Below are 144,179 nucleotides of genomic sequence, written 5' to 3'. Positions count from 1 at the left end.
AAGATGGTAAGCGATTGGAAACTCTTGATCTTAGCTTCGCTCTGATACCACTAGTGCACAGATCGGATGCCATAAGCGTGTGTAGTGAGCGTCAGAAGGTCCTCAAGAACAAAAGAACTCTACTTTTTGCACACAAAACAATGTAGAAGACATGCACGACACGAGCAAGAGACCAATTGGGTGCAATCTCCCCCCATGCCTTGTGTGAGCGCTCCACAAAGTATGTATTTTATGTATTAATTATCTTCAAGCTCAAATAATAGCCCAAATTACAAAATAGCATACTTTTGGCTTTTGAGTTTGCTTTAGTGCCAAATAGAAATAGAGCTAATGGGAGCCCAAGAAGTCAGGCATACCCAATACAATGTCCAAATACAAATATCTAAATCGTGCGCCCATGCGCATACAACAATAATAAATAAATATCAAACGCCTTGATAAATAGGCGCGATAAAATATAGGTGCCATGCCTAAGATATGCGCCCATCAAAATATTGACGATAACTGGAATACACGCTATCCTCCAATGCTTTCCACCGCCGCCACTGCTACTATCTCTATACATCAACTAAAGCATTCACAATCGTTAGTAAAATAATACAATTAAACTGACAAAAGTGAATACCTAGCAGTCTTCAGCTAAATAAATCAATTGGTTAGAATTCAATCCTAACCTTAATTTATCACGAGTGCACACTCTGAACTCATAAACGTTATGGAATCACCCATGTACACACTCTGAACTCATAACCTTAATATGTATTTTGTGGAATCACTCGCTATGGAATCACCCATGTATACACTAAATTAACAAAACGCCCGAAAAGGATAGCGTCCCCATCGACTTCTCGCACAAAGAATCCACTTTGTGTATGAGCCCTGGTAATAAAAGTTTACGGAATCCACCGTAAAACCTCACGGAATCCACAGTGGCACGGAATCCACTGTGAAATATGCCTCCTGGCATCAAAGAATAATACCATTGATGCATTGGTTGAAGTGGCACAAAGAATGGAAAGAAGGCTTGGCATGAGCAGATCCAAGAATAAGAGTAACCGAGATTCTTCAGGTTTTGATACTACTGAGGATTCTGATTCGGATGATAGGGTGGATGATGAGGATACCTCATCATACTCTGAGACAGATTCTGAGTCAAGTGATTCAGATGATGAAAATAGCAAAAGGAGACAAAGATGACACAAAAAGAAATCTAAGAATGATAAAAGGTCTTTTAAAGATAAACAGAAGGGGAAGGACAAAGGAGATAAAACAGCTTTGGAGAAGAAGCTAGAAAAGAAGATAAATAAATAACTCTTGGATATGGGAGTAGTTACTTCTTAAGTTATGCTCAATCTGCCAAAAAGTTGGCCATGAAGCTAGGGAATGCTGCTATAATCCAGTAGTGAGGAATGCAAGGCAACAAATAGCACCCCCAGTGGCACCGGTAAATCAAATTGTGCCAGACATGGTACAACAGAGAGGATTTAGAGGTTTTGGAAGAAAAGGTCAACCACCTAAGCAATGGGGTAATGACCAGTCATGGCAGTGGAATAATGTTCAGCAGAGGCAGAGAGGACCTTGCTATTATTGTGGCAGGGTAGGACACATGTAGGACATAGCTGTGAATTATGGGTACGCCATAGGGATGAAAGGGGAATGCAGACTGGGGAGCAACAAGAAATGCAATCGGCAGGACTACCTCGTGGACAGCAATCACCGGCACCCGCAACAATAGTTCTTGTTGAGTTACCTACAGAAGTCATGGAGAGCCAAGCAGTAAGCCATCAGCTGGACCAGCAAGTTCAAGAAGTTTTACAGAAAGAGGTGCTGGGTAAGGGTGTCTCTATTATATCTAAGCATGGTTTAGATCGACTGGTGGGTTGTGATTGCTTAAATTGCATAGTTGTGGAAGATTGGCCAGATGAGACAGCAGTTTAGGGAAAAATCTCAACAAAAGATTAATTGGGAAGATCAGGAAAAGGCTAGGGAAGTAGCTCCAAAGAAGTTTTGAAGTTACAGAAGAAGTAGCATACGAAGCAGCCTAAAGATGCTAAATTGCCTCATGAAGTGCAAGACAATCAATTGCTTCATGAGGAAAATCAGCAAGATATGTTCATGATAGGAATGCAGTCCAATATCCAGCCTCAAAGTTTGGATTCATATGAGGCATCGTATGGTTCTCATGAGTTGTTTGTTGCACTAACTAAGTCAGCATTATAGTTAACTTTGGAGCAAATCCTTGATTTAATTCCAGGATTCAAGGAAAAGCTTCTAGCTAAGATTAAGTCATATCATGATAAAGTGTTGAAACATTATGATATGGACAGGGAACAGACTTTAGAATGTCAAGCGGTGATTCCCACACAAATGGAGGTGGTAGACTACAAGGTTCAGACTATTCAAGTTGATTACTTGGGTAGCAAATTTGATGATGTTCTTCTGGATATGGAAGGTTTAGGAGATTCCTATAATATGCTATATTGGGAAGACCTTGGTTTAGACTTGCTAAATTGAAGCAGGATTGGGGTTCAGATACAACAATTATTCCTCACGGAAGTAAAGAAGTCAAGTTGTCTACAATTAATCAAGTGGTTTGAAACCTAAGTACCGTCCGTTAGTTGCTTAGACAATTAATATTGCAACGTAGATTGAAGATGATGAGGAGGAACTTTTTCTACAAGCTAATCCTACAATTGTACCAGTCTTTGAAGTGGATATTGAAAAGATTTTGTCTCAATATAAGCTATCTCCAGCAATATTATCATCAGAAGTGGATCTACCTCTAGAACAACAAACTTACTTCATGAAGTAGCAGAGTAATCCTATAAAGCAAAACTGCTGCTTTATGAAGCAAAACACTGACTTCATGGAGCAGAATAGTAATTTCCTACAACAAGACAGTAATTTGGTTGTGGAAAGTAGTGGTACCTCTAAGGGAAGTCAAGACATTGGTTTGGAAACTATTAAAGATCAAAAGAAGCCCCCTTTAGAGGCAGAGGACGATCTGGACAAAGCAAGTCAGCAAGCTATTATAGATGCAGAGTTAAAATATGAGCATACCATAATAAGTCAGCTAGAGTTTTTGAGGATGATGTTCAGGAAGTATATTTGGAAGCTGAAACTGGCTCTAAACCAATTAAGGCGAGTATTTTTGTTGAGGAAGAGTTCAAGCAGCAATTGACTAATTTGTGTAAAGACTTTTAGGACGTCTTTGCTTGGGAATATAAGGATATAAAGGGATTTGATCCAAGGGTGTGTCAATATAGAATTAACTTAAAGTCAGATGAAAAGCCTATTATGCAAAAACGGTACCGCATGAATCCTAATTATGCTAAGCAGGTGAAGGAAGAGATTGATAAACTCCTTGGAGTTGGTTTTATCAAACCTGTAAATGAAGTGACTTGGTTGTCACCAATTGTTGTGGTGCCTAAAAAGAATGGCAAGATACGGGTTTGTGTGGATTATAGAAAGTTGACTGCAGCAACAATCATTGATTCATTCCCTCTTCCATTCACAGATTCTTTATTGGATGATGTGGCAGGTGATGAGATTTACAGTTTTTTGGATGGTTTCTTGGGATATAATCAGATCCGCATGCATCCAGATGATATGGATAAGACATCATTCATAACGGAATGGGGAGCTTATGTAAGTACTCTCATGAATTTTGGATAGAGAATGGACCTCCAGAGTTTCAAGGAGCGGTTCATAAATATTTGATCCTTATCTTACATCTTTTATGAGGGTTTTCATAGATGATTTTTGTGTATTTGGCAAGAAAGTGGATCATTTGCAGCATCTTAGACTTTGTTTTGAAAGATGCTGTCAATTTGGAATGTCCCTTAATCCTTTCAAATCTATTTTTGTTGCCAAAAGAGGAGTTCTTTTGGGTCATATCATTTCAGAAGAGGGTATGGCTATCGATTTAAGGAAAATTCAAGTTGTTCAGAAGGCTGATGTACTTAAAATAGTCCCCGAAGTGATGCGCTTTGTGGGGCAGGTTAAATGGCACAATAGATATTTGAGGTATCTAGCTCATATTTGTGCTCCACGTACATTGCTTACTAAGAAGGGAGTTCGGTTTGTTTCGAGGCATGATCAGGATAAAGCTTTTACCATCTTGAAGAAGATGTTGGTAGTAGCACCAATTTTGCAACCACCACAATGGGATCTTCCATTCCATGTATTTGTTGATGCATCTGATATTGCAGTGGGGGCAGTTTTGATGCAGGAGAGGATTGTAGGTTGGTTTAGATCAGTCTACTATGCAAGTAGGAGGCTTACAATAGCGAAAAAGAACAAAATACTATCATTGAAAGGGAAGCTCTCGGAATGATATTTGCACTGCAAAAGTTCAAACATTATTTGTTAGGGAATCAAGTTATTTTTCATGTAAATCATTAGGCTTTATTGTATCTCATTAATAAGCCACAGCTTACAGGTAGATTGGCAAGGTGGATGCTACTTTTGCAAGAGTTTGATCACAAAGTAGTTCATACATCGGGAAAAGAGCATGCAATAGCTGATTTTCTTAGTAGAATTGAGACAGTGGACCATATATTGGGGGTAAATGATCAATTGCCTGATGGAGAGCTTTTCAGTGTTTGAGCAAGCCAATTCAATTCCTTCTACGATCAAATGTTACATTTTTTGCTTCATGGAGTGATGCCTACTAATTTGTCTAGAGATCATTGTAGGAGGTTGGCTTTGCAGAGTAGGAATTAAGTGATTTTGGGGGTTCTTTATAGGAGAGGTATTGATAATGTGTTAAGAAGATGTGTCACTGTTCAAGAGCAGCTTGCTGTTCTGTATGAAGCACACACTGGACTCAGTAAGGGGCATTTCTCAGGTGAGATTACAACTAGGAAGGTTCTTCAAGTAAGATTATGGTGGCCAACCATTCTTAAAGATGCTCATCAGTATGCCAAGGAATGCATTACTTGCATGAGGGAGGGTCAACCTCAATCTACAGATAGAATGCAAGATCATCCTGTTTTACCTTTGGAACCATTTCAAAAGTGGGGGATTGATTTTGTTGGCCCCATCAAGCTAGTTGCTTATCAGAGTAAGAATCAATATATTTTGGTTTGCACGGACTATTGTACTAAGTGGGTTGAAGCCAAAGCTTTGCGGGATAATAAAGCAGCAAGTGTGGCTCAGTTTTTGTACTCTAACATAATGACCCATTTTGGTTGCCCTGTAGAGTTGGTAAGTGATCGGGGTAAACATTTTCTGAATGAAGTGATTAAGGAGTTAACTTCTAAGCATATGATTCTACATAAGAAGTCTACGCCTTATCACCCTCAAGCGAATGGGCAAGTTGAAAGTTCTAATAAAATTCTACTTCGAATCCTTAAGAAAATTGTTGCTGATAATTGTAAGGATTGGGACACAACATTGGATTCTGTATTATGGTCCTTTCATACAGCATATAAAGTTTCAACACGTTTAACTCCTTTTAAGTTGGTTTATGGTCTTGAGGCAGTTGTTCCTATGGATTTCTTGGTGCCTAGTTTGAGAATAACAGTTACTTATAAGTTGTGTCCTGAGGAATCGGTTCATAATAGGTTGCAGCAGTTGATGCAGTTGGAGGAAGATTGGATCAATGCACATTACATTCATGGAGTGGTTCATTCAAGAAGATAGGCATGGATTAATAGGCACATTAAAAAGAAGATAATAAAGAAGGAGATTTGGTTATGGTGTATAATTCACGGCTTGGAAAGCATCCAGGGAAACTCAAGTTAAGGTACACTGGACCTTATCAAGTTGTAAAGGATGTTGGACAAGGTACTTTTGTATTGGCTACTTTGCAAGGCAAAGTAATTAAGCCGGCAGTAAATGGGTTTCAGTTAAGAAGATTAATGCAACCAATTTATGATGAGTCATCCCGTGAAGATCAGAGTATATCCACAGTTGCAGTGAATTTGATCCAAGTTCCAGCAGTGGTACTTTATGGAGCAAGTCATGGGATTTTGCCCCATAAAGCAGTTTTTGCTTCTTTGAATCTTATGATTGTTTTTGCTTCTTTGAATCATGGTCATGGGAGAATGTGTCCTAAAGCGACTTCTATTTTTCTATTTCAGATTTGTGTGTCATGATTTAGAGGGTCAACTGACTTTAACTCCAGTTCCTTTGGTACTTCAAGTGTGTGAAGTTACAAAATTTCAGTTGCATGATGCCTTTTTGAGGAGACAAGAGACTTATGTCACATTCACTGTGAGTACAACTAGTTATCAGTGTAGTATCAGTAAGGCAAGTGGAGAAAGGGCAAAGTATGGGAAGGAAGGTTCGGGTGTTGTCGCCTGCACCCATACAACAGCGCCTTCCCCCAACTTTACGCCATCAACATTTGTCGATTTCTTCTTCTCTCTTCAACCCAAATTAGCAAAGGTTGTGGCTATTGCTGTCATGGTTAAGACAAGGCAAAGGAAGAGTGCAAAGCTTCCTGTGAAGTGTGGGCAATAGCAGTCGAAGGCTGTCCAAGAACATGAAGAAAGCTGGAGTGATAGTCCATCGCTTGAGTCGACTCCATCGAAGGTCTAGGACTCTACAACAAAGGCATCCTCTACTATGTCAAGCGAGGAGGAAGGTGAAATGCTTACGCCTATGCTAGATTGTGCTATTGTTTTGGATACCCATGAGTCTAATGCCAGGGGTTGGTTAAAGCAAATTGATCTTCTTGGTTTTGCTAAGTTTCAGTGGGATGTTTGGATAAATAATATTCATGCTCAACAACAATTTTTAATGATACAGGAAAGTGGAAAGATTGGTGGCAAGTTAGAGCTTACTCCTTCTCTTATAGCTCAAGTCTTCTCTCTTGACTTGAATGATCGACCTAAACATTGGCGGTGTACCGATGAGGCTATGCAGCAAGAATTTGGGCCTCTTATAAGTGTTCGGAATCACTATGTTCTTCGTCATGCAGACCCAAAGAGAAGTTCCTTATCAAGTGGTTCATGTAGCGGTTTTTAGTGTTTATCAAGGCGGATGTAATCACCAAAGACACTTTTGGTATTCTGTGGTATGCAGAAAATGTTGGAATGCCAAATTGGCCTGGGACTCTTTATGACAAATTGATACAGGATGTTTGTGTTTCGACTATTCAAAAGCATAAAGCAGGGTTGGTCCTATGCTTGCTAGGTTATATGCACATTTGCAAGTTGTATGTTTGACATTGCATCCGTCTCTTTGGGAGTCTCCAAAGATGGATAAGGTAGTGCCTTTAAGAAGCAAAAATTGGTGGATGGGATACTTGTTGACATTTATGACAAAGATTTGTCTCATGTTGATGCTTCGGTTCATGTGGATAATGACAAAGGAAAGGATTTTGTGGATCCTTTATTTATGCAACTTTCTTCGCATGACATGTCTCATGTTAGTCCTTTGGGAGCTTCTATGCCGTTAGATATTTCTGAATGGCTAAATGATGATGTTAAGAATGTTGATGCTCATGAGGACGACGTAGTGGTTACAGGGGTCAAGAAGAAGGTTCGTTTCTCCAAAATCAAAATGGAGACTATGCCTATGCCCAAGATTAGTGGTTCTATACAGCATAGTGGTGATATGTCTTCTAACAGGAAAGTGGTTTATGATGGATGTGTTCCTCAAAGCTTTGATCAGGCTTGTTCTTATGTTGTAGTTTTGCATCAGTTTATCACTGGGTTACATGCAGGTGGTGCAGTCAAGTTAGAAGTGGTGCAATCCTTGTAGGAGCAGCTGGAATGTATAAAGATTGAAAAGAACACCATGCATATTGAAATGGAGAAAATGAGGGAATTGCATGAGAATGAAGTTGGTGCCTTGAGGAGGCAAATTGATGATTATGCAGACATGTTGGCTAAATGCAAATTTTCCTCAATTGCTTTTAAGGAATGTATTGTTACTATGCAGGATAAGTTCAGTGGTGAGCTTGATTTGTTAGCCAAAGAAAATGCTAAGTTGAAAGCTGATAGAGTATTGTTGTGCTCGTTTGCAACCTCTTCTTAAAGTGGAAAAGAAACTCTTGAGTGATATGGAGGTTGATCTTGATGGATCAATTTTTATTCAGTAGGACTTAGCATCTATGAGGACTACATTGACCGGTTTAATGCATGACCAGTGGAGGGTAGGTATTGCTTCTCGGATGTCTCAGGTTATATCTTGGCCCTATGCAGTTCTGCAGTAGACATTTGTGTTCGAGAATATGGAGGCATTAATTCATGAAAAAGACATGTTGAAGGAGAAATTGCATAGTTTGCAGGCTGAGTATCATCGAATTATGGACATACTTGATGGTTTGTAGTAGGTTAAACATGTTTATGGAGTTCAGAATCGGGCTGATATTAATGATGTGTTGCAGGATCTTAACCAAAAGGTTAAGATTACAGATTTCACAGCTGATAGAGTTCATGATATGGCTATCTTACCTTTTGGTTCACACGAGCAGCATGATCAAGAGCAGACAATTACTGATTGCCATGATGCTCATGAGCCTCCTAGCTCATGAGTGATTTTGATGTTCCGACTGCCAGACTTTGTTTCTGTCTTTTTTCATCATACTTACTTCATATTTAATATGTATGCCTCTAGGATTATGCCTTTATGTTTTGTTTTGACTATCTTTTGAGGGGCTTATGCATTGCAATAGAAGGCTATAAGTACCCTATTAGCGAGGCTCTACTTATGGTTTTTCTTTGTGGCTTACTTCATGGTGCAAGGCTATGAGTAAGGCATAATTTTTCTCACTAGATATGTCAAGTTTTGGATAAGGCATTTTGACTTCATGGATCATTCAAGGGTTCGAGTCATGGCTGTGCCAGCCATCCATCGGGTTGTGCCAGGTGTTAGTTGTTGGCTTGACACTACATTTACCCTTATAATGGTGTATTACCTTAGTCATTGTTATGTCTTATGTGAAGCAACCTTTATATGTCTCATGAAGTTCACTGCTTCAAGAAGTGCAATTTTGGGTAGTTGTAAAAACGCGACCAGAGAGGCATTTTTGTATATTCTTCTTGTCTATCTGATAATCTCTGATATCTACTTCTGATGTATGATGGATTCACTTCGAAATATGAAGGTTTTGGCGCCATCATTTCTAGTGTATCTATTCTATTTACAGCATGCTTTATGCATTATGGTTCTCATTTTCTAATTTGTAGTGTTGAGTAGAGTAGATCTATGTCGTCATATGATTATTTCTGAGTTTCTATGATTTTTGGGCAAGATATGGAGTATTTTCTCATGAAGTATTCTTTGTTCTTTTATGTATTCTGCATAGAAAGGGCAGCAAACAGGCGCCATGCTTGAATCTTTCACAATTGACACAAGGCCTTGCTTTGGGATCGGGGCATTCAGATGATAGGTGATTTCCTCCATAGTCTACACACTGCACATGGGGTCACATAGGTCTTTGCATTGACTCCTGTAGTCTACCCAGCTTTGCTTTTAGATTGGTTTTGGTCAATATTCTTCCCTTTCTCCTGTTCACCGATGACTACTCATTTACTAATTGTTGCATCTCTATTAGTGTTTCTAATTGCATTGCTACCTTGTTGTGCCATCTGAGAGCTTCTCTCCCTAAGCAAATTGTTTACATGTATAGCTTCCTTAAAGACTCTCGCAAGCATGTCCCTCTACATGTTTGAGTTGCTTGCCATGGCGTTATATAGCTCTTCAGTGTGGATCCCGTTAATGAACATAATTGAGACCGCTCTCTCATTGGGTCGCTCGGTTGCAGGTATTCTCTTATAGAGGCTCCTCAAATGGGTAATGTAGTCTCATATGTCCTCCTTGTTCTTCTGGTTGACATTCATTAGCTTAACAATGAGGTTATCATAGTATCATGCCTCTGAGAATCCCTCGATGAAGAGATCTTTTAGCTGGGTGAAGCCATTATGTTTAGCATTGTCTAGGCTGGTGAACCAAGTCCATCCCTTGTCTCTTAGCATAGACTAAATGCTTGGGCTTGCTAAGCGGGGTCCATGAGACTATTCACTTGACACACTTGCTCAAACTGCTTGACAAAGCTATAGGGGTCATTCCCTACCTGGTATTTATCAAGCTGCTTTGCAAGTGTGGGTATTTTTGTTTGGCTTCTAGCATTTGGAGTAACTCCAAATCCATCTAGCAATGATGTTGCCAAGGCTGCCTCACTTTGCTCAGTGCTAGTAGTGTCTAGCAATCTCTAAGTGAATAGCTCACTCAATTGGCTTTCAGAATTCTCTCCCTATCACCACATTGCCTCCAATTCTATTCCTACTCGATATGGCCAGGATCCTATGAATCTCGTTGAGTTCCCTCTCATGACACAGCCTTTGAGCCTTTTGCTCCTGACTATAATTGGCCATGTGTTGCAATGCCATTCTTGCCAATATCGTCTCTTCCTTAAGGTCATCTACAACGTCTGCCATTGATCTTCCATGGTGTGCTATCCTCATTTGCTGGTTGTATTGTGTGACAAGTCATTAGATATCGTCGAGGTGTAGTCATATTGTGGTCAAGGTCAAGGTCTAGGCTGTTCTCAGTTGAGCCGGTACATGCCATGGTAGTTACCTATTGACCCACTAGAGCATCTATGAGGTCAACTGAGTTGGCTAAGGACATATTCCTAATCTTGGCGAGCCTCTTCGCTTGGCAATGTGATGGCTCTATCCTCTCCGTGTCTTTGTCCTTTGTTTTCTAGTTTTCTTCTGATTCGTAGGTTGTACTCCTATTAACAGGTTTGTTTTTAGGTTAATTTCCCTTAACGTGTTCCTTGTTCATCCATCCATTCATAATTGTGTTGGGGGTAAAGGCGCCTCCGCCGTGCCGCCCCGTGTATTACTACACTGACAGTACCCGCCACTGCACACTGCAGGTGGCGGGCGCCCGTCACGTCACTTTATTCTTTATTCTTTTAGTGACAGTTTGAATAAAGGAAGGCCCGGTCACACATTGTGACTGTTGGAGTTCCCATTTCTTGTCTCTCTCTTTCTTGCTCTTGCTCTCCCGCCATAGCTCGCGTGCAAGCTTCGATCCTTCTCACCTTTCAACTGGTATCAGAGCTTGGCATTCTCTTGCTCGAGCTCGACTCGGTGCTTCCCGACCTTCGCATCGACTCGCTTCACGCATTGGGTCTCCATCCCGGCAGCCATAGCCGACCTCTTGAGCTCCCGACTCTCCCCGGCTTCCCGAGCTCCATCCTGGCCTTCTTGAGCTTCATCAGGGCCTTGCCCTTGAGGTATTGCTTCAGCATTTGCAGGCATTTGAGTGTATTCTCAGATTGAAACAGGGCAGGAACAAAGGGCAGCCACTCTTCTTGAGCTCCATAGCTCATATCTTCCCTCCCCTTTGCATTGGGCCTTCATGGCTTGGTATGTGCCTACCTTGGGCCATCATTGAGCCCCCCATTACCCCCTTTTCAGCCCATGTGGAGCAACAGCAAGTTCAGCACCAACAGGGCAGATTGCATCATTTTTTCCAGGCTGTGAGCACTCATCTACTTCACCTCCACACTTGGCCATTGATTCTTGCTCTCTACCTTGATCAAGAGGGCTATAGACTTCATGTTTGATGTCATTCAAGCTTTGGGCATTGGTCTTGATCTTTCGGGGATGATTTCTTCAGATTTGGGACTGTCATAAACTGTCATAACAGGCTGAAAACAGGGCAACACCATTGGCATTAGCATTTGTTGCTTATACTCCATTCCGGTTGTGCTATTTGATGCCCGTATGCGGTCTACATGATGCCTAGTGCCTTGGGAATGTATGCACATGATTATGCCATGATTTTGGCTTGAAATATTGGCTGATTTGGGACTGTTATTTACTGTTATACAGTGCTGGAAACAGGGTAGCCACACTTGGCATTGGCATTTAATGCTTATACTCTACTCCGGTTACCTTGTTTGATGCCCGTATGCGGTCTACTTCCTACCCGGATGTATTGGGGATGTATGCATTTGGTTTGACCATGATTTTGGCTTGAATTTGGGGCTGAAATCTACTGTTTAGAACAGTAAATACATGCTGGAATAACAGTGGGCTGAAGGTACTTTACATGCTTTGGCACTTACCTACCGATACCGGATGTATGCTTTGAGCTTTGGCATGATATCTCTGACATTTGGGGACGACTTGGAGCATATGTATGAGATTATGGGATGCTTTTGAGCTTCGCATTAGCTCCGTCTTCACTGGCATTTGGACCGACTCGGCATGCTCGTGGACCGCCTATGCCTCATGTCTCTGCTTGACAGTTAGGCTTTTGCATTACATGCTTTGGTTCGTGACATATGCTATTTGGTTCGTGTATGCCATACCGACATTTGGAGCTTGGATTTGGATGTATTTGAGCATTCCCGGCTTACTTGATCACTGATCTTGGTTGTTATTTGGATGTCATTGAGTTGACCGAGAGCTTATTTGGGCTTATGTATTGCTTCATGGTTAATACGACCGGTGCTTCATGTATGTCATGCTCTCTCGGATGCGCTTGATGCATTGACAGGGTCACTTATCACTGGTGCTTTCTCTTGGGTTGTTTGAGCTTCTGAGCTCGCTTTGTACGCCTTTTGTGCCAGTGGGAGCATTTTACATGCTTTCTTGACCTTTGACAGTTGCATGCTATTGGAGCACTTACATGTATTTGGAGCAGTTTATGTCTTGAGCAACTACATACACATTGAGACTTTGGGATCATACTCCGATCTTTATGGATATGCATTGATGTACTCTTGGTTCACAGGATGCTTATGAGCTGAGTCTCATATTTGGATCTTTCTCTTTGAGCAGATACCTATTTGTGTCAGGTTTTGGCAGTTACAGGAACACTTTGCCTAGAGTGTCTGGGGGTGTGCCTTTCACTGGCAGATGTTATTTTGACATGCTTGGTGTTGAGCTCATGTTCTTTTCACTGTCATTGGCCTTGCTTATGTCCGTTTCATGCCGGCTTTGGACCTAGCATTGTTTGCTTGACATTGGATCCTATTTTGGGACAGTTTGCTCTCTAGACTGCATACCTGCAATTTATTACAGCAAGCAGTTATTGATGGACTGAGGTGTACTTTTCATGCTGAAATATCCTGATTTGGTGTACCGCACCTAGTACTAAGTGGGCAGCAACTTTTGGCACACTTTGCTCACCCTTTGGACCCCGTTTTGGTCATTTTTGGGCAGTTTCTGCAGTAAAACAGCAAGCAATTTTGGACTGTTTGGGCATTTCCAGCCTGCATAATGGCGTCATTTTCGCATGATAGTGCCATCTTTAACATTACAAAGTTGGATGGTACCAACTACTCTTACTGGAAGAGTCAAATATGGCAGGTTTTGGTGCAGAAATCTCAGATTAAGCCACTTCGGTTGAGTGGGGAGCAGCCTGAAACTATGGACATTGACGACTGGCTTGAACTTGATGAGCTATGCAAGTCCACGATTGTATTGTCTCTCACTGAACATGTACATTATAATGTATTTGAGGAAGCACAGAGTGCATGGGATCTATGGAATAAGATCAAGAATCTTTATGATAAGAAAAGTCCGGCGAGTCAGATGTACTGGTTGAAGCAGCTTATGGATCTGCGCATGAAGGATAATGCGACTATGTCTGCTCACTTGAGCCAGTTCCATGCTATACTGAAGAACCTGACTTCGTAGGATATCACCTTTGGAGAGGAAGTAACTCCTCTTTTCTTGCTTGGAACTCTGAATGAGTCATGGGATGTATTCCGCACTGCTCTTTGTGCCTCTAGTGCTACTCTAAAATTGGCAGATGTTGAGAGTGCTCTTCTTCAGGAAGAGGTGAATCGCAAAAACTTGGATGCCTCTCGTGGTAGTCATGCTTTGACAGTTAGAGGCAGGAATGACAGGTATGACCGTGGTAATGGCCGAGGCCGTGACTCGCAGAAGGGTCGGTCTAAATCTCGTGGTGGCAAGTCGCGTAGTAAGTCGCGTGGACGCAATGCAAATGTCACTTGTCATCATTGTGGGAAAAAGGGCCATATTAGACCACAGTGTCATGAGTTGCACAATGAGAAGTGCAAGGATAAGGGGAAAGATAAAGTGCAGGAGAAGTCCTCTGATCGCAGCATAGTACCTGCGAAGTCCAACGTCAAGATTGAGGAAATTAATGTCACGCAGACTGAAGAGTCCGATGGTGGTGATGAGTTTATACTTGCAGCTAGTTCTTCTGATGCTTCACACTTGACTGAGACACCTAGTATGTATGCACAGTGCTGGTTATTGGATTCAGGTGCGTCCTTCCATGTGACGCCTTACCGTGAGTGGTTTCACTCTTACCGTACTGTGTCTGGATCAGTCAGACTTGGAGATGACAGGTCTCTTGATATTGTGGGCTGTGGAGATATTCAGTTGCAGTTTTCCACTGGCAGTTCCTTTTTGCTCAGGGATGTACGTCATGTACCTGCGCTTACGCGTAGTCTTATGTCTGCAGGACAGTTGGATAATGCAGGATTTCATGTCTGTTTTGGGGATTCTACCTGGAAGATTACCAAAGGCAGACTTGTGCTTGCTAGAGGCGCCAAGGCTGGCAGCCTCTATCCTCTTGTTGTATTTGGGTCTTCTGTAGACCATGTTTTGGCAGTGGGCTCTATCCCACATGTATCACTTTGGCATGCCCGTTTGGGGCATATGTCTTTGAAAGGAATGAAAATGTTATCTGGTTTGCAGTATCTTCCGCCTTTGGATTATGCATGTTTTGACTCGTGTGATCATTGTCTTTATGGTAAGCAGAATAGGTCTACGCATAAGAAATCGGGTAGGCCACGCATGAGTGAGCCCTTGGCATTGGTGCATTCTGATGTTTGTGGGCCTATGCCTTGCATGTCTATGGGTGGCGCGAAGTACTTCGTTACCTTCATTGATGATTTTTCTAGGAAAGTGTGGGCTTATCCCATAAAGCAGAAGTCCGATGTCCTGGCAATTTTTCAGAGATGGCTTGCTCTTGTTGAGAACCAGACTGGGTATAGGCTGAAATGCCTTAGGACAGATAATGGGGGAGAATATGTCTCGCATGCTTTTGAGCAGTTTTGTGATGACAGGGGTATTAAGCGTCAGTTGACCGCCCCTTACACCCCACCCCAGAATGGTTTGGCTGAGCGCATGAATAGGACTATTCAGGAGCGTGTGCGCTCTATGCTTAGCCATGCAGGCCTACCCCGGATTGAAGCTTGCACGCGAGCTATGGCGGGAGAGCAAGAGCAAGAAAGAGAGATGGGCTATCGCCTATGGGATCCGCAGGCGCGGAAAATAGTACGCAGCCATGATGTCGTCTTCCATGAAGACAAGATGCACAGGCAACCTGAGAAGGTGGTTGAGATCCGCAGAGTGATCTTTCAGGAGGAGCCTAAAGCTCCAGCACAGCCAGTAGTACAGCCTGCAGCAGTTCCTCCACAGGGCCAGGATGTTGGACAGGTAGTTAGACAGGCAGCAGAGCCTGCGGTGAGACGGTCTGCGAGAGATAGACGTCCACCTGACAGATTTCAGCCCTCTATGCATTATGTTTTGGTTACAGATGCAGGAGAGCCTTTCACTTATGATGAGGCTATGCGCAGGGGTGACAGTCACTCCTGGGAGAGGGCTATGCAGTCTGAGATAGACTCCCTGCATAAGAATGAGACTTGGGATTTGGTTGCCTTGCCTAAGGGCAAGAAGGCTTTGCCATGCAAGTGGGTGTACAAGCTGAAAAGTACCCCTGGACACCCCAAGCCGGCATACAAGGCTAGATTGGTAGCAAAGGGTTTTAAGCAGGAACATGGTGTGGACTTTGATGAGGTCTTCTCTCCTGTGGTTAAGATGACCACCCTGCGCTTAGTCTTGGCTTTGGTTGCACAGCTTGACTTAGATCTATATCAGATGGATGTCAAGACGGCTTTTCTACATGGGGACTTGCATGATGAGATCTATATGGATCAGCCTAAGGGCTTTGCAGAACCTGGCAGGGAGCACCTAGTGTGCAAGTTGAAGAAGAGCTTGTATGGCTTGAAGCAGGCACCTAGGGAATGGTATCATAAGTTTGATGCCTTTATGCAGTCACAGGGCTACAGCAGGAGTGCTATGGATTCGTGTCTTTACACGAGGAAAGCCCGTGATGGCAGTTTGCTTATCTTGGTACTCTATGTTGATGATATGCTGATAGTAGGGAAAGCTCATGATGAGCTAGATGCTCTTAAATCTCAGCTAAAGAAGAGCTTTGAGATGAAGGATTTGGGACAGGCCTCACATATACTTGGGATGCGCATTAAGCGCGATAGGCATCAGGGACTTTTGTATCTCTCACAGCGGGAGTACATTCATAAAGTCCTTGAGCGCTTCCGCATGCAGGACGTAAAGCCTATTGGCTGTCCATTATCTTCTTATGTGAAGGTATCACAGGCCGATTGTCCGCAGACAGATGAGCAGAGGGCCGAGATGGCCAAGATCCCTTATGCATCAGCCGTGGGCAGTTTGATGTATGCCATGATAGCCACTCGTCCAGATATTGCACATGCAGTTGGTGTTGTGGCACGCTATATGGCTACACCTGGCAGCAGACATTGGGATGCCGTGAAGGGTATCATGAGGTACCTGAAGGGCACAGCAGATATGTGTATTTGCTATGGCAGCCAGGATACAGGGGTCGTGGGGTACACTGACTCCGATTATGCAGGACATGCAGATAGTAGGAATTCCACTTCTGGCTATGTATTCACCTATGCTGGAGGGGCTATCTCTTGGATGTCCAGGGTTCAGAAGTGTACGGCTTTGTCTATCACTGAGGCCGAGTATGTTGCAGCCACTGAGGCTTGCAAGGAGGCCATATGGTTAGGCCGTCTAGTTGCTGACCTTGGGATTGATGCTACACCTACACTGCATTCGGATTCTATGAGTGCCATTCAGTTGGCTAAGAATCCGGTCTTCCATGCGAAGACGAAACACATTGAGGTGAGGTATCACTTCATACGTGGTGTCGTGGAGGACAGGTCTGTTGACCTTGTCAAGATCTCCACTGACGAGAATCCTGCAGATTTGCTCACGAAGAGCCTCACTACTGAGCGCTTTGCCTTCCTCAGGAGGTTGATGGTCGTTGGATGAGATGTCACCTTTCCTCACCTATGTACATTTGTACTGTCTTTTTTTTTCTTTTCTCTCTCACTAGGGCAGATTCGCCTTTAAGTGGGAGGTTGTTGGGGGTAAAGGCGCCTCCGCCGTGCCGCCCCGTGTATTACTACACTGACAGTACCCGCCACTGCACACTGCAGGTGGCGGGCGCCCGTCACGTCACTTTATTCTTTATTCTTTTAGTGACAGTTTGAATAAAGGAAGGCCCGGTCACACATTGTGACTGTTGGAGTTCCCATTTCTTGTCTCTCTCTTTCTTGCTCTTGCTCTCCCGCCATAGCTCGCGTGCAAGCTTCGATCCTTCTCACCTTTCAAATTGTGCAATACTTATGCTCTAGCAATGCATCATGCTGTGCATTGTGCAAAATTAGGCTTTCCAATTCCCATACATGCTTATGTGCCTACTATGTGTCAAATGTGACTTTTGATGGAGTCAACTACTTAAAATTTTCCTGCTCTTAATATACTTTGAAGAAGGGGTTTTAATTACTCCTCTTGACTGGTTGAGCTTGAGTTCTTTAAGGGCTGCTACAGGTGGTTTATTGGGTATCCATCCCTAAGAGTCAACTTGGGCTCTAAATCAGCTTAGCTGTGGCCCCATGGTCGAGTCTTTTGGTTTTCTATGAAATGCTAGGCTGAGGTTCCTTCTTTTTCCTAGGTGCAAACACTTCTATGGGCTCATTTATGGGTTTGGATTCTAGTTGGATCATTGGTCAGTTGGAGCAACCCCTGAAAAGTTGAAAGTCTCAATCAAGGGTTTTGGTCATTTGGTCCGAGTCCCAGACTTGAACATCCGAGTAGTCAAGCGACTCAGGCAAGGGTACTTGTTCGAGTGTTCGAGGGATGGCCATGAGTTTTGGTAGTTGGCCATTTGAGGCCTAGACTTGGCATTTAGAGGGCAAATTGTCTTGTCCAAGTGCGGTTGTCTGAGGCTCGAGTTGTCCAAGTGGACACCTAGTGGCTTGGACATACGAGCCGTCCGAGACCTGTAGTCACCGTCACATGCTAGATAATGTTACGACAATTCTAGAACAACATAGTAGATTGTAACATGGATCTTGAATGTACCTAGTAGGACTAAATGCATCAAACCATGGATTGTAGGCAATGCAACCTGCAACCTGCAACCTATAACTCTATGCCTCTCTCTAACACACACACACACACACACACACACACACACACACACACACACACACACACAGTCTCTCTCTCTCTCTCTCTCTCTCTCTCTCTCGTGCCCCCTTTTGTGTTCTCACCTTCCCCCCCTACCTCTATTTTTCTCCATGGATATGCAAAAATCTAATTTCTTTCTTCCCATGTTTCCTTGTTCCCTGGTTATCCAGAGAGTTATCTTTTCCCTCTTTTTCCTTATTTCCCAAACATTAGTGCCTCAAATTTGATACAAAACACACAACTCCTATTCTAATCAATGCACATAAAGCTTCTTATACCTAAACTAATCAGCAAAAGAGATCAAGCAGCCTTTGACTCCCTTGCTTCAAGCGTTGTTTCAGAGTTGAACTCCTACTTCATCCCTCGATTTGAAGCCGCAAGCACTCGAGCTTGAATCCGTTGGTCTTAGCAATGGAACCAAAATGTGGGAGCTTTCACTCAACCGCCAAGACCCACAGACCACTTATTGCTCAAGTGTTTCAAGCCGATAGCTATGGCTATATCTCACCTAGCCACACGTGCTCTCAATCTCCATTGGTCTCAATAATGGAACCAAAATGTGGGAGCTTTTGCTCAACCACCAAGACCCACGGACCACTTATTACTCAATGGTTTCAAGCCAAATGCCATGGCTATCTGTCACCTAGCCGTATGTGCTCTCAATCCTATGAGTGTAATGAGCTTACCTTGATGCTTGATTGAGTAGCCTCCTCCCTCAAGCAGTTCGATAGCTCCATGATCCAAGATGTGAGCTCAAGCAAGCTCAATCCTCGACCTTCAAGCTTCATCCTCCATAGCCGCACGCACGAGACAAGAGAAGAGAAGAGAAGAGAAGAAGAGATGAGAAAATGGAGAGCTTCTCCACCACAATCCCTCACCCTCACACACTCACTTCCTTACACTCTCATACTTTCTCTCTCAAACATAAGCACAAGCACAAGCAAGGGGAAGAGAAGAAGAGAGCCACTTTAGCCACACACCAAGAATGGGCTTCTCTGATCACTTTTTGGCTTTTATACATGCCCTCATCCATTTGGGCACCCATATCCTTTTTTTACATGACCGGCCATTTTAGCTAAGGTCTTCTTTTTTTATTTCTTTCCTTTTTTCATGGTTCTTTCGCCTGTGCCCTTCTATGTTTACAATTTACTTAGGAGGGATCCTGCTACAAAATGAATTACATTGCACCCCACGCTTCCTTTGCTAGAATATTCAGTGCACTCCTTATTGTGCACTTCCTTTTGTATCAAGGCTTTTCCTACATTTTTTCTGAGCTTGCCTTCTTTCCTGGGGCCACCCTTTATTTCTAACTTGGGCTTCTCTGGTGGTCTTCCTTTTTGGGTTGTATGGGATGTAACACTAAAGAGGAGCTTCACATTGCCAATTGTTTTAATGGACCCTCATTGCTCAATGAAATTGCATGCAATTTGTGCATCCTTATGGTTCAATCGATAGGATTAGATACCATCACTGAGTTCACATACAATTTGCATTTCTATAAATGATGGATCCCTAAAAATCTTACTGTATATAAATAAATAGAATATTAATATTCATATCAATAACATTGTGACCTTTAACTTAGAAAACTCAAAGATTCCACACATACTACACCCAAGTCCACAAGCTTAGAAGCATGTATTCTTTTTTTACTTTTTTTATAGGGGGAGAGCTTCAAGCTATTCTCTTGTGTCCAACTCCTCATTACAAGGGAACTGACCATCAAGGAGACCTTGACCTACCCACAATCACTTTTTGTGGTTAAAAGGTTAATCAAGTAAAAAGCAGGAAGTGGATTGTAATTTATTCTTTCTTCAACTGATAATTCTGTTTATCATTATTTCTTTTTTCAAATGGTAGTCAAGCAAGTCCTTGTCCCTGCAATGTTACCCATTCCTCACCCAACACTCCTCAGAGAATCCCCCAATGAGGACAAACTGATACTCACCACATAGCCAAGGCTCAATTTTGATCAACAAGTAAGTATGTGAGGAGTAAGACTACTACAATTCCAACTCCTAACCAACTTGGAAGGCTAGGGCAACACATAGTAGACCACAAAAGAGTTGATAGCCAAATGTGGCTTGGCTCACTACATCCAAGCCACAAAAAATCAATGTCCACTTTACGACATGTTCAACTCTCATAAAAAACTACCATCTAAATACTAGATCTAGCAAATTCTCCTATGTCATAAAACAAGATAATCGATTTGTGGAGAGGATAGTGAGTTTCGAACTTATCCTAAAGTTGATAGAAGAAACACTTGGAATAATTGCTGGAATTAATAAATATAGTTGAACATATAAAGATGGGACAACATAGTGATAAATAGTGAAGGGGTACTATTGAAGGCCATTAATAAAGAGCTTTGAGTCACAGCATAGGTGTTCCACCACTTCTTCACTTACAACAAGGCCACCACCATCTCAACTAAAGTCACAAAATGGCTACTAGAAGACATCAAAACAAGAAACATTGCTAGTTAAGACTTGAATTTCCTCTGTCTAGAATGTGTGACACAATCTTTAACAAAGACACATAATATTCTCCTCTAAAGGTCCCAAAACTAAAGTTAAAATTCACACAAGCACACATTAGCATTGCTACTTATGGCAGTGTATTGACTTGTGTCATGTCAATCTCAATATGGGCATTCCTTTACAAGACATCTTGCCATCAATGTATGTCTCCCAATAACAATTGCAACTGATCAAATAGGAGAACATAGCATAAAGGAGACTCATTCAAGGGGAGGGAAAAAGAAATAGAGAAGTCACAATCGTCTGAATCAACAACCCTTTGTGAGCTAATGACTAGGTTCAATAGTATGATGATAAAATCAGTGAGTTCACAAAGGGCAAATAAACCACAACAGTGAATCAGGAAAACAAGCTGCATCATGAGGAATCCTCCAAGAGTATTCATGGAGGCTACAATACAAGTAGAATAGGAGCTCTAGAGTGGCTACATGAGGAGCTTAAGAGAGACAAAGCTGAAGCCATAACAAAAGGGCAAGATCTTCAAAATAGATTGGATAAAACTCAAGAACCATATAGTAAATTCCTAGTTGAGTTTGAAGATGAAGTACCAAAGCTCCAAACTCAAATTAAGGAAAAGGATTTAGAGCTACAAGAGAAAGATCTTAAGTTCCAATAGAGAAAAATGCAGCACTCAATATCAATTGGGTAAACGTGAAAAAGTTGCAAGTAATTGCTTGATGTGAACTAGCAATTGGTAGAGATCTTCCTTCAATTAACTGAAGGAACAACTAAAACAAACTTACATGAAAAAAACAAAAGAATGTCTTTTGGTACAATGCCAATGGAAAGATACATACATAGTGCTACAACAAACAATAAATGCTAGAGTTGATAAGGATTGTTGGCCAAGTGGAAAGTAAAACACAAAGATTACATGAAACAACCCCAGTGAAGATGTCCAACAACCTAGGTGAGAGCCAACATAAGTTATAGTTGAAAGCTTATAAAATTTTCATGGCCAAGAAACATAAGCTATTTAGAGAAGCAACATTGTTGGCTCACATCCTACATACAAATGATCTTCAAGAACTTAAGGCTTAACTTGGATTGATCTCAAATACATTGGAGAGCATGGAGCGAATCAAAGAGATCAACCTAATGAATGAGGAACTGACCAAGGAAGGCTTCAACACGTGAGGAAGAAGGGATATGAGGAGCATGAATTAAAGGTAGTAGGTCTCCTACAATGTGACATACACTTGTTAACCTCTCTCATCACCCTAAAGTCAGCCACAATCCCCTATTGATATGCCAAAACTATGAGAATTCGATGCAAGGGGATCAGAAGGACCCTCAATGGAAGAAGATGATGACCTAGAACAAAAGGAACCATATAAAGTTATGATACAAACATTTAGAGCTTAGTCACACAAGGTAATAGAGCATGCTATCCCCCATAAGCTTCTATTGTAGGAAGAGGAAGAGAATCTAGAGCAAACTATGTAGAGGTACCACGAAAAGAAAGATTCCAACACTACAATACTATTTGATTTTAAAGTGAATGAAGAAAGTAGGTTTAGAAGACCACTTCCCTTATAGTATGATTGCTCATATGGAAAGACATCGTGAAGATGGCATGGCTAGACACCTTGGATATTAAAATTTGTAGAGAAAAAGGAAGCAAGGGTAAATACCTAAAATTGAAGCCAAGAGAAGCATGACAAGGTGTAATTGAGTGGTGATATCCTATCCTAGAGAGCAGCAAGGGGTCTTGGGAAGCCTTTTGTTACTTGCAAGAAGAAGAATGAGGAGATCCACTCTATTGCCCTTAGCCATGATGGCATGGCAAGGAGTACCAAGAGAATGAACATGGTAGATACAACTTCTCAAAGATTCCTAATATAAGAGCCATCGATGCTGACAAAGCCTACCTATTTGAGTTTGCAGACCTAATGCCCTCTTTCGACCATCTTTAGAAAATAAATCACTAACTAACTTGACCCCTCCTTCATCACCACCTATAATTATCTTAAGGTCCTTGTCAAGCTTCTGCAATAATAAATGGCACCCTATGAAGACAAGCTCCTCCCACCACTATTCTTTGATGTAAATGCAAACATCAATTGAGTGGCAATGGTCCGCTTTACCTTCAAGCTATACTAGTGCCCATATTCTACACATGGTTGCTAGAAGATGTCGATAGTAGGTTTACCATGTGCACACACCTCTTCTATATCTGAAGTTATCATTGTTGTCGCACGAATCAATTGAGTACCTTCTCAACAAGGGATGTTTTTAGCGTAGAATCAAGCCACTCTCTGAGTCATGTCTCTCTCTCTAATTCCTTTATTGTATTTTTTAAAAAAGGAAATAAAAGAGAGCTACTCCAATAGTTTTTTATGGTTGTAATGGCTTTCACAAGCTACGTATATCAAACTTGACGAAATGCTTATTGTTTCAAGTGCTTCAAGCAATACAGCCCCATAGCTACCTCTCATATAACCATTGCATGCTCTCAAAACAAACATGGTGAACTCACCGATTTACCTTCTCATTGTATTCTATCCACAAAGATTCGTTGATGGCTCTATGATTCAAGGAATATGCCTTTAGAAAATTCCACCTCTATGGCCTCAATTGGTACATGAGCTTCATATAGGAGGAGGAGGAGGAGGAGGAGGAGGAGGAGGAGGAGGAGGAGGAGGAGGAGGAGGAGGAGGAGGAGGAGGAGGAGGAGGAGGAGGAGGAGGAGGAGGAGGAGGAGGAGGAGGAGGAGGAGGAGGAGGAGGAGGAGGAGGAGGAGAAGAAGAAGCAAGAGCTTCATGCACACCAGTTCCTCAATCTAGCTCATACGCTCCCTCTCTCACACAAGCAAGATATAAGCAACAAGTAAGAAGAGAATTCCACAAGATTGCACACCACAAAATGAGCTTATCCTTTCATTTCTTAGTATTTATATATGATCTTGATTTTTGGGATATCCTCCCATCTAGCCAATCCTTTCTCACTTGTGCGTTCTCCATAGGTTACAAATCCTTTCTAACTTGTTGAGATTGAAGAGTGTTATGCTCATGTCTCACGAAGAATATTATTACAATTTGCATGAGAGTGAGCCCAACTCTCCTGAATAATCCATGAAATAATTTTCTTGTTAGAATTACACATACTTGGTGAATCTTCTTTTTTCACATCTCTTTACCAAACCTCTTGCGATTCTCCTTACACGTCTCACATTTATCTCTGCTTTCTTAGAGAGATTACCATTACCCTCCTCCTAGACATGTGCTAGTCCCATGACACTTTAGAATCTGGTGGATAGCATTGTGTGATTGGTATTGGTGGATCATAATGAGAGTGACTAATAATGACACAAAAATATTGGGTTGTTTGTGGGCTAGATAGAATTAGCTCTCTTGACCGTTGTCTAGAGCTAATCTATAGTCAATGGTAAAAAGAAGAGAAATAGTATGGCAAGGGTCATCGATGTCGATGGGTTGGTCAAGTTGACCTTCAAGCCATAAGTCCACCATAGAAAAGGATTTGCACTTTCTAAGGGTATGTGCCTACCTTTTTGTGCTATAGTTGTCATGAAAATGAGAGTGAAATTGGGAGATGGGTCAAATCCTTAGCAAGCTTAGAGTGTTGTTCCGTAGTTGGGATGACACAGTTGGTACAAGGAGAGATGTGGTGCAAGGCTTAGGATGATAGGTCTGCTGATGTCCTCTACCAATGTCCTTAGGACATCTTGCCCTTGATGTGTCCCAAGTTTGTGAAGTGGAAAAGGCCTAGGGGATTAGGGATGGAGCTCACTAGTTGTTGCCATGAGACATGCCCAACTCGAGGGCCCCTAGGTGATGCAATTGTGAGTGTTCCTAGTGAGGCTTTTTTAAACTTTTGTTCTTTCCTTTTCTTTTCTTTTCTTCTCTCTCTCTCTCTCTCTCTTTCTCTCTCTCTCTTTCTCTCTCTCTCTCTCTCTCTAAATGGGAACTCATTGTGGCTCCTTTTTGTTCCTTGGTGTTGGCCAAGAAAGTGGTTCTGTATGTTGGGGGTAAAGATGCACATGCCTAGCCGCCTATGTATTACTACACTAACAATACCCACATACCTATACATTGCAGATGTGTGATGCGAATCACCGTCACTTCATTTTTTATTCTTTCAGTGACATTTGAATAAAGGGAAGCATGGTCACACATTGTGATTGTTGGAGTTCCCACATGTTCTCTCTCTCTCTCTCTCTCTCTCTCTCTCTCTCTCTCTCTCTCTCTCTCTCCACCATAGCTCTTGCTTTTGCTCATGTGCTTCCACTATGGGCTCACTCCCTTCAACTTGTATCAGAGCTAACCATTCAAGGAGTTTCTTTATCATTTGCTTTAACTAGATTCAAAGCTTCAACTCAAGGTTTCATGGTAGCCATTGTTTCTTTCTCTCAAGGTATACATTGAGTCTTTCCTTTTTTTGGCTTGTTTCAACTTGCTTCATGCTTGTTTGAGGAGCTCCCCAAGCTTACTGAGCCTTATTGGATGCCTAATGCTGAGAAGCAGCCATTTTATCCATTTTGAGTATATACATAGCATGTTATAGAAGTCGTGGACAGCTATGGTAGCTTAACAACACTATCATATTTTGGCCATAACTTTTGCATATGTATCAGATTTAGGCATTCCATAGCTAGAAACAAACAAAGAGAGCAACTAGATCTGAAAAGTTGGGCACTTAGAGAGTTGATTTTGTGTAGTTTTCTATTCTCTATTTCACACATATAATAACTATTCTAGTTTGGATAACAAACAGTAAATCCTGTAGCGCATATTTGATACTTGGGGATGCTATTTTAGTGCTCGAATGGTATGGTTACCATTTTGGGACTAATTTGAGCTTGAAATAGCTCAAATTTTGATGTCAATTCAATGCTATAATAATAGGGCAACAAGCATTTATCAATGAACATCTTATGGCTAATACTCATTGATGCTTTATGGGTAGATGTACCACTACTTTGATTGTTATGTATACTTCTCGATATGCTCTGGCATGCTTTTGAGCTAAGATTTGAGCTATGTTACATTAATATTGGCTATGTTTACATGCCTTGGTTACTTCAATGGCTTATACAGTTATGGGCTTGAAGAATCTATTGGGTTTTATGCTTTTGGCTTATGCTTCATGTATCTTGGATGCCTGGTGGTCATTCACATGATGTTTTGGGCTTTGCTTGCTCATTTGGCATTCGACTTTTGCTTCAGTGGAAGCTACTTTTCTTTCTGTAATGAGCCACATTGGCACTTGGATGTACTACAGAGCACTTGATTTATGCAATTGAGCTTGAACTTATTATAGTGAGATAGTGGGACTCATTGTGACATGTATATGCTCTTTTGATATTTATTGGATGCAATTACCCTATCGTGGGTTGATTTGATCTTTTGGCTTGGACGTGGTACTTATGTCTATCACGGTGTTGTCAATAGTATTTATATGCTTTTGGGTTATGTATTGAGCTTTTGCTTAGTAGGTTATGCAGATGGCAGTTCTCTTATTTACCCTTGAGACCTACCTTGTGCATGATATCTATGCCTATTCCATGTCTAGTTTCTAACACACTGCACTTGTAACAGTCTTCATTGTCGATTGTTCATGGCTTCTTCCCTCTTGGTTGCTCATAGTTGGTTATTGGTGTATTGTTGTAATTTATTATGGCAACCTATCATTCCAATTTTATGCATTCTATTTTAGGGTAGTCACTTGTACTTGACAATTTCTTAACTATAGTTTGTGGATAGCTCATTCTTTTATCAATACCTCTTTATTTTGCTCTTTTGTGCACTTGCTTGGTCTCATTATGATTAGTGGTTCTCGTGACAGTGCTATCTTCAATATTATGAAACTAGATGGGACCAATTATAGCTATTGGAAGACCAAAATATGGCAAGTTTTAGTGTAGAAATTGTAAGTTAGACCACTCAAAAATGGGGGTGCCAAACCCAAAAATATTGTAGCCAAGAATTGGGATGAGTTGGATGAGCTATATGCAAGTCCCCAATCATTTTATCACTCTCTAAGCAAGTTCACTACAATGTTGAAATTGAAAATTAGATTGTAATTTAACTTTGGGTATAGATTAAGAATCCTTATGACAAAGCAAAGTCCTACATCTCAAATGTATTGGTTGAAACTATTGATGGACCTTCACATGAAGGAAGGGACTTCTATGTTTGCACGCTTGAATGAGTTTCAATCCATCATTAGCCATTTAGCTTCATAGGAGATTGAGTTCAAGGATACTTTGCATCTTTTATTTTTTCTTGGTACTCTACTTAAGTTGTGGGACACTTTTCGTGGGACTCTTTGTGCTAGTGATGGGTGCTAAGGATGGGCTGAAATTGTTCATATGACAAGTAGACAGGCAGTACACATAAGAATTCTGACATGAAGTGCATGGGTGAGCCTTTAGATCTTGTTCATTTAGATATATGTGGTCCCATGCCATATCAATTGCTAGGTGGTGTAAAGTAATTTGTCACATTCATTGATGATTATTCACATAAGATATGGACTTGCCCTATTAACCAGAATTTAAATGTCTCGTCTACCTTTTAGTGTTGGCTTGCTCTTGTTGAGAACTAGTTTGGGTATAGATTGAAATGTCTAAGATCTAATAATATAGGTGAGTATGTCTTGAAAGCCTTTGAGTCGTTTTGCAATGAGTGAGGTATTAAGCATCAATTCACTAGCCCCTACACCCCTCCCAAGAATGGTATTTTTGAATGCATGAACATGATGATTTAGGAGAGAGTTCGTAGTATGCTTAGATAAGCAAACTTAGCCCAACACTTTTGGGCCGAGGCCATTACTTTGCCGTACAATTGATGAATTGGTTCCCTTGCACTCTTTTTGATTACCAAGTTTCAAAGGAGGTCTAGACTAGAAAACCTCCATCATATGCTCATTTGCCGTCTTTGGTTGTAAGGTATTCTGCCATGTTCCCAAAGACAAGCACAATAAGTTGGATCCTAAGTCCATAAAATGCATCATTCTTGGTTTTATGGGAATACATGTGAGATGGGCTATTGCATATGGGATTCACAGGCTCACAAGGTTATCTACAATGATGATGTTACATCCTTGGTTGAAGTCAACCGAATGTGGAGGTAAGTGGGTGGAATTATAATGTCATTCTTTCATCCTAGGTTACTGACAATGGCTGCTCAAATGTTGAAGTTGTTAGGAAGATTGATTGAGGGTTGATTGTTGTATTGTGTGCGTTGCTCCATTTGTTCGTACCAAGTCCACTTTATCACCATGACGGATCACATGGGAATGTTGGATTCCTTCATGGGTGACTTGTGTAAGTAGTGCGACTGCCATTAGAATGACCAATACTTTGCTTATCCAAGGTTTCCAACTTTATGTTTCCTATCTTGTTGATGATACATGCACGGTAGGGTCCAAGACCTCAAAACTTAAGTTTTCCTATCTTGTAAATTCACAGTATGTTGGGTCATTACTTAACAAAACTAACTACACGACGTTGTTTAGCCAAGGTGAGAAGGCATCTTCCTTTAATTGCTATTTTGAGGTGCTATTTGTACCAGTTTTGTGTGAAGCGACTAGAGGAGGTACACTATCATTTTAATTCTTCGACCTTGGAGGGGTCTTTAAACCTTGTAGCAGTTGTTTGGATAGGAAGACTATGGCATTTTTGTAGTTGGTGTTTGGGTAGTTCATAGGAGAGTTGCTCTTGGAAAGCCATGCTCTAACGGTATAGGTGCTCGTACTCTTCCCAAGTAGGGTGTCATTGGGATGTAAGCATCATTATATCATCATGGCTATACCTAGATCAATCATGGTGAAAAGCTTTGCAAAACTGCCAAAGGTGGAGTCTATCTATAAGAAGTATTCCCTAGGCGTGGGCTTGATTTATTGGGCCAATTCTCCCACAAATTCATAAATCGAGTGACAAATCAACTCTTCTTTAAATGGCGAGGGGATGGCTTGTAGTCCATTGATCTTGAAGGAGGTACACTAACCTTGTGCATGGTGGGTAGAGTAATTGGGATTGATAGTTTAGTGTGAGGTTTTTGTGACGTGTTTGATTGTTGTCTAAGCTCACGGGCTCCAAATCATGATGGGTCTAGTGTCCTTTTCATCAATAGTGGTGGATGGTCTATGCAACGTTTGGCATGACCGGCTCTGCGACTTGGATGGCAAGATGAGTTTGGTGTGATTGGCCTCTTATGCTTCATGAGATGGAGCAATACCATTGCTATTGCTGTGATTCCTAGTTTCGAGTGTTTGTGTGGGTCAGTGTAGGGCAAGGCAATGCTTCCTAATGATACAAGTGTATTGGCATGGTTTAATTAGGGAGCCAAAGATATGTACAACCTTGATAATACACTTGGGTGCATAGGAAACCCTTGGACCTACATCAAGGATTCATTCACGGCTTGTGACAATTAAGGCGACACTTTCTAATATTAGAAATTGGGTTTTCTTTTTGTGCTAATGACACTAGAAGAGGATTGTCTTAACATGTCTATACCTTCTAAGCATGAACCTTAATACCACTTTCTTTCTTTTCATCTTCCTCATCTAGCCTCAAAATTTCACAAACTTTTTCAAAGTTTAAGAGTCTTTTGGAGTTTCTTTATATCAAATAAATGAGATTCCACAAAATAGAAGATTTGCAACAATATTGAGCACTTGCCATGAATTATTCCTCACAACTCTCAACTAGACTGATTAAGCCAACATAAGGCTTCGACTTGCTTGCTAAGGGCTGTGTCGCATGGGTTTATCAATTGATGAGCAAAGTATAGGGTTCTCCGCTAGTGTAATAACACCTTGTGGATCGATGCTTTTAACAAATGATAGAATTTATGTTTCGTCCCCCAATCTAGATCACCCTTGAGGTACTACTACATATTACAAAAGAGGCGACAAAGAGGAGACATGAGCATCTCAATCTTCACTTTTCTTGATTGGATTGTATGTTTCACACCAACCATCATATCACATCCAACCCCCTTCCCCAATGCATAATTCCGACGCGCTGGTCACTCTGTCAACAATGCAGAGAGGGATTGCAAGCTGTAAGGGGAGGACCACATTCCCCACAGCACGCGCACTTGAGCATTGAACGTTTGCAGAACATACTGTAGTCCCCATAGCAATGAAGGTTACCATAGCGCCCAATCTCCTGTCACCGTAAGATAGTCTTCACTTAGTGTATGTTCATTACTTCATCCTCTCATACAACAAAGCACAATTTAAAGAATGGATTCCACATAGAAGTAGCTTCTCTTTCATCCCACTCCTGACATCTCCATCGTTGCTGCTCTTCGCCTAAACTACATTACAGCATAGTCTCTCCCTAAAAAATGGTCGGACCTTTGTTAATCCTCCTTGTCAAATGGTACTTAACTTTCACATCTTAGATAGTCACTAAACTTTATCAAAAAGCAAAGGGCTTGTACAAATTTAGACTTAGCCCAATGCTTCAAATTCTGATGTGTTGCAGTCTATTTCAACATTCTATGATTAAATCACATGTTACAAGGTGCCACTGACAGAGAGTGACTGCACAGCACGATATGATTGTGCTTAGTTCTATTGACAAAAAGAACATGTAGAGTATACATAATCCGACCTCAACTGGCCAAAAGCTATAGAATTAAAACAATACAGCCCATTGTGAGGGCAGATTCCAGAAGGCGTAGTCACAAGCAGTTGTCTTCTATTTTCAACTCATTACAGACCCACCAGAATACCTGAGTACCCCTTAATACAGTCCGGTATTAAGCTTGAATGCATGTCAGTTGCCCATTTCAAGCATTACAGTTGGACACACAATTGATGAGAGTAGCAGCTGAAATGCCCATCTGACTTTGATCCCTAGTGAAGGAACGGCTTCCAACAAGCCATACATTGTGAAATATATCATACCAGCGGTCCCCTGGACAAAAGCATTCACTGGTAGTCACTCAAGAGCACTCACAGTAGATCAGGTAGTGTCACTGGTAACACAGAGCGAGCATGGCATATGTACTCTTGATTTCAAGGAAACATCATGTATACCAGCTCTTCAAAATGCTTTTAGTACTTCATGTTAATCTTTTAGTTTCTTACTCCATTAGCGCCTCTCGAATATTGCCTCGTATTTGGAATCATCCGTCATCCGCTCTGCACTTGTGAACGTCCTCTGAAAGAACTGCTCTTTTTCTGCTGTAACGTATTCTTCCTTTTGTCTTTAACCTTTTTTCCCCGCTTGAAAACAGCAAGCACTTCGATGCTGTTTTCTCAAGTGATCCGCAGAACAAGAGGTGATATCAGCACAGATCAAAACCAAGGTAATAAATGAGACAGGAGAGGAAATATGGCTACCTATCTGTCCCAGGGAAAAGATTGAAAGCCTGTGCCGCCATAAGATGCCAAGAGTTATCTTTCACCAAATCTGTACAATCCTGTTGCAGAATAAAGGATCCGCTGAATTAAGTTTAGCTTCTAAGAAAAAACAAATACTCATGATTTTTGCTTAAAAACTCACCGCTTTGAAGGCCTCCCAACCACAACTGATGTATATCAAAGTATCTGGCCAAGTCGATTCCTCACCTACCAAAGTGCTCCCACCAATTTGGATCCCAGATTGCTTTGCTCTGAGAATCCAAGGTCTCTTTTCAATCCTGTTCTCAAAAGAACAAGTTCTACAGTTGGACCAAAGGCAACAAGCAATCAAGGACTGAAAATCATTCACCAACAGACATGACATCTTATCTTTTCTGATTTTGTCCCCGAGAGTTTTTAACTGTTTCTGGACAAAGGTAAAACAAGATTAGGATTCAAGGGCAGATGCATTGAGGAACCTATTACCTTTCTAATTTTTCTTTTGATGGAGGCTTGCTCTTTCCTTGTCCCCTTAAAGATACTGTTCGCAGGGCATCCACTATAGATGGATCTAACCCCTTGCGCGGTGGATCCACGACGACGATATCAAAGCCTTTTAACCAGTTGATTGGGCTCTGTCAAAAGCTTCCAATGTCAACCTGCACTATGCCTCTACAAACAGCAGAAATAGTACATTGAAGCAATCAGGCTCAACATTTACCACTGTAACATCCGCACAATGCCAACTGACACGTGACCTGATTGGACTTGGTAACCTTGACAAAGTAAGTTGAAATGGAACAGCCGCCTCCTTGTTAATCTCCACACACCTCACAATCCTGGCCGAAGTAAAACCATACCTTTGTCAATAGAAATACAACAGCCTCCAAATTCCAACCCTCCTTCCATCATGTTTAAATAATCTCCATGTGGAATGAGCAGACCTGAGGCCTTCATTCGAGATCAATAGAGCACATAGACCTCAATCATACTTGTTCTAATATGTAAATATATAAAAAGCATCACGGGGGCGGGGGGAGAGAGAGAGAGAGAGAGAGAGAGGTGTGGGTTGGGTAAGCATAGAAGTCACGCTGACCAAAATAGTTCATAAGCCCATCAAAGGATATGCCAACATAGAAATCCACCACAACCTTGTAAAAGGAGCTTTGTTTATACTAAGGATACACCAAAACTAGAAATTCACCACACAACTTATTTACTTATTTGTTTGTTTACACTTGTAAAAGGAGCTTTGTGAAAGAATTTATTTACACCAAGAGTAGAAATCCATGACACAACTAATGAAAGGAGCTTTATGCTGAATCCCAATGTAAGACCTCAGACAGGAAAAGCTGAGAAATCTTCTTGGAGTTCATTGATCTTATATTGATGACTAAGTGTATGTGCATGTATCTGAATGTGGAGCTTTACACAATTACTAAATGAAAGAATATTATATTTTATGCTCTGATTCTTGCACTGCTTCAATCAAACAGGAATATAAAGTTGTATTTAGAAAGCAACCACAATTAACATATGTGCATGTCCATGTATCTGAATGTGGAGCTTTACAAAATCACTAACTGAAAGAAAATTCTATTCTACACTCTGATTCTTGCAATTCTTCAATCAAACAGGAATATAAAGTTGTATTAAGAAAGAAACCACAATTAACATCGGTACAAGTAATAGGGTATGCTAACCTTGACCTACAATTAACTGCAAGACTTAAACCAATAATACCACTCCCAGCATACAGCTCAACAACTGCCTTCCCTGGCTTCACAAACTTTTGGAGCTTGCGCAACAAGGACTCAAAACCCTGCCACATACAACAGTTAGTCAATCTGTATACCTCCAAATTGACTAAAAGAAATGTTAAACTACTACATAAAAAATTGCATGAATGTCCACCTGGAGATTAGCTTGTGAGAAGCTAGCAGGAGTAAGATGCGCGTCAAGGCCACCTATGCGCTCCCAACATTGCTGCTCTCCTAACAAGTGCCTCCATCGTCCACCAAAAATCACCTGCTCAATGTGTTCACAATGTTGTAAGAGGAGTCATCTCTTCTCTTTTGAGTGCTAATTTTATTACTCAACATAAACAAGGACAACAATAATGCTCCATAGAAGCACACAAGTCTGGGTGTTCTTTTCTTCTCCTTTCTTTTTTTTTTTTCCCTTTGTTTGGGAGGCCTGGGTGTGTGGTGGGTGGGGGTGGGGAGTGCTACAACAAGATTGTAGAATTGCTTCTTATGGATGTTGTCGAAAGGAAAAAGAGCAACAAGTACAAAGAGACTTGAGCCAGACCAAACTGCCAAGGGAATGTCACCGAAGCTCCTATGACGTGAACCTCCCTAAGCTAATCTTGTTGACCCCTAGACACTAGTTCCTATTGAGCTAAAAGTGCATTACATACTAATTAGCTCTTTAAAACAGCCCCGAAACATGTAAATTATCAAAAGTTTTGTTAAACTGAGAGCAGCTCTAAAGAGTATCTATGTCCCACATGCAAAACCCTAATTTGGGAGGATCATTCCGTGCCTATAAATAGATAGGCTGCCCATCATTCAACCCCAATTATTGTGTACAAGTTTCTCACTCCTACGTGCAGGTTTCAGCCATCAGCCAACTTCCATCTGCTGTCCAGCCCCTACCAACTGCAGCATCATCATCTCTAGCACCTAGCATCTTCTTCCTGTTAGCAATCGTGATTGCCATGCTTTGTCATCTCCTGCCTATGAGCCTTGGTTTGAGTTACACCAGGACTTTAGGAGCTCTAAAATGTCTATCATTTGTTCCGAGAGGTAGCTCACTCTAGAGCAGCCATTTCATCGCCTTTCCTCCTTTAGTTGGGTTTCTAAGGGTATTTCCTAGGTAGTTCTTGCATTTTCTAGTCAGCCTTCACTTGTTGGACATTGTCCATCCCTACTAGGATTCTTTTGTGCCTTGTAGTGCCACGTCAACATATTGCGACTGCATTTAACGGAGTTGGCCCATATTTTGGGCCGTGAGGTCCAAGTCTGCCAGCATTTAGGGAATTAGGCTATTTATAGCCCCCACTTGAGTGGTCATTGTCATCTTCTTGTCTTCCACTTGGCAAGTGTGCACTCCAACTTCGGCATTCTCCTCCATCTCTAGTCTTGCCTTCATCATCAGCCTCAATCTGGTGCCCTCACTGCGCTGTGGGTTGCGTGCAAGGACTGATCAGTCCTCTCCTTGTATTCAGCATTCTTTCCTTGTTTAGTGCAGATTTTTTTTCTTCTTTTCTTGCAGAGTTGCTCTCTTTCTCTGTCTTTGTGTTCATGTTCCTTCTTCCATTGTGCACTCTCACATGGTATCATCGCCAAACCAGAAGACAAAGAGCTGTGTGGAGTTGAGGCGACCCTTATGAAGCTGACGCAACCATCCCAAAGTTGAAGGGACCATCCCAATCTACTCTAAACTCTACACGCACAATGTTTTGCTGAAACAAAACAAGTTCTCCTGAAGGTAACCTATTTTCTTCCAGTGTTCCTTGTGTTTTGCTTTTAGCTACTATCTACATCAATAAATGCAAACTTTTGTGGAGCAAGCAACTGTCCAAACCATCAAGTGACAGGATTCTTCATCATCATTTTCAGCAAATGCAGCCTTTTGTGTGAAGGCAACAGTTGTTTTCCTCCAGGTGGAACATCTACATTATATCCTTTCTTATCCTAGAGCTGCTTTCCACTGTTCGAGGAACTGTCTAGTCAAAACACAATTTTTGTTAATGATTCTTTTGCAAATTATTGAAGAATGTCTTATCACCAATTTTGAGGCTTCGATAATTTAGAGAAGGAGCATTTTCATCACTCCTCTGAACGGTAGTGAGATTATTGCGAAGAGCGTATGGAGATACCACTTGACAATGATTGTGAAGAAAGATGGAGGTCACCTAGCCCGTTTGTATGGGATCCCTCTCCTCCCCATTCTCTCCATGTTTCACAAAAGGCCAATTCTATTGGCCTCAAAATGCCACCTATGGCACCCTCTATACAAGTCTTCATACTCCCTTCTTTGACCAAAGAAGACCGGCTACATGGTTCTAACTATTCATTTTGGTTGTGTAAGGTGGAGTGTATCCTTGATATCTTTGATCTTTGGGAGTTGGAAACCCACCCTATTCCCTGCCCAATGAAGGATCCCAAAGTGGGATCATCAATGGATCATGCAACCCTATGGGATTGACTCAACTCTAGAGCTCAATATTTTCTCTTTATGAGATTACAATATTTTATCCTAGAGCATGTCTACAAGTTGCAGAATGCAGCAAAGGTGTGGACAAAGCTTGCTTCTTTGTGCTATCAGAAGACATTTGCCCACCAGATTACTCTCGAGAAGAAATTATGAATGGTCATTGTTGATGACTCTCCCACAATCATGGGCCATATCAACAAGTTGGAGGATATGAGGGATGAGCTGGCCTCCCTTGGCCCAATGATATCTTCACAAGATAGTACCAATATCTCTTTGACTCAATTGCCATCTTTCCAGTTTGATGTATTCTACACCAACCTTCTTACACGGAGATCCTACAAAAAGCTTTTTCTAGGAGGAGCTTGTCCCACTTGTTTTGGAGTATGGTAAGCAAGCCAAAGAGGTAGCCAATGGATCCAACTTCACCAAAGCTTTTGTTGCAGGTTCGAGAGGGGGGGATGAAGAAGAAAGGGAAGTCCATATCTAAACAACAAGACAATTCTTCAAGCTCTGACTTAGATTTGGAGATGCCTAAATGCCCACATTGTAGGAAGGGAACACATCTAGAGGAGAAATGTTGGCAGAAATACCCTTACCTTTGTCTTGGAGCAAAGAATAAAGCTAAATCCTCTGAGCCTTCCTCTACCTCTCAAACCTCATCTAAGAGACTCTAACAAGCCTTCATTCCAAGTTACTAAGCTCGTAGCAAGAAATTATGGGCCATTTCAAGTCACTGAAAAGATTAATGCTATTTGTTATAGCTTGCAACTTCCAGAGTATTGGAGAATTCACAATGCTCTTCATATTCATCTTTTGAAGTCTTATGAAAGACCTCCACCATTAAAATATATAATAGAATAACCGTCTGAAGTAGATGAATAGGAGAATATACTTCATATGCCAATTGAAACCAATCTTCCTTCCATGGATGGGTGGTAAATACCTATTACAACTTAATTACAGTAGCAAACAATAAATGCAGATCTGAAAATACAAATTTACCTATTCATCTTGGACAATGCACACCCAATTGACGCCCCTTTCGGTATTTCTTTAGCTTTATTGAAGAAGAAATTGATTTACAATGGGATTCTCCCAATCTCCTTCACAATCCAAACTCCCCTTGCTATCCAAAGTGACCAACAAGTCTTCAATCTGATTTGCCCCTTGATTCGGGCACTTAATTAGCCTTCACCCACTTCATAGACGATGGATATGCCCCAAATTCAATGGCTGGCTAGTCCTCAATCTAAATGTAATTGAAATTCACCTTCAATCCTAAAAAATCAAGTCTTGGAGCTTCCAATTTTCGGTATGCTTCCCGAAGCTACTAAATCCTAATTTCTGTTGTAAATTAGGGTTTACAACAGAGAAATTTGCAATTTCTTAACTTCCAAGGGTCCAAATGCTGAGATCTTCAGAGCAAGGCTATGAAATGGCTAGGAGATGAGAGAGAAAGATGTAGAGAGAGAAAACTCAGAGTTTTGTCACGAAGAATGACTAAAAATAAGCCAAATGCAACTGTTGCCCTACGACAACGGTATTAAATGTTGTCGCCTACAGTTGAGACATCCAAATCGTTATCATCTTGTACCTGGATATAATCGCCCAGCTGTGGAGGGTCCATATCTACAATCGCCTCCTCAAAACTCACTCGTGGCTGGTTGCAATGGCTGAAAATAGACTGGCCATGGCTGCTCACAGCTCTCCCACATTTGCTATAGCAAGAATGATCTTCTTTCTCCTCTTCTTAAGCCTTTTGCCAACCTGTATGGGCAAGTTTGCCAAGTGGTAGCCTTGCCAAATGGTTTTTCCAACATTATCCATCATTATATATTAATTTTCAGAATTTAATTACTGAAAACTAATCTAATAATTATTTCGGTGCCTAGAAAAATAATCTGATTGGCCAATGATTAAATTGGCTAGGCATCTTCCACTCTCGAGTTTCTCTGTGCCATCTTTGACCATTAGATCTGCATTAGGTACCATTGAACGTCACATCTCTAGTATCACCAACTAACACTTATGGCCAAATGAATAACCTAGGCCAACAATTGACACCAGATACGACCAAGTATCTGTGCAACATAACGTATAGTAACTTTTACAGTTTGACGTCCCGTGATTTTCTCGGGTCCCGAGCTCGTAAATTTACTCTAACCCTAGTTGCACCTCACATGTACAACATTTACTTAATCATGTGATTAATTGGTAACCTCCATGGCGCACTCGTCACACTCCAAAACAAACGGAGCAAGCTCCTCCCATAGAAACTTCTCACAGGTCCTCGATGTAAAAAAGTTGGTATAGAAGAGATCAAATCACGGAGATTGCAACTAACTCAAAAGACTCATAGCCATATCCTCTCAAGAGATCATCTTGCCAAGGGACGCAAGCTTATCCCTCATATCCTCCAACCTATTAATATGTTTCTTCATGAAAGAAAAATCATCAATAGTAAGTATCCATAATTTCTTCTCAAAAGTAATCTCGTGGGCAAATGTCTTCTGACGGTACTAAGAATCAAGCTTTGTCTACACTTCCACTGCTTTCCACAACCTGCACGCATGCACTAGGACAAAATTCTATAAGCTCATAAAGAGGAAAGATCCGGCTCTAGAGTTGAGCTGCTCCCATAAGGTTGCACGATCCATCAATGATTCACAATGGAATCCTCCACTAGACGGGAAATAGAATAGGTAACAAACTCCCAAAGATTGAAGGTATGGTATCAAGGATACACTCTACCTTACACAACCAAAGGAAGTAGTTTTAACCATCAAGCCAGTCCTCTTTGGGTAAAGAAGGAAGCATTGGCACTTTAATAGAGGGTGCCATGGATGGCATATGGAGGCCAACAAAATGGGCCTTCTGTGAGACATAGAGAGAATAGGGAGGAGAGGGTTCTCAAACAAATGCGATAGGTGACCTCCAATCTTCATGATCCGCGTGACAATCTCGCCGCCGTTCAAAGGAGTGCTAAAAAGGTCCTGATCTATATCATCAAAGCCACAAAACTAATTGTAAAATATCCTCAAAATCCTACAGAATATCCACAAGAAATTTGGATTTTGATGGTAGACAACCCCAAAACAGGAGAAAATGGCTACAGGTTCACAAGGAAGTCGATGTAGAGGGTCTACCTGGGGGAGTGATACTATCAACTACACAAAGAAGCTGTCGCCCTTAAGAAGAAAGCTGCATTTTCAACAAAACACTAATGTGGCAAGGCCACCTGGCAATCTAGGGTAGTCTCCTCCCCAAGAAATCAGCTCTTAGACTCTCTTGGGCTCTAATACCATGTGAGAGTGAGCAAGGGAAGAAGGAACATAGAGACAAAGACAAAGGAACAAAGAACGATTACAAGAAAAGAAGAAAGAAATCTCACAGAACAAGGAAAAAATATTGAATATAGGAGGATTGATCAATCATTGCATGTAGCCCACAGTGTCAATGAGGGTACTAGATTAAGCTGATGATGATGGGAGCACTGAAGAAGGGGGACAATGACAGAGTCAGAGTGTGCACCTGCCAAGGAAGTAGGAAGATGAATGAATGAACTACCAACTGAGTAGGAGAGACTATCAATAGCCAAGATACCCCCAAATCTAGCTAACCTAAAATCTAGGCCCAATATATGGCCGAGCAACATTTAAAAAATACCAAAAAATCTCAAATTTTTTCCAAAAACAATGGACAACGTCAGACAAATGAGGCAGACTGCTATATGCATAAGTTGCCCAGGAAATGCACACAAAATCCCAAGTGGAGGAGAAAATGCACTAAAGGACAATAAACCGAGTGCTCTAGAATGAGCTACTTGCTCCATCAAAACAAGTGATAGATAGGTCAGAGTTTATAAAGTCCTCATTTGACTCAAACTAAGGCTCACAGGCGAGAGATGACAAGGCATTACAAATATGGTTGCTAACATAACTTCAATGAGATCTGCCACAACAAAAGACCATTCCAAGAATTCAAAGGCCTTTTCCAAGTGGAGTTGTGCCAAAACAACCTCCTACTGCGTGTATTGTGCATAGTCTATAGTCATCTATACATTGAGGATATTATGAAGAATCTCTCTCTCTCTCTCTCTCTCTCTCTCTCTCTCTCTCCTTTGCAACATGCTGAAGAGAATAATGTTGAGAGCAAGCCAAAAGCCTTGATTCTTAAGGCTTATATAACCTTACATATGCACTCTCTTTCTCTCGTTATTATCATCATCTTTTGATCTCACAATAATCTCGATGTTATGGAGTAGACGATGAGTACAAGGAGCGCATGTTTATCTCAATGATGCCAATGCTCTGGATACTATCTACGGTGATAGCATCGAGCTTATTGATGACATGTAGTTCTATCAGTGTGTGTGCACTTTTATTATTTATCCCTCTCTCTTTTACTTGCTTGAGTAGGAGTGGAGCATATCGATCTATTTTATCATGTAATCAAAGTTGAAGTTGGCAACAATTTTGGTAACAGTTCGGTTAGTCTCCTGTAATATTCCGATTTGCTAAAAGAAATACACGCGTGAATTGCCTCAAATGAAAATGAAAATTGGATAAATGATTTCCCCCCCCCCTTATTCCCCCCAACCGACTGACGAGCTGGAGGGGGAGGGAAATAGAAGGAGCAATTAAGCTCCTTGGTGGAGCTTGGAATGAGGGGGGGAGCATGCGTGATGACACGCAGGGGAAGGAAGATCCCCCTCCCCTCCCCTATTTAAATCGAGGGGGACAAAGGCCTTAAGGAGGAGAGTCAACACGCTGTGAAGGGCCCGTCAGTCTGCTGTGAGGGAAAGAAGAGAGGAGACGCTTTGAATTTCGTGAGGGAGGGAGAGATTAAAGGTGGCCACTGCCATAGAGCTGGAGAGGGAGCGATGAGCTAGGAACCGCCTGTGGAGGACACGATCGTGGACTGCCGTGCAGCTGAAGGGGACGCCGCCAATCGCCAATAGCAGCTCCCGCCGCCGTTTGATTTCCCTGCCCACTTTGCCGCCAACTGTCGCGGTCTCCACGCTTTCTCCCCCCCCCACGTGGCCGTCGTGAGGCCTCTGGAAGCCCTTGGAAGCTTCCAAGGGTGGCTTCTTAAGCCCCCTTCCTGTGGCCTTTGAAATTACCCCCCCTAAAATTCCCCCCTTAGGCTTTATAAGCCCCCTTTTTCCCCCCAGTTTTAATCCCTCTAAGCCCCTTTTTTTCCCCCCAATTCTCCCTACTATTCCCCCCCCTTTCCCCCTTAAGCCCCTTCCTTGGCTTTGGGAACCAAAACCCCCCCCACCCCCCCCCCCCCCCGCGTGTGTTTTTTTTCCCTAAGCCCCTTTTCACCCCTTATAACCCTTTTAACCCTTTTCACCCCCTCATAACTCTTTTATTTCCACAAACCCCTAAGCTTTTTCTTAATCCCCCATATTCCCATTATTATCAAAACCCAAATCATCATCATGGCCTCGGATGATATCCCGTAAGGTAAAAGGTAGCCCGTGAGATAAAAGATAGGGAGGGAAAGTAAAGGGAGTGAAAAGGAGTGAAGGAGAAAGAGTGGGAAAAAGATAAAAGATAGGGAAGGAAAGTAGAGGATAAGGAAGTGAAGTAAAGAAGGGAAGTAGGGAGGAGTGAGGAAAAAAAGGGAGTAGTGTGAAAGAAGTAGAGGGTGAGGAAAAGATAAAGAAAAGTAAGAAAGGAGTAAAAGAGTTAGAAAAGAGAAGGAATAGAGGAAGGGCAAGGAAGGAGAATAAGTGCCTTCTATTCCTTTACCCCAAGTCAAAGTCCTCCAAGGGTTCCTGTGGTTGCAAAACCACACTCACCCATAAACTTTTTTTCCAAAGAAACGGTGGAATTCCAGAAGAAAGAGAAAAAGGCTGTGTCACATTCGAATTACGATGCCGCCCAAGAAAGTCCAAGGTGTAGCTGCGGGAGGGTCGTCTCCCGGTATCCATGTGGATATCTCACCCTAAAACCAGGTTTTTCTTCTTTGGCTTTTAATTCGGTTTTAAGTCGATCATGCAAAGAGAAATTGTTAGGGATAGGATATATTTGTCCGAGTTATTTGTAATAAAGAAGTTTAGCTTATTTGAATGAATGATAATGAATAGAACTTAGTTTCCTTCGAGTTGCGTCAAGCATTATAAATTACGAGCGAGATTATGCATTTATTATAGTAGTATATTTTAGTTAAATCCTAAAGGTGTAGAAATTATATCTTGCACCATTTGTCTTATTCCTTTCGCAACGAATCATTGTAAATGGTTAAATTCATGAAAGGTTTCTTTCGATGCTCAAATTACTAGGAAGTTATCTTTGCTAATTGCACATCTTAGCAAGGCAAATGTTGTTATTTGGCATGAGTTCATCTTTAAGGAAAACGGAAGTTAAATTAAATTGTATTGACTGGAAAGTAAATTGTCACAAGGATAGCAAAACCGTGACAAGACGATTAATATTACCTTCCAAAAGATAACTGAACCAATCTAAACATAGAAACATTCATACCCTAAGCACTTGACTACTTTCCTTACTGTAGGGACAATAAATTCGTAAAGCTAAGGAACTAGGGTTTGTCCCTAAGGTTCTTAAAAAAAAGAAGAAACCCTAGGCCTGACATACGTCAGCTTAAAGGATCTAAAACAGATTATTCCATCGCAGGACTTGCACAGCAAGTACGAAATCATTTAGTCTTGTGATTGATTCACAAGGAGGAAGGGTAAAAACCCTCATCAAGGATGGCAGATCCCTACGCAAGTTATCTTGCAAAAGGACGTATTTTTGGATATCCTTCTAAATAAGGAAAGTTGTAAACCGGAAACTAAGGGTTAACCAAGTTGGGTTAATAAGGTACGCCCTACACCGGAATGTAAAGGATCTTGCCAATTTACAAGACACCTTGGGAACGAGTGCTAATACACTCAAAAAGGGAAAGAACACTTCCTTAGCAGTTTGCCAAACAACACGGTTGATTAATGGAGATGTTTGTGCTTGCTAGAGATTTTAGGGCTCTGTTTAAATTATGAATTACAAATTAAATGAGTACCTATACTTCAGGTTAAAGGCCTGAAGGAAGAGGCAGTTTCAGTTACCCCCGACTACTTGCCTAACCCTAACCAAGGGGGTTGTTCACCGCACCGAGAACGTGGACCGAACCCGCCGCGAGAGGTCTCTCCGTTGAGCTCTACTTGGAGTAGGAGGATGCTTGGGTGCCAGGGGGGGCTCTGGTCGTAAATCCCTCGCCTTCCGGGTCCTGCACAAGAGGCTAACGTGACTCGGGATTGGATCTCGAGGCCCGCATACTAGTTGACAGGCGGAAGCTTGGAATAGTGATCCTTGGGGATTACTGGATAGCCTTCGGGCGGATTATGGACAAGCCTACGGGCAGAGCTCCTTGTATTTCAATGATAAAATGATGAAATGTAAAAAAAAAAAAAACTTGCTTGATATTGTTTTTCTATGTCACGTGATAAGATTACGTGAAGGAGCCAGTGCTTAACAGGGTTAATTAAAGAAGCTGATTGTTATATGTCAAATTAATGTGTTAGATAATTACATAACTAAAACAAACCGAGGAAAGTGCGGAGGATGGGCCATGGGTCCGTCCTACGGATGGGTGGTCTCGGTTAGCTGGGAACTTTTCTCAAAAATCTCGAAGAACAACGGGATGATCATCATCATCAAAACGAATAACGAGAACGATGACCTAGAGTTACGTCTTACCCGATTTACGTTGTTTTAGGGGAACGGAATGGGACTATGCCTTATGGCAGAGAGGTTGAGCTTTGCATCCCTCTCGTTTCCCATTCTCCTTGAACCAAGTGCAGCGTGAATCCGCTTCGGACCTGGCGTTTCTGCGTAAAGTAGTTCGCTCGGGTCTGACGCTAGTTGCTGTTAGATAATGACCAATCAGGAAAACCCTAATTCCGGTCGATCCTAAGTGGGAACGGCCAGGATACTTCCGCTACGTGGCAGACGCGGAAAGACCTAGATCGCAAAACTCGTAACATTCCATGGGAGTGTCGGGCGGAGTTTTCCAGACATCCTTTCCGATGGACTGCTAAGACGTGTCCTGGATGATACTAGGGGACACGTTACATCTCCCAATGAAGATTGAGCGTCTCAAGGCAAAACAGTAGCTCCAATTCAAAAAGCGAGATGGTTTTCAAGTTTTTAGAAAGATTAAGCCTTTGCCATTTAATCCCCCATCTTAGGTCTCTATTTATGTGGGAAAGGGCCGAGACATTACACTACACCAAGTTGATAGTAATTTTGGGACCCACAAGGGCAGGCAACAACATGTGGGGCTCCTATAACTGTAGTCAATTAGCCATTCACAACATGGTAGCCAATTTTGGTAATGAAAGTTTGAAATTTCTCTCTCCATGCTTCCTGTCTATTCTCTTAGCCATTTCATAGCTTCCCTTCAGAGATCTCAACCATACTTAGTCCTAGGAGGGCAATTGAAGAATTTCTGCTGCTTATTAACCCTAATTTACAAAGCAAAATTTAGGATTTACCAGCCACTTTGGGAAGAGTGCTCAAAATTTAGGGCCTAGTACTTAAAGTTCAACAACTAAAATTTGGGAATTTCAGAGAATTTCAAGAGGCAAGCCAAGTAACATTAAGTTTGAAGCGAAATTTGTCATCCAATGAGTAAAATTGAAGGCCGATCCCCAAGTAAACTAAGGGGCAATTTGGCTTGAAGGCTTGCTTGTTGCAATGGGCAGCAAGATCTATTAAAAATTAAAGAAGATCAAGCCGGATCTCAATATACTTCAACATTTGGCAATAGAAGTTTAAGGAATACCACAAGGGATGCCAATTTTGGGGAGTAACATTTGCATTTTCAGTTTATATGCATTTTATTGCTTGTAACTAGTGCTTAATCCGATTATTTACTACCCTATCTAAGAAGGAAGGTTGGTTTCATGGTTCTATTGCCAAGATACCATTAACTCCTTGAAGTGGCCGACCTAAAGCACTTGTGTGCAAGCCAATGTGACTACATTTTGCTAAATTTGTGATCAGCTAAGTACTATAGCACAATATATCTTTAGATAGTGAGATGGAATCAAGCAATGATGATGCCTCTTAGTGTGAAAATTCACAAAGAGTTGGGAAAATGCGACCTCTGGTCTTCAACAAGGCACGCAACATGGGCAACAAGCAATTAATGTTGGTTTAGACCAAAATGTTGGTCCATCAAGTCAACTTCAAGTTGATGACTAGTAAGAGAAAGAGGAATTTGATGACCAATTTAAGAATCAATTAAGGACAGCACAACTGAAATATTTGTGCAATTGGTAAATGATCCTCAGTTTATGTGCCTTTGGAGGTCCCCAAAGGAGGGCAGCAAATACAAAAAGTGAAAATCATCTTCAAGTGCTTCGGGACGACCAGATGCACCAAAGGAAAAGCCAATGCATTAGCACCATGTTCCAAATGTGGGTAATGAGCATAAGTGATTGATGCATATCCAAGGCCAACTTGAAAGTGCCAATCCAATGCTTTTTGGATTGCAAGGCATGCATACTAATGTGGATCACCTGCAGTACTTGGGTGATGATTTGGTTTCCCAAGCAATGGCTGGTAATGCTTCAGCTTGTGGATGCAAGGACAAAACGCATTTTGTATGCAACCACCTAGGCATAGTATGCAAGGCCCAATGTATGTGGTATAGCAAGTGGATTGAAAAACCCAATGTATAGCAATTTTAGCATGATGCTTGGGACACAAGGTGGCATGTTTGGTGATGCATTTGCTGACCTTGGTGTGTTTGGAACTCATAGTATCAATGTTGATCATGCAAATGCTCTACATAGTGATGTTTATGAGAGAAATGCAATCAATGTACCATTTTTGGCAGCAATGTGAAAGTTTCAAGAATCTATGAGTTCCAAAGGGACAACAAAGGCCTAGAATTTAGTGGAGTTTCGAGGCATGTGAGATTAAAGGTAAAGTTTCCATGTGCTCCTTGGTGAAATTAGTATTGCTTCACCTATCGATAGATGTAAATAGATGAAGGAGGGTGATCGGGCTAATCATCCTCAATGTTGCACTTTACATTGATAAGCTCTAGTTGGAGCTAATAATGGATCAAGCTCTTTCAAGTTGAGCACCTAGATTATTGCTTGATACTCAAGAGGAAGACCACACCTCCACTTCCCTAGCGATAGATAGCTTAACTATGTAGTGGATCTGGAATGTACTTCATTTGCATCTAGGGTGTGTACTGTATTGTATGCGAATTGTATTTCTACCATTGAGATTACTATTCACTATGCTAGTCACCATATTTTGGAATGCAAATGAGTATGGTTTGTACCTAGGCTCTATAACTATTCATTCGCAAGGTTTCTAGCACACATGGAATGTACATTTGGATGTGATGCACATTTGCAAGGCATGTATGGGACACATGGTTGGTATGCAATGTACATTTGCAAGTCATGTAAGAGAAGTGCATTTGTCTGAGTTACATGTAGTTTGCAACAAATATATGCTTTACATGAGTATTATGTGGTGCATCATTGTTATGAGGCACTATTTATGCTTAGTTTATGCACTACTTTGCCTTGGTGGTCCTAATAGCATTGAAATTCAGCATGTGGAAGCATTGAAATTCAGCATGTGGACGTATCTTCTAAGGTTCTACCAGTGCTTATGATTCATGTGTGTGGATTGTAACTAGTTTAAGTGGATTGAATTTTAGACATGTAGAGGGCATGAGCATGGTTAAGCAATAGGTATACATGTTATTTGATTATGATGCAGACATGTATTTCCACTAGGGACAATGGATACTTGAGAGCGATTGCAAAGATTTCAAGGGAAAGGCCTGTCAAAAGGACATTAAATTTTGATGCTTTGCTTAGCACTTGATTTAGTTATTAATCAACTATACAAATGTGTAATGCACGTGTTGTGCAAGTGAGTTAAGTCACAATGACAAGCCAAGGACACCAAGATGTCAACAGATGTCAATGTCAAAAGTTGTGGTAAGTTAAGTTAGTTAAGTACTAAGTGGTATCTAGTAATAGATTTTGGCGTACAAGATTTTATTAGCTATTAATATTGAAGACATTAGGAACTAGGCATTCATTAATTAATTGATGCCCATTCAAGGGCTAACAAATACTCGCATTGCTTGGATGATAAATTGGCCTATCTAATTAAATTGTTGGCTAGTAAAATTCTTTTTTGGAGGAAGAATTAACAATTAAATATAATCTTCCGAATTATTAATCTGAAAATTAATCAAATTAGACTGAAAATTGCTGAAAAATGCAATTATAAGGTTGTCACTTAGAAAAACTTACCCATGCAAGTGAGGCAAAAGGCTATTAGACTATTAGAGCCTCATTCCAGCATTGTGGAGATTACAAGAGGAGGAGAGAGAGTTGCCACTACAATTTCGAAGCCATTAGTGATCGACTCAATCATCGGAGACTATCAAAGAACTATACCCAGCTGATCAAGAGGCCATTGAAGGCAAGTGACGGCCCTTGTAGGCTGTCTACAATAAGGTGACAACAATTTTGGGGCCCACAAGGTCAAGCACCAGCATGTGGGGCTCCTGTTAATGGTGGGCTACAATCAATCAGCCATTTGTAGTAGGAAAACATTAAATTTCAGCCAATTTTGGCAATGAAAGTCTGAAATTTCTCTCTCCAACTTCCTCTCTGTTCTCTCATCCAATTCACATCTTCCTTGGAGAGATCTCAACCAAATTTTGACCTAGGAAGGTGCTATTAAAGAATTTTCGCTACTTAGCCCTAATCTACAAAGTAAAAATTGGCGTTTACCAACCACCTTAGGAAGAGTGTTTAGAATTTAAGGCCTAGTACTTGAAATTCAGTAACTAAAATTGGGAATTTCAAGATTTTCAAGAAGCTAGCCAAGCAACACTAAGTTTGGGGAAAAAATTATCATCCAAGCAATAAAATTGAAGGCCAATCCCCCAACCAACTAAGGGGCCAATTCGTAACAGATGTATTGAAGGAGATCAAGCTAGATCTTAGTGTACTTCAACCTTTAGCAATACAAGTTAAAGAAATACTGCAAGAGGTGCTAGTTTTGGGGCCAATCGGACGTCCAAGATTAAGTGGTAGCATTTGCATTTACAATTTATGTTAATCTTACTAGTTGTAGTTAGTGCTTAATCACGTTATTTAGCACCCTATTTGAGAAGGAAGGTTGATTTCACTACCCAACACCAACTAATGCCCCCCGCTTCCCCCCCCCCCCCCCAAAAAAAAAAACCACATAAGATTTGTTTCCTAGTGCCATGGTGAAACCTTCCTAGTCTACTTTTTTACAAGAATCCAACAACAATGCTTAAGAGATGATTTGTGACTCTCCTCCCTGCCATGTTCACTTACTTGAGACATGGTTTTCCTCCTTTCACATCATATAGCATTCCAGACATTGTCTGTGGTTGAAGACTAGTAAGTGGTCTTTATCATTACTAAGTTGTTTTCCATTTGTCCTCATTGGTCTTGTTTGCTTTACATTATCTTGTATTAAATGATTTTGTGATGTCATAATCACATGCACTCTCTTTCTCCCAGCCTCCTTGAAGCCTACCACACTTCTAACAAGAGAAAAGAGGGAAGCATGGGGCTAAAGGAGAAGAAAAGGGGTTTTTACGCAGGGTGGGTGTGTGAATTTGTCATGTGTTGTGGGGCAAGCGGAATAGAGGGGAATTGTTTGGTTGTTTTTGGAGGGTGAAACAGCATGGAGATACTCTTGTAATAGACAAAAGGTTGACGCTATGTTCACGGTACATACAAAAGGTCATCTTGGTTGCCTTGCGGCCAGCAAGGGGGAGAGGGGGTGGGTGAGTGGGGTGGTTGTGTTTTGTGGGGCAGGTGGGATAACAGGGAATTGTTGGGTTGTTTTTGGAGGGTGGGAAAGCATGGAACTACTCTTGTATTAGACAAATGGTTGACACTATGTTCATGGTAAGTACAAAAGGTCATCTAGGTTGCCACTTATGTCAACTGCAGGCTAGCTTTCAGAACTTATGGTGACAGCTGAATCTTGGGTTTGATGCAATAATATAGACATCAGAGACAGTTTCATCGAGTATATATGTTTGCCCAAGGTGGCCCAGCAAAAGAAAATGACTATGCCATACGTGCTGGGCAAGTTGCTTAAATTGAATGTTAGCATTCAGAAGTTGAGTTCTTTGCTAACTGAGCGTTCACTTGCTTGTGAGAATTAGTACACACATTGAGTAGAAATCAAGATAAACATTGATGCTTTCTTGTGATTAGAAAATTGGACCCTCACATTTGTCCTTGATGTTTGAAAATTGGCCCAAACTGAATGGATAATCGGATTTTCACTTTTGGAGCCACCCTTCGCCCACAAAAACTGCAAGTCAAACAAGCCACAACAATGACATCTACACTCTAGGTAAGCCCTGCTAGCTTTCAAACGATTTCAGATCAAGTTATGTTAGTTTTCAAACGAATTCACAATTAAAAGCAATCATAACCACCCTTTTCAAATGTAAATGCATATTTGGGGATGAGCATAAATCCTGGTTCAGGTCCAAACACTTAGTATGGATGAACCATATAGCATACCCTTCCTCTCAGCAATCATAACCACCCTCTTCAAATGTAAATGCATATTTGGGGATGAGCATAAATCCTGGTTCAGGTCCAAACACCTAGTATGGATGAACCATATAGCATACCCTTCCTCTCCTTTGATGTTTTTTCAGAATTCCAACTTCAATAGCAGTTCTCTTTAATTTTCACATAGCTTGACTAGAGCCTTCATGGAAATGTTGAATTCTTCAAGTCTACTAGACCCTGCTCCCTCTCCCCCTCTCGATGCCTAAGCATTATTACTGATTCACAATCAGATCCACAAACTACCACCTTTATTGTTAGTTGTTATGTACCTATGGAATTTGTCCAAAAACTACCACCTTTATTGTCAGTTGTTATGTACCTACGGAATTTGTTTTTGTCTCTTGATAATGGGGATTACCTGAGCCAAAGAACTCAAAATTTCTCCACTTGAAGACTGCTCAGACCTGGCATTCCATACTAGTGAAACCTGCACTTTGCCTGCAAACAATATCAATTTCTGTTTCTCCCTCCCTCCCTCCCTCCTCTGCTGCACCCCCCCCCCCCCCCCCCCCCGCCCCCCAAACCCACAAAAAAGCGCAAAAGAAAGGAAGCCACGAAGAGTGCTTGACAGGTTCATAGTAGTATCAAGCAGACACATCAAAAAAATAATCCCTTGACCCAGTAACAAGAGAGCACTTTAGAAGAACATCCAAAATTCACATAGATAAGCACAACAGTGGAGATAAATTGTAAAAACTTATACACCTCTGCAAAACCTAACAAAACTTTATCATAATGCTCCAAGAGTACATTCCACGAGTTATTACCCTGGCTAAGCTCTCTAAGTAAACCAACATTTGAATGATACAAGAAAGTTTCTATATAATATAAAACCCTTGGGAGTTTGATGGGATAGTCACCATTTGTGTAACGCTCTGTAACTGGAATTGATGTGTTGTAAGTGGTCACAGACATCTACACCCATAACTTGCTAAGATTAGCTCACAAAACTCTTGAAGGAAACTAAATTGTTATAGCTTGAAAGTGAATCTTACAAGTCTGGCCCACATAGACTGCTTCAAACACAGTTACCTGGACATAACGCAATTCACCAGTGCCTGAATCCTCATCATATGGCTGTACACCCAGCTCTCTGACACCTGCAGAATGAGCCAAAAGACCTTCATGTGGTAACATCTGCCAGCCCATAAGCTTCCCCATAAGCTTTAAAAGAAATAATGCACTTGCCTGCTTTTAGTAGTTCAATTGCTGCATTGATCCTTGGATGATGAGCTGAAACAGAATAATGAAGATTAAACATGAAACACAAAGGCAGAACATGACATTTTGATGCTGTGAGCACAAAGAATGTAAACAGTAGGACCAACAGACTTCGACAATTAGGTATATCCACAACTTCATGAGATCCCTCCCGATAAAGCCCTATGATTGGATCTTTTGAAGTCCCTCGCACAGCCAGTTTTGCTTTACATCTCCATTCCCACTGCTCCAGTCATATCAACAAGTTAGACAGGCTCGTGACAGTGGACAACAGGAAAAAAACACCTTATTGCTCTTTCTTATGATATAAGAAGGAATGAACTCAAGATCTAAAATCAATTTGATCGATCTAGAGTCAAGGAGTAACCACCTCACCACACTGCCAGTTGTCAGTTTCAACTCGTGTAAACCATGACACCTGAAAAATCTTTCGGCATCTTTGAAAACAGGGGGTTGATCCAATGCAGTCTCAAGTACACATCCTGAGCACCTGCAATTGTTACATGAAAATGTATAAGAGCAGGAGATGTCTTTAAACCACACCTATGAAACGGGATCCATCAAAAAACTGTTTTTGTTCCTCTGCTCAGGACAGTTTGACTCTTCTCTCATCAGAAGGGTTGAATTTGATTAAAGACAATCCAGGATTGTTAACCTTGGAGTATGGAATTTGTGGAATTAGTCTTGCCTATCTCAGTTCATTCAGATATTGGCATACAGAAAGTATATACTTTTGGTAAAATGTAGGGAAGAATACAGATAGTTCGCTCTTATAAAACAAGACTGAAATTTTTCAGATTATCTGCAATCCCAGAAAAGAATGTGGAAGATTCAAATAGTACACATTCCTACAAAGACTCTAAAAGATACACACACTACCCACTCCCCTAAAAAGTAAGAAGCTGCCACACCTGGACAGAGTCACATGATGATATTGATATTACCCACCTTCAGAAAGATTAGGGAAGATAAGTATGCCAGGTAGTACATATTCCCAATAAGAATGAGGGTGGTAAGCACACAATCTTAAGTAAAATGGTTTATAAGACACCACATCCTGTTATCCGGATCAAGACATTGCTGAACCGGAAGTTCTCTCCCGACAAAAATTTTACTGATGTTGCGCCCTAAGGTGTGAGGATCGAGACGCGCAGTGCTTACACATAGCAGCAGAGAGAGAGAGAGAGAGAGAGAGTGCAAAGTAGAGAATGAGAGTGAGAGTGAGCACCTTCTCGGTTTCGCTTCTCCACCTTCAGCCCAAATTATTCAGGCCCGTTCGGTTTTTTATGACTTGGTCCGCAATCAGCTTCCGCAGGACATGCAAGCTACTCTGGAGTCAGATATTGGTGAAGCAGAGGTTATGGATGTCTTGTTACACTTGCCCAAAGATAAAAGTCCGGGTTGGGATGGTCTCACCAATGAGTTCTTTGAAGCTTTCGCTACCCAACTGGCGAAACCATTGCAGGCTTTGTTTCAGCAGGTGTGGGAAACGGGGATCATGCCTCCCTCATGGAAACAAGGACTTATTAAACTACTTCCAAAAGTTCCTTCGCCATCTAAGTTGACACAGTGGCGCCCAATTTCTTTGATGGGTTCAATGTACAAAATCTTCTCCAAAGTAATGGCGAATCGGCTTCATAAGCATCTCCCTGCCCTTTTGCACCCTCTCCAGTATGGTTTCATTAAGGGCCGAAATATTCTACACAATGTTTTGAATGCCCAATTGGCCATTGATTATGCCCGGCATTCTAATCAGGAGGTGGTACTGATTCAACTGGACCTGGAAAAGGCTTTTGACTATCTGGACTGGTCTTTCGTTGCTGACCTTATATCTGCTATGGGCTTTGGTGCTCGGATGTCTCGTCTGATCTACACCATTAGTGCTGCGGCGTCTTCACGAGTCATGCTGAACGGAGGTGTTACTGAGCTATTTGTCCTTGCCCGTTCTATCCGACAGGGGTGCCCTTTGAGCCCTTTATTCTTTGCCCTTGCGACACATCCAGTTATTTCCATGTTATCACATATGGCCGCCTCTTCCCAGTTGGCCGGACTGTCGCTTCCTACAGGACAACACTTCATTGGCCAATCCCTAGCAGATGATACTTTTATGATTTTGCGTGCGAACAAGGATAACCTTCGAAAAGCATTGGATGTTTGGGGTCTCTTTGGTCAGGCGTCAGGCCTTCGTATCAATGCGCTCAAATCAGCCATTCTAAGCTGCACGGAGTCGGATTTGCAGTCCTTGGACTGGCAAGGTCTGGTTGTTCCTCGAGGTTCCATTGTCAGGCATCTTGGATACCCTTTGGGTGTTAATGTTCCCCCAAAGCAGCTTCTGCAGTGGATTTCTCAGAAAATGGTGGCCAAGTTTATGTATTGGAAGTCTCAGGCCTGGCCCTTTCATGTTCGCCTCAAAGTAGCCCAGATAATTATGTTGCCAATGCTCACATATTTCTTGCCATTGTTGCCCTGGACTTCTACGACTCTGAATGCTCTCACTCAGTCTATTCGCTTCATGCTATGGAAGGACTCATTGCATGCAGGTATTTCCTGGATCTCGTGGTCGCATGCATGCACCCCCAAATGCATGGGCGGCGGAGCTATTTTAGATGCCCAAACTCACATGCAGGCACTTCGTTGGTCCCTTTTCCGCGCCATGTGCTCCGATGATCATCATCCGTGGGTCGCTATCGCCCGTTATTTCCTTGAGGGCCATGGGCTTTGGCATGGCAATACCCAACTCCGGAGTTCTTGGTGGCACGTTCTTAATGCTGATTCGCGGTTTTCCAGTTCTTCTTCATCGCTGCTTACTCATTTGGTGTGTTCCTGGAAACACGTCCTTCAAAAGGCTCAGTGGCACCCAACGGAGGATCGCTTGGCTAATAACTCTTTTCAATTGGAATTACTGGCAGTCTCGCGTTTACTTTCGTGGGAAGGTAAACATGAGCTTAGACCACAATTCAACCGGATGGCACGTTTGGGCTTGTCTTCAGTTGCGGATGCCACCCTTGCCAGTCGCAATGTGCTTATATCGTTTCGTACTGCTAGGAGGCTTTTCAGGATCCCTCGTGGATATAGGCCTTTATGGGAACAGCTTTTAACGGTGCTCCAGAGCAGACAACCCTTTCCTGCTCTTGCTTCGGATCAGCCCTGGCAGGATTGGGACCTACAAGGCCGGCTGCATTTGAGCACAGCTTCTGCTAACCAAGTGTATCATCTTCTGATTAAAGATAATCAATGGCTAGTTACTAAAGCGAATGCTTTATGGGGATTGCGTAAATCCCGGTCATGGTGGAGGGCAACTGTGATGGAGGGCTGGGTCAACAAGACACCCTTTAAATACAAAGTCTTTCTTTGGAGAGTGATGATTGGGGGTCTTCCGCTTGCTTCGGCTCTTTCCAAGCGACGAATCTCCAATGGCACCTGTTTCTTTTGCACCACTACTATGGAATCCGCCCACCACCGATTTATTTCTTGCCCCGTCGCTAAGAAAGTCTGGTTATTTTTGTCGGCCGTTTAGCGAGGGGTGGTTGGTATCACATTGCGCCCCTTTGATTGGGTTTTGAGCCAGCCCAAATACCCTACTCCCGCCCAGCCACATATGAAGCTCATGTATCACTTTCTTCGATACTGGGGCTGTTGGCATAACTGGACCATTCGGAATGCTTTTCTGTTTGACTCCGCCCATAATGTTCAGCGGCATAATGTGAGGCTTAAGGGCCTCTTGTATTGGCAGTTAGCTCTTCTCCATCGTTCTGATTTGCTCTCTACGGAGGACTTCCGTCCTTGGCATATGGCAATTTCCTCCGCATCCTTGCCATGACATTGTAACCTGTAGTACTTAGCACCTCTTCACATGATGGCTTGGATTGTCGTCATGTATCTTGTAATCAAGTAATCTTGTATTTTTTTCGTAATTAATACAATTACCTTTTACGAAAAAAAGTGAGTGAGCACGACTTGTTGGTACAATGACGAGTGTATCTCTTTATGTTTTTGGATATATATATATATATATATATATATATATATATATATATATATATATATATATATATATATATATATATATATAAAAGTACAAATGTGCTAAGGGTGTGTTCACACCCGTGCACATGTAAAAGGCACGATGGCCCTTTATTCCCAACAACCTCCCACCTAAAGGCAATGTGCCTTAAGAGGAGAAAAGAATCAGCTAAGTCTAGGTATGTACAAAGCTGAAATACATATATCTATCCAACTCCCATCATCTGTCGGCAATGAGCAAACCGCTATGCTGGAAGACCCTTCATGAGAAGGTCTGCAAGATTATCATCTGTATGCACTTTGACAAGCTCAATGCTCTTGCTGTCAAGTACATCTCTCATGTAGTGATACTTCACCTCTATGTGCTTCGTCTTTGCATGAAGACACACTTCCGTGCTAGCAAGATAGCACTCTATCACAATGGAGAACAGGTAACTCTGTAATGCCAAGCTCTCCCACCAGACGTGAAAGCCATAAAGCCTCCTTGCATGCCTCAGTGGCAGCCACATACTCTGCATCTGTAGTAGACAATGCAACACACTTTTGTAGCCTGGAGATCCAAGAGACTGCTCCTCCTGTAAAGGTAAGCACATATCCAGAAGTGGACTTTCTAAAGTCCGCATGACCAACATGGTATGCATCCGTAAAGCAAACGACATATGCCTTCTGCTTTCCAAAGCGGATGCACAAATCCTTTGTGCCTTTGAGGTATCTCATAATACCTTTCACTGTTTCCCAAGCTTTTTACTGGGGTTTGTCATGTATCTGCTAACCACTCCCACTACAAAGGCAATGTCAAGATGTGAAGCAACCATAGCATACATCAAACTGCCAACAACTGAAGCATATAGTATCTTGGTCATTTCAACCTTCTCATCATCAGATGTAGGGTTGTCCTCTGCACTAAGTTTCACATACGGAAGCAATGGAACCCCAATTGTTTTTCCCTCCTCCATATTAAAACGTTGCAAAACTTTGAAGATATACTCCTGCTGAGATAGATAGAGTAATCCTTTTGTTGGGAATAAAGGGCCCTCGTGCCTTTTATATGTGCTCGGGTGTGAGCACACCCTTAGCACACTTATACTTTCATATATATATCTATCTAAAAACCTAAAGAGATACACTCGTCATTGTATCCACAAGTCATGCTCACTCTTACTCTCTACTCTGCACTCGCCCTCTTTGTCTCTCTACTAATAGCAAGAACTGCATGTCTCGATCCTCGTGCAAAAGGTGGCAACAAACTGGTATCAAAGCCATTAGGTTCTACACGCTTCAGTCAGGCGTGGATAGTTCTAGGGATGCACGCAAGTCAAAAGAGTCGGAGCTGCAGATGACACGCTACAAAACGTGTGGCACACGACACACTGCAAAACGTATGGCACCAGGCAACAAGGTCGACGAGTTGCAAGCAAACATAGCCTACCTGACGGGGCCAATCGACGGGCACGCGTGTCCAACAGGAGCAACGGCAGCAGCTACAAGTCACAAGGCAACAATTGCGACCTGCGGGCAACTTCACAAGTGCTAGCGGCATTGCTTCTCTCGTCATTTTTGCAAATTTCTAGAATTTTTTCCTTCTCCCCTTGCCGGGCGTTCCATGCATAACACACAAAGTGCAATTTTGTGCAATCTTGGCCCGAACATTTGGGGATTTTCCCGGATTTGGACATTGTGATGCAAGACAAGAGAATTGTCTCAAAATTTGCAAAAATTTGTGACATTTTGCCTCCGACATTTTGGGCTTTTCATGTACATGAAAAATTAGGCAGAAGTTTACCCAATTTCTCCACATTGATGCACATTAGACCCCCTGCAATTTGGGGCTTTTATTGTTTGGGAGAAATTTGTTCGCCATTTGGTCATTTTATGTACATGCGAGTTTAATTCCATGCAATTTGGGCACCTAGCACTTGGAAAAATTTGGGGGTTTTGATGAAATTGTTGTATTTTGGCAAGGTTCGCATGTTCTATGGCTGTCAAAGACAGTGCAGATGTATCGTCGATGCTTTGAGCACAAAAATTTTAGGGCTTTTGACCATGTGTGTCAAATTTTGTGCCTGTGGGTACATATACAACAGAAATTGCAGCTAAAATTTGGGACTTCTCATGTAATGCGATGTATTCACCCTTGCAACAGCTGTAATCAGTTGTGGAGTGCTGTAGCACATGATTTGGTGCTTCTGAAAATTTACTTACAGATCTGAAATTTCTGCTTCTACATGGTTATTTATTGCTGGTTGGTACTTGTTTGTACCTTGGTCACTTGTGTGACAGTTTGGGCTTGCATTTGCTGAAATTTTCGATCACTTTTGGGCTGAAATTCATGGCTGGCAGCAGTGACAGCTGTAATCTCATGCACATTAAGAAGCTTGAAGGAGCACATAATTTTGCAGTCTGGCAAAAACAATAATGCAATATCCTGTTGCAGGAGACGCAGGCAAAGCCGATTAAGACCAAAGGGGCAAAGCCTGCAGATGTGGAACCACAAGATTGGGATGAGTTAAATGAGCTTGCATGCTCCACCATCGAGCTATCGATTTCTGATGCCTTGCTGTTTAACATTGAATGTTTGGATTCTGCATATGCTATTTGGACTCGATCGGCAAAACTGTATGCATAGAGGAGTGCTGCAAGCAAAGTGTATTGGCTGAAAAAGCTTATGGATTTGCGTATGAAAGAGGGTATAGCAATGTCTACTCACTTGAGTCAGTTTAACTCCATTTTCAGCCAGGTGGTTGCCTTGAAATTCTTGATTGATGAAGAATTTAAGACTACGTTCTTGCTTTGCACTCTGCCAGAGAGTTGGGATACATTTAGGAATGCTATGAGCAATTCTAATGCGATTCTCTTGTATGCTGATGTAGAGAGTGCTCTACTCATGGAAGAAATGAATCGGCTGAACAATGCATCCAGTAAGTCTTCCAGTGCTTTGCATACTAGGGGCATATCACGATAGAAAGGCAAATCTGATAGCAAGGAACGTAGTAAATCACTCGGCAAGGATGTTGAATGCCATCATTGTGGCAAGAAGGGTCACTTTAAATGTGACTGCTACAAATGGAAGAAAGAGAAAGAAAAGGGCAAGAAGACAGATGATAGCAAGGAAGAGAAGAAAGAGAGTCAGCCTAAGAAGAGAAGTGTTGAAATTGAAGAGGTGAATGTAGTCACTCATGACAGTGACTATGGGAATGACATACTCTTGGTCTCTTCACACTTTGGTGCACATGCTTTACTTGCAGATTCAAATGATGACATGCATACTTGGATTCTCGATTCAGGTGCTTCCTTTCATGTCACCCCTCATCGTGAGTGGTTCTCTGACTATACAGGGGGTTGACATGGCGTTGTCCATCTTGGGGACAACTATGCGTGTGACATTGCAGGTATTGACAGTGTACAGTTGTAGTTTCAGCATGGTTCTATCTTCACACTTCAGCATGTACGGCATGTACCTCAGCTCAAGAAGAGCTTGATTAGCTCAGGGCAGCTAGATGACGATGGATTATATACCACCTTTAGTGATGGCATATTGAAGATCTATAAGGGATCTAAAGTGATTACCAAAGGTTGTAAAAGTGATATCTTGTATCCTCTCCAAGTATCTAGTGTAAGTGATCATGTTGTTGCCGTGACTGAGCAGCCAAGTGTTTTTTTGTGGCATGGCCGGTTGGGACACATGAGTCAAACTGAAATGAAAGTGCTTCCTCGTTTGGGTTACATGCCATGTCTTCGTTATGCTGATTTTGAGCATTGTGATCATTATGTTTATGGTAAACATGCACAAACGTCTCATAAGAAGTCTCTTTCGCTGAAATCTTCTCTAGAGTTAGTATATTCCGATGTATGTCAAATGCCAGAGTTATCTTTAGAGGGAAAGCAATATTTTGGTATCTTCGTCGATGCTGCTACACAGAAGATATGGGTTTATCCTATTCGTAGCAAGGATGAAGTGCTTGACAAGTTTAAAAAAATCTTGGCATTGGTTGAAAATCAGACCGATAAGACACTCAAGCGTCTTCGCTCTGACAATGATGGGAAATATGTGTCCAAGGCCTTTCAGGCATTTTGTGATAGAAAAGGGATAAAGAGAGAGCTCACTACCTCTCATAATCCACCCCAAATGGAGTTGCAGAGCATATGAATTGGACCATACATGATAAGGTCTGTACGATGCTGTCTCATGTTGCATTACCCCATGGTCTTTGGACAGAGGTTGTTATAACAACCGTACACTTGACTAATCGATCACCAAACAAGTCTTAAAGAAGGGTGGGGGGGGGGGGGGGGTTTCTCCAAGAAGCGTGGTCGGGGAAACCACCTTCGTATGCACACTTGAAAGTATTTGGCTGCGAAGCTTTTGTACACATTTGTAAAGAAAAACGCGGCAAACTTGAGCCAATCCTGTAAATGCATTTTCCTAGGATATGGTAACGAGAGTGAAATAGGGTATAGCTTATGGGATCCTGAGAAACGAAAAGTAGTGCCCAACAATGATATTATCTTCCGGAAAGATCCACAACCCAAAAAGACTGAGGAGGTTCGTAGGGTTGTATTCTGGGAAGAAATACCTTTTGGACAGCAAAAAGTGCCCGCTGTACAGCAGCAAATACCTACTGTAAATAAACCTTCAAATGCAGAAAATAATGCTGAAAATGAACAGCCAGCAATTGCCCATGATAATGAGCCACTACGAGCCACTACATGTGCAGGAACAGCCAGGACAGCAAGCTGTTAATGCTGATTTGCAGGTTGAAATGCTAGGACAGCAAGCTGAAAATGCTCAATAGCCAGCAAACAATGATCATTAAGTTAGGAGATCCTCTAGGGCTACTAGACAACTTCATAGATTTGTTCCTGGTGCAAACAATGTGGCTGATTATGCCATGTTGACAGATTGTGGTAAATCGTCTTGCTTCAAGGAAGCAATGGACAGACAGGATAGCAAGAAATGGTATAAAGCCATGTTGTCAAAGATGGAATCTCTTGAGAAAAATGGCACTTGGGACTTGGTGCAGTTGCCTAAAGGGCAGAAAACCCTTCCATGCAAATGGGTTTACAAGATGAAGATCAGTTCTCGTTCCTCGCCAAAGTACAAAGCAAGATTGGTTGCGAAGAGGTACAAGCAGGAACATGGAGTTGACTTTGATATGGAGCTCATACAGATGGATGTAAAGACTGCATTCTTACGTGGTGATCTATATGAAAACATATATATGCAACAGCCTGAAGGGTTTGTGGCAAAAGGGAAAGAGAAGATGGTATGCAAACTCAAAAGGAGTTTGTATGGGCTGAAACAAGCACCAAGAGAATGGTATCATAAGTTTGATACATTTATGCAATCTCAAGGTTTTCATAGAAGTCAAGTAGATCACTGCTTGTACACTAAGAAGGCAACAAATGGCAGCCTGATTATCTTTATTCTGTATGTTGATGACATGCTGATTGCTAGCAAGGATACTCATGCCTTGGACTCACTGAAGCAAAGTCTTCATGGAAACTTTGACATGAAGGACCTTGGTGATGCAAATCACATCTTTGGCATGCGAATACTCAGAGATAGGTCGACAGAATTACTCTATCTATCTCGGCAAGAATATATCTCCAAGGTTTTGCAACGTTTCAATATGAAGGGGGGGAAAACAATTGGGGTTCCATTGCCTCCATATGTGAAACTCAGTGCAGAGGGCAGCCCTACATTTGATGATGAGAAGGCTGAAATGGCCAAGATACCGTATGCTTCAGTTGTTGGCAATTTGATGTATGCTATGGTTGCTACACGTCCTAACATTGCCTTTATAGTGGGAGTGGTTAGCAAATACATGGCAAACGCTAGTAAAAAGCATTGGGAATCAGTGAAAGGTATTATGAGATACCTCAAAGGCACAAAGGATTTGTGCATCTTCTTTGGAAAGTAAAAGGCATCTATCATTGGCTTTATGGATACAAACTATCTTGGTCATGCGGACTTCAGAAAGTCCACTTCTCATATGTGTTTACCTTCATAGAAGAAGCAGTCTCTTGGATCTCCAGTCTACAAAAGTGTGTGGCATTGTCTACTACAGAGACAGAGTATATGGCTGCCACTAAGGCATGCAAGGAGGCTTTATGGCTTTCACGTTTGGTGGGAGAGCTTGGCATTATAGAGTTACCCGTTCTCCATTGTGATAGTCATAGTGCTATCATGCTAGCACGGAATCCCATCTTTCATGCAAAGACGAAGCACATACAAGTGAAGTATCCCTTCATTAGAGATGTACTTGACAGCAAGAGCATTGAGCTTGTCAAAGTGCATACAGATGATAACCCTGCAAACCTTCTAACGAAGGGTCTTCCAGCAAAGTGGTTTGCTCAATGCCGACAGATGATGGGAGTTGGATAGATATATATATTTCAGCTTTGTACATATCTAGAATTAGCTAATTCTTTTCTCCTCTTAAGACACGTTGCCTTTAGGTGGAAGGTTGTTGAAAACAAAGGGTCATCGTGCCTTTTACATGTGCACGGGTGTGAACACACTCTTCGCACATTTGTACTTTCATATATATATCTATCCAAAAACATAAAGAGGTACACTCGTCATTGTACCCACAAGTCGTGCTCACTCTCACTCTCTACTCTGCACTCTCTCTCTGTCTCTTTGCTGACCGTAAGCACTACATGTCTCAATCCTCACACCACAGGTGGCAACACCTTTTCACCTATCTCTTAAGTATTTGCATGCCAAGAATGTGATTTGCATCACCAAGATCCTTCATGTCAAAACTGCCATAAAGACTTTGCTTCAATGAGTCCAAGGCATAAGTATCCCTACCAGCAATCAGCATATCATCAACATACAGAACCAAGATAATCAAGCTGCCATCTGTTGCCTTCTTAGTGTATAAGCAATCATCCACTTGACTACTATGAAAACCTTGAGACTGCATAAATGTATCAAACTTATGATACCATTCTCTTGGTGCTTGTCCATACAAACTTCTTTTGAGTTTGCATACCATCTTCTCTTTCCCTTTTGCCACAAACCCTTCAGACTGTTGCATATATATATTTTCATGTAAATCACCATGTAAGAATACAGTCTTTGCATCCATCTGTATGAGCTCCATATCTTCAGCTACAACCAAGCCCAAAATGGTTCTCAATGTAGTCATCTTGACTATAGGAGAGAAGATCTCATTAAAGTCAACTCCATGTTCCTGCTTGTACCTCTTCACAACCAATCTTGCTTTGTACTTTGGCGAAGAACCAGAACTGATCTTCATCTTGTAAACCCATTTGCATGGAAGGGTTTTCTGCACTTTAGACAACTGCACCAAGTCCCAAGTGTCATTTTTCTCAAGAGATTCCATCTCTGACAACATGGCTTTATACCATTTCTTACTATCCTGTCTGTCCATTGCTTCCTTGAAGCAAGACGGTTCACCACAATCTATCAACATGGCATAATCAACCACATTGTTTGCACCATGAACAAATCTATGAAGTTGTCTAGTAGCCCTAGAGGATCTCCTAACCCAATGATCATTGTTTGCTGGCTATTGAGCATTTTCAACTTGTTGTCCTGGCTGTTCCTGCACATATAGTGGCTCATTATCATGGGCAATAGCTGGCTGTTCATTTCCAGCATTATTTTCTGCATTTGCAGGTTCATTTACAGTAGGTATTTGCTACTGTACAGCGGGCGCATTTTGCTATCCAAAAGGTATTTCTTCCTAGAATACAACCCTACAAACCTCCTCAGTCTTTTCAGGCTGTGGATCTTCACGGAAGATAACATCATTGCTACGTACTACTTTCTATTTCTCAGGATCCCATAATCTATACCCCATTTTACCCTCGTCACCATATCCTAGGAAAATGCATTGACAAGACTTTGGCTCAAGTTTGCTGCATTTTTCTTTACGAATGTACACAAACGCTTCATAGCCAAACGCTTTCAAGTGTGCATACGAAGCTGGCTTGCCCAACCACGCTTCTTGGGAAACTCCCCCCCCCCCCCTCCAGACCTGTTTGGTGATCGATTAATCAAGTGTACAGCTGCCATAACAGCCTCTGCCCAAAGACCATGGGTTAATGCAGCATGAGATAGCATCGTACGGACCTTATCCTATATGGTCCGATTCATACGCTCTGCAACTTTATTTTAGAGTGGATTATGAGGGACAATGAGCTCCCTCTTTATCCCTTTGCTATCACAAAATGCTTGAAAGGCCTTGGACACATATTTCCCACCATTGTCAGAGAGAAGACACTTAAGGGTCTTAAGAGTCTGATTTTCAACCAATGACAAGAACTTCTTAAACTTATCAAGCACTTCGTCCTTGCTACGAATAGGGAAAACCCATACCTTCTGTATAGCATCATCGACAAAGGTGACAAAGTATTTATTTCCCCCTAAAGATAACCCTGATATCTGACATACATCGAAATGTACTAACTCTAGAGGAGAAGATTTCAACGAAAGAGACTTCTTATGAGACGTCTGTGCATGTTTACCATAAACACAATGATCACAATGCTCAAAATCAGCATAACTAAGACAAGGCAAGTAACCCAAACAACAAAGTACTTTCATTCCATTTTGACTCATGTATCCCAACCGGCCATGTCACAAAGAAATACTTGGCTACTTGGTCATGGCAACAACATGATCACTCACACTAGATACATGGAGGGGATACAAGGTATCACTTTTACAACCTCTGGCAATCACTCTAGATCCCTTACAGGTCCAGGTCTTCCATTTCCCATTTCCGAAGGTGGTATGTAATCCATCGTCATCTAGCTGCCTTGAGCTAATCAAGCTCTTCTTGAGTTGAGGTACATATCGTACATGCTGAAGTGTGAAGATAGAACCATGCTGAAACTGCAACTGCACACTGGCAATACCTGCAATGTCACATGCGTAGTTATCCCCAAGATGGACAACACCATGTCGACCCCCTGAATAGTCAGAAAACCACTCGTGATGAGGGGTGACATGAAAGGAAACATATCACTCCTCATCATCTGTATCTACAAGTAAAGCATGTGCATCAAAGTGTGAAGAGACCAAGAGTGTGTCATTCCCATAGTCACTATCATAAGTAACTACATTCACCTCTTCAATTTTGACACTTCTCTTCTTAGGCTGACTCTCTTTCTTCTCTTCCTTGCTATCATCTGTCTTCTTGCTCTTTTCTTTCTCTTTCTTCCATTTGTAACAGTCACATTTAAAGTGACTCTTCTTGCCACAATGATGGCATTCAACATCCTTGCTGTGTGATTCACTGCGTTCCTTGCTATCAGATTTGCCTTTCTATTGTGATATCCCCCTAGTATGCAAAGCACTGGAAGACTTACTGGATGCATTGTTCAGCCGATTCATTTCTTCCATGAGTAGAGCACTCTCTACATCAGCATACAAAAGAATCGCATTAGAATTGCTCATAGCATTCCTAAATGTATCCCAACTCTCTGGCAAAGTGCAAAGCAAGAATGTAGCCTTAAATTCTTCATCAATCAAGAATTTCAAGGCAACCACCTGGCTGAAAATGGAGTTAAACTGACTCAAGTGAGTAGGCATTGCTATACCCTCTTTCATACGCAAATCCATAAGCTTTTTCAGCCAATACACTTTGCTTGCGGCACTCCTCTATGCATACAGTTTTGCCGATCGAGTCCAAATAGCATATGCAGAATCCAAACATTCAATGTTAAACAGCAAGGCATCAGAAATCGATAGCTCGATGGTGGAGCATGCAAGCTCATTTAACTCATCCCAATCTTCCTGTTCCACATCTGCAGGCTTCGCCCCTTTGGTCTTAATCGGCTTTGCCTGCGTCTCCTGCAACAGGATATTGCATCATTGTTTTTGCCAGACTGCAAAATTATGTGCTCCTTCAAGCTTCTTAATGTGCATGAGATTACTGCTGTCACTGCTGCCAGCCATAGCCCAAATGTGACCGAAAAATTCAACAAATGCAAGCCCAAACTATCACACAAATGACCAAGGTACAAACAAGTACCAACCAGCAATAAATAACCATGTAGAAGCAGAAATTTCAGATCTGTAAGTAAATTTTCAGAAGCACCAAATCATGTGCTATAGCACTCCACAACTGATTACAGCTATTCCAAGGGTGAATACATCGCATTACATGAGAAGTCCCAAATTTTAGCTGCAATTTCTGTTGTATATGTACCCACAGGCACAAAATTTGACACACACGGTCAAAAGCCCCAAAATTTTTGTGCTCAAAGCATCAACCATACATCTGCACTGTCTTTGACAGCCATAGAACATGCCAATTTTGCCAAAATACAGCAATTTCATCAAAACCCCCAAATTTTTCCAAGTGCTAGGTGTCCAAATTGCATGGAATTAAACCCGCATGTACATAAAATGACCAAATGGCGCACAAGTTTCACCCAAACAGCAAAAGCCCCAAATTGCACGGGGTCCAATGTGCGTCAATGTGGAGAAATTGGGTAAGTTTCAGCCCAATTCTTGCATGTACATGAAAAGCCCCAAATGTCGAAGGCAAAATGTCACAAATTCCTGCAATTTTTGAGACAAATGGTCTTGCTCTGCATCACAATCCCCAAATCCGGGAAAAGCCCCATTTTTCTGGGCTAAGATTGCACAAATCTCCACTCTGTGATCATGCGTGCGAACCCTCGTCAAGAAAGAGTAGAAACTTTTGTTTTGAGAAAAAAGAAAAAAAAAACATGATTGGGGGTCCGTTGACTTGCCTGTGCAGTCGCCACGCGCCCGTCAACAAGTCATCATCTTCGCCTATCCGCCACCAATTCATTACACGACCGCTGCCCCGCTGGTCCCATCTCCTCGTTGGAGCCTCACGTGGTGCCTATCGACTATCCACGATGCCTGCAGCCTGACTCACGCCGCCTAGTCATTTACCCTGTCGCGCCTACAGCAGCTGTCGCCTACAACCTCACGATCACGACCTGCTCACCTTCTGCAGCCTGCCTTCTACAACAATTGCCATCTGCTATTCGTCGAGTCCACTTGGGGCTCTTGCAACACTTGCCGTCTACTACTCGTCGAGCCCATCTGGGACTCCTACAACTCCTACCGTCTATTTCATCTCGAGAAGTGTGCACTCCTTGTCGCTGTGATACCAATTTGTTGGGCCCTTTGGCGCGAGGATTGAGACACGCAACACTTACACACAGCAACAAAGAGACAAAGAGATAGTGCAAAGGTGAGAGTGAGAGTGAGAGTGAGCACGACTTATGGGTACAACGACAAGTGTACATCTTTAGGTTTTTAGATAGATAGATAGATAGATAGATATATATATATATATGAAAGTACAAATGTGGTAAGGGTGTGTTCACACCCGTACACATGTAAAAGACACGTTGGCCCTTTATTCCCAACAATTGATAAACCCTAGCTAGTGTAAATTGTAAGACAAGATCATGTGGTATGGATCGTGTCAATTTAGAAGATACTGATGGGGCAATCTTAATGACTGCTTTCAATCATATGCATCCCAGGTGAATATTTAGTCATTTTTCCACGTGTTGTTTTTGGAGTATACACATTGCCTGAAACTTCTAACTATGATAGAATAGCATTTCTAGTTTACACTTGAGTTAACCCTTAGTTTTTTTAACTGGATTCTTTTCACCGAATCCTTTTCGCAATCTACGAGTTGAACCCTAAGTCCTTTTTCCTTTCAGTGTCACTTCGTGTAAGTCGTGTTGTCTCAAAGTGGTACACCCATCCCTAGGTGGCCCATTTTTTATGAGTAAAATAAGATGATATTGAAGGTGAAACCAAAGACAAATGTAGCATTAGACAAAAATATGTGGTTAAGCAGTGGACAATGACTGAACTAAAGCTCAAACCTTGTGCCTCACATGTGCATGGCCCTGTGCTGCTGCCTGCTGCCTGCTGCCTGCCACCATCCCTCTCCTGTTTGCCACCCATGTCCTGGCCTCCAACATTTCTCTATTGCCTGCCATCGGTCCATAGTTGTCAAGGGTTTCTGAAACGGGAGGTATGAAACAGGTTTCATATGAATTTCTTAATATATGTATCATTTGAGATGGAAGAAAACCATTATGAGATTTTATCCATATAGACTTTATCCATATAGCGTATGGCTCATATAATCTATTTTATCATAATTTATGATCCTATACAATGCAAATGGAGATGCAACATAGCATCAACATATACATGCATCATGGCCCATTATCCATGACAATCCTTTCCACCTAGGCTTGTTTGCATGCTACTCCTACCTGCCACCTGGCTTATTGCCCCCACCTGATAGGCTGCCTTGCATGCCCGCCCTGCGCCTACTGCCCCCAACTCCATTCCTACCCGCCTGCTAGCTCCGTCGAGTTCTTCCATCCCTGCCTACTACCCCCCCCCCCTCCACCTCTATTGCTCTATCCCCACAAGCCCCACACAACCCCCTTCTTGCCTCTGCCACCATAGACATTCCCTTCTATCTGAGACACCCACACATTCAAGACATGAATATGTCCTCAACCTCTTCCTCCACCCTAGCAGCCTTCCTCTGATTCCTCGCCCAAGCTGCTTCCACCCTCCCTATTTCTGCACAACCCCTGCAGGCATCAGAATCGGCACAACAGAGCTTAGTACCAATCAACCAAGAAGCATCTACACCACGAATACATGGAGCTAGCAAGCCGCACACGATTGCAAGTGATCCTCCACCACCACCAAGGGGCTAGTGCAGCCCCTTGCACATCTACGGTTCATGTGCAAGGGGCTACACATGCATGTGTCCTTAGCCTCTTCCTCCTATTGAGCTAATATAAGCATTGCATGCAGAATTAGCCACTTAAACAGCCCCAAAAATGCTCAATTATTTAAATCCCAAAAATGGTGCACGATTTGAGAGAGTTTTAAAACAGTGCGCATATGAGGTCCCGAAACTCTCTATAAATAGGCTGGCTGCCCTCCATTCAGCCTCAATCTCGTTTTTTGTAGGTTTTAGGAGCAGTATCTCTGCTCCCCACACCCCATTCGCGGTGGACATTGCGGTCAGAGCTTCCCATGTTGTCTGCTACCATCTAGCACTTGATTCCAGCCTCCATCACCCACATCCAACTAACCATTGCTGATCCCATCTGAAACCGGCCTGTTCACTGGAAAGGGCGGTAGTGTACAACCAAAATACATAAATGCTTTCACCCAATTTACAGTCGTCCACTTCACCTGAACTTAAAGACAGAATCAAGAAGAAAAACAGAAAGCTAGAATGCTCCTGTTGCCACATAGACACCCTGTTGGCCCCTAAGTTAGGCGCCCCTTGCGGTATTTCTTTATTTTCAAAAAGAGAGGGAGTACAATGGGCTGTCTTTCACCTATTCTCGGTGAAATTTGGCAACATAACAGTACAATTACTGACCCAAAACAAGTTGACCAAGAGGGGAAACTCTGCCCAAGTCTGGATCTTTTGGTTGGAGTGCAGAATTGACCATTTCAGCCTGCTGTAATTACTGGTTCAGACCTGTTCTGAAACCTGTTTACAACTCATACTGTTCCCTGTACTGTTCAGCCCACTGTAATTACTGGCTCAGACTTGTTCTGCCACCTGTTCTCAGCTCATATTGTTCCCTGCACTGTCCTGCATCATCTGGGCCAAGTGCCCCTTGATTCTGACATCAATTGGGCTCTGAAATAACCTCTGAACAGTCTAGATTCAGAACTGATTTAATGCTGTTTCAGACACTTGCTTGGTGAGGTTTCCACCCCCACCTGTTCCTACTTGTGGGCAGCAAACAACTGCTCCTGTTCCTAGAGAAAAGAGGCTCTTGCCTCATGCAAAAACAGCATATTCCACACAGCTGTACTTGAATCGGCAGAAAGGCCCTTGATTCTACAACATAACCATACTGTCAGGGAGAGAAAGAGAGAGTAGGAAGCAAGCTCAGCCCTCTGTGCATCATTGACAAGGAAGACCAGCTCTCAAGAGCTCTCCATCTGCAGCAATCCCTCTCCAATGAGCCCCTTCCAGCTCCTCATGCATTGAAACTCGTTTTTTGTGCTGCCCTCTCTCTCTCTTTTGGGAATTTATGCCCAAATTGTGACACATGGCATACATGTAACAATTTTCCTATTTAAACCTTTCGGTCTAAAATTCACCATGATCGGTGTAAAATTTGACCTCGGCACAGACCAGAGAATTAATCCTCATGCAAAAACGAAGATAATGGCACGAACAGATTCTGGGGTCCAAAAATAGTAACTCCCTAAATTTTAGGAGTTGCTTCCATTGCATCCCACTAGTCTTCTAACCATCTTTGCAGACTATGGCTACATCCAAATTTGTAATGTAGCTCAACTAAAAGTGAATTTCCACTGATGACCCCACATGGACTAATCTCTTGGAGATTTGTCCATCTTCACTATGAACTAGTCTCTTCCAGGCTAGTTCTTCAACACACTTGTCCATATACACTTTCACAAGTCTCTTCCAGACTTGTCAAACTACAGTGCCATCAGTCTCTTCCAGACTTGTACTGGACCTTAACTGTCCAGTCTTGACTCACTAGACATTCCTATCGGTTTCACATACTGTCCATGCAACTCGGGCGTTAGGATTTCAAGAGGGATCCTTCCAAAAAGAAAAACCAAATAAAATATGTAATAAAGAAATCAAAAAAAATGTAATAGTTGTCACAGTCTTGTGACATACCTCCCTCTCGAAATCACAAACGTCCTCGTTTGCATGAATGTCATACATGCTTCTAGCTAACCCAGTGAACTTACACTTGGCAGCACATGTACAACAAATACATGCTATCAGTCAACATTGTGAACTGAACACATTGTTAACACATGTATGTTCTAACTGTGAAACATGGCAGACTATCATCATGTGACTCCACATCACTGTTTCTAGATATAGTGGCCAGTACACCACAATGATATCCCCATAGTGGCAGATTCTCATTTGATGACTCCACATCACCCTGACTAGAGATCTAGTGGCTAGTACATCAAAATGATATCCCCACTCAGTCAATTCACAGAATACATGCCCGATCGAGTAACCATTGTTACAACATGTATTCAATTCAATAGAAGTAAAAACTGTATTCTTGCAAGCAATACTTACTTCTTTAGCACTGAGAAAACCATATGGACACAATAAGTGTTGACCTGTACAAAATCTGTTTCTGTACATAATTTCTTTCTTAAGCAATTGTCACTTTGACAATCTATTTCAGCTTAGAGATACAAGGGGTCAAGGTAAGTTGCAAGCGAAATGCTTCAAGGTAAAGTTCCAACACATTAGGTGACTCTGCAAGTTCACCTTCATCCATCCACTTAGCATCTATAGCTGGATAGTTTTTGAACTTAACCAAATATCTTCTAGTAACCTTGCCTTTCACTTTCCTTTCCTTGTGTGCCAGTACCTGTTCTAGAACAAGAATTTCATCAAGTTCCTCAACTTTGGACTGTTCCTCAGCTGGCATATCTTCTGGCACGTCACCCACATAAGGTCTAAGAAGACTTACATGGAAAGCATTATGAATCTTCCAATTATCAGGCAATTTCAGCCTATAGCTGACATGACTAATCTTCTCTGTTACTTGAAAAGGCCCATAGTATCGCATACTAAGCTTAGTGAAAAGACTTTCCTTGCCTTTCCGCTTCTTTAAGCGTGCCTTTTCAAACCGCAACAGTACCCAATCACCAAGTGAAAATATCAATTCACGACGGTGATGATCAACAGCTTTCTTTTGCTTTGCCTGAGTCCTTTCAAGGGCATGCTTAACTTTCTGATACATTTCACCCATACTCTGCACATACTAATCTGCCTGAAAGATCTTATCCTTTGTATGTAAGATGGGCGGAACCTTTTTACCACCTTCAACAATTTCAAAAGGGGCTTTGCCTGTTGACGAATGCACAGTATTATTGTATGCATACTCGACCAAAGGCAAATACTGCTCCCACTTTGACTTGTGTTCTGACACATAGCACTAAGCAAATCCAAGACAGTAGAATTTGCCTCTTCTGATTGTCCATCAGTCTGTGGATGAAATGACGATGAGAACTTAAGCGTTGTGCCCATGTTCTCAAATATGCCTCTCCAGAATAGACTTGTCATCCGTGGATCACGGTCACTGACAATAGACTGTGGCATACCATGATACTTGAAGACATTGCACATAAACAAATGTGCCATCTGATCTGGTTTTATCTTCTTCCTGACAGGAATGAAATGAGCCTGTTTGCTAAACCTGCAAATAATAGTCCATATTCCATCATTTCCTGTCTGTGTCCTTGGAAGATCAAAGATAAAATCCATAGCTATGCTTTCCCATGGTTTATCTGGAATAGGCAATGGCTGTAAAAGCCCTGGTGCTTTTTGCCTGTCAAACTTGACCTTCTGGCAAATCAAACACTGCCGCACAAAAGCATCCACGTCTCTTCTCAAAGTAGGCCAATAAAAGAATGTCTCTACTGCTTTGACTATTGCATCAATACCACGATGCCCTGCATACGGTGGAGAATGACTCTCTGTCATAACTTTCCGTCTCAATGGCATAGTCACACATAGTCTACCATGCATCAACATGAAACCATCCTTGAGAAGATAATGCTCATGATGTTGTCCATTGACAAGCTGATCAAAGATCCTTGCAAAATCTTCATCATCAGCATACTGTTCCTTCATATCATCAAGCTCATGATGATAAGGAATTGACACAGCTGAAATTTGTGACTTCCTTGACAAAGCATCAGCCACAACATTCTTTTTGCCTTCCACATGCACAATCTGAAAATGGAACATTGGCAAAAAGTTTGCCCAACGCATATGCTTTTCTGACAGCTTAGTCTGAGTTAAGAAATAACGCAATGTCTGATGATCTGTTTGGACAACAAATTCTGCCCCAAGTAGATAGTGTTTCCAACAAGAAAGCGCATGAATCACAGCCAGCAATTCTTTCTCATAGACCTACATAGTCTTCTCTGGCCCTCGCAAGATTCTGTTTTTATAAGCCACTACCCGGCCATCTTGCATTAGCACTGCACCAATGCTATTGCCATAAGCATCACACTGGACAACAAATGACTTCCTAAGATCTGGCAGGATGATCACTGGACTAGAAGTCATCTTTTCTTTAAGAAGATTAAAAGCTGAAATCTCTTTCTGTGTCCACTGGAAAGGGACTCCTTTCTTCTGTAAAGCATGTAAAGGTGAAGCAATCTCTGCAAAATTGCGAATGAACCTCCTGTAGTAAGAACACAAACCCAAGAAGCTTCTAACATTATGGACAGTCTTCAATTCTGGCCATGTTCTAATTGCTTCAACCTTAGCAGGATCCATTCGGACACCATCGTTTGACACTATGTGCCCCAGGAACTGGATTTCTTCCAAGAAGAACTCACTCTTCTTGCCATTGATAAGCAACCTATTACTGCAAAGCTCATCAAAGACTGCTTTCAAGTGTTCTCTATGCTCCTGTTCATCCTTTGAAAAGACAATCATGTCATCAAAGAATGTACCAACAAACTGTCTATATGGATGAAAAATCCTGTCCATCATTCAATTAAACGTAGCAGGAGCATTAGTAAGTCCAAATGACATTACCAAGAACTCATAGAGACCAAACGTGGTCCTAAATGCAGTCTTATGCACATCCTCTTGCTTAATTCTGATCTGATGGTATCCACTCTTCAAATCTATCCTGCTGAAAATTGACGCTCCTTCTAAACGGTCAAGGATGTCATCAATTCTTGGAATGAGGAACCTGTTCTTGATGGTACTCTTGTTCAACACATGATAATCTATGCACATGCGCCAAGAGCCATCCTTCTTTTGCACTAAGAGCACTGGTGAGCAAAAAGGAGATGAACTTGGCTGAATCTGCCCTTTCTCTAGCAGCTCATTCACCTGGCTCAATATCTCTTTCTGTTGGGCTGCACTAACCCTATACGGAGGTCTATTTGGTGGGCTACTGCCTGGCACCAAATCTATTGCATGATCCTCAGATCTCTCTGGTGGCAACTGTGATGGTAATGAGTCAGAAAAACAATTACTGAACTGAGACAATAAAGCAAACTTGTCTCTATTTAACATAGAGAAATTTGACTCATCATTATCCTTGACATCACGTGCAAAAATCAAGTACGCAGAAAGATGATTCTTTATTACAGATGTAATGGCAGAAGCCGATACAACAGGTACAGACTCTCCTTTAAGCTTCACATCAAGCACATGAGTCTTTCCCCTATGTTCCAAAGTCAGTGTCTTGTTAAAGGCATCCAACACACCATGCTATCTGAACATCCATGGCATTCCCAACAAGACATCACAGCCTTCAAGTGGCATGATATAAAATTCTTCTGCATCAACATAAGACTGTACATGAAGACGCAGCTTTCCAAGAATAGGTGTCACAGACTCTGAGTGGCCAGGACATGCCAACCTTGCCTCTGCTGTGTAGCCCATCTCATCTACTCTGATTCCCAAAGTAGAAGCCAACTCTGGCAAGATAAAGTTTGCCTTAGCTCCAGGATCAAAGAAAATGAGTACATGTTGATCCCTAACTTTACCCCAAGCTCTGCAGAGCTCATTAGCATCCGAGTGTGGCTTGTCTCCTAGCATATCTGGCACTAAACCTGCTGAAGGTTTGGGCTTCTTTCCTTTCCTATCCTCTTAATCATCATCAGTTGATCTCTTATTCTTGTCCGGACAGTTAGACACAATATGACCAGTCTGCTCACAGATAAAGCACTTCCTCTCAGCCATTAAAACCTTTCTCTCTTCAAGAGACTTGCGTACAAAAGGTTTCTTCTGGTCCTTTGACTGCTGTCTAAAGGACTTGGCTGGCTTCTTCTTGAACTGCCAAGGTTTACCTGTGCTTTGAGAAATCTAAGAAACCTGTTTACCAAATGGCTTCTTTGCTAAAAAAAATTCAGATTTGTCATGTTTAATGCTGCCCCCAAAACCACTTGACTGTCCCAACAATAATGCATTTCCTGTGGTAGCATTCTCAATTAACTGAGTTGAAGTGGTGACCTTTGTCTTTGTACAATAATTCTGGAGTTCCTTGGGCAGGCCGCAGCAATATTTCTCTATCTGCTCGGTCAATGGCACAACCCTATAAGAAGTGATTGGAAGTAAGGCCTCCCAAAACTTCTTGTTATAGTTTTCCAGATCCTTGCATTTAGATGCATCCAAATTGTGCCAAGCTGACATAACATCAATCTCAAATTCATTGGTCAACCAAGCAGAAGCAAATACTTGCTTAAAAATAAGTCCAAATGGCAGGAGCCTGTCCTTGCATCAACAGTGTACTCCACCACTGACTAGCATTGTCCTTAAGAAAAGTAGTAACTTTCCGGACCTTAGAAGGCTCTGTAAAGCTCCCTCCTGCAAATGCGGCATCAAACTGCTGTAAGAAAGAGAGAGCCTTAGTCCTATCTTCAAATCCTCGAAAGATGTCAAACCGCACGGCTGCACCACCTTCCTTGTATGGCTTTGGCTTCTCATGAGCCATCAAAGGATCTGTAGGATATGCCTGTAACATAGGAACACTAACATGTGGCATAGGAGTTGCCGGACCACTGACTACAGGGCTTGTAGACACAATACTTGCCTGCTGATTTTGATAACCAGCCATACCAAAAGTGCCCAGTGGCATGCCAAAACTACCCTGAACACTCTGAAATCCAGGCTGCATGCCTATATTACCATACATGGGGTTTGGCATAAAACCCTGCGTACCCCCAAACACTGTTCCTGGTACATACATTTGGTTTCCAAGCGTATAACCAGCCATACTCTAAAATACAGATCCACCTCCAAAGTACCCAGGATGTACAGAGGTCGGTGTAAAAACCTGTGGTAAAGCCTGAAAATTGTTTTCCTGTCCATTTAAACCAACATTTGGCTGCTGTAAAGTGGCAAGCTGAATTGGCAATGCCTGTGTAACTAGCGTTTCCGCCACCTGTTCCTGGACAGTCGGAACCAATCTTGGAGTCTCCATTGACTCTGCAAGCTGCCTTGGTGTTTCCACTGAATCTGCCGCATGCTTACCCTTATCCTGGACCTCTACTGGATCCGAAATCTTTGTAGATTGCCCAACTTGCTGTAAAGGAAGGGAAGGCTGGAAAAAATGCCAAAAACCTTGGATTCTGCATCACTTGAGTAAACATACTCACAGCAGCAACTAACTGAGTCTTGAAAATGTCTTCATCCATAGAAGAAGCCATAAGAACTTGTGGCTCAACCATAACAGGAGGAGTAACAAACTGTGGAGGTCTAGAAGACTCTCCCACCTCATGAACAATAGAGATCTCCTGTGATGAAGACGCTTCCTCTTTGGTGTCTTCCTTTCTATGCACAATTCTGTGTCTTATACCCAAACAAACCCTGGCTCGCTCTTTAGGGAAAAAGTGATTCAAGTCCCGGCAACGGAACCATGAAACCGACCTGTTCATTGGAAAGGGCGGTAGTGTACAACCAAAATACATAAATGCTTTCACCCAATTTACAGTCGTTCACTTCACCTGAACTTAAAGACACAGAATCAAGAAGAAAAACAGGAAGCTAGAATGCTCCTATTGCCACACAGACACCCTGTTGGCCCCTAAGTTAGGTGCCCCTTGCGGTATTTCTTTATTTTCAAAAAGAGAGGGAGTACAATGGGCTGTCTTTCACCTATTCTCGGTGAAATTTGGCAACATAACAGTACAATTACTGACCCAAAACAAGTTGACCAAGAGGGGAAACTCTGCCCAAGTCTGGATCTTCTGGTTGGAGTGCAGAATTGACCATTTCAGCTTGCTGTAATTACTGGTTCAGACCTGTTCTGAAACCTGTTTACAACTCATACTGTTCCCTGTACTGTTCAGCCTACTGTAATTACTGGCTCAAACCTGTTCTGCCACCTATTCTCAGCTCATATTGTTCCCTGCACTGTCCTGCATCATCTGGGCCAAGTGCCCCTTGATTCTGACATCGATTGGGCTCTGAAATAACCTCTGAACAGTCCAGATTCAGAACTAATTTAATGCTGTTTCAGACACTTGCTTGGTGAGGTTTCCACCCCCACCTGTTCCTACTTGTGGGCAGCAAACAACTGCTCCTGTTCCTAGAGAAAAGAGGCTCTTGCCTCATGCAAAAACAGCATATTCCACAGCTGTACCTGAATCGGCAGAAAGGCCCTTGATTCTGCAACATAACCATACTATCAGGGAGAGAAAGAGAGAGTAGGAAGCAAGCTCAACCCTCTGTGCATCATTGACAAGGAAGACCAGCTCTCAAGAGCTCTCCATCTGCAGCAATCCCTCTCCAATGAGCCCCTTCCAGCCCCTCATGCATTGCCCTCTCTCTCTCTTTTGGGAATTTATGCCCAAATTGTGACACATGGCATACATGTAACAATTTTCCTGTTTAAACATTTCGGTCTAAAATTCTCCATGATTGGTGCAAAATTTGACCTCGGCACAGACCAGAGAATTAATCCTCGTGCAAAAACGAAGATAATGACGCGAACAGATTCTGGGGTCCAAAAATAGTAACTCCCTAAATTTTAGGAGTTGCTTCCATTGCATCCAACTAGTCTTCTGACCATCTTTGCAGACTATGGTTACATCCAAATTTGTAATGTAGCTCAACTAAAAGTGAATTTCCACTGATGACCCCACATGGACTAATCTCTTGGAGATTTGTCCATCTTCACTTTGAACTAGTCTCTTCCAGGCTAGTTCTTCAACACACTTGTCCATATACACTTTCATAAGTCTCTTCCAGACTTGTCAAACTACAATGCCATCAGTCTCTTCCAGACTTGTACTGGACCTTAACTGTCCATTCTTGACTCACTAGACATTCTTGTCGGTTTCACATACTGGCCATGCAACTCAAGCATTAGGAGTTCAAGAGGGATCCTTCCAAAAAGAAAAACCAAATAAAATATGTAATAAAAAAATCAACCAAAAGGTAATAGTTGTGACACCATCACTCCCAAACTTGCGTTTGCTGCCATGCATTCACTTCTAGCTACGGGTGTCATCATCTAGTCTGCATTTACCATCATTTGAGCATTCTAGAGCTGTCACCATCATCAAGTTTTGTCGCTTAGACCAAACTATCTACATTTGATCTTCTCTCTCCTCCACAAGGTCTTCCACACTATCACCTACTCTACATCCTATCGCCCGAACCAAGCTAATTGCCTTTGCCTTCTCCAACTGCCACCAAGTAATCTCTCTCCTTTTGCTGCATATTCTCTCTCCTCTATTTCCATCTACATCAAATCCAGTCTCTTACGTTGCATTTGTTGGTGTTCGACTCTCCATGGCTACCTTTGTTGCATTTCAAGATCCACTGTCAAAAGTACAACATGCTCGTGCTCAACACCTCTACCTCAATCCTCGAGACACAAGAGTTCAAGGTACGGTTTTCATCCCTACATGGTTCATTTGTTGCATGAGCATGATATATTGAGTATTCAATCATTCATTTAGATTCCACTATGTTTATTGTCTCTAGGTTATCCTAACCCTAACTCTGTTCTTTTACCCTAACCCTAACTCTGTTCTTTTGAGTTTATGCTTTGTCGTGCACTTTCATTTATTATTTTGCATTAGGGTACTTCATCACATGGTATCAGTGTTAGCAGTCATGTTTGTCATGCCTTGTCATCTCCTGCCTGTGAGCCTCAGTCTGAGTCAGACGAGGACATTAGGAGCTCTGACATGTCTGTCATGTGTTATGATGGGGGAGGCTAGTCACTCTTGACTGGCTGTCTTAGGTTGTGTATTTCTTTTTGGCCTCTTTTAGTGGGCAGCCACTGGCTGCCCGGCCACTTTTTGGTCACTGTTGTGGGGCGCCCATTTTAGGGCACTTTTAGGGTTTGCGCCCATTTTAGGGTTAGGGTTAGGGTTTGTCCGTTGCCTATTTATTGGCAGCCCCCCTCCCCACTTGGTTAGTTGTCTTCTTGCAGATTCCGACACTCCTTCTCCCCCGTGGTGGTGCTGCCATCATCATCAGCCTGATCTGGTGCCCTCACTGACGCTGTGGGCTGCGTGCAGGGACTGATCAATCCATTTCAGTGTATTCAGCATTCATTTCAGTCAGTGCAGATTTATCTTCCTTATTTTCTGCTTTCTCTCTCTCTCTCCCTCCGTGTTCGTATTTCCTCTTCCGTTGCGCACTCTCACATGGTATCATCGCCAAACTGAGAGTACACAGAGCTGAGTTTTACGCGGGAGAACACCCACAACTCTGCGTTTGCTGGTCAAGACGTCTCCAACAGCTGAGGCGTCATCCTCTGCACCATCTCCTTGATCAGGGCGGCCTGTTTTGGTGTCCACAAATTTGCGTTTGCTGCTGGCGCCTTCTCCAGTGGCTGCCACGTCATCACCACCCTCTTCCTGCCTGCGTTTTCAGCCTGGGCGGCCCTTCTCCAGCTGGGCGACACCCTTCCAACCTGCGCCTTGCTGTTCTGGCTGTTGTTCCATCGTCCGGCGGCTCTTTTCCTGCTGGCGACTTCTTCCCAAGCTGCGTTTTCAGGCAGGCAGCTGTTTTTCTGTGGTGATTGCATCATCAGCATTTGCGTTTGACATCATCCTTGCGTTCTGTGCAAGGGGGCCAGCTCAGGAGCTTCTGGTGTTTGTGTTTCGGCACCGGCAACCTTCCCTTGTTGTGTTTTGGTGTTTGCAGATTGGAAGATGTCTTCTCATCAGTTTACAGGTTTTGATGACTCAGATGATGAGCTTTTGTCTCCACATTCATCTGAACGGAGGCGTGATTTCTATCGCGAGGATCGTCATACGGAGTCTATTCCTCGTTCTCGTCCCCCTTCTATTCATGTATCTCGGCGATCCCCTTCCAGAGGGCCGAAGATGCAGCCTTTGGTACCCCCTGTACAAGTACCCGTACTTCCTCAGCTGCCCAAAGAGGACCGGTTGGATGGCTCCAACTTTTCTCTATGGTCCTGCAAGGTGGAGTGTATCTTGGACTCCTTCGATCTTTGGGAGCTTGTTTATGTTCCTCTTCCCCGGCCTATGGTGGATCCCGCAGATGGGACATCTATGGATCGTGCAGCCTTATGGGATCGGCTTAATTCTAGAGCCAGATCTTTCCTCTTTCTGAGTTTGCAGGATTCTGTCCTTGTTCATGTTCACAGGTTGAAGACTGCAGCGGACGTGTGGCAGAAGCTAGAGTCTCTCTATCAGTAGAAGACGTTTGCCCACCGGATATCTCTTGAAAAGAAGTTGCGGATGCTCGCTATTGATGATAGTCCTTCCATGAAGGACCACATCAACAGGTTACAGGATATGAGGGATGAGCTTGCATCCCTCGGTCGGACGATATCTTCTGAAGACATGGCTATGATTCTTTTGACTCAGCTGCCATCGCCTCGGTTTGATGTCTTCTACACCAGCCTTCTTACATCGAGGACCCGTGCGAAGCTTCTATGGGAGGAGCTATCCCCGCTTGTCTTGGAGCATGACGAGCGACTCAGAGAGGTCAGTGCTAGTGGATCCGACTCCACTAGAGCCTTTGTTGCAGGTTCGGGAGGAAAGACAAAGAAGAAGAAGAAGTCAAAGGCTAAGAAGAAGGACAGTTCTTTAGGCTCTGACTCAGATTCAGAGAGACCGAAGTGCCCACACTGTGGGAAAGGGACACATCCCGAGGAGAAATGCTGGAAGAAGTACCCTCACCTTCGTCCGGGAGCGAAGGGTGGATCTACATCGGAGCCTTCTTCTACCTCTACACCAGCTGTTACCCATGAGTCAGTGTTCCTTCATATCCATGCTTTGGAGGAGGATCCTTCTTCCGTGGCTGCAGTGTCTTCTGCGCAGCCTTGGTTAGTGGACAGTGGTGCTTCGAGTCATATGACTCGCCGAGGTGATTTGTTACAGGATCTCCGTCCATCAGAGGGTTCAGTCACTGTTGGTGACATTTTATTGGTACCTATTAGTGGTGTTGGCACATTGCCTTTGTTTACCGACCGACCTTCGAGCTCCTTTTCCCAGGCCCTACATGTTCCGGATTTGGGCCTTCCCCTCCTCTCAGTTTGTGGCCTTACGAGGCTTGGCACACGAGTGATCTTCACCGAGCATGCCGTTGTTATTGAGGATTCTCTTACAGGAGCTGTCTTATCTACAGGTTGGCAGGAGAGCGGGCTTTACAGGCTCCATTCCCCTTCTTTGATGCAGGGTCCTCCGAGGCAGTCTATTGCTACACCCGTTCCCGCTTGTGCACCTTCTATTCCACAGGTTCCTTCCCATCCCCCACCTTCTCCTCCGGTGGTTCCCTCGTACCCCCCATCCCTTTCAGAGGGGGACGATCTCGGTGATGCGGCTGTGGATTCCCTGGCCCCTAGTGTTTTAGAGGGGGCTTTCCAGGATCGTGAGGAGCTCCTTCAGCGGCAGTCTACTTCGACAGACTTCATCGACATTGGCATTCCTCTTGCCGCCCCAGGCTCTGTTTCTCCCTTGGCCTTCCGCCACATCCAGGATCTGAGAGGGGGTGTTAGCAGTCATGTTTGTCATGCCTTGTCATCTCCTGCCTGTGAGCCTCAGTCTGAGTCAGACGAGGACATTAGGATCTCTGACATGTCTGTCATGTGTTATGATGGGGGAGGCTAGTCACTCTTGACTGGCTGTCTTAGGTTGTGTATTTCTTTTTGGCCTCTTTTAGTGGGCAGCCACTGGCTGCCCGGCCACTTTTTGGTCACTGTTGTGGGGCGCCCATTTTAGGGCACTTTTAGGGTTTGCGCCCATTTTAGGGTTAGGGTTAGGGTTTGTCCGTTGCCTATTTATTGGCAGCCCCCCTCCCCACTTGGTTAGTTGTCTTCTTGCAGATTCCGACACTCCTTCTCCCCCGTGGTGGTGCTGCCATCATCATCAGCCTGATCTGGTGCCCTCACTGACGCTGTGGGCTGCGTGCAGGGACTGATCAGTCCATTTCAGTGTATTCAGCATTCATTTCAGTCAGTGCAGATTTCTCTTCCTTATTTTCTGCTTTCTCTCTCTCTCTCCCTCCGTGTTCGTATTTCCTCTTCCGTTGCGCACTCTCACAATCAGAGCAAGGCTCTCTTCCATGAAACCTCAATCTTTGATCTAAAAGCCCTTTGCAAGAAGCAAGGACAACAAGAGGGCAAGATGACTTCGAATACATCTTCACCACATCATCATGATACTTTCGAGCCCATCACTTCGAGACATGCGACAGAGCGAGCTTCATAGCTTGTCCCTCCATCTGACATGACCAGAGAGACTTCAACCTACGATAGAGTCCACAGACCATACAAGATTTCACGAGCTAAATACGACATCATTCTCATTTATCGAGCTCAACAACAAATTGAAGGTAAAATGAGTTTTTCCCTTTAGATTTAGTGCACCGATCTAATGATTTTATAGGAAAGATGGAAGCTCCACAAAGGATTGATCACCCTTTTGTTAGCAATTTAGACAACTCATGTGTGAGTATAACATATGCCTAGCATGGCTAGGTTATTTTGGCATTTTATTATGGTTATTATGATGCTTATTTGGGCCATTTTATACTGACAAACCTGCCCCTATTTTGGCATTATTTTCTTCTTTATATACCTAGCTCCCTTATTCAAACATATCATCACCTATAAGTTCTATGGAGAGAAGGAGCTAGTGCCAGTGCCTAGGAGCCAAAGACACATTGTTATACGCGTCATTCTCGTGTTTGATAAATGGATTCCATTTCCCAAGCACATGTCTGAGTTCTCTTCTTTTGCAATGTTTTTCTATTTTCTTTCTCTTCTGTCTTGTGTTCAACAATTTATTTCAACACTTGGTTGCACCACTTCTGACACCTTACACAGAAATTGTCATGGAGTATAAGCCATTTTCCACTTCACCTTCATTCACTCCCATGTCAAGCACATATGCTACTACTTCTCAATCTTTTGATTTTACTTCTTTTCTGCAATATATTGGTGATGCTTAGGATGAAGGAACTCTTCATACCACATACTGGTTCATAAGTCTTAAAGAGGACAATTTTTTCTTTTTGAACTCACGAAAAGGTAATGTCGATCGTACTAGCTCTTGAAAATAGAGAAGATCATAGCATACCTCTATGTCTTGTCTCAATGTCTCTCAGTAGCATACATGACCAGCCTATCAAAAAATGCCTCTGGAACATACGTGACCACCAAAGTGTCCCCTCATGTGAGCTCAAGACTAGGAGCCAAGCCCTCTCTCTATCAAATAAATAGCCCATCATAAACATGGATATCAATCCTAGCTCCAAGATTTAAACCTACCAGACTTCAATCAATGCGTCAAGGAAGTCCCTCTCTAGATCCTGTGCATCTATATAGATGTATAGATGAGGCACAGCTGCCCCATCTCACCACCCTCTCACACTCCCTCTCTGGCACCAGGGAGTCATAAGGGATGCCATCATCACCACCACTAGAAAGCAACTGAGGAAGGGGCCATTAAAGCCCTTCCTGCAATTCGTAGAAGTTGATCCTTTCCACACCTTGGACTTCTCCTTGACTGGAGGATCAAAGTTTGAGTCTAAGGCAGATGAGGACTTGTTGAAGGAGTCCACATCTCGCGTCATCTTCTTCTCCTTCTTCTTCTTGGAAGCAGCTAACTCTTTGCAGTCCTTTCGTAAATGACCTTTCTTCCCACAGTGATAACTCTGGGTCTTCGACTTTTTCTTCCTTGAACCCATCTCTGAAGCTGCAAGAGCCTCACTGGAACCTAATGAAAGCCTCCCCTATAACCACAATGATGCCTCATGCTCAAGCACCATGGAGGTCATACGTGTAAAACTGACAGGAGTCGATGATATATGCGCCCTCAAAGCATTTGCCACTCCATCGAACATCAGAGGGAGTTAAGAGAGTATGAGTCCAATAAGTTGAGCCTATAGGACACACTGTATTTGCCGAAGTTGGTCTTGGATTTGGGTCACACAAAGTAGAAAAGACTGGATAGTATCTTTGACCTCAAACGAAATCTGCTAGAGCTATCCATGAAGAGTAACTGCCCTCATGGTGAAAGGAGCCACGTACAAGAGTTGCAACTTCGTCCATACTTCAAAAGATGTCCTGCAGGTCGTAACCACTGGTAGGACTTCTTTGGAATACACCGAAGTAAAACCAAGTAAGCACGGGCATCATCCGAATCCCAGGTAAGCACTGCTTCCTCATGGTTCTCGTCATCAAAATCAGCGAGAACAAGAGAAGGCCACTGAGGACATTCAATAGCTCCGCAAACCACGTACCATAACCGCTTCTATATAAACCAAGCCTTCATCACAGTACTCCATGTAAGATAATCAGATCCATGTAACTTATCATCAGTGGATGTGCACGGAGGAGCCATCTGTAGAGGATTTAGAAGAGAAGTAGAGAAAAGAAGATATTGGAAGAGGAAACACAGCCAAACCACAAGCACAAACTGCAGAAAATGAGAGTTTAGTTGCAGTATTCACCAAAATCTGACCAAAACAAGAAGAAAGCTGCTGCAAAAAGTCAAAAAATCAGCCAGAAACTGCCTGAAACAGCAAAAAACGGCCTGATAATGCAGTCACCCAGCCAAGAGGAGATGCAAAAACACCAAAACGTAGGCTAGAACTGCCACACAAGCAGAAGAGGGGCTGACTCAGGCTGTATAGATGCTAATGTTAGCAAAAACGCAAGTAAAACAGGTCGCCTGGTTAAAGCAGCAGTCGCTTGATCAGCAATGGTCAAAACAGTCATGAGATCAATGAAGAGAATACAGCAAGAGCATAGAACCCGAAATCCGATACCATGTCAAAAGTGGAGCAATCAATGGAAGCATAAACATATGCTATAATAAACTGCTGAAACACAAGACAAAAGAGAAAGGGAAAGAAAAAACATTGAAGAACACAATACAGATGAGAACTCAGATGTATGCTCGGGAAATGGAATCGATATATCCAACACGAGACAGTTGCATACAACAGTGAGTCACTGGTTGCATGGGCACCAACACTAACTCCTCTCTCCACGGAGTCTCTACATGTGTGATGGCAAATGAGTCACTGAGTGAGGAGGAGCAGCCTCAATATATAGGACAAAAATATGTCCTCAATATGATCAAGTCGGCCAACAATAAATGCTCAATACCACCATAAAATGACACAAAAAAATGCCTAAATATCCTAAATAATGTCCCCAACCTCTGCATCCACTGGCTCACACGTGAGCTGACATATTTGCCAACACCCCACACTTTTGGGTCTTTCACAACTTGAGAATGCCACCTGGCCACCACCAAGTGTGTATCAATTGGTACCACAATTTGCCTCCATGGCATTACCTAGTGGGCCTTCTTGTCATTTTGTTGTCCCCCAACCATCTATTGGGCAAGGCTGTGTGTCTCAGTGCCTCCACCTCCACCGGCACTTTATGGAAACATTCATGTTCCAATGCCTCTGCATCAACTAGCACCCATTAGACACTATCAACCTATATTTGCCTACCCACCTTCCCCTTCTACTTATTCCCCTTCACCACCTCCTTCCTACTCCACTTATTCAATACCTCATGGTTCTTCATCCTCATCAACCATACATGCCCTTAATGATAAGATCCGTTTTAACGAGTTGAACTTTACTACTTGGTCAAACTTCATGAGACATGTTCTTGACTCCCAAAATCTATGGGATCTTGTGCAAGGATTGGAACCCCAACCTAACCCCACACTTGTTTCATACAAGGTTGTCCACTCATGCAAGGCTAGAAATGCCTCCGCTATTGCTAAACTTATGCAAGTTCTGATACCTGAATTTCATTCTTAACTTTAACATTTTGACTTAGCATCTAAGCGTTGGGTACACTCAATTGACCACTATGCGGCTCGAGATAGGACCCGTCACATCAATTTGGATCATGAGCTCCAAAACTTTAAAATTACTGACCAAGATGAAATGAAAGTCAAGTTGGCTGAGTATCAACGCCTTCTTGCCGAGTTCTCTACCATGGGGACTCCCCAAGTCCTTGGATGATTAAGTCACATTGTTTCTAAACAAGCTTCCGAAGAAATACTTCCATTTTGTGCAATAGTTGATCCCACAGCCCTGTTAAGAGTCAGCTCCCTGCCACGTCAACAGTGCCACGTGGCAGTTTTACCACATGGCAGCAATTGGATTTTCCTACAATCGGCTGCATTAAATGCAGTCGACCTACCTATTTTGGGCATTTTTCGAGGCATTCTTTTCAACCTTTTTAAGATCGAGTTTCCAGCAAAAACTTCCACATTTGTATTTGATAGATTTTAGCCTGTTGGTGACAAAGACAGCACTCAAGGCTGACGGAGATCGAGGTCCTCAAGGCGGAGACATACGCACATATTCTCTTTGCATCCGTGTATAATTTTACATCCTTAGACAGCATTCTTCGCTGCAGATTTTATGTGCTTCCTTCCATGATACTTTTGCCCCTACAGCTCACACGGCGACTATTCGTTCCGTTCTTGCCTTGGCTGGTCATAGGAGATGGCCTTTTTTTCAATTGGATGTGAAGTTGGCCTCCTCCCGGATTTGGTTCTTCAGATGGGCAGGTTTACAGGTTAAAGAAGGCCTTGTATGGCCTGAAGCAAGCTCCGTGTGCTTGGAACGAGAAGATTGGCTTGTTTCTCAAGGCCAAGTTGGGATATCGGCATTCCAAGGCCGATCCACAACTTTATGTGCACACTTCCAAGGGAGGTCATGTATTGTTTATTTTGTATGTTGATGACTTGATTATTGCAAGTGCTCATATCCAGAAGATCAAAGAGACAAAGGCAGCCCTACACTAGAAGTTCGAGATGATGGATTTAGGACTTCTCCATTTCTTTTTGGGCCATGAGATTTATCAATCTCAAAGGGGGATTTTCATCTCTCAGCAGAGATATATACAGGAGCTCTTGGTGACTTTTGAGATGGCAAATTATCGGTCCATTTCTACGCCTATGGATCCGAACTAAAAGGCCACTTCACACGCAGATTCTCCTTTGACGGATGCTACTCGCTACTGCCAACTGATTGGCATATTGATTTGGCTCCTCAACACATGGGTTGATCTATGTTTTGCTATAGGTCTCTTGGCTTGGTTCATGAGTGCACCTCACCAAGTGCATTGGCAGGCTGCTCAAAGGATACTACAATATCTGAGGGGGACCTCTGACTTAGGGATTCATTATCCAACAGGTACAAGTGCTTTTGATCTTGTTCTTGCAAGTTGGAGTGATTCAAATTGGGCTAGTGATGTGGATCAAAGGCAATCTACTACAAGTTACTGTTTCACCTTCGGTGTTGGTGCTATCTCTTGGAGTAGCAAGAAGCAACTCACAGTAGCCCTATCCTCGATTGAGGCAGAGTATCGAGCTGCGTCTTCTACCACATGTGAGACTATGTGGCTTCGGCAGTTGTTGGAGGAGCTGGGTTGCCCCCAAACTCGTCCTACTATCTTGCAGTGCGACAATGAGAGTTGCATTGCCTTGGCACGGAATCCCATATTCCATGCCCGAACGAAGCACATAAAGATCCTGTATCACTTCATCAAGGAGAAGCTTCTAGATGCGACCATTGATGTAGAGTACTGTAAGACTCTAGACAATCTTGCATATTTGTTTACGAAGGCACTTCCCCAGGCTTTACTTCATCGACATTCCAGATCCCTACATCTGTTGCCTTGTCCAAGATCTAAGAGGGGGTGTTAAGAGTCAGCTCCCTGCCACATCAGCAGTACCACGTGGCAACAATCAGACTATCCGACTACAATTGGCTCCATTAAATGCAATCGACCTACCTATTTTGGGCATTTTTCGAGGCATTCTTCTCAACCTTTTTAAGGATGAGTTTCCAACAGACTTCCACACTTGTATTTGATAGATTTCAACCTGCTGGTGACAGAGACAACACTCGAGACTGACGGAGATCGAGGTCCTCAAGGCAGAGACATATGCAAATATTCTCTTTGCATCCGTATATAATTCTACATCCTTATATAGCATTCTTCACTGCAAATTTTTTGTGTTTCACTCTCTCTCTCTCTCTCTCTCTCTCTCTCTCTCTCTCTCTCTCTCTCTCTCTCTCTCTCTCTCTCTCTCTCTCTCCGTTCACTCTGTCACGGTCATTCGCTTCCGCATTGCTTCACTCTAACAAGCCCACCATGCCCACATTCTATAAATTTGAGTATCAACTATTGCGTTACACTCAACTATTCAATCGGCTTCATAGTTTGACTTCTATAGAGGAGGCTCTTGTTGCTTCTTCTTCAAAGGGAGCGCAAGGGTAGGATAAACAAAATCAAACTTCCAATCAAAATCAAAAACAAACTCAAAATCAAAATCAAGACCAAACTAATGAGACCCAAGAAAACTCCCAATCGTCTCTCAAACCTGCGTGCCAAAAAGCACCGAGGAAAAATCTGTATTATCAACATTGTCAAAAGGCTGGCCATTTTAATAACAAGTGTCGATCAAATGCAAGAAGCACAACACCAAAAGCTAGGACACACACCCCGGCCCCTCAATCGGGCAACCCCCAACGCAAGAGGCAGGGTGGTAGCAATCCTCAGCAGGGACAATGGCGAGGCCAAACCCACACTACCACCGGTCACCCATCACAGTCAATAACGTTCTCAACACAAAATGGCTTGTTTGACTGGACTACAAAGGCCCACATAGTCTCCATAGAGACATATCAATAACACACACATTGGCAGCCTTCGCAGCAACAGCATTTGCATCAACCACCTTAGGATCAGCAAACATTAGCCTCATCATCAAACAGCAGTGGCTTCCTCAGCCTTATCACCTGCACTCAGCAACTATTCATCCAACTCTATGGTCTCATGGACTCTCTCTCCAAGATTTGCTTTCTTTCCTATCCTGTCGTGCATATCAATCTTAGCATCTCCTTCTCAGCACTCTGACCTGTCTTCCAGATCAACAATGTTTAAAGGTATCCACCACATTGTCCACACCCTCTAGCCCTAGCTCACTCCCTTTCCCATCCATGGTATTAGCACCCAAATCCTATAGGATATCTTGTACATCCTTATGAGCATCATCATGCCCACATATATAGCAGCTAACTTGGTAGGACTGTGGCATTCCTTCACTCCCTTGCTGAACATCTTTTGTTTAATAGCCTCAGCAACACTTACTGTAGCCACAAATACACACAAAAAGGAAACACGAGCTTTGATCAAACAACACAATCAACATAAAAAACCAACTTCGTGCAAAATATTATCCACATACTCTTTTAAGTAGCCTGATCTTCAAGAATCCTCCAAAGGAATGACAAATGTAGAGCTGGGGACCAAGTATGATATATGTACATTCAATATGAACCATAAAGATACAAACTTGATCCAAGTCTTTAGATATAGCTCTTCTAGTAGACAAACCATGTGCTACTACAGCGCCTACTACACTATAACTACTATAGCTTTTTGTAGGACGATCAAAATCATGTGTGCATAAAAGAAAGCTCTGTTTGCGTACTTTCAAGGTATGTATGATGCATTGTTCCATAACTAATTCAGAATCAAATCTGTCCCAAACAGAGAGCTATTTGCACACAGTCTACAGTAGTGAAACAAAGGTCACAAACTGACATTGTCTTCTTCCACAAGAATACTTGAAGAAATGGAGATCATTCTATGATTAGTGCTGGTCTAAACAAAGGCTGACCCAAATATAATATTTCATCCATCTAGATGAAAAGGAAAGGTATCATCAAGGCCATCCGTTGGATATCATAAAACAAATCCACGTCACCATCCACATAGCCATAGTCAAATGGGGCTGAAACAATCACTACCTTATGCACTTCAATGACCAGCATATTAATAATCTTTGCCTTCTCACGAATGCATTTGGAGGAATATGAACCCGTGTAAGATGACACATTCACTGCATCATTCGATGCATCAACCCCTAAGTCTTCCTTGTCCATGACCATCATGCTGTGGATTATTGAACTGCCATTGACATATTTGGACTTGTAGCAACTGGAGTCATGGCCCTGTATAAGCTTCACTCCACGCTTGGAACAAGGATCCTTCTCTTTACAAAGTTTCATTGAGATGTGCTCTTCATTGCTTGAGGTAGCCAATGTTGACTTATATTCAGCCTGTGTTTTCACTACTTTAGTACCATTGGTAGGCCTTGAATTACCTCTTTGTTGGGTGGCATTGAAGGAGGCTCTTGGATTGCTTGTTGGCAGGGTAGTTCCTCTTGAATGTCCCCTAAATTGGGCTTGCTCTGCAATAATCCTTGGCTGCCCAAATGAGTGCTGAGTAGGCTGAATGATAAGACATAGATTGACTGGTAGAATACAAACTATCCATAGGGAAAGAACCTCTTTGTTCATGAACATTGCCCCCATGATCTTCATATTGAAGCTGCTCTTCCATCCCATAAGCATTCATACAAACTTGGAATGGCTGGATTGACTACATCCCACATTGACTATTTGGAACCTTTGCATCCATACTAACTTTGAGTGACTAAAGTAGTTGGCTACTGAAGTGCAAGTGGCTGAAGTTCCTTAATATAATCTTCATACTTTGATCCATCTTTGACACTAACTCGTGGTGCCTTACAGCATTGCTAGCTTCATGATTGCATAATGTAGAATTCAATTCAATGTACTAATTTCCCTTTTCTTTCTAGTTTAAATATGTTCTTGAGTCCCTTTAGCACTAGCTTTCATCAATAATTCACAGATTTGTTGGGCTAGATCCTCATGCTACGTTCTTACTCCAACAGCCTACCATTTAGGTATTGTCTACAAGACCACCTGACACTAAATCAACTTTACCTTTTGCCCCCAAATTCCGATTACTGAACTTTTTGGTGTAAATCGAAGGTGATGATGCCTCTTTGAGATAAGCACTTAACCTTAGTGTTCAATTCAATCAAAAAAAAATTGTAGCTTAAAAACTGAAGCTTTTCCAGCAAAACCTGCACAAAAACAGCAACCTCTCTTCCTTTTCCACACATCTTCGCTCACTTCAGCTTGTTGATATGTATGATTTAAGGTGCACGCGGGGGGAGTATGAATGCTAAATGCTGAAGGCAGATATGTACAACGGGCTGTCGGAGGGAGCTCCCTCTCACCTACAAGAAACTGAAGTGTCAAAAGATGACATATCAGCGAGACAGTAGGGTTGGCGGGGAGGAGCACGGAGTGAACTCGGCAAACATGGAGAAGAGAGAAGAAACTCTGATGAATGGAATGATGAAGACCTGAATCATGGAGTGAATGTGATACAAGGGAACAAGGGTGCCGTAGCACAAGGAAGATGATGAAAACAGCCACGAACCACGAACCGCAATGTCCTCCTGAAAGGGTGTGAGGATAGTGGAGAGGCTGGAGAGAAGAGATGACGGACTGAATGAATCAGCCGTAGTGAATGAATGAGAGAGTGGCCTATAAATAGGCACAGTCAGTCTAGGATGGCGCCCCTTTTTAGGGCTGCAAACCCTAAACGCAAAACGCAAAACGCAAAACGCAAAAACGCAAACTGCGGGTGAAGGGTGAAGGGTTTCTCAACACCCCCTATCAGGCCCAAAAAGGGGAACAAGAGAAGAGTAAGGTGGAGATGCAATGCTACATGCTGAAGAATGCTCATGCAACAGGTGCCACTTGGACAGTGTTCCTCGTGGGAAAATTGTTCACTTGCCCAAGCGCCCTAGTACATGGATGTTGAAATCATGCAATGCATAGGAGGAATGTCGGACTTTGTGTGGTGTCGAGAACCATAAGGATATGCCCGTACACGATCTCAGGAGGTGGCTCCATGCTAACCAAGTGACCAAGGCAAGAAGAGAAGAGGAGGAAGAAGATATAGAGAATCCCTAAGATCCAAGATTTCCACCGGAAAGAAAACCCTACAATAAAGACCAGTAGACAGAGTGAACTGGAGAACCCAAAACACAACCTCGGGAGAGAAGCCACTAGCTCCGTGCATCCATGCTGGAAGGTGTGAGAGTGCGCAACAGAAGAAGAACACGAACACAGAGGAGGAGAGAGAGAGCAGAAAATGAAGGAAGAAAATCTGCACTGACTGAAATGAATGCTGAATACACAACTGTGGACTGATCAACCCCTGCACGCAGCCCGAGGCGTCAGTGAGGGCACCAGATCAGGATGATGATGACGGCAGCACTGAAGACGGAGGAAGATGACGGAGTCAGAGTGTGCACCTGCCAAAGAAGGAGGGAAGTTGATAATACAACTGACTGCCAAGTGGGAAATGGCTATAAATAGCCAAAAAACCCACAAACTGGCCGACCTGAAATTTGAGGCCATAAATATGTCCGACCAGCATTTAATGCTGATCTGACCAGCATTTAATGCTGGTAAAAATGCCAGGAATGCTCAGAAAAATCTCGGAAAGGGTAGACAATGTCCGGCAAGTGAGGCAGGCTGAAGAATACAGAAACTGCCCCGGGAAATGCACATCTGAGTGCTCTAGAATGAGCTACCTCCTCCGTCAAAACAAGTGATAGACAAGTCAGAGCTCCTAAAGTCCTCATCTGACTCAGACTGAGGCTCACAGGCAGGAGATGACAAGGCATGACAAACATGACTGCTAACACCCCCTCTCAGATCCTGGATGTGGCTGAAGGCCAAGGGAGAAACGGATCCTGGGGTGGCAAGAGGAATGCCAAGGTCGATGAAGTCCATCGATGTAGACTGCTGCTGAAGGAGCTCCTCGCGATCATGGGAATCCCCCTCTAAACCACTAGGGGCCAGGGACTCCACAGCCGCATCACCGAGATCGTCCCCCTCTGAAAGGGATGGGGGGTACGAGGGAACCACCGGAGGAGAGGGTGGGGAATGGGAAGGAACCTGTGGAATAGAAGGTGCACAAGCGGGAATGGGTGTAGCAATAGACTGCCTCGGAGGACCCTGCATCAAAGAAGGGAAATGGAGCCTGTAAAGCCCGCTCTCCTGCCAACCTGTAGATAAGACAGCTCCTGTAAAAGAATCCTCAATAACAACGGCATGCTCGATGAAGATCACTCGTGTGCCAAGCCTCGTAAAGCCATAAACTGAGAGGAGGGGAAGGCCCAAATCCGGAACATGTAGGGCCTGTGAAAAGGAGCTTGAAGGTCGGTCGGTAAACAAAGGCTATGTGCCAACACCACTAATAGGCACCGATAAAATGTCACCAACAGTGACTGAACCCTCTAATGGACGGAGATCCTGTAACAAATCACCTCGGGGAGTCATATGACTCGAAGCACCACTGTCCACTAACCAAGGCTGCGCAGAAGACACTGCAGTCACGGAAGAAGGATCCTCCACCAAAGCATGGATATGAAGGAACACTGACTCATGGGTAACAGCTGGTGTAGAGGTAGAAGAAGGCTCCGATGTAGATCCACCCTTCGCAGGTGAGGATACTTCTTCCAGCATTTCTCCTCGGGATGTGTCCCTTTCCCACAGTGTGGGCACTTCGGGCTCTCTGAATCTGTGTCAGAGCCTGAAGAATTGTCCTTCTTCTTAGCCTTTGACTTCTTCTTCTTCTTCTTTTGTCCTCCCGAACCTGCAACAAAGGCTCTAGTGGAGTCGGATCCACTAGCACTGACCTCTCTGAGTCGCTCGTCATGCTCCAAGACAAGCGGGGATAGCTCCTCCCATAGAAGCTTCGCACGGGTCCTCGATGTAAGAAGGCTAGTGTAAAAGACATCAAACCGAGGCGATGGCAACTGAGTCAAAAGAATCATAGCCATGTCTTCAGAAGATATCGTCCGACCGAGGGATGCAAGCTCATCCCTCATATCCTATAATCTGTTGATGTGGTCCTTCATGGAAGGACTATCATCAATAGCGAGCATCCGCAACAGGATATCTTTTCGAGAGATATCCGGTGGGCAAACGTCTTCTGTTGATAGAGAGACGCGAGCTTTCTCCACACGTCTGCTGCAGTCTTCAACCTGTGAACATGAACAAGGACAGAATCCTGCAAACTCAGAAAGAGGAAAGATCTGGCTCTAGAATGAAGCCGATCCCATAAGGCTGCACGATCCAGAGATGTCCCATCTACGGGATCCACCTTAGGCCGGGGAATAGGAACAGAAACAAGCTCCCAAAGATCGAAGGAGTCCAAGATACACTCCACCTTGCAGGACCATAGAGAAAAGTTGGAGCCATCCAACCGGTCCTCTTTGGGCAGCTGAGGAAGTACGGGTACCTGTACAGGGGGTACCAAAGGCTGCATCTTCGGCCCACTGGAAGGGGCTCGCCAAGATACATGAATAGAAGGGCGACGAGAACAAGGGATAGACTCCGTATGACGATCCTCGCAATAGAAATCACGCCTCCGTTCAAATGAATGTCGATACAAAAGCTCATCATCTGAATCATCAAAACCTGTAAACTGATGATAAGACATCTTCTAAATCTGCAAAATACCAAACACCAAAGAAAACTGTGCCGATGCCGAAGAATGACCACCAGAAGGGTCACCAACCACCAGAAGAACCACCAAACTCCAGGAAATCAGGTCGCCTAGCACCAGAAGGTGAAAACGCAGCTGTGTAGGGCACAAAATCCGGAGGGAAAGTTGCCAGGCACCAAAACGCAGCCCAGAAAAGAAGCACCAGCTGGAGAGGAGCCGCCAGGAGGGAAAATGACCACCTGGGATGGAAAACGCAGCCTGTAGTGGAGTCGCCCAGCTGAAGAGAAGGCCGCCCAACTGAAAACGCAGGTAGCAGGAGCTGGTTGATGACGTGGCAGCCTCTGTAAGGGGCTGATGCAGCAAACGCAAATGTATAGACCACCTGGAGGGGCCGCCTGGCTGTTGGAGAGAAGGGGGGCAGCAAGAGATGATAGGTGTGGTGTCTCTCCAGTCGATGAAGACCTCCGTGCTCTCAGTTTGGCGATGATACCATGTGAGAGTGCGCAACGGAAGAAGAACACGAACACAGAGGAGGAGAGAGAGAGCAGAAAATGAAGGAAGAAAATCTGCACTGACTGAAATGAATGCTGAATACACAACTGTGGACTGATCAGCCCCTGCACGCAGCCCGAGGCGTCAGTGAGGGCACCAGATCAGGCTGATGATGACGGCAGCACCGAAGACGGAGGAAGATGACGGAGTCGGAGTGTGCACCTGCCAAAGAAGGAGGGAAGTTGATAATACAACTGACTGCCAAGTGGGAAATGGCTATAAATAGCCAAAAAACCCACAAACTGGCCGACCTGAAATTTGAGGCCATAAATATGTCCGACCAGCATTTAATGCTGATCTGACCAGCATTTAATGCTGGTAAAAATGCCAGGAATGCTCAGAAAAATCCCGGAAAGGGTGGACAATGTCCGGCAGGTGAGGCAGGCTGAAGAATGCAGAAACTGCCCCGGGAAATGCACATCTGAGTGCTCTAGAATGAGCTACCTCCTCCATCAAAACAAGTGATAGACAAGTCAGAGCTCCTAAAGTCCTCATCTGACTCAGACTGAGGCTCACAGGCAGGAGATGACAAGGCATGACAAACATGACTGCTAACAGAAGGAATACGAAGGCCTCGCCACCAAGTCACGGCTGAACCTCCGAGGTCCCAATCTAGGTGGTACCTAAAGATCCTGGATAGTAATAGAAGAGATGACTGGTCAAAGACAGCCACCCCAAGAAAGTAGAGGATGGGTGAAAACTTCATGTGGAGTAGGTTCCCCCTCTAAGATGGGAGGTGGAGTGGCCCCCGCTGAAGTCGAAGAAGTAGATGCCCCCTCTAAGGACAAAGAAATAAAATCCCCCTCTAAATCCCCCTCTGAAGTAGATAGGGAATCCGAAAACTCATGGATCACGAACTCCGAAATGTCTCATGACGAAGGAAGTGCCGCCGGTCGTGCCGAAGAAGGTATCTGGGGTGCCGAAGAGCTCCCAGAGGTAGCCTCTTGAACCTGAGTAGTCGAGGGTGGGGAAGGGTGTGGCTCAAAATGAGCAAGAGGTGGGCAACAGTCGTCTCTTAGTGGAGCAGACTGGGTAGCCGAAAAAGAGGAAGGAATCGAGCAGCCACTATCTCTCGAAGGAACAGACTGACGAGGAGACGGTATCAAACAATCACTGTCTCTGGATGGAGCGGACTGTAGATCCGTAGGTCGTGGAAGCCACTCTACCTGAAAATAAGTGAGAGAAGACTGCCACTGGCATTGCGACGATCTCCAGGAGGTCGTAGCGCCAAAATATCCTCCATGTGCTCAAAAGGACTTAGTGCGCATCTCGGATGCGTCTTATTGCCTTGAGCATAGTACTCTGATAGCCGATACAAAACGATCTCTGTGGGCCAGAAAGGAGAGATAGCACAAGGAGTGCTTGGTGGAAGACGCATATACTCCGGAGGGGTGGGGAGCAAAGGTCGATATCGACAGTCTTCGATAGGATGACCGTTCGTGCCGCAATAGTGCCCAGTAGTCTAGACATCTATTAGTAAAGAAGCCATGGATACCAATGTGCCTTGCTGAAGTAGAAAGAGGTCAACCACCATGAACCACGAACCACAATGTCTGCCTCAAGGGGTGTGAGGACAATGTGAAGCACGAACCGCAATGTCTGCCTCAAGGGGTGGGAAGGCAATGGAAGGGTTGGAAGTGAGCTGCTAGTGGGAGGAGGATGCGACCAGCAATAAGAGGTTGCAATCAGTAGAAAAACGTAGGTGAGTAGAGAGAAAGACTAAATACGCAAGTGAGGAGAGAGAGAGAGAGAGACTAAAAACGTAGGCTACAGGAGAGAGAAAGACTAAAAACGCAGGAAGGACAGCCTGCAAGAGAGAGAAAGACTAAAAACGTAGGCAACACGTGAGAAAAACTAAAAACGCAGGCAGGACAGCCTGCAAGAGAGAGAAAGACTAAAAACGCAGGCAGGACAGCCTGCAGAAGAGAGAAAGACTAAAAACGCAAATAGGACAGCCTGCAAGAGAGAGAAAGACTAAAAACGTAGACAGCATGACTGATGATGTGGCAGGCTGCACAGCAGCAGGTCTGCACAGGAACAAGAAAGGCTAAAAACGTAGACAGCAGGACTGTGATGATGTGACAGGCTGTACAGCAGCAGGTCTGTACAGGAACAGCAGTCGCCTGGCTGGAATCAGCTCCAGACTGCGTGAAGAGGGCTAGAAATCAGGCGCCAACTGATGGAGACAGCAATGGACAACTTCGACTAAGATGTCCTCTGCGAACGGGGTGTGGGCAGCAAGCTGAAACACCTAAAATCTGCAAAAACGAGATTGTTGATGCAGCAGAAGAAGAAGAGAAATGGATGCCGAACCCGCCACCGGTCTTTGCCTTCACTGGAGTGGAGGATCTTTGCCGCTGTTTGAGCAAATCCAGCTCTGATACCATGTCAAAAGATGACACACCAGCGAGACAATAGGGTTGGCGGAGAGGAACACGAAGTGAACTCGGCAGACGTGGAGAAGAGAAGAGAAGAGAGAAGAAACTCTGATTAATGGAATGATGAAGACCTGAATCATGGAGTGAATGTGATACAAGGGAACAAGGGTGCCGTAGCACAAGGAAGATGATGAAGACAGCCATAAACCACGAACTGCAATGTCCTCTTTAAGGGGTGTAAGGGTAGTGGAGAGGCTGGAGAGAAGAGGTGACAGACTGAATGAATCAACCATAGTGAATGAATGAGAGAGTGGCCTATAAATAGGCACAGTCAGTCTAGGATGGCGCCCCTTTTTGGGGCTGCAAACCCTAAACGCAAACTGCGGGTGAAGGGTGAAGGGTTTCTCAACAGTGAAGTGACCCCCAAGTAGGTCGGCCACATGGCACAGCCTATCCGCCCGGTCCAACCTGCATGACTTGCCTAGAATTGTGCCCAAACTGCTAGGGACTCAATGAACTACTACCCAACCTACTCCAAAACAGAATGTGATTGCCTTAACTGCCATGTACATGCATGTGCATCCCTATATGATGGCTGGCATTTCCTAGCTTTGCATTTACTTTTGCAGTTGTCATTCATGCTCACAATGATCTCATTTACTTGGTATGCAAGTATCTTCCTATGGCAATCTTCATTCTGACTTTTCTCTCTAAGCGGCTCGAGAGTTCATCTTCTGAGAATTCCTTTTCGGGCTTGGAGGATACTTGGTCTTTGGTTCGCAACTACAGGTTATTCACATTCTACTTCAATTGTGCTCTGAGCCTTGTGGATTCACTCCGCATCTCTGGTGCTCCTAGAGTCGTCTTCAACAAATGGTTGCTTCTGGCATACTTCAACAAGTTTGCTTAGTGACCACCTTTTGATGGCTTTGGTGGCCTCATCTCTATGCTATCCACATGAGTTGATGTCATATTGACCGAATGACAGTGGTGAGCAATCCAAAGAGGGTCACTTTGTTCTTTCATGACTTGGCCGGTTCTACTGGATAGATGGCTACTCCATCAACTTTTCACTCCTCGAACTAAATCGGATGGTGATTTCGAGTTAGTGAGGGAAGCCAACTTCCCCTATGGCATGTTCATTGCTTAGGCTCTAACGGGTGAGCCTTTATGGGTTCTAGCATTCCCTAATCTCCTCTGTTGTGACACCTATTTCCCTTTGGAATATGGCCTAGCACAGAGCAAGGATATCCATGTTCTATAGTAGTGGAGCAATGCTTCTTACATATCCCCAGGGCAGAGAGAAATAATTGTGAGAGGGCAACTATCAAGCACATTGATACCTACTATACATTCTCACATATCCCCAAGCCAAAGAGGGATGATTGCGAGAGAGCAACTATCGAGCATGTTGATGCCTACTATACACTCATACAATGTGATGGATCTTAAGAGAGGCTTTCTCCATGCATCAACATAGTTTGGCAATTCAAATGATAGAGTTGATTTGACTTTCAACTCCATTATGGAAGGTTATAGCAACAAAGGATGTTTTGCTCCTAGTCTATACTCACAAGTGGGGCCACTTTGGCAACCTAGTTGAAGGTGAGGAATCCATGGTCATGATGTGATTTTGCAAGGCATTATAATCAAACATAGAGATTCAACTGTTTCCATTTTCTATGATCGAGGTTTGAGTACTCATTATGATCAATATAGACTTGGTGCTTCTTCTTAGATGTCTTCTAAACACGGAGTTCTAACCTAAAGTTGAAGTCTTGGAGTATCTACGATGGTGCATTCAAGTTCTTCAGCGTCTTCTTCGAGCATCCTTTGTCATTGTTGTATGTACTATGGTGATACAAGTTTCTATCAAATCATTGTTGTAGGGCATGGTGATAGTTCTTAGGGGCTTGTCATTCCCCACTTGTACAGTTTGTTGTATTGACCACCTATGATCTAAGAGAGGGTGTTAGTGTTGTACATTTCATGGATATTAAGCTTTTCTTTAGACTTTGGATTAGGCACCTTTGTGGGTAGTTGGGCAGCCCATTTAGAGCTAGCTCATTTGTCTCAGACCTCTCCCTACTACCTAGGACCAATATATACTCCACTCCATTTTGTTGTATCGGATCACATCCGTCTCAAGACAAGAAGTTGGGAGGTACTTCCAGTCATCACATACACCATTCACCTATGTGGTATGGTACATCTCTTGTATTGTGATATGGATTCCATTGTCTATTCATCTATTGATTGAATTCTTATGTTCTTTGCAGCTTATAGTTTATTACAGCAATATCTATTTGCTTCCATTATTGCCCACTGTTCTAGCATGTAGTGAGCAAAGGCATGACAATCAACACATGCAATCCTTCCATTGATAGTGTGAATTAGGCCACAAGATGGAGTAGAAGAAAGCAGGTACAGCAGTCAAAAACGCAAATAAACAGGCTGTTGCCACTCAAACTAGCTAAGCTTGACAGCAACAAAACGCTGACTTTAGGGTAGTCAATAGATGTGATCAGTCCCAAAACAGCAGTCACAAATAGCAACCAGAACTAGAATGAAGCATAGTTGCCCAAAACATTGTTTTGGTCTACCCAAAACGGAAATACTTCGGCCCCAAAACGTTTTGGTTTCAAAACGCATTTTGGTACAACTGTTTCGAACAAGCATGGTTTTTACCTAGTTTAGTAACAAGTGCCTCATTTCGCCTCACTGCTAGCAAATTCCATCTGTTTTCATTTGCTCTCCACCCTTTTTCTTAGCCAATCGCTCTCCTTGGTTGTTGTTTTCTTCCCCCCTTTCACATCTATTCCTGGGTATGGCTTCGAAACCCTACATCCCTCATTCTTCAACTGCCCAATCCTTTCGTTTTCCTCTCCCCACTATTAGCAACTCTTTTCTCTCAAATTAACAATTGTTTTTTAGTGTTTCCAAGAAGCAATCCTTCCCAGTATTAATGGGCAGGCCCACTCTCCTAAAACCACAGTAATGTTAGTAAACCACCTGCCTGTTCTTTGCAAAAACCCTCTTGCAAAATGCCTAGTCGTGTGCCTTCCATGTCCACACTAAAGTGCCTGGTTTACATGAAGAGGACCACAAGAAGTACTCCATACCTGAAAAAATGCTCACACAGAAGATCACTGGTGTGTGTGTTTGCTGGGATAAGCGTATGACCGTCCACTACGGAGGCATCTTCATCATAATCGGCAGCATCGTCATGGTCATCGTCATCTGTGTAGTCCTCTTCCTCAGAGTCTCCACGAGTGTTTTCCATTTCATCTTCGCTAACCGAGTAGAACTCGTCTAAAACCAGAGGACTAGGTAGCTCCCTCTCCTCGGAGGCCTGGCTAAGGTCTCTTCGTCTGGGAGGGCCTCTTTTGGTAGAGAGCACCCTCTTGCCTTCTCTCCAGGTCCTCAGTAGCTTGGCTGGCTTCGCAGAAGGCCGTCGACTCACAGAGCGCTGAGTGGAGAGGCTGCTTGCGGAGACCAACCGGTGCGACACGGGATTGGGAAGCAAACCCCCACAGCGAGTTTGCAAGGAGGGTGCCCCACAGCCCGCGTGCCAAGAAGGCTGGTAAAGGGGAGGATGCCCCATCACGCTTTCTACTGAGACTGTGTGAAGTCTACCCCAACTGAGAAATGATCTGATTTATATAAGACTGAAGGGATAATATAAATTATCATAAGACCTGCCTATTAAGCTAAGCATCAGCAAATCACCTAATGAATAAAATAGTTACCCATCAAATTTACAAAAATAAACAATGTTATAAACAAGCTATTTAGTATAACAAAGGTTAAAACAATACTTAGTGACAGCTAACCCAAGAGCATGCAATGCTCTCATTGAATGGTGTACCTAAGTCATCGTTTTAGATGGAAGTTTGCACATGTCAATGTCATATGCCAATTCTCTTTAATCTTTAAGACATGCAATCTTGAGAGCTAGAAGATATCGAAAACCATGCTAGAACAATAAGACAAACATTGAGTGGTGCATTGATAGCAATTGAAGTATAATGGCATTGTAATAGTTCGTTACTTGCACATAGGTTGAAGCACAGAAAACTTACATGGATACTATGGGAGTCTAAAGAAGATATGAAGTAGCATAGAAGCATGTATGTAAATCTAAAGGATTGATTGGCTACTCTTTAATTTGTATTTATTATTGGAGAGATAAAGGAGTTGTTTGATCATTTGTAAAGTGATCCTCTTAATGTAGGTGGAAAGGAGAGAATTACATGGACTCTAAATTGCAAAAGTCTCTCATTTTGATCAAGGCATGAATCCACTTATCAATAAGCTCTACAAAAACATCAATAAAACTTATTGCTCTAATTTCCAAGATTCGCAGTGGTCATTGAGCTCATTTAGGAAACTTCATTGCATTAGAGCTTTCATGAGTTGATCAATGAGATGAATGATGTAGTACTAATTTTGCACAATCTACATCATTGAAAGTGAATATAATGGGGAACTCAAGTGATGATACACTTCAACGATGTGGTTGTTAAGGGAGTTTTTGCTCAGAAGCAACATTAATTGCTATATGTCAAATAAAGGAAATGATCATGAGCATTGCTTAAAGTATAGGAAAGCCAAAGACTAAACATCCATTGTGTCATCTTCCAAGGTTGTTATGTCCAGAAAATAGCCAACAAACATTAGTAGTATCAGTAATAGCAATATCAATAGTAGCAGTAGCATTGTAGCAACATCAAGCTATATAGCAACAATAGTAGTAGTAGCAGTAGTATAACAATACCTTTGTTAAAAATCTTAAATATGTCATCACTACTAAAATTTAAGACAACACAACAAGAAACACTTAAATCTAGCGTGTATTTTGTCAATGTATGCATGAACAGGATGCTATGATATCATGCAAAATACTAGGAAATTCTACTTGTGAGCTCTTGTTTTCATACCCAAAGCCCAAAATGAACATGAGAAGCTCTAGGTTTGAGATTTGATTGTATGTTAATGATTTATGATTAATTAATTACTTAATTATGCAAGGGTGTTATTCAAGAAAATGCTTAGGAATGTATCTATTAAAAATTATTATTAAATGTATGTGTTGGCCTTAGCTCTACCTAGTACGTTAATTGATGAGATATTAATATTCCTTAAGCTCTCTTATTTAGAATTTAAGCATGTTAGTTTGTCATAGAAAGAAATATAAAACAAAACTTATTTTGAATAACCAATAAACTTATTTTGGTTGGAGTTAAGAAAAAGTTACTTAAACACGAATGAGATTTGCTAGTAATAATAGTAAGACTAAATTGCGAAACTTATCCTTAACTCTATAACCTACATTTCTAGAAAATTGGGAAAGGGGGGGGGGGGGGGGGGGGGGGGGGGGGGGGATGACTTAAATCCAAAACTCATTTACATTTATAACATATTTCTATAGAATAGTAAAGTTATATTGTGCCATGTCATCCCTTGAATATGACCTAGTGTGAGAGGACATGATAGTTGTTGTATCTAATCACTTAGTATGAATTATCTTATGTAACCAACTTTATGGTAATATATGAAGGTGCCTAATGTAGGGAAGAGCACACTCATTTTGGGTCCACTTGTGAGAACATCACATTCATGGAGAAGTGAGGGTAGTTTTCTTCTATTTCTTTTTCTTCTTACCTATAGCTATGGGGTGTTTCTCCTTTAACATAGGTTAAAGGTCTCTTTTTCTTTCCCAACACCTACTCTCAGGCCTCCATAGCACCAAGACCCAATGCATCTATTGCTACTATCACTATAGAGAACTTAGTTGTCTCCCTAACTTGCTGGCAAGGTTGTGGCAATTTGCTACTACAAGTGTAGATAGGACCTCGTATTTGCTTTGCCACCTCCTATTGTTCTTCTTTCTCTTTTTCTCATTGCTTTGCACTTGCTTCCATCCATTGATCCCAACACACTATTCACATCTCATTTCCAAAACTCTTACAATCCTATTTTGTGATGATAAGGGCAATCTTATCTCAAGGTTGTTGTAATCACTCAAATAAAGAACAAAACACGGGGATTATGAGAGTGCAAGATGCTATAAAGAGCAAGTACCAAGCATAATTAACAAGATCCACTAAATTTAGCAGAGTTACAAGGAGCATCTATACTATTTATTATGTTGGTTACAACTATAGGAGGACATATGGAGGAGCAAGCACCAAGCATCATTAACAAGATCTACCGAGTTTGATAGAGTTACAAGGAGCATTTATACTATTCAATATTTTGGTTGTGGCTAAATGAAGACCTAAACCTCCATAGGGCCTCCTAAACTTATTACACTTTACCAAACCTATTTGAATTTCAAACATGTGGATACATACGATTTTTTATTTAAAGTAAGTGGTAACTTTTCTCTCTCTTTTTTCCATAGTTGGAGAAAAGCAACAAAGTTGCACTTACTCACACACACACACTCTCTAGATCTTCCTCCTCCTCCTCCTTCTCCTCCTCCTCCTCCTCCTCCTCCTCCTCCTCCTCCTCCTCCTCCTCCTCCTCCTCCTCCTCCTCCTCCTCCTCCTCCTCCTCCTCCCCCCTCTTTCTCTCTCCTCGGTTCATCAACATCAACAACAATAACTTCTTATGTCTCTTCTTTCTCTCTTTCTTGCACGGTAGTTGGTAGGTAGTGTAGCTCTTCACACAAGCAACCTTAGCTTAGAACATGTAGGTTGGCTAGGAGTGAGTTGAATATGGGAAGGGAGAGAGAAAAAGAGAAGGGAGGGGGGAAAGGGCATAAGGGAGGCCAACAGGTTGTTGATGAATGGGCGTGCGCACGCACACACACACACACGTGTGTGTGTGCGTGCGTGCACGTGTGTGTGTTACCAAAAAGCATTAGTATAGACTCAAGCTGCCATTTTTATTATTACAACAATGAGACTCCATAAAAATTGGGGTAACAACATCATTGATACAAAGGAGTTTTCAAAAACCACATAATAACCTTCAACAATATCAAATACGAGTTATTGTAAAAAGAACTTTTATGCGAAGATAGTGGTTTGTAGCAATTTACAACATTTGTACAACCAACAATAGTATTCCACAACTTGAATAGAGATGAAGTCTAGTACCTGCATCCATACAAGAGAAGCAAGTAAGAATCATGATTTCTAGTGTGTATTATAGGTGTTAGAGACCCATCTTGTTGTTATCCATGTCAACTCTTATCGTAATATACCTTATTAGCATCCATAACATGTACACTATTAGGCAAAATTTGAGTGACCTTTGCAGAATTTAGTGGACAATCATATAGTTTCCATATTTATGTAAAGCTAGTGCAATGTATAGATACATACACAAGGAGCTACCCCTTTTTTTTGAAAAAATTGGGAGAGAGGCCTAGGACACATGATTGAAGAGGAGGCCTATATATTACAAGCCATTGATTGCAGGGTGATAACAATAATATATGAGTTACATAGATTTTTATCTAGAAAATTGGAGTAGACAGCTCAGATTTATGAGAAGGGAGTGCTTAATTTCAAGGTTTTTGAAAAATTTGTAGAGAAAAAATATTGAGGTATGCCACATAATGATGTGCAAAATGTTAGGTAAAAATTTAGGGAAGTATAATCCAAAAAGATTGGATGCTACATCCAATGAGTAATGCTACTCTTTTATTGATTTCACCATAGAGAAACATTAGTTCAATCTTGCAAGCAAATAGAATTTTCGCAAGGACGGAGGTGCATTATGAAGAGACACAATTAAATTGTAACAGCCCTGCGGGCCATAGGACCCCCCCCCCCCCCTTAATAATTAAAATTAGTTCAAAATTTTTTATCCCTCCCCCCCGATCGTCCAAGTGGCGGGGGGAGGAAGCAAGTGACAATGACAAGGAGGAAGAAGGAGAAGTTGTCAAAGATCACGATGATGATGAAGGAGAGGACGATGCTGAATTTGAAGTTGAGGGGGAGGCCACGTGGTGGCCTACCACCCCTCCAAGCCACCTCGTCCAGTCCACAGGAGGCTAAAGGCTCCTCGCCGCTGTGCGAAAGTGAGAGGTGGTGGAGGTGCCACCACCACTCCACTTCCCAAAACCCCCCCCAATAATACTTCTCTTTCTCCTATAAAACCCCCATGGAAATGGAAGAGAAGAAAAAAAGGATGGTTGGATGCTACACAAGGGGGGAGGAGAGAGAGAGAGAGAGAGAGAGAGAGAGAGAGAGAGAGAGAGAACCTTCTAAGAAGGTCATCTCTTCCCCTCCTTAGAGGATGTCCACACGCATACTTATTCTTCTTGCTTTTCGTGCGAGATTATCCTCCACCCGCAAGCTTGATTTTCTCCCCAATTGGCCCCCGCTATTTAAGTAAAAGGCAGTTGAAGTCTTGTGCAAGTCGCATCTAAAAGAGAAGAAGATCAAAGATGGCCCCCAAGCGGAAAATGTCACATGCCGATGGCAATCCTACAACCTGCAACGAAGCCCCAAGCGGGGGCATCATTGCCAATCCAATTGCGGTACCGGTCGTAAGTAATGTATTTCCTAATTGATGGATGCTTGCTTTGATTCCCGCATAAGATATGTTAGGCCCCGTACTATGCCGCACAAGAATAGGTCATTGAAAAGTATAAATTTCATCTCACATATTTGAAAGATGGAGTTTACAAAGTGCACATATCAAGAGAAGTAAAATTGCAACTAGATGCTATTCGACAAATCCATACGTAGCATGAACAACATATAAGGTTCCAAGGTATTGTCGACTCCCTCTTCTTGCAAATTAATAGCTATGTTTTCACCACATTGAAGGGATATCTTGAGCTTGCACGCCTGATGGATTGCATGGCAAGCAACTTAGACTAAAAGAGAATCATTTTCGAAGCTCTAGACCTTTGCCCAAGCTCTCGCTAATAGTGACTGTGACGAGTGGCCACCACCTACAGTGTGAAATGGCAGGTATTGTTAGTGTAATAATACACGGGTGACTAGGCGGAGGTGCCTTTACCCCCAACAACCTCCCACTTAAAGGCGAATCTGCCCCAATGAGAGAGAAAAAAAGAAAAAAGACAGTACAACATGTACACATGTACAATAGGATGAGGAAAATTTCGTCCTCTCATCCAATGCCCATCAATCTCCTGAGGAAGGCAAAGAGCTCGGTAGTGAGGCTCTTCATGAGCAAGTCTGCAGGATTCTGCTCAGTCAGAATCTTGATAAGGTCAATAGCCATGTCCTCAATGACCTCACGAACGAAGTGATACCTCACCTCGATATGTTTCGTCTTCGCATGGAAGACTGGATTCTTGGCCAACTGAATGGCACTCATAGAATCCAAATGCAGTATAGGCATAACATATGTCATACCAAGGTCAGCAATCAAAACTGCCTAACTAGATAGCCTCCTTGCAAGCCTCTATGGTTGCAATATATTCTGCCTTTGTAGTGGAAAGGGCCGTACAATTCTGCGCCCTGGACACCCCTCTAGCATAAGTGAACACATAGCCAGAAGTGGACTTCCTACTATCTGCATGTCCTACATAATCAGAGATAGTGTACCCCCCACGACTCTTGTATCTTGGCTGCCATAACAAAGACGTATATCTACTATGCCCTTCAGGTACCTCATGATACCCTTCACGGCATTTCAGTGTTTCTTGCCAGGTGTAGCCATATCGCGTGCCACAACCCCAACTGCAAAAGCAATATCTGGACGGGTGGCGATCATGGCATACATAATACTACCCATGGCTGATGCATAGGGAATCTTGGCTATCTCGGCCCTCTGCTCATTTTTCTGCGAACAACTGTCTGTGGACAACTGGCTTGTGAAACCTTCACATGAGAAGGTAATGGACAGCCAATAGGCTTAACATCCTGCATGCGAAAGCGCTCAAGGACTTTATGAATGTACTCTCTTTGTGACAGATAGAGTAGTCCTTGAGACCGATCGCGCCTAGTGTGCATACCAAGTATATGAGAGGCATGTCCCAGATCTTTCATCTCAAAGCTCTTCTTGAGCTAAGCCTTAAGAGCATCTAGCTCCTCATGAGCTATCCTTGCTAAAAGCATGTCATCCACATAGAGTACCAAAATCGGTAAAGAATTGTCATGGGCTTTCTTCGTGTATAAGCACGGATCCATAGCATTGCAGCTGTAGCCCTATGACTGCATGAATGCATCAAACTTATGGTACCATTCCCTAGGTGCCTGTTTCAAGCCATATAGACTCTTCTTTAGCTTGCACACTGGGTGTTCCCTGTTAGGGTCTGCAAAGCCCTTAGGCTGCTCCATGTAAATCTCATCATGCAAGTCCCCAGGTAAAAAGGCCATCTTGTCATCCATCTTGTACAAGTCCAGGTCAAGCTGTGCAACCAAGGCCAAGACTAAGCGTAGGGTGGTCATCTTGACCACATAAGAAAAGACTTCATTAAAGTCAACACCATGCTCCTGCTTAAAATCCTTAGCAACCAATTGAGCCTTGTATGCAGGCTTGGGGTGTCCAGGGGTACTTTTTAGCTCCCACTGCATGGCAAAGCCTTCTTACCCTGAGGCAAGGAAACCAAATCCCAAGTTCGATTCTTATGCAATGAGTCAAGCTCAGATTGCATAACTCTCTCCCAAGAGTGACAATCACCCCTGTGCATAGCCTCATCATAAGTGAGAGGCTCTCCTGTGTCTGTAACCAGTACATAATCCATAGAGGGTGCAAAATGGTCAGGAGGTCATCTATCTCTAGTAGAATGCCTCAACCTAGGCTTTGCTGCATGACCGACATCCTGTCTAACATCAGCATGTCTAACATTTGGGCCATGAGCATCAGGTGATACTGCACACTGTTGTCTAGCTGGTCGTGGAACGGGCTAAATGGGAGCAGGTGGCTCCTCCTGAAAGATAACTTTGCGTACCTCAACCACTTTCTTAGGTTGCATATGCATTTTGTCCCCATGAAAGATAACATCATGGCTACGGATCACTTTCTGCGCATGCAAATCCCATAGACAGTAACCCATCTCTCTTGCATCTCCATAGCCAATGAAAATGCATTTGACACTTTTAGGATCCAACTTATTGTGTTTGTCCTTGGACACATGGTAGAATGCCTCACATCCAGAGACATGTAAATGATCATAAGAGGGGGGCTTGCCTGTGCATACCTCCTCTGCAACCTAAAAGTCAATGCCACCTCTGCTAGGCGACTTGTTAATGAGATGCACTGCAGTAGTAACTACCTTAGCCCAAAAGTGCTGCGGTAAGCTAGCCTGGCTAAGCATGCTACAGACCATTTCTTGAATGGTCCTATTCATGCATTCAACCATACCATTCTAGGGAGGGGTGTAAGGGACAGTCAACTGACACTTAATACCCTGCTCATCACAAAACTGCTCAAAAGCACGTGATACATACTCACGCCCATTATTTGACCTTAGGCTTTTTAGCCTTTTCCCAGACTGGTTCTCTACCAATGCAAGCCAACGCTGAAATTTAGTACATTAGATTTTCTCTTTATGGGATAAGCCCAAACCTTATGTGAGTAATCATCTATGAAAGTAACAAAGTATTTTACCCCACCCTGATAGGGCATGGGCCCACATACATATGAGTGCACAAGAGCCAAGGGCTCACCCATGCGTTTCTTACCAGACTTTTTATGCGTATTTTTAGTCTGCATGTTGTACAAACAATGATCACAAGAATCAAAATGCGAAGAGTTAAGAGGCGAAAGATACTGCAAAGCACATAGCATTTTCATTCCTTTAAGAGACATATGCCCCAAACGAGAATGCCAAAGGGATACATGGGGAATAGAACCCACATACAAAACATGATCCAATGTAGCTCCAAATACAAGTAAGGGATAGAGGCTGCCAGACTTGGCACCTCTTGCAAGCACAAGCCTGCCCACGAGTAATCTTCCATGCAGAGTCTCCAAAAGACACAAAATACCCTGCATCGTCAAGCTGTCCAGCTAACATAAGGCTACGAGCCAATGCAGGTACATGGTGTACTTCATGCAAAACAAAAGAATTACCAAACTGCAACCAAACATCTCCAATGCCCACAATGTCAGGAGATCTGTCATCACCAAGGCACAGAGAACTTGACATAGTATGATAGGTATGAAACCAATCTCTACAGGGTGTCACATGAAATGACGCATACGAATCCAAGAGCCAGCACTGCGCATACATACAATTTATCTCAGAAACCTGTAAGGCATCGCATGAAGAAGTTGCAAGTATGTAATCATCATCTGAATCAGTGGCTTGCATGACATTAACCTCTTCTATCTTCACATTGGACTTTGCAGGTACAATACTGTGCTCAGAAGACTTTTTCTGCACTTTTTCTTTTCCCTTTTCCTTGCATTTGTCATCGTGCATCTTATGGCATTGCAGCCTAATATATCTTGCTTTCCCACAATAATGACAAGTAAGATTAGACTTTCATCCCACGGGACTTATTGTGACCACGTGACTTGGACTTGGACTTCTGAGAGTCCCTGCCCTTATGATTATTATCATGCCTACCATGTCTACCACCTCTAACGGTCAATGCATGTGAAGAGCGGGAAGCATCATTATTTCTCCTGTTGATTTCCTCAGTCAATAAAGCACTCTCAACATCTTTGATTTTCAACCCATCAAGCTTGTTCGACTGATAGAGCAAGAAGCTCAATATATAACCATCCAAGATGCATACAAAACTGACAAACCTATGATAGAGATAGATGCGTGCCCCACTAAGCGTATCAAATCAGCCCACTACAGACTAACTGTAAACATAAAGCTCTCAAGAGAGCAAATGCATGTAACTGTCCCACAAGCTCAAGCTAAGTGTAAATAAGACTATGTGTACATTCGAATATACCAAGAGGCTCCCATTAGAAGTAAAGTCAAATGCAAAGAGAGAAAGCGATGCTCTAATACATTGAATACATAGCATTAGACATGCCAAATCCTGGTAGGGTACATCCGAAGCATAAATCCTAAGCTATCTCAGACCCGTAAAGCATAAGCCTGAAAGCATTCAAAGAGCATGTAACTAACAACCAAATGTAATGCCCAGTACATCCAAAATGCTCAAATATATATGAAGATGAAGCTCCAAGTAACTGTCAAGCATGGGTAAATGAAGTGGCATCTATATCTAACCAAAGCATAAATGCAAAAAGCCTAAATGTCAAGCAGTGACAATAGGCATAGACCGGTCCAAAGCATGCCAACTGAAGCCAAATGCCAGTGATGATGACTAAGTTGGAGCCTAATCCAAGCTCAAAAGCATTTCGAAACCAAAAAGAAGCATTTGACAACCTCCAAATACATCAGTATGATCATTCAAACCTCTAGTAAGCACCCCGTATCCATGAACCAATGCATACACCAAGTAAATGAGCTTCAGCCCACTGTATTATAGCAATCAATTTACTATTAAATGAAGCTCAAATGGTGCTTAAATCTGCTCCAAATCAGTCCCAAAGCATAGACATAGCATCCCATAACTTCCGGGCATCACCGAGCATCAATAGGCATCAAACGGGCAATGTGCCAAGAAGCATCAAACAGTAAATGTCAGGTGCTGCTCTATTTTGACAATCCTGGGACAGTGTATACAGTAAGGGCTGAAGGGGGGAAGCACTCGAATCGATCACCGGGAGCCAAGTACTAATGCTGGGGAGTCCAACAATGATCAAGAAGGTTAAATTTGAAAAGCTTTAACCTGAGCTTCAATGGCAGCCATGGCACCTTCATTTGCAGGTATGTTTTGATCTCTCACCTCCTCCACGAGCTTCCGGACCTTCATCGACTTCTTCGCGGGTTGCATTGGAGCCCCCTCAACATTTCCAAGTGCCCCCGAGGACTATTGAAGCCCTCCCAACCCCCAGAAATAGGTAGCACAAATTTTGGAGCATTTTAATGGGGCTGGGTTGACTTGCTCCTAGCATTTCCCTGCTCTTCCTCAGCTATCAGAGCGAAACTTCCTAATGATATGTGATTGATTAATGTATGGTCCATGGACATATCCTAAACAAAATAACTTAAGTAGTATGGCTTGATTGTTAGGCACCTTCTGCACCCACAAATATTGACATGCAAGAGAAGAAATTCCTTCTCAAGCAGATTAAGGCACCTGAGTTTGGTGGAAAAGGAATAGACGTCATAGTAGAGGTGGAGATATGGATTGAGTCGATGAATGATTATTTCTCTACCGCGGAAACTGCTTTTGTGAATCAAGCCATGATAGACAAACTTAAGTTAGTTGGTTAGACTGGGAGATATGATGGAAGCAATGGTGCAAATATCGAGGTCTTTCTGAAGCTGCTGTCACTTAGGCTCAACTAAAAGATGTTGTACGTGAATGATACCTTCTCTCAACCTACCAGACTTTGAGAATGAATGAATTCTTCAATCTCAAGCAGTTGGAATTAACCTTGGAAACCTACTACTCAAAGTTTGTAACCCTACTAAAATACGTACCACATATGGATATTGCGCAACAAGTATCTAAGGTTTGCCATGGCCTGAACACTCCTCTAAACCATTATCTTGAAGCAATGTGTCCAACGGACTTGCAAGATGCATTACTTCGAGAAAAGCCAATCGTCCAAGAACATAAACCAGGCCTACGGTTAATTGTAAGAATATGAGTTGCACTACTTGAGTCATTAAGAGTAGCACAACGGACACATGGTGGGCCCTAACCCAAAGGTCTTAAGCCCCATTAATGCTTGTCTTCCTTAGTTTCTTCCGAGATGAGGACATCTCGAGTTTTCTAAGGGGGAGAGGATGTAATATCCCTATGGGCCATAAGAACCCTACCCTTAGTAATTAAAATTAGTTCAAATATTTTTATCTCTCCCTCTTGTCGTCATCAAACAAGTGGCGGGGGGAGGAAGCAAGCGATGATGAGGAGGAGGAAGAAGGAGAAGTTGACAAAGATCACAATCATGATGAAGGAGAGGACAATGAAGAGTATAAAGTCAAGAGGGAGGCCACGTGGCCTACCATCCCTCCAAGCCACCTCGCCCAATCCATGGGAGGTTGAAGACTCCCCATCGCCATGCGAGATTGATGGATGGCGAAGGCACCACCACCACTCCAATTCTCCCCTCCGCCCCCAAAAATACTTCTCTTTCCCCTTTAAAACCCCCCCATGGCAATGCAAGAGAAAAAAAAGGATGGTTGGACGTTGCATGGCAGGGAGAGAGAGATGGAGAGAGAGAGAACCTTCTAAGAAGGTTCTTCTTCTCTTCCCCTCCTTAGAGGGTGTCCACACGTGTGCTTATTCTTCTCCCTTTTCCCGTGAGATTATCCCCCACCTGCAAGATTGATTTTCTCCCCAATCGGCCCCTGCTATTTAAGTAAAAGTCCAATGAATTCTTGTGCAAGTCTCATCTAAAAGAGAAGAAGATCGAAGATGATCCCCAAGTGGAAAATGTCATGTGTGAATGGAAATCTTACAACCCACAAGGAAGCCCCAAGCGAGGGCATCATTGCCAATCCAAGTGCAGTATAGATCGTAAGTAATGTATTTCCCAATTGATGGATGCTTACTTTGATTCCCACATAAGATGCATTAGGCACCATAATATGCCACAAGAGAATAGGTCATTGAAAAGTATAAATTTCATCTCACATATTCGAAAGATGGAGCATGCAAAGTGCACGTATCAAGAGAAGTAAAATTGCAACTAGATGCTATGTGACAAATGCATACGTAGCATGAACAACATATAAGGTTCCAAGGTATTGTCGACTCCCTCTTCTTGCAAATTAATAGCTATGTTTTTGCCACATTGAAGGGATATGTTGAGCTTGCACGCCTAATGGATTGCATGGCAAGAAACTTAGTCTAAAAGAGAATCATTTTTGAAGCTCTAGATCTTTGCCCAAGCTCTCGCTAATATCACAAATTGATAGCTCATGTTTGATAGATTGGGAATCTTGATGTTGTACTTAGCTAGTACAAACAATGATCGTAAGGATTAAAACTAAGATGCCTTGAGGTCCGTCTGATAACCACTATGTTTATCAATCCAATTCAAGGTTAGGTTAGATATAAATAACAACTCCAAGCCTCAAAGGCAAGTGGAGAGCTCAAGGATTAGGAAACCCCGAGGCAAAGTAAAGACTGATACTTTTATACTTGTTGGAAAGAAGGTTGAGTTATCAATCAATGTAAGTGACCTATAGAACTTACGTCGTGTGCATTATTTGAACCCTTAACATATGCCTTAGCCGAAGGGAGGGAGTGTTAAGTAAAATTTTCATAGAATTGCTTAGATCCCAAGGGGGAGAGCGAATATGCAAATGGAAATGTTATCGCTACTATCCTTGCATTGTTTGGAAACATACAATCGATTTTGTTGATTGATGGAATAACACCCTAAATGCTTTTACATTCAATTGATTGTTGGTTTGTGGTTTGAATGATTATTCCAAGTGCTTGTGATTGATGGCAAATTCATTGCAGGGGTCTGTGATGTCAAGTTGACATGGGAATAAAGGAATGTTTTTTAAAAGATGTTATTAGGAATGAATGCTGTGATTGTGCTTGATTCTTAAATGAATTAATTAAGGAAAGGTTCTTTGTATGGGTGGATCATCTCCAGGATCGCACCGCGGATCAACCTAAAAAGGGCATTGCTTGATTCACGGGCCGAAGGTCGAGTGGTGGAAAGGCCAACCCCATGGGAATAGTGTTTCAGTCCTAGGCAGCTTGTGGGTCAGGTGGAGCTTTGGACACCCCTTGCTAAGTCCAGAACGGAGTTGAAGGATTCCGTGGCCCCAACATCTTTGGCATTGGAAGATCCTATTTTAGATAAAGGATGGAAATTATGGTGCCATGTGATTTGGACCACTTACTCCTGTAGGACAAAAGGGATATATACTTTCTCTTATATATAAGGGACAAATATTAACTTGAAGATAAGTTAAGAAACTTGTTCAGAAAAGGGACTACTTGTTCTATTTTCGTGTCAGTGCTATAAGTTACGCGAATGAACCATGTTTCCTAAAAGGCTTAGTTAAGGAAGCTGATTTTAAGTGTTGTATATAAATGCGATAGAACCTAATTAGATAACTAAAGAATGCCTATTGAGGGAAGTGGGTCGGTGAAACCGCTGGCAGTTCCATCCCACGATAGGGTGGTCCCAGAGAAGTAGGAGGCTTCTCACAAGGTTTTATCGACGTTCAGCCTTAGAAATTGTTAGGTTAGAACCCGATTCATGCTGTTTTAGGGGACTAGAATGGGACTCTGCCCTATGGGTAGACAGGTTGAGTGGCGCATCCCTCTCCTTTCCCATTCTGTTTGAACCAAGTGTGGCATGGATCTGTTTCGGCTTGGGTATCTCTGCATAAAGTAGGATGTCTAGGACCTAATGCTAGAATGTTGTTAGGAGACCTTGACCACTAGGGACGACCCAGGTTCCAGGTCGATCCTAGTGGGTTTGGCTGTGAACATTCTGTTGCGAGGTGGATTCGAGAAACCCTAGGCAACAAACCCCATAACATTCCATGGGAGTGCCGGGCGGCATTGCTTAGATTCGTCTCTTGTTGATGGACCACAAAAAATGTGCATGGAGAGCCGAACAAGCATGTTACATAAATTCATTTGTAATCCATCTAAAGTCATCCTTGTGAGCTTAATAGATACCCATAAGAAAGGGTATATTTTTATGAGAATGGTTCCATTCTAGATTAATATATATAAGGGATTCGTTCACCATTTCAACGATGGATGGTGCATCCATATCACAAAAGTCCATTAAATCTTTCTAAGGGAGATCACTAGCTACTTACAAAAGAAAGAGGGATCATTAGAAGGCTTGTTTATTTTGATTAATGGAAAGGGAATCACCAGTAAATGAGAATGCCAAGTCTAACTTTTGGGTCATATACGAAATAAATTTTTGAAGATGCCCACTAGCATCTACATTGAGCATGTATAGAAATTCCTCAAATCCATTTAGAAGAGAGTTATGAGCCTCTTAGCTTCTAGAAGGGATATGATTTAATCCCTTAAAAAATAGAAGCTTGAAATTTTATCTGCCACAATGTTGAGGTCAAATGTACCAACATGACTTGTGTCTTTGAAATAAAAAGTTTTATCATATGAACAATAGTTCTAAAGGGAATAAGAGGAACCACAAAAAGTATCCATGGGGTTGTAGAGAATTTCTCTTAAGGAAGGGCAAAATCTCCATCCAAGTAAGAGATCATAAAAAAGATTTGGGATAATGACCAAATTTAGTAGCCCATTACAAAAAGAAATATGAAGGGACTTAGCATGAGACTTGATAGAAATAATATCCTTACGGCCATGAGGTTAAATAGAAGTAATATACAATATTAGTCAAACAACAAATATTTAGCCATTGAGTCACTGTCCTCAAGTAGAACTCATTTTTCTTTTAGGTTGTGAGATGTACTGAATGTCCTATCGACACTTTGGGTTGAAGTAGTGATGCTTCTAGACCCAAGGTTTCTAGGTATATAATGACCTTGAGGTTGTCAACTATCATGGGAGGAAACTTGTGAGTTCCTTCGTACAATGGTAATGCTTGTGGTATTAGAAGATTTGTTGTTGCAGAATCATATTTCATATAAGTTTGGCCCCTTCACCTTTTATGTTGCCAAGGACATTTGGAGAACCATTGTTAACCTTGAAGTTCTTTGCTATAGTCAATAAGATTTTCACAAAAATATGAGAATATTAGAGCTACTTTTATTACATCATGTGCTTAAGAGGCAAGCCATTTCAAAATTCATATCATAGATCCCCTAAAAAAATTTGCTTGGAAAACTATATCAATATTATAGATTATCAAACCATAATATTGAATCATTTTTGCAATGAGATTTGTGATTAGGCGAATCAAAACAACTTTTAATAACAAGTCTCAAGTAGTTGAATACTCCATATTAAAACTTGGAATCATGCCAACCTTCATTCAACTTAGTGGATTTAGTAGAAAACACACACACCATGGGGTGAACAATGTCTCCTTGCTTCAAATTGTCCCATAGTCAAAGAACCATTTGATATAGTAGTCTTGGTGAGAGATGAATTACCTTCATGAGCTAAGCTCGAATAGTACTTGGTCGTACTAAGGATATCTTCTTCACTAAGCGACAGTGTAATATTTCTATGCAATAAAAGTTAGATGGTTAGTTTGAAAGTTAGTTAGTCAATTAATAAGATAGTAAGATTACTAACTAAAGACTAAGGTAAAAACTAACTAACATTAATAACTAATAATTTTTATTTAATTAAAAATATATTTCAAAATAAACCAAGAGTCTTGATCCGACATTTTCCTCGGATTGACAAGGATCATAGCCACCCTTCATGAAAGTTACAACGTGAACGAAACTTATGAGCCATATTAATCACTAGTATTAATGTGTATAGTTTGGACAGTCTAAAAATATTAGATTTTAGGGCAAAAAACTAGTGTATTTTAGATATTATCCTAAAAATATAGAACTAAAAGTCATTTAAAAGAAAAGACAAGTGATGTTTTAGTTAGTTTTGGAGATTTTGTAAAAAGAAAAAATAAAGAAAAGTGACTGGTGAAATCGTACACGTCGCGATCGTAGTCTACAGGCAATAGACATCACTTTGAAAAAAGAAAAGAAGAAGGAGTGAATTGAGAGCTTTCTAAGCAAGTGTCTAGGGGTTCTACCTCCCTTTTAGAGCCAATGTAACCAATCAGATTACAAATCTGAGCATCAAATCACGGAGTCTTCCAAGAGCCCCTCCACTCTTGCTCTCGGTCTTATCCCCTCCTCTCTATTTCATTATAAATATGAGGCATGGGGAGGCGCAAGGGAGCATAAGGAGACACCGAGAGGCTGCGAGAGAGAGGTAGAGAGAAGGATACCACTCAGAGAGAGAGAGAGAGAGAGAGAGAGAGAGAGAGAGAGAGAGAGAGAGAGAGAGAGAGAGAGAGAGAGAGAGAGAGAGAGAGAGAGAGAGAGAGAGAGAGAGAGAGAGAGAGAGAGAGAGAGAGAGGCTACACAATTCCCTCTATCTCGATCCTTGACTTAGCCATCTTCTCTTACCCTCTCCCATCTCGAATCTATTCTGCCTTCTTAATCTCTTAAGTCTATTTGTGGATGATGGCCTCCAAGCAAAGAATGTCGCGTGCGGATCGCAATCCTACAACCGACAACGAAGCTTTGGGCAAAGGCATCACTGTCAATCCAATTGTGGTTTCGGTAGTAAGCAATGTGTTTTCTATATTGTTAGATGCTTGCTTCGATTCTCGCATGAGATACATTAGGCCCATGCTATGATGTACGAGAATAGGTCATGGAAAGGGATGAGCCTCTTCTTACATATTTGGAAGATGGAGTTTGCAAAGTGCATGTATTAAGGAAAGTTAATTGCACTTAGTTGCATATGGCTAATTCGTTTTGATAGAGCAATCGATCAGGGGTTGTGAATTGCATAATCGTAAAAAGAATGGCATTAGAATTGTGCATACAAGTATTAAGTCAATTTTGCTTAGAATCGCTCTTTGATCCCAAGGGGGAGAGCGAATATGCGATGGAATTTTTATCGTGTCTATTCTTGTATTGTTTGGGAAAAATGCAATTAGTTTTGTTGATTGATTGAACAACAACCTAAATGTTCTCTTTCAATCAATCGATTGTTGCATTGTGATTTGGATAAATATTCGAAGGCTTGTGTTGATGGAAAATGCATGGCAGGGGTCTGTAATGACAAGTTGCCATGGGAATAAAGGAATGTTTTCCTAGAAGATGATATTAGGGTTGATTGCCTTGATTATGCTTGATTCTTAATTGGTTAATTAAGAAAGGATATTTGCACGTGTGGATCATCTCCAACATCGCACCGTGGATTACCCCAAGAGGGTACTGCTTGATTCATGGGCTGAAGGTCGAGTGGTAAAAAGGCCAACCATGGAAAGTGTGTCTTACTCCTAGGTCGCTCAGGGTCAGTGGAGCTTTGGACACCCCTTGCCGAGTCTGGAATGGAGTTGTAGACTATTGTGAACCCAACATATGGAGGCATTGGAAGATCTTATTCTAGATATAGGATGGAAATTTTGGTGTCATGTGATTTGGATCGGGTACTTCTGTTGGATAGAAGGGATACATAATTCTCTTGTATGGGCAGCAGACAAAGATTAACTTGAAGATAAGTTAAGGAATTTGTTTTCGTGTATGTGCTATAAATTATGCGAACAAACCATGTTTCCTAAATTCTTAATTAATGAAGCTAATTTTAAATGTCACACATAAATGTGGTAGGACCTAATTAGAAAACTAAAGATATCAAGGGAAGCGGGTGGGCGGAATCCCTGACGGGTCCGCCCTACCGTTGGGTGGTCCCAGAGAACTGGGAGGGTTCTCACAAGGTTTTATCGACAATGACTTTAGGTATTGCTAAATTAGAACCCGATCCATGCCGTTTTAGGGGACTGGAATGGGACTATCCCCTACGGGTAGAGAGGTTGAGCGGCACATCCCTCTCGTTTCCCATTCTCTTTGAACCAAGTGTGGTATAGACCTGCTTTGGATTGGGTATCTCTGTGTAAAGTAGGATGTCCAAAACCCGATGCTAGGATGCTGTCAAGAGACTTTGTCTACTAGGACCCCAAATTTCAGGTCGATCCTAGTGGGTTCGGCGGTGGACATTTCGTTGCAAGGCAGACTTGGGAAACCCTAGGTGACAAACCCTGAAACATTTCATGGGAGTGCCAGGTGGTGACATCTAGAATCGTTTCTCGATGGATTGCTAAAATGTGCTTGGACAGCCGATAGGCGGGCACGTTACAGATAGAAGCCACATTTCTATTGGGATATGTGCAGTAAGTGGTGTGAATGCATCATAAGCCTAAGGTTGTTGCCTACATGAATGAAGATAGAACTCCAAGATTTAAGTCCAAGAGTGTAGGAGGGATGAAAGCATCAACATAGGACCCTCAATTATAGTCTTTTACCCATTTTGGTGTATCCTAAGTAGCATTCAAGACTTGAAATTTAGATTATGAAAACTCAAGAGTAGGGATAAGGGCCTTCTTGCTATAAGGTCAACAAGGGAGGGAGTGGCAACATCCACAAACTTCCTTGGCCTAGTATTTTCTTTTAATAATATTATATTGGCATGTGAAAAAAGATTGTGGATGATGCCTTTTGAGGATTCCATCCATTGATATTGATTATGCTTGTCTTCTTTGATGAGAATATCCAAGTTGTCTGCTAGTATATTCAATGTTGAAACCGCTTACCAGGGTTGGAGAGGGCTATATGGTAGACTTTAAGCTTGTTAGATGTATCCGGCTATAGCAACATGAGGTTCTCTGTATTAGGAAGAACTTGGAGAGCAATCATATCATTGTTAATAATAGTACAATGCAACTTACCTAAGTTGATATAGCAAAGTATTCCTTGCACAAACATAGAAGGGAAACTTTGAGGAGAGGGCTTGGATTTATGAGAAGGGCACTAGTGCTTAGTTTCAAGGTAGAGGGCTTGATGATATTGAATTTGGTTGGGGGAAATGGGGGCCGGGGGGATGTATGATGGAAAGACAAAACAAACCAAGGTGTAGATAGGGGCTTAGTGACACTACATTAGTGGATGATCTCGCTGAGTAGAGGTAAGGTGGGGGATCACGTCAGTGTCAAAGGAGGCTACCTACAAAAAACTTTTGTGGAATAGGCGTGATATTGTTGAGAAATAGACAAATGATGTATGCTCCAAGAGGAGCTGTCCTGAATCCCATATGCATAGTGAGGAGAGTGGAACAACTCAATGTCTATAAACCATTGTACTTGACTATGAAATGAATACAATATCATGATGCTTTGTACTATCAGTTAAGTGTCTTGTCATTGTCAATTCTACACAAGATTGTGTTTATGAGTCCAAGCTAATCTATCTTGGAACCTAATTCACTTGTGTAATAGTTTGTCTCTACTTGTCCATGTCATTATGAACTTGGTTTACATCTTTGATCCACCATAGCTTGTGTCATGTCCTAGATCCACATCGTTTAACATGGTATCAGAGCCCAGTTGGGCATGGCACAGCTCTCATACTCTGAATCTCTAGTCTCCCTTCACCTCTGGTGATCTCTAACCAGCTCACATTCAGCTCATATCTCCAGTTTCAACTTCAAATCTGAGTTGGACCTTGTGGCAGCCATAGCCAGACTGCACCTACCCACCTTGGAGCACTTGGATCTCTCTCTACGGGCCATATCTTCAAGTGATTCCTTCTGGAAGCATCTTCCCTTTCTCAAGACACTTCAGTCTATCACATCGGACGGTGATATTATCATCCACAGAAGGCATCATTGCGTGATCTACAGAAACGACGTAGTCTGCAACAGTGCGATGATTCGTACAGCTGCACGCACAATATGCAGCGCAATTCACATAGCCACCGTAGGGCTTTTGTAGCCCATGAGATAAGCTTCATTGCCATGTTAAAAGTTTTGAGAATGATCAAGTGTGTAATCCACACAGACCAAAAAACCAGGCTGCTACAGAAACCCTAATCCAAGAAGCCATAGCCATCAAGGTCCAAGCTCACTTTTTTCTTCAAATTCTTATTCCCTTCAATTTAGGGGACACACTACCACTCTTATCTGAGTCTGAACTCAGTTCCCAGCAAGATTAACACTTCAAATCAACAAGCAAGAAGAAGATCAAGCACCGACATTCAATACTAAGCTTAAGAATAGTATCTATTGATACTCAACTAGTGTCAATTGACATTGATCTCCTTGTGACACTTCACAAATTTCCCTTGCTGGTCTTTTTTCAGTAAATTGGAGCTACTCAACATGGCAGAGCTTGAGCAAATAGCAAAGTTCAATGGAGAAGGCTTCCATGTCTGGAAGGAAAAAACCATGTATCACCTAATGCGGAAAGACTTGTGGGACGTGTTTGAAGATGATGCAGACAACAAGAAGGAAGATAATGAAGACGGGTTTGTTGAAGAAGACTAGTTCAAATCCAAAGAATGGAAGAAGATGAATAATAAAGCACTAGGCATCATTGCATGGGGACTAAGTGATGATGTGCTACATCATATATCTGGCATTAGAAATGCTAGAACCGCCTGGGAGGAACTTGATAGAATGTTTGGTACCCAAGCAAAGAATTCAAAGGTAAAACTTCTCATGCAGTTTTATAAACTGGATATCAAAGATAGTGCTTCTATGACCATACACATTAATAAGTTTAAGTGTTTAAAAACTCAGCTTGCATCTCTTAAAAAGAATATTGTTGAAGATGAAGCAATAGCTGTACTACTTGCAAGTGTGAACAAGGATCCATATGAGAACCTTGTGTCCACTCTAAGTAATGTTCCGAGTCTTTCAGCCAAAGATATTGAGCACTCACTACTTGATGAAGAAAGCAAATTTAAAAGCAAAGATGTAAAAGAAACTAGCCCAAGGAAAAACCTCTTATACACTAGAGGAGCTACTGGACCCAAAGGAAGAGGTCGAGGATTCAACACCTACAACAAGAATCGGATGACATGTCATTATTGTGGTAAAACTGGCCATATTGCCACTGAATGCTTCCACAAGAAAAGAGCACAGCAGATGTAGAATAACCACCACCAAAATCAATTCATGAATGAAGAAGAATAAAAAGATACTTCCGCTACCATCAACAACTATGACAAACTGTTTTAAGGAATATGTTTCCCTTAGTGGATTTGATTTGTAAAACCCTTGCCAAGATGTAAAGTCTCAAGCTTTAACTTGACTAGGCTGCCTATGAGCTAGTCTTCCGGGCCATGTTATCATGTGGGGGGGAAAAAGCCAGCAAGTGTAGGGACTCATCATTTGAGGGGGGATGTTGAGAAATAGACAAATGATGTATGCTCCAATAGGAGTTGTCCTGAATCCCATATGCACAGTGAGGAGAGTGGAACAACTCAAAGTCTATAAAGCATTGTACTTGACTATGAAATGAATACAATATCATGATGCTTTGTACTTTCAGTTAAGTGTCTTGTCATTGTCAATTCTACACAAGATTGTGTTTATGAGTCCAAGCTAATCTATCTTGGAACCTAATTCACTTGTGTAATAGTTTGTCTCTACTTGTTCATGTCATTATGAACTTGGTTTACATCTTTGATCCACCAAAGCTTGTGTCATGTCCTAGATCCACATTGTTTAACAAATATGACATTGAAGGGTGGCATTATGGTGCTATAGTGATGGAACACCACTTTGAGTAGAGGGAAGGGAGGGGACCACTTCAATTGGAGAGGAGCTAGACAAGGAAGACTGCATGTAGGGGAAACTGGATGACAATGGTCCACCAACACAAATATTGGAGGCTGCAGGAGGATTGAAGGAAGAGGGAGGTAAATAGCAATGGTATTGATTGCTTGCACAATGCAAATGGAGGGATGTGGGAGGGAATAATCAAATTTATTTGGAGTAGTAATAATGGACCAATACTTATGTCAGTCAAGCAGTACTAGAGGGGGGAGGGTGTCCTAGCAAGAAATGTTAGGATAGTTTTTGTTATATTGAGCAGATCTTGGTTGTATTTGGAAAAAAGCGGGGTTATTTTGAGAACTAAAGGTTGAAATCCTTATAACTATGAATTCGTTGGAGTTCTACCTTAGAGTTCGAGGGTGTGGGGCTAAAAAAGGTAGCATAAATTTAGCATCCCTCCACAAATATTGTAGTCACACTAGGGGTTGGGGAGTTTGTCTTGCTTTTTATATTAAAAAACATATTTTCATACCTACTCAAGTCAGTACTTTGAGGGAAAAAATGTGCATTTTCCACATCTCTCTATTCCATTTTCTCACATGCAAAGTTGAATATGCCTCCCCCTCTTTCTCATCACCAAAAAATGTGTATATATATATATATATATATATATATCTATCTATCTATCTCTCTATCTCTCTATCTTTCTCAGTTTCAGGAGGAGGTGAAAAGTGGGAAACTTTCTTCATTGAAGGTGGTCTTTGACATTCAACAGGTCTATCGAGGGGGACTTTTTCCCCGTGAGGCGACATGCCGCTCGAGCTGCATAACATGGAGCTTCTAATTAGCCAGGCTATCAAGGAGGCGAAGAAAGATTTCAAGAAGGATGCGGATAATGCCTTGAACCAAGAAACCCGCCGGCTCCATGAGAGGATCCGACGACTGGAGGAGATGGTGAAGACACTCACGGAAGAGAAGAGGGATCTCAAAACTGACCTGGACAAGCTACAAACGGAAGTGTCACATCTACGGGAGGCAAGAGAGGACGTGGATTTCAAAGCGGACCTCCGAGAGGCTATCACGAAGGAATGCCGAGAGGACCTCCAGGTATGCATTAAAACCGAAGTTGAGGCTTCGAGAGAGGGATGGGAGGAAAAAATCAAAGCAAACATGAAGGAAGAATTAGAAGGGAATAAGGAGGGGTGAATTGAGGTAGTGAAGAAGAACATTAAGAAGGAGGTCCAGTTTGAAAATAAAAAGGAGGAGGTAGTCCGGGTTCAGGAGACCTTAGAGGAGGAGAGGCTCAGGAACGCGCATAGATTGAACGTGAGTATTACCGGGCTCTCCGAAGGGGCCTCTCCGGAGGAGGACGCACACGGGCTATGCACTCGACTAGGGTACACGAGCATGCCCTTTACTCAGGCATGGCATGCAGGACGAGATACTACCAGGGTCAGAGCTTTGATATTACATATGAGCACACCGGAGGACAGAGCCGCTTTCTTTCGGAAGCGGATTTCGCTTCGAGGGATGACTGGGGCTCCCATCTTCATGGATGAGGACCTGACTTAGATGCAGATTGCACACAGACGAGCATGCATGCCACAGATACTCCAAGCACGTAGAGAAGGCTGTAAGGCCTTCTATCAAGATGGCCAGATTTTTATAAATGGACGCCCCACCAAATAGGGGGGCATGGCCTATGAGACGGGGCAGAGGATTGTACAGGAGACCCCGATACGTGTGGCAGTTTGGAATTGCAACGGCTCCCTATGGTCACGACCGGACAGACTTGAGGAGATTTTACCCGACCATGATGTTATATGCCTCACAGAGACACATGAGAGCCCAGAGAGAGGGCTTCCACGCATTATAGGATTTGAGTGGGTATCTGCATACCGGGCTACTACTAGGCAGAGCATATCTAGGGGCTCAGGAGGGGTGGCAGTTCTATTTCGTCAGGGGATACAGAGACATATCCAGTTAGTGAGACGAGATGAGGAGGCCAGCTACATATGGATCATAGTGCAGATATCAGATGAGAGATGGATCTATATGGCAGTATGCTACTTTTCACCACGAGGGTCCAGATATGCTACTACGCAGGGTGATATTCAGGCCAGAGATTCCCCCTCCCCTTATTCACAGCTCTCAGAGGACATTATTCTGTATTCTAGTTTGGGTGAGGTCTTCCTTATGGGGGACTTCAATGGGCGCACACAGAGCCGACATTGTGAGAGTTTTGATATGGAGCAGCCAGAGATCATGAGAGCATTAGACCCTGAGGAGTTGGGGATCAGTAGGGAGTCAGCAGATACTAGGCCAGACACCACAGGGTATGGAGGGCATTTACTTGAGCTTGGTAGTAGACATCATCTCGTTATTTATAACGGGATGGCACGATGGCCATATTCAGGAGGTCTTACATGCTTCCCACATGGGGGGGCGAGAGTACTGTAGATTATCTGCTCGGACCGATCGATGGGATGCATACTATCAAGTCCTTTGGCCTTGGGAGACTTCCACTCGGGGTCGATCACACCTTTCTCAATTTCTCACTCCTCACCTCATTACCATCACCACCTGCAGATATCATACCCCACATGCATACTACCATACACTTCACTCATAAGCTCTCACATGTTTACTCACAACATCTGGAGGAGCACATCACGTCACTTGATCCATACGCACCCCTTGATACACTGACCACTGATATCACACGCATTCTGCATGATTCTGCTACACTCAGTTTTCCACATCACACATACATGCACCCCCCTCGGACCGGTACCATGCCACAGAATAGGTGGTATGATGATGAGTGCAGAGATCTACGTCGACAGCTACGCGATTTGGAGGCCAGAGGAGAGATCACACACAGACAGGCGCAGAGACGCATGCACCGCTTGACCCGCCGTAAAAAGCAGGAATGGGAGAAGGAGAGATATTGGGATATATACCACCTTCTTATGAGCAGAGATTGTGCAGAGGCATGGAGGCAGATCAGAGAACCACGCTCACCCACACCGATACATGACCCTACAGTATGGCATGGATACGCACAGAGTTTATATCATGTACCCGCACAGTCGCTGATACCCACACCATGTACACCGAGACTGGGTATTTCATCCTTTTTCACCACTAGTATGGTGAAACATGCTATCTCACGGTTACAGCATGGCCGCGCTCGAGACCAGTTTGATCTTCAGGCAGAGCATATTATATATGGCAGAGACATATTGGCTCCACTCATTGCTCATCTCTTCAACCGTGCATTGTCTGAGGGGTTCCCTGACTCGTGGGGACAGAGCACACCATTGTACCTATCCACAAGTCAGGGGATCCTATGGATCCTAACACATATAGGACCATCATGATCGGGCCAGTTTTGTCCAAACTTTATGGCACGGTGATGGAGGAGGAGCTCAGCACGCTGGCAGAGAGAGAGTGCATGTGCACACCCAGACAGGCAGGGTTCAGACGGGCATTTTCTACCATAGACCACATCTTCACTCTCCGTTGTCTGATCGACCAGACACGAGTGAAGAAACAGAGATTGTACTATTGCTTTGTGGATTTTCGCAAAACCTTTGACATGGTTCTGAGAGAGAGGCTTTTCAGACACCTACTTGATCTGGGGGTGGATGATGACATGATGTGGGGTATTTATGCACTATATGAGCGGGTTACTTGGCAGAGTCAGATGTCCGGGAGGTATATCAGATCCCCTTGTGAGCACCATTGGTGTGAAACAAGGATGCCCACTCTCACCGACTCTATTTGGGCTATACATTGATGAGATAGCAGAGTTTATTCAACAGCGAGCCGGTGGAGGTATAGATCTCAGTGGAGCCACAGTTCATATCTTACTATATGCAGATGACATTGTGTTGGTCTTAGACTTAGCTCAGGGATTACATCGGCATTTATTAGCATTGGATGATTTTTGCATACAGAGAGGCATGACAGTGAACCTTGGTAAAACCAAGGTTCTTATATTCCATACATACGCAGACAGAGTATTTTCATGGCAGCAGGAGGGAGTATTGAGGTCACTGGATCATATGTATATTTGGGAGTCACCTTTATAGCAGCTTCAGGGACTTTCTCGATGACACAGGCAGCTCGTGATCGCCTCACTAGAGGATACTCAGCATTCGCTCTTATGGAGCGACAGTGTCATCAGGCACATTTCCAGGAGCCCCGCACCAAGGGGTGGCTCTTTGATACTCTAGTCACTCCAGCACTGATGTATGGAGCAGCTATATGGGGGCCAGGCCTTGTCGATTATGTATGGACATTGATGGAGAGTCCTCAGGTGATCATGATATCTAGATTGATTCGCAGCAAGGCCTCAGTCCCACATGACATTGTGCAAGCAGAGCTTGCCACACTGCCCATGCTAGTCGAGGCATTGTTTCAGACAGTCTGCTTCCTACATAGATTTCAGGATATGGACAGAGATCGCATTGCATATAGAGCATATATGGCATCTCAGGAGATGGCTCGAGCGGGGGATACCACATCGTGGTATGCACAGACTAGAGCTTGGTTTGACAGACATGGGCTGGACATTGATAGACTCCCACCTCTTCTATATGATACTCAGGCTCCCACTTACACCCTCTCTCTCTCTGAGAGGAATAGAGTCATCAGACAGGAGATATGGCATATTTATATACAGAGGACATGGGTCAGCCCTGCACAGCCACTGCCATCAAAGATGGCACATTATTATACACAGTTCTTGAGCATATCAGAGCAGGGATTCATAGAGATTCCGAGATATATGCAGATCTATATGCCACATCGATTGAGAGTTCTTATTGGACAGCTCAGGGTATCATCACATCAGCTTATGATTGAGAGTGGCAGAGCCAGTGGCATCCCACGGGAGGAGAGGATATGCCCCCTTTGCAGATCAGAGGTGGAGAGTGAGGAGCATTTTGTTCTCAGATACCCGGCATACTCAGAGTTGAGATCTAGATACACATTGAGCAGCTCACTTTAGGGATGTATGACTGATATGGATCAGAGATCATTTGGCCGTTTTCTGGGAGAGGCATGGCACATCAAAGAGCAGACTACACAGCAGGTCCCAGTCAGAGAGGGGCCCACCCAGACGACTATTACACAGTTCTTTCAGACAGACAGAGTGAGAGCTACTGTACCAGCCTCCAGCCAGACCTCTGGGCTCACACTACAGTAGGCTGAGGACCAGCAACCCGACGCCACACGAGGATTCGTGGGTTTTGGACCCCACAGCCACACCGACAGGAGATTCGGAGGATTCTTGATCTACATCGATAGCAGACTGAGATCCGACGACACTCGACACATTGGATCTCAGATCTCCAGTTTGCTCTTTCTCCACCGCCGATGTACCACATTTTGCATCCAGGAGGGATCACATGCTATTAGCGACTTCGACGACTGCTACTACATCCCAAGATAGTATATCTCCCTGCATCTGTTACATATACACATCGCACCATTTTATCACAGCCGACAGTTGTTCCCCTATCACAGCCGACATTTGTTCCCCTTTTGTAGCCATTATCTGGAGTACTAGAGCTACATACGCACATACACATACACGACACTTATCACACTCGTTTCCAGTTTTTAGCTTTTCATTCAGCACTTTTATTTTGGATAGCTGGACCTCATCAGTTGTATCACAATTTGTCTCATAGGCCAGTTCTGGTCTTTAGAAGACGTTAATATAACTTTCTTTCTTTCTTTCTTTCTTTCTTTCTTTCTTTCTTTCTTTCTATGTATCTCCTTTTGAAATCAGATCTCTAGAAACCTGCGAGTAGCTCTTTCTCTCTCTCTCTTTTGTGTCTCAGTGCATTTGGAGTGAAAAATCTATTGGTCTAAAACATGTCAAATTGCTTTGAAATCTTTTAATGTCCAAACATGTCAAAGATCTCTTTAACATTTGCCAGCCCATCAAATATGCTCTAAAAACGTATTGTTGTCTTCAAATTTCTTGCTATCAAACCATAGATCATAAGGCATCATAGTGCTCCAACAACCCTGTCAATCAATATCTAAGTTATTTACAAAATCATGTTTAAATAGATGCACAAAAATTAGTTCCAAATATGTCAGTTGTGTCATATATGATGCAAAATTGACAAAGGTGTCATTAATAGTTCATGTGCAATACCTAATCCAATACTCATTTTAGTGAACTATAACAAGCATCTACAAGTAATGGCTCCAATTTGCAATAGCATAATAGCCTTTCTCAAACTACTATAGTGTGGCTATCAAACCTATGTTACTGATTCTTGATCCTACATGCTCAAGGTGAAACTATGGCCCTTCTTTATAATTATTTACCAAGGATAATTGTATTGAGACAAAAAAAAAGTAGAGAAACCTTGCTTGCAGACATTCAACTCTTTATTATTTTACTACTTAGTGATGTATACATTCTAAAACCACACATTTCCTATTTTGCCAGCATTCTAACATAGACTTTATGCAAGAAATGAGTGATCATCAAATACATTAGGCTCAAGTGTGCCTTCTAGCAAATGTTGAAGAACGGTGTCAGTGATTGAGAAACCATATGCATCGACTACTTCCCTCATCCAAGAAACTATATGTGAGTTGATGACTACTTGGGACTCTCTTCAAATATCACCATCAATAGTTGCCACCCGTGGAATGCACTGAGAAGAATAAGATTTGATGGATTATGTTATAAAGCCTTTTCTTCCTTTGTCATGGGGCACCTCAACTTCTACTTGTAGGCAACCTCCCTTGGCCTCCATGTATGTTGAGGACATACCATGACAGTACATCAAGTTGCGATCCTCCATTCATTGGTGGAAATACTAGGTCTTCTATGCTAGAGAAGATGATGAGTGCCGCGGGGAGTTGTTCAAGTTGTTGCACCCTTTATTCATGTCTCTGTGTGACCTACTACTCCATGAATTACAACAAGGAAATATACTAGTCCACTTTCTGAGATTGCTGGGCCATATATTCTTGGTTGAAAAGAAAGTTACTATTGTTGTGATGTTGCTTGCTTCTAGCAACAATCATGCTCATGTACCCAACACGTTTGGTTGTAGTTGCTCAACTATGACTAAGGTCCTCCATGAGGTTGTGGATACCATCATAAAGCATTGAACTCACTTCATCTAGTGGGCTTCCACCCAATCAAGGCTAGATGAGGTGAAGAAAGGATTTAGATCTCATTGTGGTCTTCCATTTTGCCTCCTCATGAAGCTTCTATAGCATGGTTTAATCCTTGCTCTAACTATATCATGATAATTTAAGGCATCATGTATATCAAGATGAAATTCTTAGACATGAATGTTGGATGGCTTGATTTAGCAAATGACACGAAGGTTTTGCAAAAGACAAGGTTTTATCAATTTTGTGAAGGTCGACCAAGATTGACTAGCAATCCCTTTGATTATAATGGTCTTATAATCCTTGAATATATTGTTGGGGGTGGTGGTTCTTGCTCCTACCTTGGCTCATGATACCATTTCCTTGTGCCTGGTTGTTTGATCCACACATTGCTTGATACAACTTCATGTAGTCTTCTACTTGGATAATTGCTAAGTGAGCATTTGGATGACTAAAGGGTACTTGGAAAATTTGGATAGAAAGGTCTACTTAGGCAAGGTTGACTTCCTTTTGCATAGAACACTCTTTGTTGCATACTACACAACATCCTCATAGATATGGTTGATGAGTCACTTGAGCTTGAGCATGTAGTAATTGACAGAATGGAGGACATGAGGGATGAGGTTGCATCTCTTGAGAGGACTATATCTTCAAAGGATATGGCAATGATTCCCTTGACATAGCTACCATTGCCAAAGTTTGATGTATTCATTACCAGCCTTCTTACATCAAGGACCCAAGAGACTCTCCTTTGGGATATGGCAATGATTCCCTTGACATAGCTACCATTGCCAAAGTTTGATGTATTCATTACCAGCCTTCCCTTGACATAGATACCATTGCCAAAGTTTGATGTATTCATTACCAACCTTCTTACATCAAGGACCAAAAGATTCTCCTTTGGGAGGAGCTTACCTTGCTATAATTGGACCATGAGGAGTGGCTCAGATAGGTAGAAGCTATGGATTTGGGTCCACGGAGGCTTTCACTGTAATTTCATGGATTTGGCTCCACGGCGGCTTTCACTGTAAGTTCAAGAGGAGAGAAATGAAAGGCAAAGCCAAAAGCAAAGAAATAGGATGACACAAAAGAGGACAAGAAGGATAATAAGAAGAAGCCTAAGTGCCCACAATGTGGGAAGGGTACACATCTACAGGAGAAGTGTGGGTAGAAGTACCCCCATTTGAAGTTCGATCTAAGGATTCAAAGGCTACCCTAGCTACCATCAAGTCTCTCTTCCTACATGTGTTCAAGGAGGAGGATATTGCTTTTGCTTCTTTCATTGCAAAGAAGCCTTAGTTCATGGGTAGTGGGACTTCTTCCCACATAACATATTGATAGGATGGGCTTCGGGACATGAGTTCTAGAGGGGGGATTCATTACCATTGGTGACAATCCTTCCATATTTTTTCATGCAGAGGGGACCATTCCCTTATTTTTGGATAGGCAATACTCTTCTGTGAAACCTCTTTATGTAATAGATTTGTCTTTTAACTTATTGTTTGTTGGAGTAACTGTGGAAGATGCTTCTATAGGAGTGGTTCTTCAGATAGGTACACAAGAGAGTGGGCTTTATACACTCACAACCCTTTATATGAGGACTTCCCATGTGCTAGGACTTCTTTGGAATGCTCGATTTGGGAACCTCAACTTTGATATTATTAGGTGGGCTTCTTGGAAGAAGATGGTGAAAGGACTTTCTACTTTCCTTTCCATCCATGCTCTTTACACTAACTATTTGAGGGGTGAGCATAATAGGTAGCTCCATTCACAAGTTGCCTCTCACTGGGCTTCTACACCATTGGAGTTGGTCCACATTGACCTATGTGGTACTACGAGCATGCCTTCCATCCATTGGAAAGGCCAAGTGTTTGATGCTGATGGTTGACTTTAGTTGTTATGTGTGGCATTATTTTTTGAAGTATGAAATCAAGGTGTACTCATACTTCTATGATTCTTATCTCTCATTTTTAGTTTCTCAGTTTCTTTCTCTACGTGTATATTTCATTTTTCTCTTTCTACCACACCCACTCAAATAGCACTCTATCTCGTGTAAATGATACTCTCTCTCTAACATATAATGTGGATACATTCATGGGATCACCCCCAAAATAGTACACCATGGTCCAGACCTCTCTCTCTCTCTCAAATTGCTCCATCTCTTTCTCTTAATTTCTCTTTGTACATGCAATTTCTCCCTCTCACTCTCATTCTCTCTCCCTTTGTGTTGTATAAGAGATGGACACTTGGAAGACTATGCTGGTTGACCTAGATGCCATCTCCACCATGTTAAGGGTGAGGGTCAGATTAGGAAATCCTATGGGGCCTTAACCAAGTATATCTCATGTCCTGAGGATGAGTGAGACTAGATGCATGTTCTTGCTACCATCAATTTTCCATTCTCGGACAATGAGGAGTACGAGAACAAGCCATCAAGACAATTGGCAAGCCCAAGGACACACCCTCAGTAAGTACCAATCTGCATGATGGCTGGAAGTTTATGCAGAAACCTCAACCCTATCACATTCCAAGTCTCGAACAATAGATGAGAGCTCATGGCAATCCTAGGATATCTAACCAACAAATTGGCTGGCAATCCAACAACGAATCTCAAGCCACTCCAAGATCTCTTGGATAAGCCTAAGTGGCGATGGTTCAAGGTGCACGATTTAAACTCAATGTATAATTGGGCTTTAGTCCTCGACCAACAAGAAGAGACGTATAAGGACTTGGGGAATGATGAGCTGTTGGACAACAAAGATAGCTTTGATGACGAATATGAAGACTGTTGTTCCTTCAGTGATGAGAGCAAAGGGGAAATAGACACTATAGAATACGACAATGGGAGATGTGTAATCAAACAAATACGAGTTGAATCCAGACCACGCAAGTAGGACACTTTTAGGATAGAGAGAGGAGTCATGTGCATGTATTGTGATCGAACTTGGTTGGAGCACATAGATGCAAGGCAAGCCTAGCCCAACCAAGTGATGCGCCAATACTGAGAATGGACTCACCTTTTGAGCTGCAACCACTAGGAGAGACTCCCTCTTCTAGCAAAGACGATGAGTTTGATTTTGAGTCAGAAGTTAGCTCGAATAGTGATCTTGAGATACCTCGACCTTCCGAGACTAGATGCACCAAGGGGAACCTACCCGTCCACCTAAGGCGCCAATGGTTAAGGGTGGAACGACGGAAGTGGCCTAAGGAAGCACAGACAGAAGAGTGGCAAAAACCACAAGACCTACCAAAGCAATTCATGAAGTTCAAAAAATAAGATAGGGTAGTGATCTTGTTAGGAGCCAAACGATAAGGGCAAGCAAGCGAACCAATCAAAGGACCTACCAAGGTCAAGGAGGTCAATTTAGCTAGGGAAGGGGAGACAGCTTGACTTGTCTTTATAGCCGATGACTTGACTAGGGAAGAGGAAGTAAGTCTCCTTGCTCTCTTATGAGAATATATAGATGTCCTTGCTTGGTCCCTAGAAGAGCTCAAAGGGGTAGACCCGAGTGGCAAGCAAGTGAACCAATCGAAGGACCTACCAAGATCAAGGAGGTCAATTTAGCCAGGGAAGGGGAGACACCTCGACTTGTCCTTATAGCCGATGACTTGACTAAGGAAGAGGAAGCAAGTTTCATTGCTCTCTTATGAGAATATATAGATGTCCTTGCTTGGTTCCTAGAAGAGCTCAAGGGGGTAGACTCAAGTGTAGTGACTCACAACATACCCATGATACTAGACGCAACACCAGTCAAGCAATGACCATATCCCATGAATCCAAAGCAGGGCCATGCCGTCAAGGAAGAAATTGACAAGCTAATGAGAGCAAGATTCATTTATGAAATTGAGTACACCTCTACTGGGTTTCACCCATACTCATTGTCTTGAAGAAGAAAGGAAAGATTAGAGTGTGTGGCAATTACAAGAAGGTAAACGTGGCTACGAAGAGAGATAACTATTCATTGCCATACACCGAGCACATGCTCGAGAGAGTGGCTAGGAAAGAGGCCTATAGTTTTTTGGACGGTACAATGATTTGCAAGTGCATCCTAATGATAGACATACAACCTCATTTGCCGCTGAATGGGGCATCTTTGCCTACATAGTCATGCCTTTTGGATTGACTAATGCACTAGCTACCTTTCAATGATTGATGTGCACTATATTCAAAGATATGCTGAAGAAGGAATTAGAGGCCTTCGTGGATGACTTGTGTGTTCACTCTACTTAGAGGGAACACTTAGACATCGGTCTTTGAATGGTGTTGACTCTATCATCTCTCATTGAACCCCTTGAAGTGCCAGTTTTGGGTGAAGCACGGATGCATCCTAGGGCACGTAGTGTCAAAGAATGTCATTTCCACAGACTTCTCAAGATTAGGGTCATTGTCGATCTTCCACCCCCAACTGATTACAAGGGCATTCAGTGCTTCTTAGGCCATACAGGGTATTATTGGCGATTTGTGTTGAACTAGACATTGATTGCTAGGCCTCTATACAAGTTGTTGATCATATTTGAAAGAACCGAGGAATGCTAATGTGCATATGAGAAACAAAAAAAGGCTCTGGCCATTACACCAATTCTACGAGCCCTAGATTGGACACTCATGTTCCATGTGACATTGATGCTTCGGAATTCGTCATAGGAGCTGTGTTGTGCCAACATGGTGAACATAACCTAGATTACCTAGTGAGCTTTACGAGCAGACAACTCACTGAGATTAAACACGGAGAGAGAGGTTTTGGCCATGATATTTGCTGTTAAGAAATTTTGGCATTATCTTTTGACTACGCCTTTTACCTTCTTTGTTGACCATCAAGCGTTATTATATATTGTTAATAAACCTTGTGCTATAGGATGCATTGCTCGATGGCTACTTCTGCTTTTAGATTTTGACTTCTCCGTGGTGGTATGTAAAGGGAAACAACACTACATGGTCGACCATATGTATCGCATCCCCACAGGAGAAGCTGCTGGACAAGGCATTGTAGATGAATTGCTAGACGCACATCTATTCAGCTTGTCTAGCGAAAGAGTTTTGTTTAGAGTCAACATGACACTGTATTGGGCAGATGACATAGTTCAAGTGCTTGAGCACGAACTACCTGAACTACCAATAGAAAAGGCTCGACTTAGGTGACTGATCCTGAAGATCCAATCCTATCAGTTGATAGCAGGCCAACTCTATAGGTTGGGGCAAGACAGGTTGCTGCACAGATGCATGTGTGAGCATGAAATGCACGAAATAAACATAGAGGCACTGGTGGAATTGCAGGAGGACACTTGAGTGGAGATACAATAGCTCGCAAGGTGCTACAGTCCTAGCTGTGGTGGTCCACTCTTTTTTAGATGCAGCACTATTTGTAAAGCATTGTGATGAGTGCCAATGGACTAAGGTCCCTATTCGTAAGGATCACATGGAGCTAACCCCAATCATTGCATGACAACCCTTCAAGAAATGAGGGATTGACTTCATTAGACCCATTAGTCCCATGACACAGTATTCACAAGTTAGATATAACATTGTCACTATCGATTATCTAACGAAATGGACAGAAGCATGCGCTACGAGAAGAAATGACATTAGGACCACTACCAAGCTATTGTGGGAGTAAGTGATGTCACAATTCAGCTACCCCATGGAACTTGTTAATGACCAAGGTACACATTGTTGAGATATCGAGCTCCACTTGTGATATGCCAGGGTGACCATTGTGCATTTATGTCATCGACTTGTTAGCTGCAGATGCGGTTGGTACACCGCCCATGAATAATAGCTAGATGACAGCTATCCTTATATACTCTAGTTCGTGGCTCAGTTAAGTATGCCACCTTAGTTAGTTGAGTTTGGTTTGAGACCCACATATAGGGTTCTTCTATTTCTTTTGTACTAGAGTTTTTTTGGCTTACACAACTAAGAAGAGGAAAACTGTTTTCAGCCTCCACCTGTGTGTATTCCCCCATTGTGCAAGCAAGAAAGCTACAAGTGAGACTCCTTCCTTCTCTCCCACAATCTTGACACACATTTCATCAACAAAGTGATAGCTCATATCCTATCTACCTTCCTAATCATCCATTGAAAGTCTTCACCTTATTACCCTTAGGCAAATGGCCAAGCTGAATCCATAAACAAATCCTGGTGAATGTCCTAACCAAGGCGGTCTCTGCTTCGCATAGTGACTGGGATAACAAGTTGATGGCGGCTTGGTGGTCCTATCGCATGGCTTACAAAATGGCTATAGGTCAGACTCCCTTTAGGTTGACCTATGGAATAGAGGCAATTCTACCCTTAGAATTCTTCATTCCTAGCCTAAGGATAGCCCTTCAAGAGAGATGGGATGGGAAGAAGACATGGATGGAATGCATGGTTGAGCTTAAACGCTTATCAGAAACTCGACTTTTAGCCACCCGTGCACTAATATGAGAGAAGGAAATACGCAAAAGTTGTCTTGACAAGCATGTCAAGTAGCGAGACTTTTAGCCACCCACGTGCTAATATGTGAGAAGGCAAGACACAAAAGTTGTTTTGACAAGGATGTCAAGCAGCGAGACTTTGAATAGGGAAACTTAGTATTGTTGTACTCAGTCAAGGGACATAAATAGAAAATGAAGTTTAGGGGGTTAGGTCCTTTCAGAGTTCGGGCCATCGACCGAACTGGCAACGTAGACCTCAAAACCCTTAAAGGTGAGGGCATAGGCTTCTTCAATGGCAGTCGCATAAAGAAGTACTTTCCTCCCATGCACCCACTGCATGAGCCTCCACTGCTAGCATTCGCTGTCAATGTATGAGTAGCCACCATCACTGAGATGGATGATGAGGATGAGGAAGTGTAGAACCAACTTACCTATGCATAACGGTCACTGACAAGCACACATGTACCTTCAATGCATTGCTCAATGAGGGAGTTGACTTTAATATCTTAACTCATGATCATTGGACCCAAATTAGCAAACTGCAGTTACAACCCACTAACACCAAACTCAGCCCGTATGGGGATCGGTGATATGCACTCTTGGGAAAGAGCAAAACTGCAATTTCTATCGAGTCCAAACACATACTGATAATTTATGTGTTGCCCAACATAAAGATGCAAGCACGAAGTCGCTGTTATAGGACAAATCTTTAAGAAGTAAGCTCATTGCAATGTTGACTACGAGTCGCAGCGTATCCACCTAGCCATGGGCAACGTCCACATAGTCACAGCCTTCAGCAAGGGCTGCATGACTCCTTTCAAGTCCGTAAGGCCACTGATAGAGAAACCTACTGCCAAGTCTAAGGAGGGGGGCAGTGCTTCATCACAACCCACCAAGCCTCAAGACTAGCAAATCATTGAAGTCAAAGCTAAGGTCCATGAGCCAAACCTTCAATGGATGCCTAAACCGCAAGGACCACCACCTGGGAGCAAACATCCACAACCTTGCAAGGCTAAGAACCCCACCTCATGCCACCTAGAAGGTCAAAATGCACCTATAGACATCGACGTACATTCAAGCCGTGATGGGTCCCCAGACCCTATTGCGAATGCAAGGCTATTACGAGGGTAATACCTGTATATGGATTCCTAAGGCCAAAATAACCCAAGGCACTAATCAAACGCTGCCTTCAAACTTAACCACACAAACCCACATGCCACATCCAAGGCCAATGCCGCAAATGCCTCTGGATTGAAAACCTTCAGAATCACCAACACACAAACTAGTGAAGACTAAGCGAATCTATCGGCCAAACCACAGCCTCCTACTAACACTCATGCCATGACTAGTCCTATAGCTAATGGAACATCAAATGAGTGTCGCAGTTTACTGTCCTTAGCCACAACCCAGCCTAGCCCACTATACAAAAGGCCCAACCGCAATCTCAGGAACAACCAAAGTGGCCACCATTAGTTGCTGAATTCTCTTGTTCTATCAAACCCCAACCCCCCACAAGCCTTCAACCCTCTTATGAGTGACGGTCGATTCTGACTGTAGCCCTAGACTTAGCAGAGAACACAGGGGATGAATTGGTTGCCTATGTTAGATGCTTAAATGCCACCTTCATGTCACTCACTATAAGCTATGACCGCTTAGACTTGGGACTCTTGGATGAGCCTATAACGACAGAAGTAAGGACACTCCCTTGTTCTTGGGAAGAATCAGAATTTGTGTTTATCAAGGCTTGTGAGGCAGTTGAGGAGCTGATTGCCACTAATGTTTCCTGCGAACGAGCATAGAAACAACGCCTCATCACCTCATATAACAAGCACACAACTTATGCCAACGATCAAGAGATAAAGAACTTGAAATGGCATGCTATCAGTGACTCCCTTTCTTGAAGAAATGGTATGCTCTTTGCATTCAATGGGAGCTCAAAGGATGTCAGATCATGACCAATGCCGAGCAATGACGGGCAACGCCTCATCACCTCATATAACAAGCACACAGCTCATGCCAATGATCAAGAGATAAAGAACTTGAAATGGCATGCTATTAGCGACTCCCTTTCTTAAAGAAATGGTATGCTCTTTGCATTCGATGGGAGCTCGAAGGATGTCAGATCATGACTAATGCCGAGCAATGACGGGCAATCAAAACATTGGAGTATGACCCAACTTATGTCACTCCAACCTCTTATAGGGTATTGACAACCATTCGTGATTGATCCATGGAAGAACACATTCAGGGACACCCATATTTAGATCACATCCTTGCCAAGGAGGAATCGCACATTGCTAGTCGCATAGACTTCGGCGACTTCTTGCTCGATGTCCTTACTTACATCACCCAGGTAGGCATTTGACCTTTTGACATGGACCGATACGCTCATATGGAATATAATCCAAACTTCTATGCTTGGCTCATGCAAAAGTAAAACATTATGCCCATGCATTGAACGCCTTCTCCCCTCTAACCTTCATTCCTAGGAAGGATTCTTCTTGATTCTGAGGAGGAGGGGGAGGGGTAAGGTGAATCAAAATCAAATCAAACACCTAAGGAAACAAGAAAAGGAAAAACATACCTTAAAAGCCTTAATCCACATCTAAGAACAGAAAGGAAGGAAAACATTAACTAGCGATTGAGGAAAATGTCACAAAATTTGAAATAAAGCTTGAAAGGGAAGTCTATTTCTGTACTAAAAACATTTCAATTCAATAGCATGAAGTTTTTTCTTCTAGAAAGTAACTATTTTGGAAAGCACTAATGACAAACCATGGCTCATGACAGAAGTTGAAGATGTCACAACAAGACTGAGCCCATCACCTTCCCTTCATGGAAGAGAAAAGAGCAAAGTATGGCCTCTCCCTTGAAAACCAAGCCTACAACCAGCTTAAATTCAAGAGCATTCACAACATCGAGGAGGTGGTGGTCAATGAGGAGGCTGTCAGGAGGATCATCGACTAGTGCAGCCTTGCCAAGTACATTGAAAAGTTCGGCTGACCACACTAAGTGTGTGGAATTCTTAAGGACATATGACCTCAACAAGGAGTGTGGGGGATAGTAATTGTCGGGAGCATAGAAGGAACCAAGCAGGTGTGCAGGTCCCCCTCTATAAGGTCTTGGTAGAGAAGGCGCTGGGATTGGAACCAAAAGTGGAAAAGAGGCAGAAAAGAGACATCTACGCCATGCTAAGGATGAAAAAGGAGAACGTCTTGACAAATGATGGCATAAGCATCCAAGACATCCCCGTTTTGGAAGTCAGATTGCAGGCCAAGGTGATCCACTCCCTCTTCTCTAGCCAAAGGTACAACTCACTCATGCACAAGATCCATGTGCCTATGCTAGAGAGCGTAGTGGCTCACTCATTGGATGGGGTGGATTGGAATGGCTATGTGCAGAAAACTATTGACCAATCCACTAGAGCACTAGCCCTTGGAAGTAGATGGACGGGTGGAGAGTCCCCAGTGTCAAAAGGAGCCAAGAGGAAGAAGCCCTCAGCTAAAGCCATGTTCATTGGGTATGGATGAATCTTAACCTCTCTTACCCAAGAAGTGATAAAAGAAGCACAAGATGGAGAGGAGGGAGCAGATGAAACACCTGACATGGCACCTCCTCATCATGACAAAGAACAATCGAGTGAGAGGACAATTAGTGAAGAGGAGGAAGATCAAGAAGCTTAGCCCAATAGAAAGAAAGAGCTTGATGAAGATGGCTGTAGGACATTTGTAGTTAACCATATTCATGATTGTGTGATGCCAGGAGGCATATTTCACAGTGGATTCCGTGCCACGGTGGATTCCGTGAGGTTTTACGGTGGATTCCGTAAACTTTGATGATTGGGGCTCATACACAAAGTGGATTCTTTGTGCGAGAAGTTGATGGGGACGCCTATCCTTTTCGGGCATTTCATTAATTTAGTGTGTACATGGGTGATTCCATAGCGGGTGATTCCGCAAAATGCATATTAAATTAATAAACGTTTATGAGTTTAGAGTGCGCACTCGTAATAAATTAAGGTTAGGATTGATTTCTAACCAGTTGATTTATTTATGTAGCTGAAGACTACTAGGTATTCACTTTTGTCGGTTTAATTGTATTATTTTACTAACGATTGTGAATGCTTCAGTTGATGTGTAGAGATAACAACAGTGGCAGAGAAAAGCATTGGAGGATAGGGAGTATTCGAGTTATAACTTATATTTTGATGGGCGCATACCTTAGGCATGGCGCCTACATTTTGTCGCGCCTATTTATTGAGGCGTTGGATATTTGTTTATTATTTTGTATGCGCATGGGCGCACGATTATGTTATTTGTACTTGGACATTGTATTGGGTATGCCTGACTCTTTGGGCACCGCCCATTAGCTTTATTTCTATTTTGTGTTAAAGCAAACTCAAAAGCTAAAAGCTTGCTATTTTGTAATGTGGGCTATTATTTGAGCTTGAAGATGATTAATACATAAAATACATGCTTTGTGGAGTGCTCACACAAGGCATGGGGGGAGATTGCACACAATTGGTCTCTTGTTCATGTAGTGCATGCTTTTTACCTTGAGTTTTGTGCAAAAAGTAGAGTTCTTTTGTTCTTGGGGACCTTCCAGCATTCACTACGCAAGCGTACAACATCCAATCTGCACACCAGTGGTATCAGAGCGAAGTTGAGATCGAGAGCTTCCAATCGCTACCCATCTTGTGCGAAGGCGGAGCTCCTGGAATGATCGAGCTCTACGGTCAATCTCATCGCGAACGGTCGATACGAGTAGATTCCTGGCGATCAAGAACCTCTGTTTCCATCCTCAGATCGCGAAGGACCGGGCTGCAACAGCGGAGGACCACTCCTACATCCTCTCATACAAGTCGTGGAGTTACAGAGATAAGTTTCAAAAATTTCATAATCTTCAAAGCTTAATACAAAGCTTATAAAGCTTAAAGAAGCTTTAAAGCTTCACGATTTTTAATCGGCGTATCAGAGTATGTCCGCGAAATTTCCGCCGGCTGAAAAAACGGCCCTCCCCTACAATTCGACGCAAAAGATTCACTAAGCTTAAAGCTTAGTCTCCTAAGCTTCCAATCACACAAAATTTCCCAAGTTCTGCAAGTCTACAAAGTTCAAATTCTGCAAGTCTGCTAAATCACTCAAGTTTTGCAAGTTCTGGTACTCTGCAAGTCACATAAGTCTGCAACTCTGCAAGTCAGACAAGTCACCTGAAGTCAAAACTGACTTCTGTTCAAAACTCATAGAAGGGTTGTTCTTGCGCAGAAACTCCGAACTGCAAAGTTGTTCATTGGAAGGTACTGCTCGCATACGCAGGTTTGCTAAACCATTTTCAGCACACGCAGAAGGATAAAACACAGATTTTTCAAAGATTACAAATCCCGCAATAGCCAAAGACGAAGATTGTGAAAGCCACACACAAAAATATATAAGCCTTGTACACTCGATCTTGAGCTACGCTCATCTCGCTAATTGGATTTTGAGAGTGTGAGGTCTTTTGAAGTTTTGCAGGATGACGGAACCACATATGGATGATTTAATGGGCTGAAGGCGATCTTCCTGAACCTACGATGGAGCAAAAGTTGGACTTAATTATGATGCAATTGGATGAAGAACGACGAGCTAGGCAAGCATTGCAAGTTCAATTGGCTAATTTACAAAGATCGACTACCGACAAAGAGAAACCTCAATCTGAAGACCTTATTCGACGTACCATCGACACGACTCTCGAAGCTCAATCCATCCGCAAGGAAACAAAGATAAGTAAAAGAAATTTCAAATTCCGTACTTTCAATGGCACTCGAGATGAAAAAACTATTCTTGCATTCATCAATCAGTTTGATGACTACTTTCATGAGGAAACATACGCAGAAAAAGATAAAATCAAGTGTGTCACTAATCATTTAGTGGATAGAGCATCTCTTTGGTGGACCGTGGTTCATAAGAGTATAGATTGTCCCACTACCTGGGAGAATTTTAAGAAGAAGTTTATGCAAAATTTACTTCCTCCACAATTCCATGAAAAAGCCATAAAGCAATGGGACCTTCTTCAGCAAAGAGATCGTGAGTCTATTCCTCAGTACACCGAACGTTTTTGTAATGCATTACTCCAGCTACGCATGCTTGAAGACGTACCTGAAGCGACTCATAAGCGCAAGTATATGTCTGGATTACTTGGGCATTACTATACTGAAGTCAATATGTTCAAGCCTGCAACTCTTGAAGACGCAATTTCTTTAGCTCATGACACCGAAGACAAGCTTCGAGGAAGAGACAAGCGTCCACAGCAATTTCAAACCAATGGTAACTATGGATCTAAGCAATTCAACTTAAATTTTAGAAGATTTAATCAAGGTCGTTTTCCTTCATCATCTTTCTGTAAGTCTTGGGCAAAACCACCCGCTTTACCATCCAATACCAACCAAAACCCCAAGCCCATTCCACAGCTAAATCCTAATATTCCTAGACTTCCTGCCATTGCAAATAATGTATCTAAAACCAAACCTATAGTGTGTTATAAATGCCACCAACCTAGACATCTAGCAGCCAATTGCCATTCGAAGAAGCCACCTGTCCATATCAACTACCTTGGAGCAATGGAAGATGACGAACATGAAGAAATGCCTGATTTCACGAAAGATGAAGATGACATTACCACTCCTTTGGATACTTTACCAGGTATGCCAACTCCACATTCTTTGTTGACAATGAAATGTTTAGTGCATGGAAAAGAAAAGATTATTTTGCATGATGTTTGTAGTACTCATGATTTTATTTCTGCAAAGTTAGTGAAAGAATTGAAATTACAGACTGTACCTATGCATTATCACATTAAAGCAACATTCTTAGGCACTAGGTATAATGGAACACAAGAAGTGCATGACTTAGAAATTCAAATTGGTGAATACACTGAAAGAAGGAATTTTCTAGTTGTACCATTACAATCCAGTGATATTATATTAGGTATGCCTTGGCGTCATCAGCATAACCCTGATATAGATTATTTCACACATTCGATTAATATTCAATTTCAAGGAAAACATATTACATTGTATGGTATGCATGCATCTAATGCTTTTCCACTGCTTTCTCATACTCAAGCTAAACGTGCATTACGCAAAAGTAGTAAATCTTATCTCATTTGGGTGAATGAACTGCAAGTTAAAGAAAATCATATGCACCCTAGGCATAAAGAATTTCTTGCACACTTTAAAGACTGTTTTGCAAAAGATCTACCACCTGGTTTACCTCCTTCACGTCCAGAAGACCATAAAATAGATTTGATTCCTGGTACACAACCACCTTGCAAAGCACCATATAGGCATAACCAGATAGAGCAAAAAGAAATTCAAAATCAAGTTGAGGAATTACTAAATAGAGGATTGATTAGACCTAGTAGTTCTCCATTTGGTGCACCTGTTTTGTTAGTAAAGAAGAAGAATAATACCTATCGTATGTGCATTGACTATCATGCTTTAAATAAGATCACTGTAAAGAATAGATATCCAATTCCTAGAGTCGATGGTCTTATGGATAAACTGCAAGGTTCTGCCATATTTAGTAAAAGAGACCTTAAATCTGGTATCATCAGGTAAGATTAGATAAGTCTGACATATTCAAGACTGCATTTAGAACACAATTTGGTCATTATGAATTTTTAGTGATGCCTTTTGGATTGACTAATTCACCTGCTACATTTAGTAGAATGATGAACCGTATATTTTTGAAATACCAGCATTGTGTTATTGTCTTCTTTGATGATATTTTGGTGTTTAGTCAAAATGAGAAAGAACATTATGAACATTTGTCCTTGGTTTTTAAGTTATTAAAAGATAATCAACTGTATGCTAATCCGAAAAAGAGTGAGTTCTTTAAAACATAAATTGAATATTTAGGTCATATTGTATCATCAGATGGTATTAAGGTTGACCCTAAGAAAATAGAAGCAATATTGAACTGGCCTATACCTAAAAATGTGCATGAGTTACGATCTTTCCTAGGTCTTGCTAGTTTCTACAGGAAGTTTGTGCGAATTTTTTCATTACTTGCTTTGCCTTTGACTAAACTTTTAAAGAAATGTATTGTTTATCATTGGTCTGATAATCAACAGAAATCCTTTGACTTATTGAAAAATGCATTAACCCATGCTCCTGTATTACAACTGCCTGATTTTAATAGACCATTCTTTTTAGTAGTGACTGATGCTAGCGGATCTGGAATAGGAGCCGTACTTATGCAGGACAATCATCCTATAGCCTATTCTAGTTGTAAACTGAAACCCTCCGAACTTAAATATTCCACATATGATAAAGAATTATTAGCTGTAGTACAAGCTCTAAGACAATGGAAACACTACTTAATGGGTTCTAAGTTTATGATTAAGACTGATCAACAAAGTATTAGACATTTACTTAGCCAACCCCAAATATCTGACCGACATATCAAATGGCAGCCTTTATTCAGAGTTTTCATCCGATTATCCAATATCAACCCGGTAAAGAAAATGTAGTGGCCGATGCATTAAGTAGAAGACCTGCCATTCATAATATTTTTGTTATATCATTTGATTCTTTAACTCCTATGAAAGATACTTATCATCATGACATTACTTTTCATGCTGATTGGAATAAATTAGTTAGAAATAACTGGATTCCTATTGATTCACTGTTTTATAATGATGGATTCATGTTTTATGAAAAGAGATTATGTGTTACAGTTCCATTCAGATCTTTTGTTTTGAATGAGATTCATTGTCCTCCATATCAAGGTCATAGAGGTATCATATCTACTTTACGTACATTACCTGAAGATTTTTATTGGCCGCATATGGACACTGATGTATCTAACTTTGTTTCTGAATGTTTGATTTGTCAAAGAGTTGAGAGACATCATGGTAAACAGTATGGATTACTTATGCCTTTATCTATTCCGTCAAGACCATGAGAACAAATTTCTATGGATTTTATTACTGGTTTACATAATACTAAAGCTAACCATGATATGATTTAGACTGTAGTAGACATGTTTAGTAAACAAGAATATTTCATTCCATGTAAGAAAACTTTAACAGCATCATAGGCAGCACAATTGTTTTTGAAAACTGTTTTCACTAACCATGGATTACCAAAAGTTATTATTTCTGATCGTGATTCTAGATTTTGTAACAACTTTTGGATTACTTTGTTTGCTAACCTAGGAACAAAAATTGATTTCTCATCTGCATTTCATCCTGAAACTAATGGACAAACAGAAGCCACTAACAATACTATTTTAGATCTTTTACGTGCTTACACTATTTCTAAAGCACAGACATGGGATACACATTGACATTTACTGCAGTTTTCATATAACAATACACCACACACATCTACAAAGAAAGCACCATTTGAAGTGATTTATGGTTATAGATTGTCTACACCTGTTGCATCTTTATCAAATAGAATTCAGAGTGCTGATGATATTGCTAGTATGCACGCTACTATTTTTGATGAGGTTAAAGACATGATTGCCAAAGCCCAGCAATCATATACCAAACAAGCCAATAAGAAAAGACAAGCAATGAATTTCAAAGTTGATGACTATGTTTGGTTGAGAATAGAAAAATGTAGATTACAAAGTGTAGATAGACACCCAGTTGTGAAATTAGCCCCTAGATTCTATGGACCATTTAAAATCATTAACAAAATTAATGATAATGCATTCAAGTTAGAATTACCACCTCACTGGAAAATCCACAACACATTTCACATTAGTTTATTACGACCCTTTAGAGGCCAACTACCTGTATACCCTATTTATGAAAACCCACCTTTGTTAGAGGAAGAGACTGAAATACTTGAACATGAA

General features: G+C 42.5%; 1 protein-coding gene across 1 annotated transcript; it reads right to left on the bottom strand.

Annotated features, from left to right (window-relative positions):
- Positions 1-30,163: 30,163 nt before the first annotated feature.
- LOC148036435 (S-adenosyl-L-methionine-dependent methyltransferases superfamily protein) lies at positions 30,164-99,194 on the bottom strand. The gene is made up of 16 exons (XM_087678415.1): positions 98,683-99,194; positions 50,574-50,688; positions 50,310-50,421; positions 50,166-50,210; positions 50,010-50,077; positions 49,838-49,892; positions 49,336-49,415; positions 48,625-48,708; positions 33,038-33,151; positions 32,827-32,945; positions 31,845-31,962; positions 31,610-31,758; positions 31,287-31,422; positions 31,124-31,203; positions 30,869-31,031; positions 30,164-30,695 (listed from the first exon to the last, which is right to left on the bottom strand). Exons 1-15 carry the CDS (start codon positions 99,162-99,164, stop codon positions 30,914-30,916), a joined length of 1,875 nt encoding a protein of 624 aa, XP_087534541.1. The 5' UTR covers positions 99,165-99,194; the 3' UTR covers positions 30,164-30,695; positions 30,869-30,913.
- Positions 99,195-144,179: the final 44,985 nt, after the last annotated feature.

Source organism: Lygodium microphyllum, chromosome 5 (genome assembly GCF_053477565.2).
Source record: "Lygodium microphyllum isolate KBCC chromosome 5, Lygodium_microphyllum_v1.1.10, whole genome shotgun sequence".
Lineage (NCBI taxonomy): Eukaryota > Viridiplantae > Streptophyta > Polypodiopsida > Schizaeales > Lygodiaceae > Lygodium > Lygodium microphyllum.
Note: the sequence above shows the minus strand (reverse complement) of the source record. Positions and strands in the feature narration are given on the sequence as shown.

Excerpts from the sequence above, each read along its gene's own strand:
- LOC148036435 (XM_087678415.1), bottom strand. The coding sequence starts at position 99,164 with ATGGGGCATCCTCCCCTTTACCAGCCTTCTTGGCACGCGGGCTGTGGG. Across the intron at positions 50,422-50,573 it reads AACTGACAACTGGCAGTGTG|TGGGAATGGAGATGTAAAGC; the intron begins GTGAGGTGGTTA and ends TGACTGGAGCAG. Across the intron at positions 49,416-49,837 it reads TACAGAGCGTTACACAAATG|GCAAAGTGCAGGTTTCACTA; the intron begins GTGACTATCCCA and ends TATTGTTTGCAG.